Source organism: Acomys minous (genome assembly GCF_964271855.1).
Source record: "Acomys minous genome assembly, chromosome: 16".
Lineage (NCBI taxonomy): Eukaryota > Metazoa > Chordata > Mammalia > Rodentia > Muridae > Acomys > Acomys minous.
The window spans coordinates 23,941,493-24,085,671 of NC_140498.1; the positions used below are offsets into that span (position 1 = coordinate 23,941,493).

The 144,179-nt window shown below is 44.2% G+C and overlaps 3 protein-coding genes and 2 long non-coding RNA genes across 10 annotated transcripts in view; 3 read left to right on the top strand and 2 right to left on the bottom strand.

Annotated features, from left to right (window-relative positions):
* Positions 1-22,011: 22,011 nt before the first annotated feature.
* Positions 22,012-52,248, bottom strand: LOC311586446 (hepatitis A virus cellular receptor 1 homolog). 3 transcript variants are annotated; one of them, XM_084762447.1, is made up of 8 exons: positions 51,816-52,248; positions 41,713-41,770; positions 39,139-39,477; positions 33,450-33,695; positions 31,374-31,423; positions 29,030-29,141; positions 27,580-27,616; positions 22,012-24,469 (listed from the first exon to the last, which is right to left on the bottom strand). In XM_084762447.1, exons 2-8 carry the CDS (start codon positions 41,756-41,758, stop codon positions 24,367-24,369), a joined length of 933 nt encoding a protein of 310 aa, XP_084618573.1. In that variant the 5' UTR covers positions 41,759-41,770; positions 51,816-52,248; the 3' UTR covers positions 22,012-24,366. The 3 variants fall into 3 exon arrangements, with proteins under 3 accessions (XP_084618573.1, XP_084618572.1, XP_084618571.1); XM_084762446.1 differs by lacking the exon at positions 51,816-52,248 and adding an exon at positions 42,272-42,406; XM_084762445.1 differs by lacking the exon at positions 51,816-52,248 and adding an exon at positions 42,229-42,406.
* Positions 52,249-59,154: 6,906 nt separating this feature from the next.
* LOC311586444 (hepatitis A virus cellular receptor 1 homolog) lies at positions 59,155-99,663 on the bottom strand. 4 transcript variants are annotated; one of them, XM_084762441.1, is made up of 12 exons: positions 99,353-99,663; positions 90,271-90,328; positions 85,698-86,030; positions 83,984-84,193; positions 80,103-80,435; positions 78,388-78,597; positions 74,502-74,834; positions 72,783-72,992; positions 65,902-65,951; positions 63,796-63,907; positions 62,864-62,900; positions 59,155-59,616 (listed from the first exon to the last, which is right to left on the bottom strand). In XM_084762441.1, the coding sequence occupies exons 2-12, from the start codon at positions 90,317-90,319 to the stop codon at positions 59,484-59,486; spliced, it is 2,010 nt and encodes a 669-aa protein (XP_084618567.1). In that variant the 5' UTR covers positions 90,320-90,328; positions 99,353-99,663; the 3' UTR covers positions 59,155-59,483. The 4 variants fall into 4 exon arrangements, with proteins under 4 accessions (XP_084618567.1, XP_084618568.1, XP_084618566.1 ...); XM_084762442.1 differs by lacking the exon at positions 99,353-99,663 and adding an exon at positions 99,121-99,330 and having other exon boundaries at positions 78,502-78,597; XM_084762440.1 differs by lacking the exon at positions 99,353-99,663 and adding an exon at positions 99,121-99,330.
* On the top strand, positions 63,931-69,255 carry LOC311586447. The gene is made up of 2 exons (XR_014775536.1): positions 63,931-64,156; positions 68,043-69,255. It is a non-coding gene; the product is annotated as an uncharacterized lncRNA (long non-coding RNA).
* Positions 99,664-112,842: 13,179 nt separating the features above from the next.
* Positions 112,843-118,461, top strand: LOC311586254. The gene is made up of 2 exons (XR_014775499.1): positions 112,843-113,133; positions 118,181-118,461. It is a non-coding gene; the product is annotated as an uncharacterized lncRNA (long non-coding RNA).
* A 25,263-nt stretch (positions 118,462-143,724) lies between these two features.
* LOC311586364 (hepatitis A virus cellular receptor 1 homolog) overlaps positions 143,725-144,179 on the top strand; it is a gene marked incomplete at both ends in the record, with an annotated part of 12,774 nt that continues 12,319 nt past the window's right edge. The window contains one exon of the mRNA XM_084762317.1: positions 143,725-143,770. Within this exon, the coding sequence (XP_084618443.1) occupies positions 143,725-143,770 (46 nt within the window). The remainder of the gene's footprint in view (positions 143,771-144,179) is intronic.

Below are 144,179 nucleotides of genomic sequence, written 5' to 3' on the forward strand. Positions count from 1 at the left end.
CCTAACAATTTGGAGGGGATGCAAGGAGATCAAAAGTTCAAGGTCATCCTTAGCTATGTGATAAATATAAGGCCAGTCTGGACTACATGGATTTCTGTGTCAAAAAATTAAATAAGTGAATACATAAATAAATGAAATTAAAGTTTTAAAGATGAAAACACACATATACATACACAAACTCTTGTTAATACTGAGATAAGGGAAACTTTTCTGTGAAAAATGCCTATTTTTTAAAGGTTTATTTATTTGTTATGTATACAGTGCTTTGCCTGCATGTACACCTACACACCAGAAGAGGGTACCAAATCTCACCATAGATGATGATGAGCCACCATGTAGTTGCTGGGAATTGAACTCAAGACCTTTGGAAGAGCAACCAGTGCTCTTAACCATTGATCTATCTCTCCATCCCAAAATGCCTATTATTTATCTACGATACTCCACGTCATTGCAAAGCACAGGCTACACCAGAACTTGCTAAGAGTCATTATTCCCTGTCCCTTTAATTTATTTTAGCTATGCTAAATTCGACATCATATTCTAGGCTTACATTGTCTAAATTTCTTTTATACCCCTTTCTGCTAAATACTTGGTTGGAACGTAGAGGCTGGGGGGGGGGGGGCGCAGGCAAGTGGAGGCTCAGACTTCTACAGTTTTAGCTTCAAATCTTGCCAGAAAAGCCTGGCAACACAACCATCAGAGAGTAAATATTTAGAAATCCTTCAGGTTTATTTACCCTTCACTGACCAAGGAACTTTTGGATAAACTTAATGCTTGACTTGTGAATAATGTGCTGAGCATGTGTAGTAGGAAATGGCAGGCCAGGATGCTCTCTCAGATTCAGGAGGTCTCCGCACTGAGTGGTGTAGTTCAAATCTACTACGGGAAGAGACTAGAGGAGGAAGTGCTCTGAAAATAAGAAGTGGTAAAGGTGTGGTAGCCACATAAGAAGGAACCCTGAGAAGTGGCAAGGTGCCAGAAGCCAGGTCCTCCTTTCACATCTGTTGCCCAGCTGGCTTACCACAGACTTGGGGAGGGGTGGCCACATGACATAGTCTGGACTGTGTCTAGGGTGACTGCCCAGTGTCTCTGTCATGGGGTAGGAAGTCTGTATGCTGGGGCCTTTCTAAATCTCATTCATGTTGGGGTGGAGCAGTGAGCAGCCCTGCCTGTTAGGCTCATAGATTCTCATGTTATTTCCTTTTCTTTTCTTGTTACTGTTTGTTTGTTGATTTGTTTGTTTGTTTGTTTGAGACAGGGTTTCTCTGTGTAGCCCTGGTTGTCCTGAAACTCACTCTGTAGACCAAGCTGGCCTCGAACTTAGAGATCTGCCTGTCTCTGTTCCCCAGGTGCTGGAATTAAAGCCACAACTGGATTCATTTTGTGTGTATGTATGCTCTGTCTGTATGTATGCTGGCATGCCAGAAGTGGCAATTGTGTCCCATTATACATAATTGTGAGTTGCCATTCTGGTCTCTGGGAATTGAACTCAGGACCTCTGAAAGAGCCGCCAGTGCTCTGAACCTCTGAGCTATCTCTCCAGCCCCCCTGGTACTTCTAAATCTAACAAGAGTGAGCACTGCCTCTGACTGCATGGCTCAACGCTCTTTTTGTAAGTTTTCTTGTTTGGAGGAGATTTTGTGGTTTTGTTTTTACTCTGTGTATAGCATAGCTGGCATCCAACTTACTATGTAGGCCAGGCTTGACCTCAAACTTGCAGCAATCCTCTGGCCTCGGCCTCCTGAGTGGAAGGAGTACAAATATGAGGCACCAAGCACTCCTTCCTAACAAGCATTATCTGAAGGTGTGAAAGAACCTAAAAGCCTTGGGAGTATCGCCGTCATCACTGTTGATGTCTCATGAGTGGTTTCCCTCAAATAGCTTCCACCATTGCTCCGTCAGAATCATCATAAAGTAATAGGTGGCCATTGTTCTGTTTCTCTGCCCCCACTTCTACTGAGGAGAAAGGGCCACAGTTCAAGGTCCCAGTTCCAACAGTGTGTGTGGCATCATCCCTGACTGTCATAACTACACATACTAAATCCATTTGTTTGCAATCTACACCAGAAAGTTCTAGGCTACAGCTTCGAACACTGAGATAGGTTGTTGTGGTTAAGGAGTTTATTCAGAGAGTTATTAACACCATATAAAAACAGATCAGTGCCCAGGAGGCAAGAATTGGGGTTGGGGGGGAGGGAATTTCTTCTTACAGCTCTCAGAAAAGGAGGTGGTTTCACAGCGTGAGTCTGGAACTCATTTCTCAGAAGGAGGTAAGAAAGGAGTAGGGTGTGTGGCTGCCAATACCCACTTTGATATACACCTACTTGCCCAGGTAAGCAAATCCTTGCCCCTGGAACGGACAGAGTGGTCTGTAGGCTGCCTCCCTGTTCTGGATTCTAAGGTTACAACCATTATATTTAACTCAGTGTGTTTGAAGATGTACAGTTTAAAAGTGGGTTGGATTGTGTATCTCAAAAGCCAGGCTGTGCTTCTAACCCTTAAGACCATAGAATATGACCTTATTGGCAGTGGGTTATTACAGACATCAATACATTGGCTGAGGTTATACTGGAGTATGGTAGCCTCTTCATCAAGAGAGACCCGGGCTTTAGAGGAGGAGAGGAGAGGGAAGTGCAAGGCTAGCCTTGAATTTGCTGTGTAGCCCAGGATGGTCTTGGTCTCCTGATCCTCCTGCCTCTACCTCTCAAATGCAGGGATGACATGTGCGAGCAGGCACATCTGCTTTTCATTAGTTTTTTTTTTTCATTTCCTGTACCATTACTTTTAATATCTCTCGAATGTTCATTTAAACCTCCTTTATACTGAACCCTAATGTCTTTATGATTGGTTGCACACTCTACTGGTGTGATGTTTTATTTAAATAAGACTGCTCAACTAGAGAGAGTTCCCCTGCAATTTTCCTACTATTAGAAGCTGCACTTTAATAATACCAGTTATGAAGAATTCTCCACCTAAATATTGAAGCAGAACCTTATCAAACATTCAGCTCCAACTTCCAGCTTATAAGAAATGAAAACATCCCAAAACTCCTCAGTGGGAGGTATTTTAAGGAACTCATCTTGTTTCTTCAACAAGCCAGTGAGTGGCATGAGAAAATGGAGGTGTTGTTGTTATTGTTGTTGTATATAAGCAGAAACATTTTTAAAACACCCTCAACACAATCTATAGGTCTTGCTTACATACTGGCATTGAGCAACGAATTATTAGAAGGTAACTGAGGGGGAAATGGAGAAGGGAAGAAAGTTCGATACAGATGTGTACTGTGGGCCAGCGAGATGGCACAGTGGGTAGATCTGGCACTCTACCTGTGCTCAATGGCCAGACTAGCTCCCAGTTGTTCTCTGGCTTTCCCATGCATACCGCGCAGTGCCTGTGCCTCCATTCACACACACACACACACACACACACACACACACACACACACACACACCATAATAACAACAATAATAATGCATATTAAAGAATTATCAACATAGTTGTAGTTCAGTGGACATACACAAGATCATGAGTTCAATCCCCAGCACCAAACACACACAAATATTATTGTTTTATGACTACTTCTGGTGAGATGCAATGACAGTGGTTATGTAAAAGTGTGCCCTAATATTTTAAAAGATGCATAACCAAACACTTAAAAAGTGGCCTTCACCTTAAGCAGTGTCCTAGTCCTTAAAAAATACTTAGCGTCTGCTTTTCAATAAGGCAAGAAAAAAAAAAGGAGGGAAATCAAGTTTAGTAAATATTTTATAGTCAGCCAAAAGTTAAATGACAAAATCTAGACAAGCTGGGAATCATTTCAATGCTATCTAGTCTCTGCCTAAAGATATTGCTTAGATTTGTAGATAGTTTTTAATCCAGTAAAACGGCTGTTCTGACTGGAATATAGACATGCCCTTAGGACACACCTTTAACCCCCCAAAATGAAGGTAAAGTTAGTTGGTAGAAAAAGGCAATGAGGTTGGAATTTGTTCGTGAGTTCGTGCAGGTCAGCAGGGGCAACTGAAGCGAGAGAGCACAGAGACAGGGAAAAGAGGACTCAAGGGAGAAGAGCTTAGGGAGAGGAGGCGGTTTTACCAGGAGAGTTTTACAAAGACAAGTTGAAGAGGTAACAAGCTAGGCAGGTGAAGACAGAGCAAATCAAAGAGTAAGAAGAAGTCAGAAGATTAGAACAAATTACTAAAGTTAGTCTGTGGCCAAGCAGAGCAATTCAGTGAGAAGTGAGAGAAGCCAATTTGAATCAGTCAACTTTAGAGAGGAGTCTGAGCTAGAGCAGCTGAGTTGAACCAGCCAGAAGGCATCAGCCAAATGCCCTTGAACTGGAGCTACAGACAGTTGTGAACCCCCAGTACACTGGGACTGGAATCCAGGTCCCCTGGAAGAGCAGCCAGTGCTCTAACTGTTCAGCTATCTCTCCAGCCCTAACCTAATTCTTTACTTTAATTCTTTGTATGTCTGTGTATCGTGTGTGTGTGTGTGTGTGTGTGTGTGTGTGTGTGTGTGTGTGTGTGTTTTGGAGGTATAGAAGCATTATGCTGCATATGTGAGTTCTGTGAGTGCAAACTCAGGTCCTCAGCAAGCAATTTACCTACAGAGTAAACTGCTACCCATGTTGCTTCAAAGACTACCAGCAACATCAGTGCTGTTTATAAACATATTTATAAGATATATGGTTTAATTTTCTCAAAATAAAACAAAATTATTTCAAACATTAAAAAAAAATCTGGCTCAAGAAACAGCAAGCATAGATCGAGGAGCTACATACACTCTTAAGCCCAGCACCCAGTGGGCAGGGTCATGTGTACCTATGTGAGTTCAAGCCTAGCTTGGTGTATGCATTGAGTTTTAAGGCAGTGAGGGCCACATAGTGAGAATGTATCTCAGAACAAACAAACAAAGAAAAAACAGTATGACCAAGGGCTCTCTCATGTACAATTGCAATTATTCACCTGTCAATACATACCTAGGAAAAAGGAGTTGATCAAACAGACTTTGGACAAGGGTAAATGTATGCACAACAAATTATTTCAAATCTTTTTTTTCTATAATTCTATATTGTATAAACTTTCATAATGAGTGTACATTGTGTACTAGTCAAAAAGAGCAAATCAAAATAGCATTTAAGTAAATTACTAATCGACTACTCTTGGAACAAACATCCCCGTCTCTAAGCATTTACATGTGATAGCTATGATTTGTCTTAAGATAATCCTCAGGAAGAAACTTACGGGTTTAGTTAGTGTTCAGCATTTCTTCAGAAGTCATCTCAGTTCATCCTTTCGAAATCTTGCTGTTGAAACATTGCTTCCAAAACTTTCCCAGGCCACACTTCTTTGACTCAAAATCTTTTTTAAAAAAAAGTTAAAGTGCTAAGTACTCAGTGTGAAACATTAAGATACACCAACACGATATAGACTCAATTCTACCAGTGTTTCCATTACAGCTAAAGACCTCACTAGAGGTAGAAGTTTGATCTCTTCTTCTCCGTCCCATTATCCTGTAGAAGCAGGTGGTGCACTTGATGCCCAGCAGAAGCCCGTGGTGGAAATTAGTCTCCTGATGAAGACATGGTTGAGGCTGGCCATCCATTTTCTACTCAGTAAATGCAAGAAGAGTTCCTGTCTTAGTTACTTTTCTATTGCTGTGAGAAGAGACATCATGACCAAGGCAACTGACTGAACAAAGAGGTTATTGGAGCTGATGGTTTCAGAGTGTGGCCATTCTGGTTGGGAGCTTGGCAGACAGGCATGGCACTGGAACAGTAGCTGAGAGTTTACATCTGACCTACAAGCAGGAGGCAGAAGAGACCATTGTGAACGGCATACTGCTTTTGAAACCTCCACGCCCACCCCTAATCACACACCTCCTTCACCAGTGTCACGTGTCCTCATCCTTCCCAAACAGTTGCACCAACTGAGGACCAAGGATTCAAATATATGGGTCTATGGGGACCATTCTCCTTCAAACCATCTCAATTTAAATTGACATCAGTAAAAGGCTGGCAAGCAGCAATCTCAAACCATCACAAAGCACTGGGCAGGGAGGCTGGTCACTACTGATTTATATCACCTGCCCCCATTCAGTGTGACGTAGTGAATTCTGTAGCCTCTACCATCATAGAAAACCAGGCAAGGGGAAGGAGGACTAGTCACTATTCCTCCCTCCCAAAAGTTCTAAGTGAATAGGGCCACGTACCATTACAAGGAAGTGGAAGACATGACTGTCAAGGTATCCGTTCTTCCTCCCCTGGTACCAGCAAAGTAGTCACTTAAACATATAAAATGCTAATTGGAACTTGCTTTGTTTCTGTACTTATTTCCTGTGACTTCAAGGCCAGGCAGAGAGCTGACCCACACCCAGGCATGACTACAGAAGGGCACTGAGCTCATTTTACACCCATGCATCAAGAGGGGCAGGGAGCAATTCTATACCTACGAATGAAGGCAGAGGGGCGGGGAAATGGCCCTACACTGATGCATGGAGGCAAGGAACAAGGGGCTGTTTCTACGTCCTGACATGTAGGATGTCACCCCCTGGAGACAGAGGGGAAGCATTAGGTGGCAATGCCACTTAAAATGGTCCTTGTGGCTGAACAGAAAACTAAACTTTATCTTGCTGTCTGCAAAATGCAGAATGAGGCCCCATGATCACAGCATGGCCTCAGTCCCAACTGCACTTGCTCTCTGTTCTCTCTGTAGCACCATAGACATGACATCTGCTGAAAATGGTTAGGGGAATTCAGAATCTCAGATCCATTTTATTTTTCAGGATTTTACTAAAACTCAGTCACCATAACAAAAATCAGGAGAGTCACAATACAAATTAGGGGAAAATATGCAACAACTACTGCTAGAGATGAATCAAATACCTGAATCTTCTGGCAAAGGTTTCACATCAGTCATAATTTTAAAGATAATGATTAAATAATTTCAAAGTGCTTGGAAACAAAGGAATAAAAATGTGCGAGCTGATAATTTAAATTTCTCTTTCAGTTCCTTCAATGAGTCATTGTTCACTCAACAGCCCGTTGCTTAGTTTTATGTATGTGTACAATTTGTAAGTTTAGTTTTATGACATAATAAATGGGCAGAGGACATTTCAATTTTCTGTTCATATTGAAACGTATTTTTTTTACTTAATCGATGGACTGCCCCACTAGGTGACAGAAGAAAGATTTATTGGATGTCAACTCCATTTGATTGACAGTCTAGTTTAACTCTGATGTCCTTTTGATGATTTGTTGGGGATGGAGGGAGAGGTCTCGGGATGATGTTTGCTTATTGATCAATAGATGCTGAAGGCCCTCACAGCTGCATTGCAGCCAGTCTCTCTCAAAATTCTTTTTTTCATTGATTTAATCACTTTACAGCCTGATCACAGACCCCTCCCTTCTCTCCTCCCAGTTCCACCCCCACATCCACTACCTCTATTCCCTCTCCCTTTCTCCCACCCTGGCACATCAAGTCACAGAGAACTAAGCACTTCCGCTCCCACTGAGGCAAGACAAAGGCAGCCAAGCTAGAGGAAAGGGATCCAAAGGCAGGCAACAGAGTCAGAAACAGGTCCTTCTCCCATTGTTAGAGGACCCACATGATGACCAAGCTGCACACCTGCTACACATGTGTAGGGTGCCTAGGTCCAGCTCATGCGTGCTCTTTTGTTGGTGGTTCAGTCTCTGTGAACCCCCATGTGACCAGGTTGGTTAACTCTGTAGGTGCTCTCATGGACTCCTTGAACCCTTCAGCTCCTTCAATCTTTCCTCCTACACTTCCACAAGAGTCCCAGAGCTTGGACTATTGTTTGGCTGTGGGTTTTGTGTATCTGTTTCCATTAGCTGCTGGATGAAGCCTCTCAGATGACACAGACCCACAAAGAATTAAAGTAAAGAATTAGGTTAGGGCAGGAGAGACAGCTGGGCAGTTAGAACACTGGCTGCTCTTCCAGGGGACCTGGATTCCATTCCGAGTGCACATCTGGAGGTTCACAACTGTCTGTAGCTCCAGTTCCAGGGCATTTGGCTGATGCCTTCTGGCTGGTTCAACTCAGCTACTCTAGCTCAAACTCCTGTCTAAAGTTGACTGATTCAAATTGGCTTCTCTCAGCTTCTCACCCACACCCCCCCTCAACCAGGGCCATCCCTACTGTGCTGCTGCCCAGGTTAGGTGCTGGGCCCACTCTCCCTAATGCTACAGCTGGCAAGGGGTAGGGCCAGCTCTCCCATGAAAAACAAGTGATTTCCAGGGACCCATTTACATGTGTAACTAAGCAACTTGTTACATATTAACAGAGAATAAAAAAAAAAGCCAGCTTTTCTTTACTGTCAGGCTGCAATTTCCAGTTACAAAGAGAGAATCAATTATCTTAAAAAGCAATCTTATAAAGATCTTAGAAGAATCACAAACCTAAATTTTTATATAAAAATAATTAGCCATCTCTACTTTAAATCGTAAAGGTGCTCATCTACTCAATATTTTTATTAAATTATATTAAGAAGCTGAGGGCAAAAATAAGTATAAAAAATTAGTCACCATGAAGTCCAACTTCAGTGAGACAGTCACGTCAGCTAGTGCTAATTGGAGTATTGTCTTTGCTCACCAACCTCAAAAAGTCTGTAGCTTTGTTATTAAGAATGTACTTTTCCTTAACTTCAAATTGTCCCCTAAGATTTTCTGCATCAGAGCCACTAGCAAAAACACCTTTACTTAACCTCGTTGAACAATCTATTTTTCCAAATTCTTTTTAAGGTCATTGTTAGCAATCTACATCTGCAGGTTCTTTTCAAGGGTTGTGGTTGAATCATTAATCTGCTCCAGCAGCAAAGCCTGAAAGATATTATTACTATTGTATAGGCCAATGATAATACTCAATGAGGGGCTGGAAGACCCCTTTATAGTGCTCACACAATTCATATATTAAGGGGATTATAAGGACCTCAAAGGCAAAAAGCAGAGCTATGCTCCATAATAGCACGAGGTTCTCAAGACACATAGTTCTCACAGTTTTGCCTTGCCAAGACACGCCCATCATGTGTATGCTAACTGCTGGGCTGCATTCCATGAGTTCTAGAGCTGTTTTGCTGTTCCTCTTGCATGGACCCCAACAAAGAACGCATTTTAATTTTTAACATAGGGCCTCATATAGACCAGTTTGGCCTCAGACTCCCTAAGCATCTGGAGATGACCTTCTCCAGTTGAGCCTCTACCTTCCCAGTGTTCTGATCACTGGTGAGAACCAGGACACCTTGGCAGCCGAACCGAAGTTGAACACGCTGTTCCTCATGCTGTATTTATAAAAGCAAAAAGACAAACACCCTGAAAATGGACCCAAGGCCTCAGTGTAAGTCCACAGGAATAAGACAAGAGGAACACTTCAAAGTATTGGTATGTGATTATGATGTTTGTTTTACATAAAAGATAGACTCTAAGACACAGAAGCCGTCCTTATTCACAGGTTCCCTTCTATGGGTTCAGTTACTTAAAGTCAAACACGATTTGAAAACAGATGAAGTTGTCCACAAACCAACAATTCATTAGTTTTTGCTTGTACGGTGCTCTGAGTAGGGTGATGACACATCCTGTTCTATATCTTTATATTGAAATATGAGTCACCCCACTGCCCAGCATCATCATGGTATATATGCCCTATGGTGACTACCGCAGTATTGCAGGGCTTGTATGTACCATGCGGCGTGACCCTGCATGTCATATGTCCACTAGCATTCCTCGAGGGAACCCTCTGCAGGGAGCAGCTACTGCATATTACTCATAAATGTGTTCTTCACCCATTTAGTGGCTCTTTTCATTTTATTTACTTATTTGTTCACTCATTCATTCATTTTGGGTCCTCTTTCCACTTATTACTTCTAATATTTCAAATGCTTTAATATTTTTAATTTATTCTCTGGTTATTTCATACATGTATACAATGTATTTAGATACTATTTGTGTCCCTTCCTCCAACTCCTGTAAAACCTCACCCAATCTTATGGTTTTTGGTTGGTTGGTTGATTGTTTTGGCTTGGCTTGGTTTGGTTTGGTTTCTTCGTTTTTTTTGTTTTGTTTTGTTTTGTTTTTTGTTGTTGTTTTTTTTTTTTTTTTTTTTGGTTTTGCTTGGTTTGGTTTTCAAGACAGGGTTTCTCTGCGTAGTCCTGGCTATCCTGGAATTGATTCTGTAGACCAGGCTAGCCTCAAACTCAAAGATCGGCCTGCCTCTGCTTCCTGAGTTCTGGAACTAAAAGTATGTGTCGCCGTGCCCAGGTTCGTGTATGCTTTTTTTTAAATAACCAAGACTCTAATCTTGTAGTCCACATGCAGGTGCATATAGGGCCGTTCACTGGGGAATGGGCACCTACCAGGGGCTACACCACCTTAGGAAATTGACCTTCCCTCCCTGAGGATCCCTCAAGTGCTGAAAAGCTCCTCAACTAGGCATGGGCTTCAGGAGTCTCCCTAGCCATGCTGGCTTGATCTTCTGCAGACCTTGATGGGCAGCTTCAACTGCCACTCATAACAAGCTATTCTTCTCCACCTTCCAGTCTCCAGTTTCTTCTCTCTCTCCATACTGCTCAAGCTGTTCCCCATCTGACCACCACATTCTGACCACCACATACTCACAAATTGTGCTTGCTTCGACTTGAGGCTTGTCCACTGTAGGCTGTCCGTTCCGCTGCCAGGCCCCTGGGCAACAGCCTTCATCCATGCTGAGTGGGGTGGTGGTAAACAAATGTCTATGGCCTACCTGTGCCATCTGCTGGAAGGGCAGGTCTGGGAATGGCATGGTTGTCCACAGGTCTCTGTCTGTCTTCCTCCTCCTGTGCTGCACGACCTGAACTTGATTTGGTTTAATTTGATTTTTTTCTTTTCTCTTTGTTGTTGTTGTTGTTTTTTGTTTGTTTTGTTTTTTTTTCTTGGGGGGGGCAGGGGGCATTGGTTTGGTTTAGTTTTAGTTTTGGTTTTTTGAGACAGTTTCTCTGTGTAATAGGCCTGGCTGTCCTGGACTCACTCTGTAGACCGGGCTGGCCTCGAACTCACAGTGATCCGCTTGCCTCTGCCTCCTGAGTTATTGGATTAAAGACATGTGCCACCATGCCCTGCTGACTTAATTTTATTTTTATGGGTCCCAGGCATAAAACAGCTTTAGTCATCAAGCCAGGCGTCAAGCTAGGATGAACAATGGACTATTGTCTGCTCTGCCCCTGACTGATACAAGAACAGCACCACCAACAAGGTGTCTTTGCACAAACACATTCTGTTTGTTTGTTTGTTCTTCGAGACAGGGTTTCTCTGTGTAGCCTTGGCTGTCCTAGACTTACTTTGTAGTCCAGGCTGGCCTCGAACTCACAGTGATCCACTTGCCTCTGCCTCCCCAGTGCTGGGATAAAAGGCGTGCGCCACCACGCCCAGCTTCCCAAACACATTCTTGACAGCATCCTTTGACAGAGCAAAGATTTACATTTTGATAAATCCAATTTAACTATTATTTCAATTATTCATGCTTCCAGTACTATAGTAAAGAACCCTTTCCTAATCCAAGTATTAAAATTCACACTTACTTAAAAATCTAAACTCTTCATTGCATGGCAAATAAAATCAAGTAAAAGCTTTAATAAATGTTGCTATACAAAATAAACCAGTGAAGGGACAAAATAAATTTGAATTTTCTATCTTAAAGAACAGGAGCCTGTAAGTGCTGGAGAGACACTCAGTATAGTTTACATGTACAAACCCGGAAGTTCCCAATTCCCGGGCGTCACAACAACGAACAAGAGAAACCTCCAGAATCTGCTCCACCCACTGGCCCTGGCTCAGAGGTACCAAGCTCCAGGCTCACTGATATTTGGTGAGATCTGTCAGGACTCCTGGGGCAATGCTCTCTCCCCCTGTGTTCTCAACCTTACCCCAGCCTCCTGCTGTCTATAGCAGTCAGGGCCTGCCTGGGCCTCATGCTTCCCACAGCTCTAGCTCTGGGCCTTCCCTCACTGTGGACTGGAAGGCTGACCTGAGGCCTTGTTCAGATGGCTTCCGGATGAGGCCCTCAGAGTCACAACTAGGGAAATGGGATTCTTCTCTCGCGCTGACCCATCTCAGAGGAATCAGCTCAATCCAAACCCGCAGCTGGGCTGAAGCTTGTGCAGGCTGTGGGCTTGTGCTGCAGGAGGCCTGCCCAGCTCTGCTCTGCTTACTTTCAGAAGCAGTTTTCACTCCCTCTGCTCACCTGGAAACTGCAGCAATGAGAGCCAGGGTTCCGCTTAGACTGGCTGCTCTCCATCACATGTCTGTTCTCTGCCTTCAAGGACCAGTTCACGTTCCTGGTGGACTCTGAGGCTCTGTATTTCCTTCTCTGGGATAAAGTCTGTTTTCTCTTCCTCTAGTTAACCCCGTCACAGGCTCACGAAGAGGCAGTCTCTGGAGTTACGTATGTCTCACCTGGAGTCCCTCCACTCTTGCTACCTAAATCAGTTAAAACTCCTCTCAGCACACAATATCCCTGCACATGCTCACTTGCAGCAGCTTAGCTCACAGTTCCCAGAACGTAGAAACTTCCAAACTGCCTCCCAACAGCCAATAAATCCCCCAACTCAGTATGCTCCAGCAATGAAAGAAATGATACAATTAGTGAGGTCAGGAGCTGTGCTGGGCAGAAGTGGGCACACCTGTTATCCCTAGACTCAGAACAGAGGGATCACAGGTTAGGGGCTAGCCTACTCCACAGGAAGAACCTGTCTGAAAAAAAGTAAAAACCCAGGGCTGGAGGGATGGCTCAGAGGTTACAGCAATTGCTGTTCTTACAGAAGACACTGGTCCTGTTCCCAGAACCACACAAAGTGATTCAAGGCTGCCTGTAACTCAGGCTCCAGGGGATTAGACACTGTCAGGACTCTCTGGTCAGACAGACACAGACACACACACACACACACACACACACACACACACACACACACACACACACACACCACTAAATAAATATTTAAAAATTAAACCTCTAAACAAACAAGAACCATGAAGAAAACAAAAGGAAAGAAGGAGAAAGTGGAAGAAGGCAGGGTGGTGGCAGTGCATGCCTCAGGAGGCAGAGGCAGGTGAATCGCTGTAAGTTCAAGGCCAGTGTGGTCTACAAAGCAAGTCCTGGTCAGCCAAGGCTACACAGAGAAACCTTGTACAAACCCAAACTACAAAGATGTTAAGATGGCAGGGATTTGAGAGTGCATGTGGCTGCATGGGACACAGCACTTCCAGGCGTGTCACATGATTCTCTATGAAACAATCACGGTCTATGGCTGTCATAATACTTTTGCAAAACTCAGAATGAACAGCAGCAAGAGAAAAATTAATGACAGACTTCAGTTGACAATTATGTCAATGTTGGCTCAACTATGACATCTGTACCATGATGATGTGGATTGCTGAGGTTGGCAAGAGATCTCTCCGCCCCCCCTCCTTTCCCTCTCCTCCTCCTCTCCCTCTCTTCCCCTTCCTCTACTCCCTCCTGCAACCTCTTCCCTCTCTTTTTCTTGCTCTATCTCTCCCTCTCAATCAGTGTGTGTGTGTGTGTGTGTGTGTGTGTGTGTGTGTGTGTGTGTCTCTTTCTGTCTGTGTTTGTGTGTTGAATGAGGAAGGGGGTTTTGTGGGAAAACTCTGTACTTTCCACTTAATTTTGCTGTGAGCCTAAAACTATCCTTTAAAAAAAAAACTCTGTTAAAAAATATGGCTGGTCATCATCAAAGTATTTTTAGGCCCCTGCAGGTGCAGAAACTGGTGAAGACAGTCAGCCATATCAGCATTCTGCAGTGCAGAACAGGGGTCACCTTCCAGCACTTCCGCACAGCACAGTGGGGATTTTCTTGCTTGCTTTCTTTCATGTTTTTTTTTTTTTTTTTTTGTGGTGAAACATTGAGTCCTTTGAAGGCCCAAGGACAGAGTCAGCTAGCAGCTGTTCACCAGCTTCCTGAGGAGCCTCCCAAAGGCATGGGGACACTCAGACTCCTTGTTCCCAATATTCCCTCCTGGAACCAAAATGTGGGGCAGCTCTGCTGTCCCCGACTTCACGCCCTTTCCACTACTTGGTGTACACCCGGCCTCACCCATTGCTGGTACTGTCCCATTCTGTTCTGTGCATTTTGTGTTCTTCCAGAGGACTTAATTCAGACGCCACGAAAGCATTCTTCCCTCTGTCCTCTCAGTCTCCCTAGGTCAGTGTGGTTTTGTCTGAGTCATACACACGAATCATCTAGAGAGACTGAACACTCAGGGCATCAGCAGCGGACATCCTCAGATCCCAGTTAATGGATCGGTGGACAGTGTTCAGTTCTCCATGTGACTGAGCTGAGCAGCCAAAGTCGCAAACTACAGGTCTTGACGTTTCCTCAAACTTCAACGCTCTCCTCCAGCTAACCACAAAAGCCAAGTAAGATGACTGTATAAAGGAGAATCGTGAATATAAACGCATGAAAAAGTTAAACCACAATTCCATCCCAAAACCAAGCTACAGACCGTCATAACTCCTGTGCCATCACCAAGCCAGAAGATTGGACTCAGCTCCTGCTGGGCCAGAGTACTTAGGGCAATGTTTGCAACCCCACAGGCCTTCTCCAGGCTCCTTCTTAGGCTTAGATGACCACACACTTTTTAACCCTCCCTTCCTGTCTGAAAACCTATTATAATCTCTAATGGAAGATCCTATGTAAATTATCTGCCTTGCCCCTTCTGCCCCATTATCCAAGCCAAGCCAGGCCCCTTAAAACCATGCTGCTGAAGCAAGTTCCTGTATTCTAAAACAGCCAGTGCTGTGTAGCATATATATCTTTACTACATTAATATATTTTTCACAAATGACTGTTGAGATTTAACTGGGGAGCTAAGCAACAGATCCACAGATTCAAGCCACACGGCACGTCCCACATAGGAGGCTTTATTGGGAGGAAGGTTACAGAGAGCACCTCTGGGTGAACCAGGAAGAAAAAGGGGAAGAGAAGGTGAGCCAGCACATGCGCAGAAAGAGCACAAGTGGCTCAAGCCCCCTTCAGCTGGCTGCAGAGGTGCCTGGTTTGCTAACATTTCCCACTTTTAGTTATTATAAGAAAAATGTGAAACTAGGAAGAGGGTGATGATGAGGAAGGGATAGCGGGGAATCGTGTTTTTCACACTGTTTCCTGCCCACTAGTGATCTTGTCATTCTTGGGGTACACTGATCCTCACCACCAGGGCATACTGAATAGTTATTAGAACCTGGTTCTGTGGCCAGGGGTTGAAAGGCCTATGAACGTAACTGATTAATGGCTTGGTTAGAGGTATTTTGAATTTGTCGTTGGAGGAATGTAAAGAAGTTAATAAAGCAGAGTGCAAACAGCAAAATCAAAGAAATGAAGACAGGGGACAGGAAGGGTAGAATCCACTTCCACAAGGGGTTGTCAAAGGCCTAAGTGTCAAAGGCTCAAGCTGTTCCCTTCACTTCTGGAGGTCCGTCTGGAGTTGTTGGATTTTGTTTTTAACTATACTCTACTGGTTGACATAGAAGCAGTATTCCTCTTGGAGGAAAAGGCAAAGGCCAACTTTTTCAGCTGTAAGGTCTTGGAGTACCACCGCTGCTAGGGAGTCGACTTGTCCCTGAAGAGTTGGTATTGTCTGAGCTACCTTCTGGAGGTCCTGGATAAACTGGGAAGAAAACTCATGATACAAAGTTAGGGAATAAATAAATAAATAAATAAATAAATAAACAAACAAACAAAAACAGTTAGGGAAGTGACCAGTCCCACTGTCCCAGTTCCAATACCCAAGATGATTCCTGCGACATCCAGGAGGGACAGCTTTGTGTTATTTAGGAGGGGAGATGCTAAAGAGGTAATAACCTCTGAGGAGTGCTTAATTGCCTTCTCTACTTTTTGCATCTCTAGGGTTTGGGTAATTGGGATATATTTTCTCTGAATATGGATGGTACTTACCGGGGGTTCGAGTTTGTGGTGGTGGTAGAGTTTGCCAGTGACTCCCGTTTCCCACCTGAGATTCCATTGGTCCCAGATGTAGAAGAGAATCTTCTTATCTAGGTGAAGGAGCATCTTTTGTGCTGCTGCATGGATTTGGCAAGACCAGTATGGGCAACCTTCATACCTGTCTGGCCATTCCCTGCCATAGCTTTCTGTTTGGTCAAAGAGGAAGCAAGCAAAAAAGTATATCAAATACGAAAGGAGGAGTGGATATGGGGGTGATAGCGATTTCAACTGGCTTCTGAGAGCCTTCTATAAAGCAACCTTTCAACCCTATTTGGAAAGACTGGTTGTTATAAATGAGGATTTCTTGAACCTTATATGTATGTGCTACCATGGATAGAAGAAAAGAAGAGGGAAAGTAGGGAAAATACATATCCAACTCAGTAGGGTTCAGCACAGCTGCTGGAGTGGAACCTCATTCTTCTAGAACCATAGACAAGAAGGTCAGTCTCAGCATCCACTGGAGCTTAAGGGAGCTGGAATTGATATGTAGGAAGGAAAATTATCTTGAAGGGGGTGGGGAGTAAAAGGCTTGAGGTGACCTAGGTGAATCTAGTGAGGGATGCCCTCCAGCTTGGCAGCTGTGGGACTCACAAGACTTACTTTGAAGGGGCCTTGCCATTTAGGGGAAAGAGCTGAGGGACATTGGTCCAGAGGGCAGAGGAGGACCTGGTCTACAGTGTTTATAGGAGATGGACAGGAGTTAGTGTATCCTCGTGGTAGACAGTGGTCAGTAAAGATCCATAGTAGGGACCAGAGATGACAAAGGGGGTGAGTAGGTGATCAGGGAGAGGTGAGGGTTTGACTGAAGGACTGGGAGTTAGAACCGATTGTCCATACAGAAGCTCAAAGGGAGAGATAAAAAAGAGGTCCCTTGGGGAGAGCCCGTAGCCTGAAAAGGGCTAGCAGCAGGATTTTTACCTAATCAAGGTAAACTTCCTGTGACAGTTTGAAAAGAACATTTTTTTTAAGGGATCAGTTAGTTCACTCTATCTTTCCTGAGGACTGTGGTGATATGGGGTATAAAAATACCAAGGAATGTTGAGGGCTTTAGATAAGGTCTGGGAAATCTGAAGGGTGAACTCAGGACCATTGTCTGATTAGAGGGAGACAGAGACCCCAAAAGGAACAATGACCTTTTGTTGGTGGTGGGGAATGCCTCCACCCACCCTGAGAAGGTGCCCACCAAGAGCAGGAGATACCGGGCATGTTTGACTGTGGCATGCAGATAAAATCAAGCTGCCAGTCAGGCCGGGGAAGGGAACCCCTAGAGCCTGTTGGGTACGGAAAGGGAGGTTATGATATCTGGAGTTGGGGTTTGACATCTGACAGGTTTTACAAGAGGCAGTAATAGTCTTTAAGAGATGTACGTCCTGGGTGGGGGAGGGGCGGGGGGCGGGGCTGTAGGTGGATTTTAACAAAGTGAGACAAGGCTTGGCTACTAGGGATGAATGAGTTGGTACAGATAGGACAGATGTAATGACCGTCAGGCAATGGCAGGGGTGTGTGGGTTGTAGTGTAAGGATTTCCTGTGGTGGGTGAAAGAAGTCGAGGCCTCCAAGGGCCACCGCCCTAGCTGCCTCGTCAGCTTGATTATTTACCTTAGAGATTATGGAATTGTCACTCCGAGGGGACAGACAGTGGACAATTCCAATAGCTGTGGGGAGGTGAGAGGCTTTTAGCATGGCCATAACCTGGTGTGCACTGGTTACAGATCCTTCCTTTGTTGTAAATAACCCTAGCTCTCTCCAGATGGCAGCATGAGACAGGAGGATTTGAAAGGCATATTTGCAGTCGGTGTAGATATTTAACGATTGTCCCTGTGCCAATTGGAAGGTACGGGTAAGAGCTATTAGTTCAGCCTGCTGATTAGCGGTGTGGGCAGGGAGGACCTGTGCCTCAACCACCTCAGTATCTGACACTATGGCATAGCCAGCTGTTTGAGCTCCTTTGTGTACAAAGGACCTGCCGTCTGTGTACCAGGTATAGATGGCCTGGGGCAATGTGCCATCCTGGACGTGTGACGGGTGAGGTAATAGTTCCTCTAAGGTTTCAATGCAGAAATGAGATGGGAAGTAGTCAGGGTTAGGTTGGGGAAGAAGAGTTCAGGAACTAAGAGGTGGGCATGGTTGGAAAGTAAGCATAGAATCTTCTACTAGTGCCACCTGGAGAAAAAGAACCCTTAGAGCAAGGTACAGTTTGTAAGCCTTAATATGTTAAAAGGTGGGACAGGTTGTGAGAAGAGAAGACAGTAATAGGTAACCCAAAAGTTAGTTTTTTGTTTTGGTTTGGTTTGGTTTGGTTTTTTTGGGGTGTTTTTTTTTTTTTTTTTTTTTTGCATTCATGAATAAGGAGTTCAACAGCAGCTAAAGAACATATGCAGGGTGGCCATCCCTGGGTTGTTAGGTCTGATTTCTCTGACAAGTATGCTACAGGTGAAAAGGAAGGTCCTAGTTGATGACCTAGTACCCCAAGGGCATACCCCTGTTTTTCTGTTATGTTGAGGGAGAAGGGGTGAGTTAGGTCTGGCAGTGGTCAGGCCAAGGGAACCTGGGCACCTTCAGTCATCAGAGCCAGGCCTAGGAGATCGGCCATAGGGTGATCTGGGATTGATGTCCCTGTGCCATGAGGGACTCATGGTCAATCAACATGGGCAATGTTTCTCTTGGTGGCACTTTGAAAATGGTCCTGGTGGCCTGTAGGGGTTAGGACAGCCTGAAGCCCAGTGCCCCTCTTGCCCACATTTGAGATAGGGACCCAGTGGTCCTTGAGCCCTAGGAGACAAAAGGCCGGGTAGTCGCCGAAGCAAGTTGGATGGCCTTAGCCAGCAGTTGGTAGTTTTGCTTGTGGGCTTTTTCATCTCATGGCATACCTTAAAAGCCAGCGCTAAGACTTCTGCCTGTGGAGTTAGGAGTCCTCTGTCCAAGGATTTAAGCTTGGTCCTAGTGTTGGGGAAAACTCTGGGAGAAGAAATAGGTCATCAGGAGTTGTCTGCCCTCTGGACTTTCCAGGTCTAGATTAGTATGCTGTAAGAGAGCCGTTGTAAGGTGCTCTAGGAATTGAGATGGGTTTTTTGGTTTTGTCCTGAATGGCCTCCTGGAGTTTTTCATAATTTACTAGCTTGAGGGCAGCCTTACAGAGACCATCCAGGAGGCAGGTTGTAAACTAATCTCTTCTAAAATACCCTCCAATATATTATAATTCCATTGGAGGTCCTAGTTGAGCATCTCCTCAGCTCCAATCCAGTGTGCCATGTTGGTTGGATGTACTTCATCTGCATGTGTCCTAGCCTGCTTCCAAACTCGCCTGTGCTCCTCAAGTAATAGGCTGTTGGTGAGATAGATAGATAGATAGATAGATAGATAGATAGATAGATAGATAGATATAGATGTGTGTGTATCATATATATCATAGGACTATAGGATTAAGTGATATGTTGATAGTGAACATAGAATTAGAGGTGTATCCGTCTCTTTTCTATTTGATAGAGTTCAGTTAGTGAGAAGGGAACATGCACCCTAGCTAAGCCATCCATGGTGGCCACCTCCTGAAAAGGAAGAACTGAGGCTGGTTTAGGCTGAGTAGGGGAAAAAGGAGGGTTTTCTATAGATCGAGAGAGGGTAGCAAGGTGGGAGTCTAAAAGCTGCTGGCAGGGTGAAAGTAGACACGAAAGTAGGATGATCACAGTGCCTGTTTCTAGAGGTACAGAGGCTTAAGAAGCCAGAAAGGGAGAGGAAGAAACTGGAGAGGGGGAAGAAGGAGCTGGAGATGGGGAGGAAGAAGCCATGGGTTGATGGCAGAAGGGCGGGAGTTCATCATCAGGGTCAAAAGTAGTGGAGGATTCTGGTTTGGTTTGGTTCTGTTTTTCAAGACAGGGTTTCTCTGTGTAGTAGCCCTGGCTGTCTTGGACGCTCTTTGTAGACCAGGCTGGCCTCAAACTCACAGAGATCCACCTGTGTCTGCCTCCTGAGTGCTGGGATTAAAGGTGTGTGCGACCATGCCCCACTATAGTAGAGGATTCTTGAGGTTGAGGCTTTATAGCTAGAAGGAGCTGAGTGGTGGAACAGGAAGAATGGAGGGAAAGTTTAGAGAGAATAAAAAAGGCTTGGGCATAGAGAACCTCCTGATTCATTATCTAAGGGATATTTAGGCCAAGTTTTGTTGCTGAGGCATGTGAGCCTAGAAGTCCTTAGAGCAGGCACCAGTGTAAATGTTTAAAATTCTTCAGAAGGCATCCCAGAAGGGAACCGGGAGGTACAGATGAGGGAGCCATTCCCATGGGTAAAGGGAAAAGACAATTAAGTTGCAAATCTGACCTTGGGCATCCCCAAGGGTGCAGATGAACTAGGAACAAAAGGTACAGGCTGGTCCAGCGAGTCATCACAAGCTCACTTGGTACCCAGGACTGGCACCTGAGTTGACAGGATGAGTACAGTATAGGCACAAGAAAGAAAGAGAGGCCTTTAATCCCAGCACTCGGGAGGCAGCCAGCCTGGTCTACAAAACAAGTCCAGGATAGTCAAGGCTACACAGAGAAACCCTGTCTCAAAGAGAGAGAGAGAGAGAGAGAGAGAGAGAGAGAGAGAGAGAGAGAGAGAGAGAGAGAGAGAGAGAGAATAAATATTACCTAAGGGATGGACGAAGATGAAGGTCAGCAAGTAGGACCAGCTGTAGTCATGAAGACTGTGTTGTGGCTGGGAGTATCTCCATCTCAAAAGGTGCCAGAGAGGTGCAGGTCAGTCTTTCAGAAGTGTTTATTCTGACCAGGAAGGGGAACTCACCAATCCACCCAGTGTTGCCTGTAGGAATGTGGGGATCGGGTAGCAATAAAGTGGGCCTGTAAGCAGTCTGACCAGGTTATAGTGGCATGACCTCAGCGGTGGGAATAGGGTTCCAGAGGCATGGCTCTGACAGCCTAAGCCTATCTGAGTCACAACACCAGAATGTTGGGATTTAACGGTGGAGCTAAGCAATGGAGCCACAGATTCAAGCCACATGGTAGGTTCCACATAGGAGGCTTTGATGGGGGTGGAGGGTGGGGAGGACAATTACAGAGAGTGTCTCCAGATGAGATGGGAAGAGAATGGGGGGAAAGGGAATGAGTCTCTTTATGAGGTGACCCAGCACATCCAGCACAAGTGGCTAAGGGGACAGTTGCATCTTAGGTTGACTTGTCCTGCTGTTGCTGAGTTTCTGGGAGGGGGGGATGGTGGGCAGCTGGCCTTGGATGCCTACTGTCCTGATTTCAAGTCCCCTGCAGCTGGCCACAGTGGTGCCTGGTTGTTAACAATGACCTTCTCAAACAGATGTGCTCCTAAGTCCCTGTCATCCAGGCCCTGTGAGACTCTCCCACCTCTCTAGTCTCACTCAGCCCCATTCTCTTCTTGTCCTTGAAGACATCCAGACCCACACTTTAATCCTGGGGACACACCTTTCTGTGATCCAGACACCACTGTACTTGGTAGATTCCTTTCAGGAAACATTTGCTTGACTACACATGGTTTCATCTGTAATACCGCTCTTTGCTAAAGCTGCTCCCTCTGACACAAAGGTTCCCTGCAGTGTTGTCACTCAGCAGACATTTCCAGCAGCTACAACTACAGGGTGTGACCAGCTCACAGACTAGATATTCCTCTAAGGTCTCAGTTCATCCTCCGTGCCAGCTTCCTAGTCACAAATGTCGTTGTTGGGAAGCCAGGCTCCATCACAACATCCTCTCTTTCCTCAGAATTAATCAGCAGATTAATGGACCAGAAACGATGTGCTTTTAAATCTATTTCCTCTTAACCTGCAGCTTCTTGGGAGTTTATAGTTCAGAAGTGGACTCTGCTCTATCCGTAGCTCGGGTTAGATTACCTAGCATCTGGTTAAACTGTGAAAAATAATAACACAATTTGCTCATGGCCTGTGAGCCCAGATATAGTAAGGTAAAGAAGCCTGGCCCAAGTGAACTGATGACCTTGAAAAAAAAAAGTGAAGTCAGGTTCCAAAGTGAAGAAACATAGTTTTATTAGTGAAAGAGCACATGGCTGAAGTCAGACAACTAGTCAATATCTCATCTTCAGACCTCTCAAAATATGCACACAGCTGTCAGAAAAGGATTGTTGCTTCATAAGATGTGGGAAGTTTCATAAATTTAAATGTTTAGTCATGATGGGCATGAAGGTGCCACGCACTTGTAATCCTGGCTCTTGGGATGCAGAGGCCAGAGGATCTTTGTGATACCAAGGCCAAGCTGATCTACATAGGAGTTCTAGGCAAGCTGGGACTACACAGTAAGGTCCATTTTTTTTAAAGGAGTATAATTGTTAATTATTGTAGTGCACTGCCAGTTACAGATAACAGAGTCAATGGTTTCTTGAAAGCTCAAAAGCTTCAAGATTAAAAGAAACATCAACAAGACTGATGTATCTATGGGAATATTAACAAAATTCACCTAGGATCTTTCTAGCAATCCTCTCAATTGATGATTTTTTTCTATAGCATAACAAAATGACAAACACCAACTATAACTGAAGGAAACATGGTTATTTTAAGGACAGATCAGACAACATACAAATATAGATTAGTGGCTGTAATAATATAAAAAAATCATTGACTCAACTCTAACTCAACAGTGGCTATTGCTACAAACTCTGGTAGGGTATAGAAAGTTTTTCACTGCTCAATGAGTTTTCATAATTAACCTTTCATGGCAATGACCACCAAGGTAAATGTGGAAATGATAACAGCAAGTAGATGGGAAACAGATATAGAATGTTACCCTATTGTTACCACCGACAATACTGCCTTACATATGCCATGTCTCCACTGGGTCCCCCACACACATTGTTTTACAGGAAGTCACTAGTCACCATGTCCTTGAGTTCAAGCAAACTTTGGAAATACTAGGTGGGATGGATAGATAGATTCCCATACTCCTTTATGTCTCTAGGAAGTCTGCAGAAAGGCAGGCACCTTAAGCTCAGAGCCCTGCAGCCACCAGGCAGGGATGAGAAAGGAGGCAGGAAGGAAAGTGTGGAAATGGATGGCCCCACCTAGTGGCCGCACTGCTCTAGAACTCAAGGCTGATCTTGACAAATCTTTGTAGAAAAGCTACAAATAAGGCTGTCACTGGGATGTGTAATTGCCTCAAATTTAAGAAACAGAAAACTGTAGTAAACTCAATCGTTTTAGAGCAGACGAGGGAAGCCAATTTGGCTGCTGTGGGCTGAGTGTCTCTGAGCTGGGGTCCTGGATTGCTCAGGTCAAAAGGGAAATTAACACCATCTTTCTTGCCAGTCTGCTCTTGCCAATAACCAAATTGCAATGAAGATAACAATAACAGCCTTGTTAACTCTTAGAAAAACCAAATATTTCATTGATTGAACAAAATGATTCCCAGTGAAGGAGCTGATGTCTTTCTGAAATAAATGTAAATATAAACATGCCATGAAGACAATCACAAATTTAGAACTCTGAAGGAAACCAGTGATAGCCACAAACTCTGTCCACCTAGAACAGGACTTCTCTCAGGCAGAGATCCCGTGTCCTGCTCTCTCCTTTCTCCTTCCGTTGCTGTGTTGCCTCCTTCTAGCACCCACTTCAGAGCTCAGTGGGTGAACATAGGAACAATGAGCATCGAGACAGCAGTGTGGGGGAAACAGCACTAATGAACTCAATCCCTTGGTCCATCATTTTCTTCCCTGATGTCTGCCCGGTCCATACTCACCATGGTAACGTCTCCTGATATGACACACCCATGCTTATTCTAAGATCAACCACATAATGTCATATTTTCAGATCTTTGAGAAAGTATGACCATCTATGGTGATGGCGTTAGGGTCTCTTCTATTTGTGATTAAGAGGGAAGTTAGAACCTCCATGTTCCCATGATTTTACCCCTTGGAGAGGGTAGGGAAAGTGATATTTCCAGTTATAATAAAATAGATAAAACATGATCATGAAAAGTTTCTAAATTCAGGATGCGCCTCCACCAACCCTCACTTTTATTTTATTCTTTTACTTTTAGTTCCTATTCCTCTCTTGTTAATGGTTTTAACAACCAAGACAGAAGTCTATTTCCTGTATTACCAATGTTTACATTGACTAAAGGAAACACTGTAAGTTCTAAAATGCTCACATGTGAGAGACTGGGCTGCAGGGAGTGGAGACATGGAGACAGTGTTGATATGAGAATTAGACAGTGTTAACCATGAGGTTGAGTATAACCAGCTCAGGGTCACCCTCTCCATTACAGCCTAGAGAACCAACACAGAAAATAGTCCCAGAGCTGGAAAGGGCGCTTGACTCTGGGAAATCAGTTGCATTCTCTGTCACCTGAGGCAGAAGGCTCCACAGAGGGCCACTGTGACCCATTCCGCAGCTCAGGAACTGCCTTCAATAATGTAGATGTTCTCTTCAGCTCGGGCATGCACGACCACTGTGTTTGGCAAAGCTCCCTTCTTAGACACACAGAAGGGGAACATGCTGCAGAGAAAGAGAGGGATGTTGAAGAACAAGAGGTCACCTTGCAGGTCTGAGCAGAGATTTCATTTATGATGCAGACTCAGGACACCAGGACCCCACACTCAAAACCTATAACTGACCAGAAGCACACAGGGCCTCCGTATTGACTTGTAGAAAAAACTATATAATAGGCATCACACTAACCCTAACCCTGACCATGACCCTGACCCTAACCCTACCATAAGCTTGACCATGAAACTAACCCTGACCCTGACCCTAACACTAACACTAACTCTAGCCCTAACCTTAATCCTAAACCTAACCCTAACCCTGACCCTGACCCTAATCCTAATTCTAACCATAGATAGATAGATAGATAGATAGGAAGGAATCCATCCTTCAAATTACTCATGTAAGAGAAGACAAAAGTGGAAGGCAAAAGAGGCAGCTATCTAACATCAAACCAAGCAAGGTACCTCATCAAGATGTGCATTCTGGAACGGGGCTAAGAACTAGATGACTGTCTCTGTACACTGGACTATGACAGTGTAGTGAGGGTTAGGCATGCCTGGTGACTGGAGCAATATCCCCAGAACCCGAGGAAGGAAAGACAGAAGGAAGGAACCAGCTCCACAGTGTTGTCCTTGGTCCTCCACAGGGACATGACACATCACCCGCCACTACACATCCATCATGCACAAAACAATACAAAGTTGACTTTTTTCTTAACGTTGGGTTTTAAAACCTACATAGTAGATACATCCTCTAACATTAAGCACAGAGTAGAAAGACATTTACAACAACATAGCAGTGCCTTATCACAAGGGCTGGTGCCTGTGCCATAATTTCATGGACTGCCTGTATGACACACATTCGCATACATCAATGCTCAAAAACATCAGGCATTAAAATAAAAGGAATTGACTTGGGGAAAGGACTGCTGGTGTTCATGGCTGGCCCCTCCCAACAGCTGTGGGAGGTGCTTCACTTGGAGAGCTCATTGGGTGCCCCTGGTGATCAGGGTAGTCACAGTGGACTGATACTTGAGCTTCCTAGAACTCATGAAGAGCAAATCAGAGGAGAAAACACATTAACATTAACTCCATGAGTGATGTTAGGACATGATGGAGTGTGGTCATTTGTACACAGCAGCCACATCTGCTACTGAAGTGTAGAACCACAATGAACCTCTCTAGTCAGCCGCATGAAGAACTGGCCTGTGCCGAGAATTCTGAATAATAAGAAGACAAAGCTTCACTCTGCCTGGGACAGTCACACATGTAGGCAACAGTGTAGGGTCAAGACACTCAGAGGTCTCGATGCGACAAAACTGACAGAGTCATGAGGAAGTGCCGGAATGTGATTAGAGGTGTATAATGTGGCTTCCTGGCTTTGTTTCTTGCTTTTTACTTTCATAATATGTTATTTATTTATTTATTTATTTGGTTATTTACTTATTTATTTGTTCATTTGGTTTTGTCAGGGTCCCACTATTTTGCCCTGGCTACCCTGTGACTCCCTATTATAGAATAGACTGGCCCCAAAGTCACAGATATCCACCTGCCTTGGCCTGCTGAGTGTTGGTATTAAAGGTGTGAGCAGCCACCACCCCTGGTTTTCTTATTTTAACTTTAGAGTGTTTCTAGAAGTCTGGGATGGCTTGAATTTACAGTTCCCCTGCCTTGGCATATGGAGTGCTGAGATGACAGGTGTGTGCAACATCACCCATCTTCCTCCCTCTTTTTCTAGTTGTGTTTTCTTCAAATTTCTTTAATTAAGTGATTAAAAAATAATCTTTGGCTGGGAACAGTGGCACACACCTACAATCTCAGCACTCAGGCAGGAAGAAGCAGAACGGTCTCTGTGAGTTGGAGGCCAGCCTGGTCAGATGGCAGCCCCTTGGTTATAAAACATCTGCTTCAATTTATATTATATTTCATTTAGCAGTTGGGTTTATAAGCATGGGCTCCTAAACCTGAAGACTGTGTAGTGTAACCTCATATGCTCCTTCATATTTATGAACCTGTTTACTAATCTGTAGGATGAGACTAACAGTAGTTCCTACCCTAATAGATTTATTACTGTGAAGAGGAAGTTATGATTGAGAGATAATAAGATCTATCTGAATGAAGCCCCTATGGTGGCCGGCACTGTTCAAGATACAATCTATGGGCAGCTCTCGTGACTAACATAGACACAAAGAAGCCTACGGATGACAGGCTGAAGGACTTGGATTTTGACAGAAAGGAATGGTCCTTTTATAGCCAATTTTTAGACAAATGAAGAAAACTAGCTGGCTTCAGACCAGTGCAGATAACCATGGCCACAGAGGAGATTCCAGAGGACTGACAATGGAGAGACAAAAAGAGCTTCCCAAGTACATAAACAGAGGAGCCTACAAGGCAGACACTAGTGTCGTGACTGACTGGGACCAGTGTGGAGCTGTGGGGACACTGGTCATACCATACTCCCTGCAGCCTCAGGAATTGTCTTCTTCTGAATCTTCTGCTCCCTTGGGGCTCCCCCAACAGCCCGCCAATAGACCAGGCCGTCACGAACTTACTTGCCTGAAAGGGCCTGTCTACTAGCCTATATGCTCTTCATCAGTTTTTAATAGACTAGGACTTCAATGAAAGAAAGCACTGAATGAAACAAGAGTGATCAAAACAACTCATTCATTACCAGCTCCATGAAGCAAAACTCACAGTTTAGCATCTGCCTATAAGAGATTAGAGTTCTAATTCTGATCTTGAGGTATCTTCTGCCCCTGTACCACAATAAATGTAGATACACACAGACACAGAACATATCTCTGAAAGGTGAGGATATGAAGGAAGGGACTCATTCAACTATATTTTGGTATTCAAGGTGCAGAAAGGGAGAGGAGCTTTGTGAAACACAGCTGTAATCCCAGAACTAAAGAGCTGAGGCAGGGGCACTGAGAATTCTAGCTTGGCCTAGGCTACATGAAAATTCCAGGACAGTGTGAGCCACATAGTGAGACCTTGTCTCAGATCACCCCATCAGTCAATAAATCAATCAGTAAAGGATGATTTACTCACAGAAGAGAACACAGAGAGAAAAATCTCAAGACTGTTAGTTAAAAGAAAACACAATCCACAGCAACTTACCTTAGAGACCACGACTTCTTTTTCATAAGCATGTGCCCTAAAATGGGGTAGGAAGTGGTGAGAAAAATTGAAAAGAAGATTGAACATGTCATCAGGAACATTCATGTGTTTTCTTCTAATCAGGATACTGTTTCTGTTTTTAACTGAACCATCCCTGGTAGCCTTGGGTAAGGCCTGCCTTGCTGCACAGGGATGATCTTCTTATTCTCTGTTTGGTATATTCACCCACCTAGCCTAATTTGCTAGAATGACATTGGTAAACTATTGTTCACAGAAAGAAACAAAAAAGTCTAGATTTTTCTAATGGGCCGCTAGAGAACAAGTCCTTGAGGGGAGAATAAAGAACTTTGGGCTGAGGAAGGGAACACAGTTGTGGCCTTTTACAAACATTCTAAGTGATCTTTCCTATTAAACACAATCTGCTATGTATCCCAGGCTAGCTACTGACTTGTAGAATGCTGAGTGTTGTAGCCACTGAGTGTAGCCACATGCCACTAGAGACACCTTAGTCATCCTTTTGGATAGCCATGTTTTAAGCAATTGAAATCTGACAGGCACACTCTTGTTTCCCACTCTCTGCCCAGTCATGTGAAAAGGTCAATAAGGAGCTCATGGACGGGGTCTGGAAGTGTCCGTGGCTGAGGTTCTTACACGGAGAATGAACTACAGACAGGAGCACCTCGTGCAATTGCACAGAATCTCCTAGAAAGTGCCATACAGGCTTGCCTGCCACCTCCAAATAGTCTGTCACATAGTCAGGTGACTTTCCCACCAATGTTGAGACTTCTTCTTCTACTAAATATGTTCCCAAAAGTTCAACCATATCATCGTGGAAAACAAATTAGAGTCCAAGGGTAGGAGAGGAGAGAGCATATCATAGGGCTTACGGTGGCCTTAAGATTTCAAGCCTATGCAAAATCTGTTGTGTTATACTATTTAATTTCCTTTAGAGAAAATATAAATAAGATTTTCCTTTTGATGGCATTAACTGAAAGAAAAAGGATGAGGTTAAGAAACAACAGTGTTGCCTCCTCCTGCGACTTATTCCTGGGAGGCTAGCCAACAGTTGCAAATCCCCTTTAGCTAACTAGCAAGATCTTTGCCAGCCTGGACTACATGAGATCAAGTTGCATAAAAACTAAAAACAAAACAAAACAAAAGCATGAAAAAAATGGATTTAGCTGGAAAAAAAAACTCACTAGTGTATAAACTCTGCGAGTTTTACAGAACAGGGCTTTTGGAGACTTAGTAGCAATGGTTTAAAATCTCTAAGCTCTCAACAAGTTCCAGAAGTCACCTGCAGTGCTTTGTAGGTCCTAACACAACCCTTGGGGAGTGGACGAGTCATGTAAACCCAAAGCCCCCATGGCATGTGCACTTGCTTAAATGCAGTCAGAGGGGCTGACAACCCTGGCTCTCCTTCCTTGGGGACAGTCGTGACATCACTTACTGGTGACAATTGCAGTGCTCAGAAGCAGCAGCAGCAGCAGGGTAGCAATGGAGATGCCAACATAGAAGCCCTTAGCCGTGTTCCACCGAGGCTTCTGTACAGGGATCGCTTCCTAAGGAAACAATAAACAACCAGTAATGAATAAACAGCAGTGAGCCAAAGGGGCACCAGGGAGAGAAACAGAAAACATGCTAGACCTTAAACCCAGACCTACACCTTCCTGGCCTGTGGATGGCCTGGCATCTGCAGTAAGACCCAAGGATCCGAGGTGGTGATTGGCAGTGGAACTCTGAAATGTGTGAACTCAAAGTGTCTTTGATGATGAGGCAAAGGTCTTCTATGTTGTTCAAGGTGAGTACATGTGTGTATCCTCAGTCAAAATTCTAACCACATGTTTAATGTGGGTTTATAAATCATGTATGTATATGATTGTGTCCGCCTATCCTTTCTCCTTCATCTGCACAAACTCTCTTCAGTCTTCTCATGAGACAGAGGTCAGGAAGTTGATCTACTGATCCAAAGCATGTGCTGCTAGTGCTAGGCATGGGGTGCACACACCAATCTCAGAGCCTGAGAGATGGAAGCAGGAGGATTAGGAGTTCCAGACTCTTACCAGGTACATAGATATTTCAAAACCAGATGAGCTACCTGGGATTCAGTCTCGAATGCGTAAATAATCAAACATGTGAGCCAGCACTGTGTCCACCCCGCACCATTTTCCGTGCACCCATGTCTGACAGGCTCAGAGCCGAGATTCTTCTACTACTGACTTGAACTCTGTTCTCAGTTATTTGTCCTTGCTGCTAACCAGGACCCTTTGTCAGGTGCCTGAGGGCATGAACAACCTTGGTCTGCAGTGATCCTTTGTGGTATCTAACCATAAGTCTGGTCCCTTAGCCACGTGTCCGTGATGGTTTCTAGTATTTAACTAGTACACACACATTCTTCCCTTTTCTGCCAGACCACTGGCTGTTAATGTCAAATACGGTGTTAAACTTTTTAGTCTCAGCTAGGAAGGTAACACAGAACTGTAATCCCAGTCCTCCATAAGATGAGGCAGGAAGATTGCTAGTTCTAGGCCAGCCTGAGCTATTGAAATGACATGATGTCTCAAAGGAATGGGCAGTTGTGTTGGGATCTGCACCTATAATTTTTATAGAGGCAGCAGGATCTGGAGGCGAGGGTTATCCTCAGCTGTGCAGCTGGACTACATGAGACCCTGTTTCCAGAAACAAACAAAAGAAGCCTACTAACAGAGTTTGTGTTGGGTTCTGACTGTCAGTATGCGAGGCACGAGGCCATTTGTCTCTATATAGATACCTCTATCTTGTCTTGAATGTTGCTATTGTTGTTGACATTGGATGGTTTTTGTCAGTTCAAACCCAAGGCCTTGCAAGGGCATTGCTAGTTTCAATAATCAAATAATCCTCACAACTCCATAGCTGGCTTTTTTTTTTTTCTTACCTCAACCTCCATTTCTCCTGTGCTACTTACACATATACAAACCTTGTTTCTTCCTAGAGCCAGGAGGGTAAAAAAAAACAAAAAAAAAACCCAAAAAAACAAAAAAAAAAAACAAAACAAAACCAAACTCTGTTGATTTATTTCCACTTTTTGTAGAGATAGAACTCTGGTAAGAGTCCTGCAACTGGAGTACCTTAGTTTTTCCTCAAGCTTAGTATAGAGAAAATCATGCAAAATTGAGACTGTCGAAGGCCTTAATACTCTATGTGTAGCTTTGTGTGTGGGGAACAAATCACCAGATACCACTATAGAAAGTTGTCAGTGATAGAAAAACACTATTAGGGGGTCTCTAAATGAACTTCTTGAATTCAAATATCCTTTGTAAGCATGAAATGCTTCATTTTAATTTCTTTTTTTTTTTTTTTTAGTTTCTCCAGACAGGGTTTCTTTGTATAACAGCTCTGGTTGTCTTGGAACTCACTCTGTAGTCCAGGCTGGCCTTGAACTCACGGAGATCTGCCTGCCTCTGCCTTCCAAGTGCTGGGATTAAAAGCATGTGCCACCACCACCCTGCCTTAATTTCTTTCTTTTTATATATTTGTGAATTTATTTATCTACGGTTTTGGAGACAAGATCTCATAATGTAGTCCAAATTGCTTAATGGTCCAGGCTGGCCTCCAACTTCTGATCTTATGCTAACTTCCTGAGTTGTACGAATAAGCAATTTACCACTATATCTGACTATTTTTCATTTCATTTCTTTTTTTTTTTGACTCAAATGCCTATAAACTAATTTTACAGACAAAATCTTTAAATATAAACTATTTCCTGAAAGATACACCAGTGACCTTGCCTAATATCTAGGGAGGAATGTACTTACAGTGTAATTCTTCCAAGAGTCCTCTGAGGAAGTCACAGCATTATTCCAATCTGCTCAACAATAAGAAAAATTCTAATTAGAATATTCTAAATAGAAGAATGTTGGGTTTTCTCATTTTTACTATGTCTGTAAATATTTCCCACAAGGCCCATGTGTCTTATACCTTGTGAGGCTTAGCATTTAATATGGCAGAAAAGTCTCTGAGCACCAAGTTTTGAATGTTTAGCTAGTCAAAGTATTTTTGAAATGTCTATTTAGCAACAAGGAATATATCGTTTTTATTGTTTCAATGTGTCCGGATAAACACAGTATCCTCTTTCCAATGAGCGTCTGGCATATATAAGGATGATAACTTCCTGATAAGAATCCCCTTAATTGCACTCACAGATGAAGGAGACATCAGATGACTACACATTTCCAACTTCAGCAAATGAGTCAGTAACTCATCCACGGTCTCTAGACACAGGCCGTTAGCCCAGCCTCCAAAGTGCCAAAAACTATGCTGAAAAGCTCTTTCAGTCCCGAGAGGCCCTCACAATCCTACAGTGTGTGCAGCTGCCTGGAACAAAGTGGATTTCCTCACAAAGCCTGTACTGTAAAGTCACAGCTAAAACCTAGAGCCCTCTGCAAACTCACTGTAGCCCAGTCCTTTGGGGTCCTGCTGCTTGAATCTACTACCTGCAGGCCAACGAGAGGTGAGGGAAATCAATACCTCCCATCAGATGACTCTGTCCAAAAGACCTGTGTGGTTTGTTTCTGCTGGTCAAAATCGAATCTTCCCTCAAGGATGGATAGTTTTAGGAAGCTTTGAGACTCTCTTGAACAGCTGTATTTTCAGCTGTCGGTGTAGAAAGTCTATACCTGAACTTGCTTTCAGGATGACTAGCTTTTCCTCATCCTTAAGTTAACTTACTACCCATTAATTTTACACCTGAACTCTTACTCGTAGGCAATTTGAAATATGAACTACATGACCTCAGGCCAAATTATGAGCATGCTAGATCCTCTCGTAAAGCCTTCGAATTTGATGTGTGTTTTTTCATTTCTACAAAGGATATATTTTGCACTATTCTTTTTCTTTTTGGGGGAGTGGGTGGGTTGTTTGTCTGTATCAATACAGAGTTTCTCTATGTCTTGGATGTCCAGGACTCTCTTTGTAGACCAGGCTTTCCTGGAACTCACAAAAATCTGCCTGCCTCTGTTTCCCACAATGCTGGGATTACAGGTATGCACCATCGTGCCCAGCATATTTTGCATTTTTCATGCTACATGAATGAATTAAAAGATCCTTAAAGCAAAACTTCAGAAGGCATCCAGTGCCTCTGTAAATGGGTGCATTATGATGTCTTTTCAGTGAGATGGGAAATCAGAAGAAACCCTCCAAACATCCATGTCCACAACAGGAAGCCTGGCTCTGGAGTTAGAAGAACCAGCTTTCATTTCAAGTGAATAGGACATTGTCTGAGCCACTTTCTGTCTTTGTAACACCCACCATGAACTTTCTGACTCTGTGTCAGTCCTGTGACTGTGAAATAGGGACAGATCCCAGCCATAGCAGACAGTTGTCTGAGAATCAAACACTGCATCATAAAGCATGTAGTATGCTGCTCAGTGCTCAGGAGATGCTAAATGTCAGCTTCACTGAAGTACGGCCTCAGACAGATGGCCCAATTTCAGAATAGAAATGAAGGGTCTTGAGTGCACCTACCATGACCTTAGTTCTCAGCCACTCCCCCTCCCCACCTTTTTTTTTTTTCAATCAGAAAGTCATGCCCAGCTGGCCCAGATTCCCATAACGTCATCAGCTATTCTAGATCAATGATCCACCTAAGTCGGCCAGGAACGATTCCCCTGGGTATCTGATAAAGAGAGATGGGAGTCATCCATCTTCAGTGTTTACACAGAAGAGTGGGAATGTAGCTTAAGACTGGAAAATCACAGCCCCTGTGAAGCTGCTCTTTGGGATCCAGTTCAGAGCCCTTCACCTGTGTTACACTTCTGACTTGACATAATGTCTGTGAGTCCTACCGCCTCCTATAAGAAGGACTCTGGGTCCTGATTCACATGGGTTTTTACCTGGTTTAGTCTGCATGTGTACTGGTGTTGGAGGAGTAGAGGTAGAGACTCTGGTTGATGTTGGTACATGTGTGGATCTTGTTGAAGTAGTCGTGGATCTTCCTGTAGTTGTGGGTCTCGTTGTAGTTGTGAATCTTGCTATAGTTGTGGGTCTTACTGTAGTTGTGGGCCTTGTTGTGGTTGTGAGCCTTGTAGTCGTGGGTCTTGTTGTGGTTGTGGGTCTTGTTGGAGGGACTGTGGGAATTTCTGAATTTGAAAATCAAGATGAAACAAGGATCAGTCAAGCAAGAAGAGAGCAGTGAAAGGCTGTGCCAGGCAGAGGCTCCTCTCTTGAACCTCTTTTCTTTGTCCGAGACCAACTAGGATGTGTCAGGTCAGAGCATAGAAACAGGCTCACCAATAGGAGGCAGCCGCACTGACAACATGGATGTGAACAGAGCCCATGTTCCTATAGAAACGCTTGATGACTGACAGGTGTCAGATCCTCAGCTCTCTCTGAGCATCTCTGTGAGACAGAGAAGATGGAGAGGCTGGGACTCATATCAGTGGTGACCGACTTCATCCAGTTTCCAGGCCCAGCACCGTCATTTCAGTCTGTCCTGAGAGGACACACCATACAGCTCTGCTTATTAGCATGGAGATCCCACACAAGGCCCAACACAAAGCAGTTTGCATGTTTGGGTAAAGGGTAGACACTGTCTTCTATGGATTCTTCCAGTCTAAGGGAGACAAGGTGAATCCAAAAACTGCTTGATGCCAGGAGTTTCAAAATTAAAATCTTTCCTAACAATTTGGAATATTTGTATAAAGAGAATACCTTATGGGTGGAGTGCAAGTATAAACATGGATTGATATAGCATTCATATGCTTACATTTCACATACATAGCTTAAAGGTAAGATTATAAACTGTCGAGAATTCTGCATATGATAGTTCTGTAGCGTTGAATTTCCCAGGTGTATTATCAAGTCTGTGCTCAAAAGGTTTCCGGTTTTGGAGGGATGCAGACTCAGGATGTTTAGACTAGGCATGCTCAATTTGCAACTTCCAAACCAACAGCATCAGATGTGCTGTGAGCATCCGAACAGCTACTGACGGCCTCAGTGTGCAGTCAGGGCTGGAACTAAAGCAACGTCCTGATGAAAGGAAACAGCCAGGCAAGCACTCACTCTTGTTTATGGCAGTAGACATATGTCCCTTGTAAGTGATCTACCTCTATCTTAACTTAACAAAATAAAATCCTCAGGAATGAGAAATAATTGCTTCAAAATCTCTTCTTTGTGTGCGATACAGTGTAATTCCTTAACACAGTAAGTTTTTACCTTGAAATAAAGAAAAAAAACCTGCAGTGTTTCTACTGTGCGTAGGGAAGTGGTGAAGTAAAGAACCCCGCTCCCCACCTAAATTTAATTTATTCATTTATTTGTCTGTTTTGTGATATCACGTATGTGGATGTCAGGGGCTAACTGTTCTCTCCTTCCACCATGTGAGCCCAGGGATTGAACTCAGGTCAACAAGCTTAGCAGTGGGGACATTTACCCACTGAGCCATCTCACTGGCCCTCAGACACCTTTCCTATAGAGGGTCAGATAGTGGGTTTGGTTCAGAGACCTAAAAACAGGTGTTCAGTAGCAAGCCCTCAACATCGATCAATTTGAGTCACCATTGAGAACCCAGCAAGGAATGGGTGGGGCTGTGCTGCACTGAATCCTTTCACAGCAGTGAAAGGGTCTGTTGTATCCTGGCCTGGCCCTGGGTTCTAGTTGGCTGATCCGATCTAGTATATGGGCAGAAGCTTGACACAATACAAACTCTCCTGGGACAGTATATATCTTTTAGTGGAGGGAAAAGGGAAGCATGTAAAAAATCTAGTCAGAGATCACTGTAAGAACAGAACCCAGGAAAGAAGCAGCCAGCTCAGGAACTTTTCTTTTCTTGCTCTGGGAAATTTTCTGTTTTGTTTTGTTTTGTTTTTCAAGACAGGCTTTCTCTGTGTAGCCTTAGCTGTCCTGGACTCACTTTGTACATGGGGCTGGCCTGAAACTCACAGAGATCAGCCTGCCTCTGCCTCCCAAGTGCTGGGATTAAAGACATGCGCCACCACTGCCTGGCTGCTCTGGGCAATTTTTTTTCTCTCAGGTAGAAGGGAAAGTACGAAGGAGATGATAAGGGTCCTGGGACAGCTAAAGAGGAAGCTTGGTGTGTTTTAAATCATGAGAAGATGTAAAGACTTGGTTGTTGAGGCTGCAGCGGTAAAGAGCACTGACTGCTCTTTCAGAGGACGCAGATTCAATTCCAGGCACCCGAATGGCAGGCAGCTCACAACTGTCTGTAACTCCTCTTTCAGGGGATCTGACACCCTCACACAGACACACATGCAGACAAAACACCATGTACATAAAATAAAAATAATTAAAAAAAAAAAGACTTGGTTGTTAGAGAACAAAACAGATGCCAACTCACTTCTAGACTCCCTGAGGGATCAGACAGTGGCTTTGTAAGCATCGACCTGTTAGCGAATTCCGAAGCTTCGTAAAAGCTTCAACTAATTAACTGAAATTAATAATTTTATGCTATAATTCCATGCCTAGCCCCCTTCTGGTGCTGGACTTTGACCCCAGGGATTTATGCAGGAATGTGCACTAGGCAATACCTTCCCAAGCTACAGCCTCAGCCTCTATTTTATTATTATTGCTTGCTTGGAATTCTAGGGATAGAACCTAAGGCTTTCAGGTATGCTACACACGTTTCTACACATTCCCTATGGCATTCTCTCTCTCTCTCTCTCTCTCTCTCTCTCTCTCTCTCTCTCTCTCTCTCTCTCTGTGTGTGTGTGTGTGTGTGTGTGTGTGTGTGTATTATTCTCATGTGGGTGGGTGCCCATGGAGGACAGAGTCATTCAGCTTCAGCCAGTAAGAAACACAATTTCACAGCTGTGAAATGGCGCTCAGAGCCCTTTGCCTCTTCCCCCAACGCTGCCTCCAGCATCATTCCTTGCACACTCTATGGCCAGCTTCTCTGGCTTCCCTATGTTGCCTTCCAGGCATGATTTTACAAGTCAGCTGTTGGCTCCATCAGAGTGGGCCTCACCCTAACAAGGTGTGGTGGCACATTCCTGTAATCCCAACGCTGAGGAGGCTAAAGGCATGGACAGGAAATCTCAGGTCAGCCTGATTTACAAAGCAAAGCCCAGTCTCAAATTTAAAAACCAGTCAGTCAATAAACAAGTAGCCAAAAAAAAAAAAAAAAAAGGTCATTGTGTAGAGGCATTTGACTTGCAAGGCTGCCCACCTGACTTAGAACCCTAGAACTCACATAAAGAGATAAAAAGAAACCAACTTCTCAGGTTTGCCCTCTACAAATCCATCATGGTGTTCACACCTGCCACACAGACATCATTCACACATATCCACACAATGATACAGTTTTTAAAACCAAATTTAAAATAAAAACGAGTAAATAACAAAGTCTAGAAGCCAAGACACTACAGAGTACTGATTTAATTAAATAACATAGAAACAGGTTAGCAATGATTTCTATTGGCAATGTAAGCCCTTAATAAGAGGAGGTTAGTGACAGCACCAGAAGCCAGGAAGTCCTCATGAATCTACTCCTGTTGTCAGTGCAAGAAAATAAAGCTATCTATAATCAAGTCTGAAAACATAAAGCCCGTTGGTGGTGGTGCATGCTTTTAAATCCAGCACTTGGGAGGCAGAGGCAGGTAGACCTATGTGATTTGGAGGCCAGCCTGGTCTACAGAGCAAGTTCCATGACAGGCAAGGCTACAAAAAGAAAACCTGCCTCAGCAAAACAAAACAGAAAACAAAGAAAATGTAATGAGTCATGAGTCCAGATTTGGGGTTTTCATGAACTTCTTACTGTTAGAATGTGGGCTTGCACCCCACAGTCTAAAAAGATCAAGCCACACCCACTGCTCCTCCCTGAGACAGTTAAGCTCTCTGTTATGTGCCCTAACACTGGCCCCTGATTTATGGATCTAACCAACTTCTGGCTGCTCCATACTCTGTCATTTTATGCCATGGTGAACTACATGGTACATGGAGAAGCTACGGGATACAGGGTAGCAAACTCCCATCACTAAAGATTATGAAAATCATAGTTTTCCTTTGCTCAGGGCCTGGTCTCAGACTCCTCAGGAGGATTGTTGAGATCATTTTGAGGGCTGCTCTAGCCATGGCAGCTCTCATTGTCTATTTCTCTCTCTCTCTCTCTCTTTCTCTGTCTCTCTCTCTCTCTCTCTCTTCTCTCTCTCCCCTCTTCTCTCTCTCTCCTTCTCTCTCTCCTTCTCTCTCTCTCTCTCTCCCTTCTTCTCTCTCTCTCCTCTCTCTCTCCTTCTCTCTCTCCTCTCTCTCTCTCTCACACACACACATTCTTGCTCTTTTTTTTCTTTTTTCTTTTTTCAATTCATGTAGACCAGGCTGGCTTTGAACTTAGCAATCTGCCTGCCTCTGCCTCCCTGACTGCTCCTCTCCAGGTTTTTGTTTTTATTTGTTTTGCTTCTCTCTCTCTCTCTCTCTCTCTCTCTCTCTCTCTCTCTCTCTCTGTGTGTGTGTGTGTGTGTGTGTGTGTGTGTGTGTATGTGTTTGAATGCCCCCTCATAGGCTCATATATTTACTTACTTATCTATTGATTTATTTTTATTCACTTTACATCTCAGTCTTAGTCCCTCCCTCCGCTCCTCCCTGTCTTTTCCCCCCCATCCCCTTCTCAGGTTCTGTCTTTTCCTTTTCTCAGGTTTTACATTTCCTTCCCTGGCAGCCTCTTCATACCCGCACCAAGACAAGAACTTCATATATTGTGGTGTTTCTGTCTAATGTTCTCCCTCCCAACTCGGGTCTGAGCACGGCCTTGAAGCTTCCTCTTTGTAACGAAGCTCCCTAGAGAGAGTCAACAGTGTGTCTTCCAGGCTCCACTGCCGCTGTCTCTCATACAGAGACAGATGACCAGTGAACAGGTATTGAAGAGAACCCTTTTCCTATCAGGACATTTCCAGTTTTCAAACAACAGGGTTTTTTGGTTTTTGTTTTGTTTTGTTTTGTTTTGTTTTGTTTTGTTTTTTGTGATATGATATGAGACCTATTTCAAAAGCCCAAGGCAGCGCGGGGAGGAGAGTAGAGCTCCCCACCTATACACGTGGCCTGTGCTCAGGGCTAAGCTGACTTCCATTGACACCAGCTCATGTGAGCAGCCAGCTGCACTCTGAATTGCCTGCTGTTTAGGTTAGAGCTGTTATAGTTTTACAGTGTTGAGAATGGTCCTAAGATATAATCACAGAAAAGAGGCAGCTCTTAAAGTCAAATACATCCATTTTAAATATAGCTCCCCACTGTGTTTCAGGATGGAAGGTGAATGCAGTTTCATGAACAAACAAGACTGTCTCAAATACAGTTAGGACATGGGTGCTGGCTTAGCTCATGGTTTTGAATTAATGTTGATTTTAGGACCTCATCCAAGCAAATGAAGGTGTTCTGTTCCTCAAAAGAGAATATTTAAGGCTGGGTTTGGTGGCACATGTCTTTTTTTTAAAAAAAATCAAAAAACAAGTGTTTAATTACAAACATGTGCATAAGACCTTCTGTTTCCTTGTTCTAGGAAAAGATCAAATTATTAGCAAACACAGGACTCCATTCCCTTGCAAGAAATAAACGAAGAAACCAAAGAAAGCTTACCTGGTACAATTTCCAATGAAAAGGTGAATTTCAGATCGTTGAACCATCCAGGTACCTCCACTCGACAGCAGTACAGACCGCTATCACTCTGAACAGCGTTCTGTATTGTCAAGGACACGTTTCCTTGGGGAATGTTCCCGTTTAGCTGGTACCGGCTGTTCCTCTGATAGGTGACTCGATATCCATCGGTCCAGACAAGTGTGTTTGCACATTTAAAAGGTGGGCATGCCCCTTGCCCCCAACACGTGCTTTTGATGCCACTAGATACTGTGTAAGTACATGGAAGTGTGGCAGGGTGTCCCACCACCCCCTTCACTACTTTAGCAGAATCCACAGCACCTGTGATTTTTTTTTAAAGAGGGAGGGGAAGAAATGTAGAATTAGTATACAACATTTTCCTAAAGTTTTGTTTTTATTTCTTTTCATAAGGTTAAAGGAGGATGGGACTCAAATGGAATTGAACTTAGGGTATTGTGGAAAAGAGGCAAGTGCTGCACAGCTCCAGCCCTTCCTTATCGTTCGTGGTGTGTGTGTGTGTGTGAGTGTGTGTGTGTGTGAGTGTGTGAGTGTGTGTGTGTGTGTGTGTGCCTGTTGTGTGTGTGTGTGAGTGTGTGTGTGCCTGTTGTGTGTGTGTGTGAGTGTGTGTGTGTATGCCTGTTGTGTGTGTGTGAGTGTGTGTGTGTGAGTGTGAGTGTGTGTGAGTGTGAGTGTGTGTGTGTGTGCCTGTTGTGTGTGTGTGTGAGTGTGTGTGTGTGTGTGAGTGTGTGTGTGTGTGTGCCTGTTGTGTGTGTGTGAGTGTGTGTGTGTGAGTGTGTGTGTGTGTGTGTGTGTGTGTGTGTGTGTGTGTGTGTGTGTGTGCCTGTTGTGTGTGCTTGCTGCTCTGGGGATGAGGAAGTGGGAGGGTGGGAAGAATTACAACTTAATTTATGTTGTTATTATTTAGTTTTTTGAGCCAGGGCCTCACTTTGTACTGGCCTGCAACTTGCTGCATAAGCCAGGCTAACTTCAAGCTCCCACAATTCTGCTCTCTTTACCCCCCAAATCCTATGACTAAAAGGTCCAGTTTTACAGCTTGAATTTGAAGACTGAAGACACACTCTCTCTCTTAACACGTTCTTTCTTAGCCTGTGATTACTTAACAGATACATTTGTGAACAAAACAATTTATTCTGTGGTATGATATTCACACTGCTCTTTTTCTTTGTTTCTTTTTTTTTTTTCAGTGTGTGTGCTTCTTTTGGACACAGGGTCTTGCTATATTCCTTATCTGGCTTAAAATCATGACCCTCCTACCTTGGACTCCTGAGTACTAGATGATAAGCATAGGCCACTGAAAGCCTCTTAAATGTTTCATTTTTAAAAAAAATCTAAAATCTGGGTGTGGTGGCACATGCCTGTAATCCCAGAACTCTGTGAGTTCGAGGCCAGCCTGGTCTATCTAGCAAGTCTAGGACAGCAAGGGCTACACACAGAAACCCTGTCTCAAAAGAAGAGAAAGAAGAAGAAGAGAAAGAGGAGGAAGAAGAGGAGGAGGAGGAAGGAAAAGGAGGAGGAGGAGGACGAGAGAAAGAAAGAAAGAACGAACCTGGGAGGTAGATGAAGGAAGACGAAAAATCGGGGCCAACTACAGCTAACTAATGCGTTCAGGCCAGGCCTAAGCTTTGGTGGCTGTGTCAAAGCATCCCTCCTCCTCCTCCCCCCACAGTGCTACAGACAACAAAAGCACTGACTCTTCCCATCGCTCCTAATCAAAGAGCAAAGCCAAGACAGTGCTTAGAGCATTGTAGGCATCAAGGCAGAACTCTAGTCCCTTCAAAGTGAGTTTTCACAAAAGCTTTTATACATCATCGGGAGGGGCTGAGGCTTATTCTGGACTTCATGATTAGCCCCTTACAAAACAAGGCCAAACAAAACACTAGGCATAATCCCATCTTGTAAGTTCATGGCGTTCCAGAAACTGAGCAAGACCCACTTGTAAACAAAAACAACATAGTCAGAGAATACGCAACCAATCACTTAATGATGCAATTTTAGCAAGTGAAGTAATTGAATATAAAGCTTATGGAAATGAGGGAATAAATTCCTCCTCTCAATAGCTGTAAAGGAACTCTGAGGGCAGAGAATACAGCTCAGTGACACAGTGCTTGGCTAGCCTAGGCTAGCCCCTGTGTTGGATTCCCTAGCACAGGAGACAATCGAATAAGCAACAAAAGGAAAATACAATGAACTGTGAGGTTCCCTAATTAATCACCAATATGTACGTGTACCCAGCCTTCCTTGTCCAGCACGCGCAGGCATGTCTGTTCACCCATGCGCACATGCATGCATGTACACTCATTCTTCTTGCCCATCACATATATGCGTGTGTTTCACTCCTTGCCTCACATATTCCTGTGGACCATTTTTATTTAGGCATCGGTTTTGAGATTCATACAGGTCACACACATTCACTGGAGCAACAGTTCATCCTAACTCTCTGCTCACTACATAACCCATAATCAATCAGAAAGGCCCAAGGATTGTCGTCACCACCTCTAACCTCCTCGGCCTCCCCCAACTCATCTATTCACTTACCTGAAAGAAGCAGTATGAGGCCCGAAGTGAAGACTAGAGGGTGCATCACGACGTTGACCTGAAGGACAGTGACAAGACACGTTAGTGAGCTGTGGCACTCAGCACACCAGGTCTGAGCAGGTCTTGATCTTGAGTATATGAATCACGTCAGCCTCTCTGCCTAGGCCCCTTTTCCTCCCAAACACGGTCTTTTTCAATGTCCTTCCTCACATACAGCCATCTGTATCACTTCTAGTCATGACACAAATGAGGCAGCAAATAGAAAACTGAAGGCACAGAGAGGTTAGAGCATGTTCACTTGGTAGAACTCTAAGCAAAGTCCAGCCTTCTGATGGCAAAGATCGACTTGTCCCCTAGTGGACACAGAACTCTCTCTGCTCAGTGCCACAGTAGTTGGTTCTTAAGTTAAATCTCAACCACTTTAGCCACTAGCAAGATGGACTGAGACAGAATGCTATTGTGGCAACACATGGTGACAGGGACCACATGTTCTGAAGGATGTCTAGAGACATCTACAAAAACAGTAAGTACAGACCCAAGCATTTTATTCACAAAGTACCTCTATGCCTAGATTTCTTCCTCCTTAAGTTAGCACTAAAGTTTATTCAGCTCTTTGGAGAATCTTCTGTGAAGGAAAAGCTGGGCTATTTATTCACAGGCTCCAAATCCTCATGGAACCCCTAGAGCAGCTACTTTTAAGCTCATTTATGGAGGATGTTACGCGTCTTCAAATTCCAATTTCTAGATTTCAGCTTTTGCTTCTTAATTACTAAACCATGAGTAAGCCTCCCTAGTATTTCATTAACTCCACTTAGATTCAGAGGATTCTTTGACTTCCTCTCAGCGAGGAAACATAACCTGTTAGCAGTCTTAAAGATAGTAATGGCTTTCCTGAGGCCTCTATGAGCTCAGCATTCAGGGCCAGGGCTCCCCACACCATTCACACTAACAGCCTCTGCACTTAGAAGAGACAAGAACGCTAATGCTGCACACTGGTGGCCAAACACTGAGCATTTTCATGGACATTAGACAACTATAAAACATGTAAAACCCACATAAATCACAACTGCCTTACTTTTTGACAAACAAAAATAGTTGGCAGAGCATTCTATCGCTGTAGCATTCTATTGAGGAAGGGTTGTGTACATGGGCATTCCCTGTCTCACTTCTTGACACAAGCTCACTGTCACTCAGCCATCTCACAGATGTCCTATGGCCTGCTGGCTCTTATGATGAAGGGAACAGACAGCGATGGCTAGAGGCTTCCCAGGTTCCCAAAGGTAATCTTCTCCACATTCTGGAATCTCACTGAATAGTGAGGTAAGATCTACCATGGAGGAAGCACCTTGCTGCTGGCTAGAAATCCTTTTATTTTTGTCTTTACATGTTTGAGAGGAACATGTGGGTCCATCTCAGCCATCAGAGTTTGAGCTGTGGTTCCCTGTAGAAGCTGCGCATGTGAATATACTGCAGGGAGACTGTGTAGGGATGGAAATGTGAGATTCAAGAGCCAAAAATAGCATCAATTGTCTCCCGTCACCTCAGTGGCCATTTACCACCAACTGCTGCATCTCAGCTAACATCCTGTGACAATCAGAAACAACTTCTGAAATGTACTGTGACGTTTTCACAGCTAACCTCCACCAACCATAAAGCTAAGAATTTTAGATCAACTACCTATGGAAGAGATTTCTGATGGAGCTGTGGTAGCACATGCTTTTAAACACAGCTCTATGGAGGCAGAGGCAGACAGATCTGAGTTTGATTTCACCCTGGTTGACAGAGTGAGTGAGTTATAGGACAATAAAGGCTAAACAGAGAAACCCTGTCTCAAAAAAAAAAAAAAAAAAAGAGGAGAGAGGGGAGTAGGGAGAGAGTTCTGTGCTCTGCTGTCACCATCTGCCTGATGTTTCTACCAAGATGCTTGGAAAACACATTGATTTATGGCTTCCTATTTTTCCAAGACTATAGAAATTCACATACCTCTTCTCCAGTGAAGACTGTGGGCCATGATTATTCATTCATGACAAACTAGCCTACATCATGCTATCGAGCCTTGGTCACTCCAATTTGGTGCAGAATAACCACTTATTTCCTTTGGAATAAGTTGTATTTTTCTAATTTTTGAAAATTACATTTAAGTGTTTTTGTGCCAGGCAGTGCATGAGTGTGCAGGGCACACGTGTGGTCTGAGGACAATTATGAGGAGTAGGGTCTCTCCTCCTATAACACAGGTGCTGGGTCAACTCAGGATGGCAGCAAGTGCCTTTGTCTGATGAGCCACCTCAGGGCTAAGGGCCGGCTGCACTTGGCACTGTCAACAGATAGGAGAGCAAACGTCAAAGTGGCCCCCACAGAACTAAAACCTGCCGTATTCATTTGGAATTCAAAATGTTTCCATCCTAGTTTTACTACAGCCTAAGACCAGGCCAAATCCCAAGGTCAATAAGAAGGATTTTTGAAAAGTTTTTTATTTCCATTGTAATTATTGCTAATAACCAGGGAACTGGGGAGTATGGTTCAGCACAGTACGGATGTGAAGAATCTAGAATTGTGCAAGCCACTTACACAGGTAAATGAACAACTAACAGATGACTTCACAGACAATGAGACTGATGGTAAATGTGCAATTAGACCACGTCATGCCCCACTCACCATACCAGCTCATAGTTCTTCTCAGGGAGCCAGAAGCCCAGTTACTTACCCAGAATTTTTTGCAATGTCCTAGTTATCCTGTCCCTGCCTAAGGCTCAGATTTGCTTTGCTGATGACTTGTCTCACAGTTATGTGGGCTTTCTCTCCAACTTAGGTCTTTGTCCAGGTGGCATTCTGTCTTGACTCTTCTTCTTTAGCCCACAGTTTTCACTGTTTCTCTTTGCTTACTGATCCCTACTTGAATGTCAGGAACATTTCCCCTGGACCACCACTCCACCTCTCTCACAGGTCCCACTTCCCCATGGCTGTCATGTCCTTGTTTCCCTGAACAACCACCAGCATGTGTGTATTCATGTGTGTATGTGCGTGTGTGTGTGTGTGTGTGTGTGTGTGTGTGTGTGTGATTACTCTCTGCATCTCTTCCCTTCTGGTCAGTGGCATCCAGTAGAACCTTGCTTGTTCTTTGTATTTCATTATTTTATCAGAGCTACCATGAATTCAGTAAGGAAAAGTGAAAAAGAGCTCCCAAGAGTGGGAAAGTCTCCATGTGAGGAATACTGGAATACTCTAGAGCCCCTTTTTGTTTTGTTTTTAAAACAGGGTTTCCTTTGTGTTTGTGTATGTCTGTGTGTGTATATATTATATATTATATATATTTATTAATTTTGTATGTATCATATAATACATAATATGACATATTTGATGTGTTTAATATTATATTTAATTATAATTTAATAATATGTAGTGTGTGTGTGTGTGTGTGTGTGTGTGTGTGTGTGTGTGTGTGTGTGTGTGTATCTTCCTGGAAACTCACTAAAGTTCTAGTTAAAACTCATGGCAATCTTCATGTCCCACCTCCAGAGCATTGAGATTGCAGGTATGTGCCACCATGGACAGTCAACTGTCTCCAATGGGGACATCACTATGTATGAGCTCTGTGAAATCCTGTAGCCTACATAGTCCAGTGCCTGATTTAGCACTTGAAATGTGGCCGGTTCAAATGAAAGAAAAAAAAAACACAACTTTTTTTGATATGGGTTCTTTATACGTAGCCCTGGCTGTTCTGAAACTCACCATGTTTACCAGGCTGGCCTCAAACTCACAGGGATCTGTTGCCTCTGCCTTCCAAATGTTGGGATTAAAGGCACATGCTGCCACACCCAGGTAGATTGAGTAACTTTTGTAGATTTAGTTTTATTATTTATTAAATTATTTTCCTCAGTGTGGCAATTAATGCAGGTGGCTGCTGAGCCCAGAGACATCAGATCCCCTAGAACTGGCATCACAGGCAATTCTGAGCACCAAATGTGGGTACCGGGATCTGAACTCACGTCCTATGCAACAACACTGCATGCTCATAACTGCTGAGCCTCTGCAGCCTCCAGTTGAGCAAACTTTATTGTATTTTTCCATCTAATTTGATCTTAATTATTAAGCTATTATGGGAATACAATGTTGTTTGGCACCAACTGTAGGTTACACGTCCCCAGAAGCATTCTAAGAATGAACAGAGAGATAAACAAATGGAGAGTGAAGGGTAGGGGGAGAGGTGCCTTCCTCATTCAGTGTTAGCAGGATAAGAGGACAGGAGGAAATCTCTTAAAAATTGACATGTGAGAGTCAGGAGCGATGGCTCCTACCTGTGATAGCAGCACTCTGAAGGCTGAGGCAGGAGGAGTGCCACGAGATAAAAGTACACACTAAGTACTAAACTAGCCAAGGCTATAGAGTAAGACCACCATGATAAAAAGAGAGAGAGAGAGAGAGAGAGAGAGAGAGAGAGAGAGACAGAGAGACAGAGAGACAGAGAGACAGAGAGACAGAGAGAGACAGAGACAGAGAGAGACAGAGACAGAGACAGAGAGAGAAGAAAATGTGAGCCAGGCCTGATTGCAAACTTCTGTAACCCCAGCCTTGGAGAGGCTGAAAGAAGGACCGACAATTCTGAGCTAGCCTGAGCTACAAAAGAAGATACCAAAAGCAAGCAAGTGACAGGAGAAGTGAAGAGCTGAAGGAAAACAGGGGAAAGGCAGAAGGCACCAGAAGTGAAACGATGATGAAGATGGGATCTGAGGAGCTGAGGCATCAACTAAGCAAATCCCCAGGGCTGACCTTCCTGACGCTCAGCTGTGGCTTTCACAAGACCAGACACTGTGTTCGACATCTGCAGGGCACGTAGTGGACTTTCTCATTCCTCTCTTTATGACTATTGTAATAAACCAGCTGTAACTACTGTAATAAACCAGCCGAGTATGAATGTGTGCATGCCATGGAACTCATGTGAAGGGAAAAAACAACTATCAGGAAGTTTTTTCTCCCCTTTCTCCTTAAGGAGGATTCCAGATCAAACTCAAGTGTCAGGCTGGCCAAGCCAATTCTTCTTTGTTAACTTGAGCTGTGCAGTCTTCCTGAGTCACTACATTTTAGGGTCAGCTTTGGCATCCTTTGAGGGTTACTCACCACTTGCAGGGGAGGACTGCATGATGACAGCACTCAGGTATGAACCATGAATTCACAGCTCCTTACTAAAGAGCCTCATTTGTGGAAAATGGGAATACCACGTCGCCAAACCCCATGCTCCACTGAGTCGCTATTGTTTCTTGCTGCTGTGTCCTCTGAAACATTCCAACTGCTTGAATTCATTTTCTCCAGAGCAAGACCCCATTGGTCCCCCCGCACCACTTGATTCTGACTGTGTTTGCTCCATTGGACCTCATCCCTACTACTTTGTGTCAGGCCTGTATCCATGACCAGACTCTGGCAATCCCCTCCAAAATGGTCTCTTCGTGTCCCATAGCCCTCTGTCAGCCATGATTGCAGTGTAAGCCAGCCATTGCCCTGCACTTACTGTTCACATTAAAATGTCAATATTGGAACTAGAGAGATGGCTCAGTGGTAGCGAGGGTCTACTGTTCTTGCAGAGGACCTGAGTGTGACTCCCAGCCCCAACCTCAGATGACTGGCAACCTCCCTTAACTCCAGCTGCAGAGAATCAGACAGTTGAGAAGACTTCTGCATTCACACGCACATATCCACACGGCCACACGCATAGACACGTAATTTAAAATAATAATTTTGAAATCAGAAAGGTAGAGAGATAGAATTGCAAGATATTCATGTTTACTATAGCAAACACTGCTATAATACTAAAATGTTGCTCATGTCACATACATAGCCACAGGATATTGCACATGATTCCATGATTTACATATATATCAATTAATCAAAGACTCCTGTCTTACAACGTTCGAATCTATGTATAAAATTAATGTTGGCAGACAGATAGTCCCCCTACCATGCTGGATGAACAATGAACAGCATGGGGAAAAAAAAAGAAAGCACACAGCAAGCTAAGGAAGCTTTGGCGCATCACTGGACAGCGGTGTCAGTGCAGTTTTAACCTGGGTGGTCAGGCTGTCTGGGACTCTAATACTTTGACAGAGAAGGGGGGATCTGAGCAAAGCTGAAGACTTAACCAACCAGAAAGAGATGTCAGGGGAGAAGAAAGTGGGAAGGCAAAGATCCTGATGCAGGAGAATGCCTGTGGCAGGGAGAGGGCAGGGCAGCTGGGACAGTGAGAGACAGCAATGCAGAATAAGGGGGCAGGGCAAGGACAGGGCTCAGGAGCCACTTTGTAAGAACTCTCCTTTTCCTGAGGACACATAGCATCATTGCTGGGGTGAGCGGTGCCAGCACCTGGTATCCTCTCAGGACTGCTGGACTGACAAGCAACAACACCTTAGCATCTGTGCCAGGAATGCAGTGTGGAAGGGACAGCAGGAGGCTCATGTCTGAGGCTCAGGAGGCAGAGCAAACTGGGCTTCAAGTGGGCTGGGACTCTAAAGAGGAAAGGAAACTCAGGCCTCAGCCGTGAGGGACAGGAGGGGCCACCAGCAGGGGAGGGAAGAGCTGCTCCCACCACAGGTTGTGGAGGAGATATCCGGGGTTTTTTGTTGTGCTGAGTGTGAGATAGTTTGGGCACCACAGGAAGGAGGAAGGTCTAGACTAAAGATTCACATTAGCAGGAACTGGCTTAGAAATGGTATTTGAAAGGCAGGAACCTGTATAGGGTACTCTGGGGAATGCTGTGCTGAGGCTTTTTGTGGTGTCTGTGTGTGCACTGAGGCAAGGCCCTAGAGCTTCCTCAGGATGGCCTTCCATGAAAAGGACAGCCTGGAATGAAAGGGCCAGCGGTGCATACGTGATGCCATCTGTAATCCTAGCACTCTGGGAGGCAGGGGCAGGCAAGGCTACAGAGAGAAGCCCTCTCTCTCAAAAGAAGAAGAAGAAGAAGAAGAAGAAGAAGAAGAAGAAGGAGAAGGAGAAGGAGAAGGAGAAGGAGAAGGAGAAGGAGAAGGAGAAGGAGAAGAAGAAGAAGAAGAAGAAGAAGAAGAAGAAGAAGAAGAAGAAGAAGAAGAAGAAGAAAAGAAAGAAAGAAAGAAAGAAAGAAAGAGAAAAGGACAACTGAGAAGAGGTGCCCACACACAGCCAGAGGTAGCCCAAGGAGGAAAGAGGATCATAAAGACAATGAAGTCCTGAAAGTCAAGGTCAAACAAACACCAAGGCACTGGCAGTGATCCCAGTCAGAGATGCAAAGGCCAGCTCTTAGGTTGATCCTCCGACCTCACAGCTGCAGGGCCAGTGACCTTCCCGTGTAGGAGACATCAGTGGAAATGAGTACAAGAAAAAAAACAAGGCAACCACTGGAAACCCAGAAGGCTTTTAAGAGGCTGCGCACTGAGGCTCTCTAAGCAGCTGATGATGTCTAAGCTGGATCATGGGCTAGAAGATCCCTAAGGCTGTTTGACCTTGACCGAGAAGAACACTCTGATAGTGGAGGGATAGAATGCTGAAGGTCAGAGCCACAGCTATTTCCCGGTATCTTAGATCTTTAATAGCCAATAACTACTAAGCTCAGCTTCTAACGTTCGGTTAACTTTTAGATGAAATTTGAAATGTAGCCTGGGTTGGCTTGAGCTAGCTTCACCTACTCTGAAGCCGGGAAGGCAGTAGACTGGCCATCTTAAGACCGGAGATCTCTTTGCCTTGCTATAGCACCCAGCCAGGTCCCACCAGTGTGTCTGGTTGGTTGGCTGCTTTATTCGTGTATACAAAGATTGGGAGGGTCTTACTGTAGCCCAGGCTGACCTAGAACTCCTTCTGTCTCAGGCTGGTCTCCCACTCATGGAGATCCTCCCACCTTGAATGTTGGGATTGCAGGCCTGACCCACTACACCAATCCTACCTCTGTCCTTCTTGAAAACCCTGATCCTTGACTTTCATTTCTGGGGCTATCAGAGTTCATATTTAACCGGAAAGAGCAGGCCTGTAAGCTCAGCTTCTCAGGAGACAGAGGCTGGAGGATTATAAGCTTAAGAGTTAGAGGACAGTGGCAGAGACCCTGGTTTTTATCTCTTGCCAGTATAAAATGAATAATAACAAACAAGCAAACAAGTAAATATGAGCCAGGTATAGTGGCACAGGCCTTTACTCCCAGTACTAGGAGACAGAGTTATGCAAGATCTCTGTGAGTCCCAGGTCAGCTTGGTCTGCATCTCAAGTTCCAGGCCAGGCAGGACTACATAGTAAGAACATGTCTCAAAAATAAATAAATAAAACTGTAAAAGAAAAGGAATTTCACATATATTTTTCTATTGTGGAATGTCATCCCAGGTAAATGGTGTCTCAAAGCCATGGTCACTCTAGTTGGTACCATAATAAACTATTTTATTACCATCTTAAAGATAAGTCCATGTTTTTATATATCCAGAGTTTAATAACACACACACACACAATAACACACACACACACACACTCAAATGGAAGGGTAGCATAATAAGGAGGTTTGGGTTTTTGAGAGAGAATTTGTATCAAATTCTCTCTCAGGCAGCAAGGTTGGTCTGTAACTCACCCCGTAGCAAAGGTGAGCTTGAAGCCATCCTACTGCCTCTGTCTCTCTGGAGCCGGAATTCCCAGTATTAAGATCACGTGTGTTTGCCAACATGCTGGGAATTTGGGTTGATTAAAGATAAAATGAGCTGGGCTATATAACACAGCTGGCAGGCAGCTTGCCTAGGAAGCAGGAAGCCCTGAGTTCAGTCTTCCTCATCAGATAAACTGGCCCTGGAGGTGTCTGCCTGGAATCACAGCCTCTGGGAAAGGGAAGACAAGGAGTTCAAGGTCATCCTCAGCAAAACCTCAATTCTGAGGAAAGCCTGGACTATAAGAGGCCCTGTCTTAAATAAAATGACAGTATGGACTAGTCATGGCAGCTTATGCATGTAACCCCAGAACTCGATAGAAAATTATAATGAGGTCTAGGCTGGTAAGGCTTCACTACTTTGTTGTAAAAATGGAATAAGTGTTCATTGTGATGTATTTCTTACACTGTCTGACTCATGGTTTATTTTTAAAACCACACAGTTTAGATGGGGGAGAGACTTGGGGGAGGAGATTTGGAAAGTGAAAGTACAGCCCACACCACCTGGAAGTGAGGGGAAGTACCAGACACCTAAAGAGGGTTAGGTTGAACTCTGGGGGAGGGTTGCATTAATTCTCAACATAAATGCACACAAAAAATCTCAAGCTTTTCTCTAAATATCTCCCCAATGCATAAAGAATTCAGACTCCCCAGTCATTGAAAAATGAACTCTTGGCCTGGCATGGTGGCACAAGCCTTTGATCCTAGCACTAGGGAGGCAGGGACAGCAGAAAGGCTGTGAATTCAAGGCCAGCTTGCTCTAAAAAGAGAGTTCCAGGATAGCCAATGCTACACACAGAACCCCTGTCTTGAAAACAAAACAATAAAGAAAAAGAATAAAGAAAAATGAATTCCTAACTCTAAAAGATACCTACCTCCAAAGACTGGCCATACCCTTCCTGTCACCAACACTCCAACTAAAGCAAAATTTTTGTCTTCTGGACTTGAGAAGTTCACAAACTTTACCACAAAATCTCGCATCTGATCATCCAATTTGAGGCTTTCCCTTTCTACTCCAAACAAATTACTTCTTATAAATATTGTTACTTTGCAAAAGTAGACATCACTGAACCAGACTGCAATATATCTATGTCCTTTCCATCTTGGTCTCAGTGCCATATTTTGCATTGCACAAATTTGCATAACGAACAGATGTGGGCCTAAATAGACAGGGCTTAATCCAAAAATACTAGACTATTTTCCTACAGTTCTCTTCGTATACCTCATGTTAACTTTGTCTAAGGAGGCCTTAATGTACATAAGTCCATTATTCCTTTTGAATGAGGATCCTCCTTCCAAGAGTCCACAGATCTCCATTGGATGCTAAGTTGCCCTAATGCCTAGAGACTCATCATTGTCCTAATGTCCCACATAGAATCCCACATCATCCCATATGCAAATCCACACCGTACAGAACTCCAAGGACCACTGTCCTCATTGCCTCTCTCCAGCACGAGCCTGCACTCACCAGGGAGGAACGATCCACAGCCTCTTCTTAGTCTCCCTTCTGGTCCTCTGCTGCTGCTAGACTCTTCCAGAGCTGCTGCTGGATAAAGATGACTCTCTCCCAGAATTCCATCCTTATCTCCTGGCCACACCTTCAAGTGTTTCCTTTGAAAATTGAGTCTCTCTAGTTCCACAATCTTTTTGCCAGATAGTATCTGTTCACTAACCTAAAGAGACTCCAGCAAAATACTTAAAATAGCACTCAAGAAGGAGAAGCAGGTGGATCTTACGAGTTCAAGGCAAATCTGGTCTACATAGTGAGACCTTGTCTCCAAAACAAACAAACAAAAGTTAATTTTCTGCTGGAAAATCTCTAATACCTCAGCAAAGGTCTTCCCTTGAGTTCAGACTCCAGGCCCAGAGATCATACTGACTTTGAGAAGGTTCCTGCTTAAAGAGACCTGAACTGCTGGACCAACTGTCTTATTTTGCAAATGAATTAACTAAAACTCAGAAAGAGGAATAGAATATAGATAGAAGACAGTGAGGGTCCTGGTGCAGAGGCAGAAGTGAAAGCTGACTAATTACACACACTGGTCTGCTGTTCAACTAACGTCATCCTGGCACGTGCTTATTTGCAGCCCATAATAGTGGAAAGTCTAAGAAAACAATGCTATACTAGTCTCTGCTTGCAAAAGTGTAGGGGGAGAGGCGGCCAGCTTTCAAAGCTGAGCTTCTCCATGCCCTGATGCCCATTTTAGCCTTACTAACTCACCTGTGGAGGCCTCCAGAGTTGGGCAGTTGGATAAGACAGGAAACTGGCTGTGACCATTTTCTGTTCTGGTAACTGGAAGATGTTGCATTGTTCAGAGCACAGTGTTTCCAGAAGGTATGATCACTTTATAGGGCTTCCTCATATCCCCAAATCTGGTCAATAATTAAATAAATAAAGCATGGACTTCTTTTTTTTTATTGTTTTTTTATTAATTTATTCTTGTTACATCCCAATGATTATCCCATCCCTTGTATCCTCCCATTCTTCCCTCCCTCCCATTTTCCCCTACTCCCCTCCCCTATGACTGTGCCTGAGTAGGGACTTCCTCCCCCTTTATGCTCATAGGGTATCAAATCTCTTCTTGGTAGCCTGCTATCCTTCCTCTGAGTGCCACCAGGTCTCTCCCTCCAGGGGACATGGTCAAATATGAGGCACCAGAGTACGTGTGAAAGTCATACCCCACTCTCCACTCAACTGTGGGGTCACTTACCAAGCATGGACTTCTTTAAGATACCCAGGACAATGTCAGAGATCAATTTGGGGCTAAGACTCCTCCTGGACCATCAGCATCTGAATGAGTGTAGGACGCTGCGTCCACACCCATCATTGATGGGAAGGTAGGTAGGTTAGGGAGATTTAGTAACATCAGGTCTTACCAAGTGGAGTTAGGATCATCATTTCAGTTTGGCTTTTGAGAGTTGTTGCTTGTGCCTTCCTTGTTTTGTTTTTGCAACAGGGTCTTAGGGTGTAATTTAGTCTAAGTGGAACCCCCATGTAGCCCAGGATGACTTTGAGCATCCCATCCTCTTGCCTCCCCTTGTGCTGGGATCCCAGGCTTGAGCCACCACCCATGGGTTTCTGCTCTGCTGAGGAGCCAACCCGGAGCTCCAGGCATGCTTGCTAAGTACACTAAAACCGAGCTACATCCCCAACCAGGATGGCCATCTTACAAAGAACTGTCTACACTCAAATCAAGATGTCCCTTAGTCCCTGGATACCAAGCCGAACTGCCCTTGCCAGGAGCAGCTATATAAATTGTGTGATAAGTTTTGTCAACTTCCTAGTCAGGGGATGTGACTTAAACACTGTTGGTTCTGCTTATTAACAATGTGTATTCGTACAGAATGGCAACATTATATTAGAACTCTGAGACTTGGAATTATCCTCAAGAAATGTAATTTTTAAAAAGTGCAAAACAAGCTAGGCTTGGTGCCTCACACCTTTAATCACAGCACTCAGTGAGAGAGAGGCAGGTGGATCGCTGTGAGTACAATTTGAGGCTGGCTTGGTCTACAAAGTAAGTGAGAACAGTCAAAGCTACACAGAGAAACCCTGTCTCCAAAAAAAGTACAAAACAGCCTATTTTGTAGGAACACATTTTTGCAAAAACGTGGGACAGTGACAACATATGCACGCATTTGTCTAGAGGGTAAATTGTCAGAAACCAAAGCCATCAGATTCTCACAGCATTCTGTCTGGGAGAGAAGCAGGCCGAAATAGGAGAGCATTAGTTTAAAGCCCTATATAGTTTTACCTTTTTATTATCATCTGAGTATTGTAAAAGACTCACTAATATATGTATGTTAAAAGGATTTTTGTTCGCCTTTAAATTTCTTAAATATTTTTACTGTGTATGTGTATGTGTCTCTGTGTGTGTATACACATGTATGTATACCTCATGTATACATTCCAATGAAAGACAGAAGAAGGCATTGCATCCCTTGGAGCTGGCTGACAAGCTACTGTAGCCCTTGATGCTGAGAAATTAATTCAGGTCCAAGGAAGAGCAACCAACACTGTTCCCTCCACCCACAAGTTAAATATTTTAAGTTAAAATTAAACAAGGGGCAGTAAGAGCCTACAGCCTAGAACCATGAACTGAATATGAGGAGGAAACCAGCTGAGCACCAATGCTTATCACTCTCTGCTTCCTGATGGTGCATGCAATACCACCAGCTGTGTCACACTGCAGCCGCCATGGTCCCCACCATGATAAACTGCACCCTCAACTGTGAGATAAAATATACCCTTCCTTCCTTAGAAGACTTAACACAAAATATGTTTTTGTAGAAAACAAACCAACAGCAAGTCTCCAAATTATGTATTGTTACAAAGATGGAGGTACTTTTATTAGCATGACTTTATTTTTCTCAGACTAGTTTCGGCATGATTTCATTTTTCTTTTTGTCTTCCTTTGTTTCTTTTCTTCCTTCTTTCAGTGGACAGATTGTTCCAGAAGAATGTCACCAAGCATGTGGAAGGATAGGAGGCTACAGCGTACATATGCTTCCCTAAGAAACACTTTTTCCTCCACCAAGTAGTACGGTAGGTCACCATGGCTCTGGGGATGACAATTAGATTCCGTCTCATGTGTCAGTTCATGAAGTCATCAAGACTACTTAGGGACACCTAGGCCTTGGTCCATCACTATGTAGCAAGAGCCACTTGAATTTTGTAGAACTAAGTTAAGCAAACATAATGCTAAGGTTTTCTATTTTCAGAGCAGGAGAAAAACAAGTGGCAGAGTAAGAAGCCCTTCACAGAGTCTTCAGAGCATACTAGCAGCAGGTCTGCTCCTTGCTCTGTGTGTCTTGCTGCAATACTTTACTTGGCTATCAAACTTTCCTGCTGAATTCTGACCCTTTGAAAGAAAAGTTCGTGAAACATCTTCATTCTTTTAAAATGTCTTATATATTCTTATGTGAATGGATACTTTGTGCACCTATATATGCCTGTGTACCCCATACATGTCTAGTGCTTGAAGAGACTGGAAAAGAGCTAGTCAGGACTGGAGAGATGGCTTAGAGGTTAAGAGCACTAGCTGCTCTTCCAAAGGTCCTGAGTTCAATTCCCAGCAACCACATGATGGCTCATAACCATCTATATAAAATCTTGTGGCTTCTTCTGGCCTGCTGTCTCACATGCAGGCAAAATACTGTATAAATAATAAATATTTTTTTTTAAAGAGAGAGAGAGGCTGTCAGATCTAGGAAGACTGCAGCCACAGGCACTTGTGCATAACCACGTGGGCCCTGGGACTTGAACCCATGTCCTCTGAAAGAGCAGCCCAAACTCCTAAGCACTGTGCCATCCCTCCAGCCCCTCCTTCATGAGATTGCAATGCAGCAGGCATTTGCTCATCCTACCCATCAGTACACACACTGCTTTTGCACCAACTATGAGTCAAGGATTGTACAGGCTCCTACAGTAGGACAAATCAGAGCTTACTCTCTAGGAAAAGAGTTTGATTGGGATAAATTATCCAAGAAATAAACTGAATAGAGAGGAAAAGGTTGTTTTCTAGACAACAAATGTAAGCTGGGGACTGAAAAGAATGAAGCATCTCTGATCACCATCAGGGAGAAATGTCCTAAGAAAGAACCAGTCAAGAACCAGCTGCAGGGACCAGGAGAACTTGGGCTGTCCCAGAAGCAGACAGGAAGCCAGTGTGACTGAAACAGAGGACAAGGAGGGCCTGGCAAAGGCGATGACTGAAAGGTCGTCAACACAGCAGGTGGGTATGACTGATAACCCTAGAAAGCTGGAACCCTAGGCTACCACTTGAGAGTGGACCTGTTAGGAGTAGAGCCCGAGGGTAGAATGCTGATTGCTAGAAGGGGGAGGGAGGAGACCAGGGTGGGGAGGGAACATAAGAATCACTGGGATTCCAACAGAAAACCCATGACAGTTGCTTGGCCTCTGTAGTTTGCTTAATCTGATGGGCTTTGGTTTGTTTGTTTGTTTAGTTGGTTGTTTGGTCTCCAGCTCTACTCCTCATGCTCCAACCTCCTGACTGCTTGTTTGAGGGTGTGCACCTCACACCAATTCAACTGGATCCTCAAACCAAATGAAAAAGCAAAACCCATACTGATGGGCCCATGCTGAAATAAAAGTATAGTTAACGTAGGGACTGAGGATCTGACTCAGCAGAGAGTTTGCCCACAGAGAGAAACCCTGTCTCAGAAAACAAAACAACAACAACAAAATCAAAAACAAACAAAAACAGCAGAAAAGATAAGCATTGTTTTGGCATACTTTAAAGCTAGTTATCTGTACACAGAGGCAGAAAAGTCATAGTCTAAGGTCAGCCTGGGCTACATTGAAAGTTCTAGGCTAGCCCAGGCTACACAAGACTGTGTTCAAAACAAATAACAACAAACTCCAGCCAACCAACCAAAAACGCAGTAGTGTGTAACCTGGTATACCTTCCCCTGCCTCCCTACCCCTGATTCTCTGTCCCTTTCACTTAGCACTGCCTCTACCCAGGAGCCATCTGTGTAATTGCTTTGCACTTCTAGACTGGCCCCGCCCAATGTTAATCCAATGAGAACTACATAAGCAGATTTCAATTTTCTACTATCCATATTAAAAAGGAACAGAAGACAGTGCTTGCTAGGTGCCTAGTAAGTTCAAAGCATTTGTGTACAATCCTGGCACCCAGAGTGTAGATCCCAGCACCCTCCAAACAAGCCAGATGTCTCTCTCTCTCTCTCTCTCTCTCTCTCTCTCTCTCTCTCTCTCTCTCTCTCTCTCTCTCACACACACACACACACACACACACACACACACACACACACACACACACACACACCCCTGTGATCAGGGACAGAAGGACCACTGGAGCAAGATGCTTTCAGCATAGCTGAGAAAACACAAGTGATTTGGATATTTTACCACCATGTGTTTGCTTGTTTGCTTGTTTGTCTATTTATCATCTATCTGTCTGTCTGTCTGTCTCTGTCTATCTGTCTGCCTATCTATCATCTATTTATTTATCTATCTATCATTTATAGGCATGTTCTCATTATGTAGCCTCAAAATTCTCTTTGTAGACAAGGCTGGCCTTGAACTCACAGAGATCCCCCTGCCTCTGATTCACAAATGCTATGCCTGAAATTTACACTCACATGTTCTTGTACTTCCATGGGATCAGCTCTGACACAACCAAAGCCCTACACAGCCCAGTTGGTGCAGCTCAGCTGTGCACTGAACATGTTCATACAGCTCCTCAGTAACACAGACCAAGTACAGTGAACCACTTCCTACATGCTGTCTAATGATAGACGTTTACATCAGATTCTGAGGAGACCAGACCATGTCTCATAGGACCAGGCAGAGTGAAAGAAGACACACAAGACAGCCTCTCCTGGATTGCATGTGCCTGTATAGGTTCCCCCTACACTCGGGCGCTATGGGCATACAATCACTCACATACATACACACACACACCACACATACCACATACACCACACACACTACACACACCATACACACACACACACACACACACGTACACACACACGTACACACACAGATAGAAAGAATAGGTACATTGATTTTTCAGAATTCACTTTCCTTAACTCAGTGTATTGTGAGTCATGTCATCTCAATGTGGACTAAATAAATAGAAAATTCACTGAGGAGAGTTCAGACTCTTTCATTGTAAATCTTGAGAATTTAATGTGCATTTTACTTATATTTGTCACCCATCTCAACCCGACTACCAACCTCCCAGATGCTCAGCAGCCATGAGGGGTGTGAGTTAATTTCTGTGACTACAGTACAGCTCCCATCAAGCATTGCTTTTCTCCTGTTCCTAAATGATTGCACACTGTAGCTTCCTTTTTTTTTCCATCTTGGATAACACACTTTATGTAAGTAGATGTGTAATGTTAGGTAGAACAAATGCATCTGTTCTACTAATCCAGTTCCCTAGAGACAGATAGTTCTTTTTTGCTTTTGTTTTTCAAATATAGGTGCACATATAGGATCTTATCTTAAAAAGATCCTATGGGTATCTATATGTTGTTAAGGTATAGAGTTGTCTGTGAAGATGTGTGTTGGAACATGGTCACATAAGGTGACCAATGCCTTGGGGAACTGTGAGAGGGGTTCCAGGAGAAAAGGCTGACTGTCGTACCCCCAGCCCTGAGAAAGGCACTTAGCATCTTCTTAAATCATGACAAATCTTCATCCAATTTGTGCATGTCCTGTGAGAGCACACATGGCTAAAGTCAGAGAAACACTCACTACTCTATGATCATTGCTCTCAAAATTGTGCACACAGGCATCTTGGAATGACTGGTTCTGTTGCTTTATAAACTATGTGAAGTTTCATAAAATTTAAATGTTTATGCAAAATGGGCATAAAGGTGTCACACACTTTCACTAATAAAGACTATTGTTTTTTCACTTTGAAAACTGACTTGCCACTTATTTTTTTCAAGTTCACCAGTCCATTTGGACCAGACATCTTCACCTTACTATATGTTGGCTCGCAGGACACAGGACACAGGTGAACTGGGTTAAGTCTCTAGGAAGACTGAATAAGAGAGCAGGCCCCAGAAGCTCAGGCCATCGAGCAGGGATGAGAAAGGAGGCAGGAAGGAGAGTGTGGGAAGGGATGGCCCCATCTAGCAGCCTCGCCACTCTAAAACCCAGGCTGCTTTGACAGATCTTTCTAGAAAAACCACAAATTGGGGCTGTCATTTCGGAAGCCCTGCTTTGATGTATAGTTGCCGCATATTTAAGAGAAAGAAAGCACGGTAGATCAAACACAATCATTCTTACAGCAGATGGGAGGCAGTCCATTTGGCAAGGATATAATCCAATTTTCCACTATCAGACTTTACAAAAGCAAGCAAGCAAACAAACAGAAACAATGAGACACGTATCCGTTTCCTAGAACTCTATAGAACAGCACTGGGAATATTGACCAAGATCCAGTACCCTGAGGTGCTGAGGCAGGGTTGACTTAGGATGGTGTTAGCCTTGTGTTTGGGTATACACAGCTCGAGGGTCACCCTTTCCACGGCAGCCGGAAGAACAGGCACACAAAAGTGCCTTGGAGCTGGAACGGGTGTTTGACACTGTGAGATTCTGTTGTAGTCTCTGCTGTGTGAGGCAGAAGGCCCCTCAGAAGGCCACTAGGGTTCCGTTCGCAAGGCAAGGACTGTCTTCAATAACATAGACCTTGTCTTCACCTCTGGGCACCACGATCGCTGTGTTTTGCAAAGTTTCAATCCTAGAGACAAGGAAGGCATCCAAGCTGGACAGAGAGAGAGAGAGAGAGAGAGAGAGAGAGAGAGAGAGGTGTCACCTTTCAGGTCTGAGCAGTCTTTTCGTTTATGATGCATAGTCACAACTTCAGGAGCCCCACCCACAAACACTGTAATAGTGAACAGCACCACGCAGGGCCATGGGATTAAGCTGTAGAAGGTTTTGCTTAATAGGCATGAGACTAGCTAAAAATTATTATTTTTTTTTTAAAAAAGAAGCTCATACAGGAACCCTTCAAGTTATTCATGTAATAGAACACAAAAAATGGGAGATACAGAAAGACAGATAATTAGCATCAAACTGAGGTAGCCAATTAGGATATACAGTCTGGAAACAGGCTAAGAACTGGATGACTCGTGTATTTACTTTGGACTGTGACACTTCAGAAAGGGTTAGAAGTGCCTGTTGACCAGAGTGAGACTGTTAGAACTATGGAAAGATAAAAGGAAAAACCAGCTCCAAAGACTTGTGCTGAGACCTATACACATGCCCCCCAGCTCAGGCATCATGCACACAATAATACGAAGTTCTTTTTTTTAAAAGGGGGGGGGGGCGATTTTGAAGCCTGCACACCATCTACATCCTCTAAGTATAGAGTAGAAAGACATTTAAAACAACATAGCAGTGCCTTATCACAGGGGCTGGTGTCTGTGGCATAATTTCATGGACTGCCTGTATGACACATATTGAATACATCACATGCACAAAATCATCAGGCATTAAACTAAAAGGAATTGATTTGGGGGGAGGACTGCTGGTGTTTATGGCTGGCCTATCCCAACAGCTGTGGGAGGTGTTTCACTTGGAGAGCACTTGGAGAGCTCATTGGTGAGTTTGAGGTTGAGGCCAGCCTGGTCTACAAAGCAAGTCCAGGACAGCCAAGGTTAATGCAGAGAGACCCAGTCTCAAAAAACAAAAGAACATGCTGGCCTCAAACTCATAAAGATCCACCTGCCTCAGCCTCCTGAGTGTTGGAATTAAAGGCGAGAGCCACCATACCTGGCTTTTATTTTTTTCCAAGACAAGGTTTCTCTGTGTAGCCTTGACTATCCTGGACTCGCTTTGCAGACCAGGCTGACCTAGAACTCACAGCTATCAGCCTGCCTCTGCCTCCTAAGTGCTGGGATTAAAGGTGTGCACCACCACCACCTGGCTCAAACCTGGCTTTATTTACTTATTTTTGGACAGTGCATTTCTAGAAGTCTGTGGTTGCTTTACCTTACAATTCCCCTGCCTTAGTTTATGGAGTGCTGAGATAAGAGGTGTGTGCCACCTCACCCACCTTCTCCCCCTCTTTTCCTCGTTGTGTTTTCTCCAATGTTTTCTTTTGAATTGCGTCATTAAAAAAGTAACCTTTGGGGCTAAAGTGGTGACTCAGCAGTTAAGCAGACTCCTGGTACAAACAGGAAATGCAGAGGTCAGACTCCAGGCGTTCGATAGTAACAGAACATTCCCTGCAGCCTGGACCCAGTTCTGGGAAGGTGGAGGCAGGAGCATCCCCAGGGCTTTCTGGCTGCCAAGGAAAGCAGTGTGAAGAGCAGGTCTAAGGGGTCAAAGGACAAGGTGACTGACAGAGAAGGACACTCACTGCCCTCCCTCTGGCTGCATGCATGTGTACACGCACAGCTCATGCCTGTCCTCTCCATGTCCTTGTCACTGTCCCTGCCCACACCTCCGCCTATTCCCTACCCCTACCCCTATTTTTCTCTCACACATACAAATATAATAAATTTAAGGTAACCCTTAAAAAAAGATACCTTACCAATACAAGAACAAAAATTATGGTCATAAATGATGCTGCACTCTTCCAGCTAAAAGGAATATTGTTTCCACTTTCAGAAGCAGTTGGATTGATTTATATAATATTTCTCTTAGCAGTTGGATTTATAAGCATGGGCTCCTGAGCTTGAAGATTGTGTAGTGTAACCTCAGGTGCTTCTTCATATTTATTAATCTGTTCTCTAATATGTAGGATGAGACTAACAATAGTTCCTACCTTATAGACTTATTACCATGGAGGAAAAGAAGTGACTGAAAGGTAGTAAGAGCTAACTGTATGAAGCCCCTATGATGGCCGGCACTGTTCTAGACACATTCTGTGGATGGCTCTTGTGACTAACAGACACAGAGAAGCCTACCGATAGCAGGCTGAAGGACTTGGATTTGGACAGAAAGAAATAGCTCTGGGTACGGCCAATATTTAATCAAATAAAGAAGACAAGATGACTTCAGTCCAGGGCAGATAACCATGTGGCACAGAGGCACTATGGGGGACTGATGCTGGAGAGACGAAAAGAGCTCCCCAAGTACATAAACAGAGGATGCTACAAGGCAGACACTAGTGTGGTGACTGACTGGGACCAGTGTGCTGTTGTGGGGACACTGGTCGTACCACACTCCCTGCAGCCTCAGGAATTGTCATCTTCTGAATCTTCTGCTCCTTTGGGGCTCCCTCAACAGCCTGCCAATAGACCAGGCCATCACCAACTTGCTTGCCTGAAAGCACTTAAAAGGACCTCCCTACTAATTTATATGCTTTGTGATATATTCCATCAGTTTTTAATAGACTATGTACTCAATGAAAGAAAATGGTGACTAAAACAAAAGTGTGAATCAAAGCTACTCCTTTACCTCCATAAAAATTTACATTTCAGCAACTGCCTTTAAGAGATTAGAATTCTAATTCTCATCTTTAGGGATCTTCTGTTCCTGTCCTACAGGACATGTTGGGAGATATAAAATGCAGGAAAACATCTCTGAGAAGTGAGGGTAACAAGAAAGGGTTGCGCCAGGTGGTAGTAGCCCACAGCTTTAGTCCCAGTACTCAGGAGGCTGAGGCAGGCAGATCTCTGAGTTGATGCCAGCCCGGTCCGGTCTAGATAGAGTTCCAGGACAGCCTCAGCTACAGAGAAACCCTGTCTTAAAACACCACAAAGGGGTGAGAGGTACTCATTGAATTTTATTTATGGATCCAAAGTGAAGGACTGAAGCCACGCACTGTGGGAAACCCCCGTAAATCTAAGAACTAAAGAATCTGAGGCAGGGTGATTGTGAGTTCCAGCTTAGCCTACAAAGAAAGTTACAGGCCAGTCTGCGACACATAATGAGATCCTGTCTCATATCAACCAATCAGTCAATAAATCAATCAATGAGGAGTGATTTAGTGGCAAAATAAAGCATAGAGAGAAATTATCAAGACTGTTCAAAAAGAATCAACATAATTCATGCCAGCTTACCTTGGAGACTCCGACTTTCTTTTCGTAAGCATGAGCCCTAAATTGGGGTGAGAGGTGGTGTTGAAAGGAAGATTGAACATGTCATCAGAATCATTTATGATATTTTCACCTAATCAGGATATTGTTTCTGTTTTTAACTGAACCATCCCTGGTAGCCTTGGGTAATGCCTTCCTCGCTGCACAGGGACGATCTTATTCTCTGCTTGATATGTTCACCCACCTAACCTAATTTGCTAGAATGACATTGGGAAAGTATGGTTCACAGGAAAAACAAAACAAAACAAAGAAGTCTACATTTTTCTAATGGGCTGCTAGAGAGCAAGTCCTTGAGCAGAAAATAAACGTTAGCCTAAGGAAAGAAACACACTTGTGTAATTTTATTAAAGTTCTAAGTCTCCCTAGTATGTAGCCCAAGCTAACAACAGTCTTGTAATGCTGGCCTAACAGGAACTTGCCTCTAGAGCCACCTTTAAAAATCATTTCAGATAAACAAGCACTAAATAATTAGAGGGAAACATCATGAAGTTTGACCAGCATATTCTTGATTTTTTTTTTTTGAGACAAAGTTTGGTTTCTCTGTGTTGCCTCAGCTATCATGGAACTCCCTTTGTCGACCAGGCTAGCCTTGAACTCACAAAGATCCACCTGCTTCTGCCTCTGGAATGCTCAATAAGTTTTATAGAACAGGGCCTTTGGAGACATAGTAGCAATGATTTACCACCCCTAAGCTCTCATCAAGTATCAGAAATCACCTGCAGTGCTTTGTGGTTCCTAACACAACCTTTGGGGAGTGGACAGGTGCATCTTGGATCTGGGGATATGGAAGCCATGTGAAGTCAAATCCCCCATGGCATGTTCACTTGCTTAAAGGCAGTCAGAGGGGCTGAGAACCCTGGCTCTCTTTCCTTGGGGATAGCTGTGACATCACTTACTGATAACAACGAGAAGGCCCAGAAGCAGCAGCAGCAGAAGGGCAGCGATGGCGATGGCAGCATAGAAGCCCTTGGTCATGTCCTTCTCCACCTTCCCCATGAGGATTGGTTTCTAAGGAAACAATAAATAAAATTACCAGCAGTAATGAATAAGCAGCAGTAAAACCAAAGGGGCACCAAGGGAGAGGAACAGAAAACATGCTAGACCTTAAACCCAGACCTTCACCTTCCTGGCCTGTGGATGGCCTGGCATCTGCAGTAAGACCCAAGCATCCGAGGTGGTGATGGGCAAGGGAACTCGGAAACATGTGAACTCAAAGTGTCTTTGATGATGATGCAAAGGTCTTCTATGTTGTTCAAGGTGAATACATGTGTGTAGCCTTAGTCAAAATTCTACCCACATGTTTAATGTGGGTTTATAAATCACATATGCATGTGATTGTGTCTGCCTATCTTTCCTCCTTCAGCTGCACAAACTCTCTTCAGTCTTCTCATGAGACAGAGTTCAGGAAGTTGATCTACTGATCCAAGGCATGTGCTGCTGGTGCTAGGCATGGGGTACACACCCCAATCTCAGAGCCTGAGAGGTGGAAGCAGGAGGGTTGGGAGTTCCAGACCCTTCCCAGGTACATAGATATTTCAAAACCAGATGAGCTACCTGGGATTCTGTCTCGAATGCGTAAATAATCAAACATGTGAGCCAGCACTGTGTCCACCCCGCACTATTTTCCGTGCACCTCCGCCTGACAGGCTCAGAGCCGAGATTCTTCTACTACTGACTTTAGCTCAGTTCTCAGTTATTTGTCCTTGCTGCTAACCAGGACCCTTTCACAGGTGACTGAGGGCATGAACAACCTTGGTCTGCAGTGATCCTTTGTGTGGTACCTAACCGTAAGCAACATGTGCATGATGGTTTCTGGTATTTAACTAGTACACACACATCCTTCCCTTTTCTACCAGACCACTGGCTGCTAGTGTCAAATACGGCGTTACACTTTTTAGTCTCAGCTAGGAAGGTGACAAAGGCCTGTAATCCCAGTCCTCCATAAAATGAGTCAGAAAGACTGTGAGTTCTAGGCCAGCCTGAGCTATGAAATGAGATTTCTCAAAAGGAGTGGCAGTTATCATGGTATCACACCTATAATTTCAGTACTTGGTAGATTAAGGCAGGAAGATTAGGAGTTCAGAGTTATCCCCAGCTGTGCAGTTGGACTACATGAGACCCTGCCTCAAAAAAACAAACAAAAGGAACTTACTAGCAAAATTTATGTGTTACATTTTGACTGTGAATATGTAAGGCATAAGGCCATTTGTCCCTATATAGGTATCTCCACTTTGTCGTGAATGGTTTTTGTTGTTGTCATTGGGAGTTTTTGACCATTCAAACCCAAGGCCTTCCACATGTCAGCAAGGGTACTGCTAATTTCAATAGTCAGATCATCCTCACATTTCCATAGCTGGCTTTTTTCTTACTTCAACCCCCATCTCTTCTGTGCTACTTACATGTACTAAAACAAGAGGAAAAAAACAATTACTGAAATTATCTCTGCTATTTGTAGAGAGAGAACTCTAGCAAGAGCACTGCAACTACAGTGCCTTAGATTTTCTCAAGCTTAGTATAGAGAAAGTCTGGGAAAAATCGTGCAAAACTGAGATTGTCTAAGACCTTAATATCTTATGTGTAGGGTTGTTTGTGGGAAACAAATCACCAGTGGGCTCTACAGAGTGTGGTCAGTGACAGAAAAACAGTATTAGGGTTCCTAAATGAACTTCTTGAATTAAGACACCCTTTGTAAACATCAAACTTCTCATTTTAATTTTTTATTTTTATATATTTATGAAATTATTTATCGGCATATTTTGGGACAGAGTCTCACTATGTAGCCTAAGTTGCCTAGTGGTCCAGGCTGGCCTTGAACTTCTGATCTTGTATTTACTTCCTGAGTTCTAAGAATAAGGAATATATCACTATATCTGATTTTTTTCTTTTCTTTTTTCATGTAAATGTATGTGAACTAATTTTACAGACATAATCCTTAAATACAGAGTGCTTCCCAGAAGATATACAAGGGAACATGGCTAATATTTGGGGAGAAATGTACTTACAGTGTTGTAACTCCAAACATCCTTTGAGGAAGTCACAGTGTTATCACAATCTGCATAACAGGAAAGAAAATTAATTCTAAATACAAAAATGTAGGGTCTTTTTTCTTATTGTATCTATAAATATTACCCACAAGGCAATGTGTCTTCTACCTTGTGAGGGTTAGGATTTAATATGGCAGGAGAGTCACTGAGCAGCAAGTTTTGAACATTTAGATATTCAAAGTAATTTTGAAATGTCTATTTTGTAACAAGGAATACATTGTTTTTGTTTCTATGTGTCAGTGAATGAAACACAGAATCCTCTGTCTGCTGAATACATGACATGTACAAGGGTTAGAACATCTGGACAAATATCCCCTTAACTGCATTTACAGATGAACAAGCACTCACCAGATAATCATACATGGCTTAATTCTAGCAAATGACAGACATCTCTGAAGGCAACGCGCACATACACAGTGCCCACACAATGAGTGGAAATACTAAAGGTCTGTGGGAGTCCCTAACAACTGCCACAGCTGGCAGTGCCCAGCATGGATAAAGGTGGACAACTTGGCACCCCTCAGCTCCCACATTACTGTGCTTACATTTTACTCAGTGTGAGAATCATTCCACGGAGCCGAAGGCAACTGCTAGGTTTAGGCAACATCTACTGTCTAGGCTCTGTTTGTGACTTAGACCCTTAAGTAAGACCTTCCACGAATGAGAGTAATTCACTCAGTATGGTGAAGCTGAATCCAATAAAATATGAATTCAGTGTTGAGCGTGTTCATTAGCAAAGGGACCTTCATATTCCAGACCCTGCACATAACCACAGGTTGAAGGCAGAGCAAGCCAGAGAATAAGAAGGAGGCAGAAGAGTAGAGCAGATTTCTGGAGTTAGTTTGAGGCCAAGCAGAACAATTCCAGAGCTGAGAGAAGAGCCAGATTGAATAAGTTAGCTGAGAGAGGAGTTTGAACCAAAACAGCCAAGTTGAACCAGCCAGTCCAGAGCTCAGTAAGAATTAGAAAGGATGAGCTTATTAAGCACTAAATTTCATAGGCTGAAAACATTCTAGAACTAAGTTAGATTGTACAGAGGCTAGGCACTTCCAAGGCTAGGCCTAGGATGGCAGATAGAGGCAGTAAGCCTCGAGATCACAATTGAAACAGGCTAATAAAAGTTCCTTTTACAGCTCTGTTTATGACTTTGGCCCTTAACTGCAGCCTTCCAGGAATAAGAGTAAGTGATTGAGTAAGGTGAAGTTGAACCTGACAAAAGTATCAACTCGATGCTGATCATGTTCATTTACAAAGTGACCTTCATACTCAAGGTCCTGCACATAAGCACTTAGGAATGGGTGCTTGGGGGCTGGAGAGATGGCTTAGTGGTTAAGAGCACCGTCTGCTTTTTCAGAGGTCCTGAGTTCAATTCCCAGCAACCACATGGTGACTCACAACCATCTATAATGTGATCTGATTCCCTCTTCTGCAGATAAAGCACTCATCTACAATAAATAAATAAATCTTAAAAAAAAAGAATGTGTGCTTGAACATTCAACACTGTGTTGAGAAACACTGGTGGTGCTATTATTGTTGTATGATAAAGGAGCAGTGAGGAGGGTGAATACTGTGAAATTCACTTTATACATCTCATACCATTTATCTAATGACAAACATTCAATGACCTACTTGTCAAAAGAAATGTCCCTAGTATTGATAGATAAATTGAAAGGTGTGTGTCTCCAAAGAACAAGTGTAGAGTTTTCCCAATCTAGCAGTGACATAAATTGCTATGAAGTCATGCAATGGGACAGTGGATCAGATCCTCGCCAGGCACAGCTATCAAAGGCAGGCGGTGGGCCATGTGACTGTCCAAATTTCAAGCCTAATGTTGCTTGCTAAAGTTCACCAATAGAGGGCTGACATGGGCCCAGGAGCCTAAAGTTACAACCACAAATGCCAGAAGTCTTAGGGACAGCAGGAACACAGTTGCTCTGGTTTCTGCTCCACTCTGGGAAGTTTTTTCCTGAGCAGTATTAGGTGACATGGCATTTCAGAGACTGACTGCTCCCCCATTCCTTCTTCCTCACGCCCCAGAACAGTAACAGACAGCTGTTCTACTGCCTTGTACTTTAACCTATTTTTTTTTTTCTTGCCAGGAAACAGTTCACATTAAGGATTTCCTCTTCAAAAGCCAAGGTTACCATTATATAATCCTCTAAACTCTGTGAGTTCACTGCATGTGACTTTAAATGAACCAGTGTCCAGGAATACCTGGGAAAAGGTACACCCCCAGGGATGAGGAGATCACAGTTAAGCAGCTCCTGGGAATACTGAGTCACACACAGGCACATGCAGAGTCCTTCAAGGCCTGACCTTGTTTGGATGACGTTCAACAACACATTAGCCACCTCTGAACCACAAAGGGCAGCATGTGGCATTCTCAAAACTTTGTGCTGTTGTTGGCTTAGAGCTACTGGGGAAGATGGCAGAGTTCAGGATCACCTTAGTTGATCAAGCAAAGGCATGCCACTGCTCCAGGTTACAGACAGGAGGTAGTATAGGACCCACCCAGAGTGTGGACAGAGGGACAGTGTGTTGAGAGTGAGTGAAAATTAGGGTATCCTTGCTGCAAGTACCTGTGGGAGCTGTTGTTGGTATACTCACCCACCTTAGTCCATCCCAGGTGTATAACAAAATAGCTTAGGGTAAATAAATTACCAACAAATGAAGTGTATTGGTCATAGTTCCAAAGGTTGGGAGTCCCAGATCCAAGCTGACTGGATAGCTGGTGAATGCCACTTTATTCATAGATGGAACTTTCTGTGTCCCCTCCAAAACAGAGAAAATGCAAATCAGGGCCATCAGCCCCCTCATGAAGGATCTACCAGCATGCATGGATGCCTAACCCTAATCTAATCACCTTCCAGATACCTCCAACGCTTAGTCTAGCACACTGAGGGTTAAGTATTAATAAGGGAAATGATGAAGACACAAACATTCAAATGAGAGTACAGCCGCAGATGGCCCTTATGAACACACGATTGACAAGACCGAAGAGGAGATTCTTGGCCTTATTGAAGGAAATGTTAGTGACAACAGGTTAGTGTAGACACCAGTGCTCAGTCTGGTATTTTAAGGCCCCTAAATTAAGCACAGTGATGAGCTTGGGATCAAAATGAGTGATTTGGTTTGTAAAAGAGTCACATGAATGTAGAATGTATGTGTCCAGTCCTCCAGAGCCCAGGGACTGTAATAGTGGCATAGATGTCATCATATCTATCGCTAACTCCCTTTGCAAATATGATCCAAGCACTTTACCACATTTAATACAGTATTTGATATTAAAGAAACAAAAAAACAAAAAAAAAACAGTGGTAGCCGGGTATGGTGGCGCACACTTTTAATGCCAGCACTTGGGAGGCAAAGGCAGGCGGATCTCTGTGAGTTTGAGGTCAGTCTGGTCTACAAAGTGAGTCTAGGACAGCCAAGGCTACACAGAGAAACCCTGTCTCAAAAAACAAACAAAAAAGAAAAGAAAACAGTGGCATTATGTTTATTGAACAAATAATGAAACACTGTCAGAGACAGTAGATACTTCTACAAGTCAAACAACTCTTAGGCAAGACAGAGATCAATCAGGATAGAAACACAGGAGTAATCAATAGTTCACAGAAGGGAAGCCCGAGGCATGGGGAAGGAAAATGCCCTCCTTCCTTTTTTTAAGGATGGACAAACATGATGGGGGCGGTGTATCTTAATCTATTTACAGAGTAGAGAAAGTTCAGGAAACACTGATAAAAGGCAGAAGTTCCTACTGAGGCAGTCTATGCTGTTCACAGACATCTCAAAAACTTTGTTGGCAGAAGCAATGAACACTATTCTTGTTGAGGGTGAAATGATGTGGAGCCTCCCATTTCCAGCCTTTTCCTTTTCCTACCATTCCTCGATGCACATCAATATCTCTCAGAAGTCTATATCACAACATCAATCATGAGAGAAAATTATTTAACTATAACACTGCTGTATACTACATCATGGAGCATATACTACAGCATGGTTTCAAAACACATAGCCATGGGGGAGCACTTCCGGGCAAGCTCCAGAGACTCAACTTAAGAGTCACCAACATCACAAATATGCTCAATGTAAAAAAAAACCTAATGTGCCTTTCATGGACAAGTCTGTACGCACGCCCCAGTGTGTGCTATTCCTTTCCTAAACCTTTCTCTTCATAATGACCCCTGTGTTTAGGATCCGTGTTACATATCTACTGATAAACCCTCAACTCTCCATCACATTGATCTCCCTGACTTTTTTTTTCTCAAAGAACTCCCCACAGCCTACTTTGGCATGAACAGAGGTCCCTGTGGAGAAGGGATTGCTGTGGGGACCAACGCAGCATGGAGCTATGCCTCTGTCCCTGGCACCACTTACAACATCAGATCTATCTTGAGACAGAAAGTGTAGGCTCTTCAGCGCCAGCTTTATCAAGATCTGGACCTTTCAAGAGGCTCAGGAAGCTGAACGTACTTACCTGTTGGGGGTATAGGATGGGGTTTCTGTCACCTCAGCTGTTGACTGATGTGGATAAAATGTAGAGAATAAAGCAAGAGCTGACTCAGCTGTGAAAGATATTGGCCTCCACCAAGGAAACGGAATCAAAACTTAACCCTGAACTTACTATCTCCATCCCAGAGAGCCTCCCCAACCTTCCTAAGCAGGAATGGCTCCCTTCTTTCCACATCAGCATTAGCGGACTTCTCTTAGAAATGTATCCAAGATGGCCACTCCTGGGCACGTGAGATCTGTTTTCTAATATTCTGGACAACTTTACCATTATCCAGAATTGTTTCACACTTTTCATTCTAGACCCCTGAATTCCTCTGTAGCATAGAATCACTGTTTACACATGGAGGTTAGGACATTAACAAAAAATCACACTTAATCAAGACAAGAGGCATTTCTCCTTCTAGGAAAGGTGCCTGGAAGCTTCTCACTACCCTCTTCACTACATGCCTTACTCAATGCCAAGATTGTTCACACTGTTTCCAGGGAGACAGGCTCGATGAACAGTGTGGACCAGATGCACTATTTCATCTCTGAGTTCCTGTCAAGGGAGCAGTAGCACACTGATGATGGTGCATTGTTTTGTGGGAGTCTCTTTTCTCCTCCTCTCTATTTCTAATGTACTTGGGTTATTGTCTGAGCGGCTGATAAAGACAAGGTCTCCTCTCCTCCACCCATTCCTCTACTGAGAGCGCTTGCTTTCCTGTGTTAAATGACTCTTCTTCCATTTCTCAGCAAAAGCTCCCACAAGGAATTCTCTAACCGATCCTGTGTTTCCCTTTCTCTCCCTGGAGTCCCAGCCTTGTTCCCATGAGTACCTGACTTCATGTGAAGAGCTGAGCATCTTGCCTCTCTGCATCGTATAAATGCTTTCCTTCTCAGAACCACAGAGGGTCTTAGAATAGGTTGCTTGTGGTCAGACAGGAATCCCTAAACCAGAGCTTCATCACACACACTGTGGTCTTTTGGGATCCCCTACCTCACTCCCATCTGATCTTTCCACCTGAGCACCACCCTCCTGCTCTGCACAGCCATCCTATTTTACCCTAACACTCAAACATGGAAGAGAATATGACTGTCCTTCTCAATTAAAAACAGGACTACACAAATGTTAGTTGGTTGTTCTTCGTAAGAGGCATCATGAGCTTAAATTGTTTCCCTAGCCTGGGTCACTTTTCTTCACAGTTCTTACACTAACATCCTGTATTATTCCATGGATAGCACTTGGGGCAGCTAGGAGGTGCACAAGAAGTGGGTGTGAAGATCCGTGTCCTTGTCTTATAGTAACCAGAGTGTTTGTCTTCTCTCTGGGCTGGACACTTCAGCCCTCAGCTATAATCTTTAGGAAACTAGCAACAGGAAAACAAGATTACACCCCCAGGAAGTCATATGGCCACATGAGCCAACATTGCTCTTCTAACCTGTTTTCAATGGAGTCAGTAACTCATCCATGGTCCCCAAAGTCAGCCCATGAGCCCAGCCTCCAAAGCACCAACAGCTAAGTGCTAAGACACTCTGTCAGTCCTGAGAGGTCCTCACAGCTCTACAGTGTGGGCAGCTGCCTGGAGCAAGTGGATTTTCTCAAGAACCTTGTGCTCTAAAGTCACACAGTTAAAAACCTAGAGCCCTCTGCAAACTCACAATAGCCCACAAATTAGGATCCTGCTGCTTGAATGTGCCTGCAGGCCAATGAGAGGCTCTATCAAAAAAAAAGTTGTGTGGCTTCTTCTGCTTTGATAACTTTTTTATCAGCTGTCTATTCACTCCTAGATGTAGAAGCTAAACTTGCCTACAGGATGGCAAACTTTTCCCCATCCTTAAGTTAACTTACTGCCCATTAATATTAAACCTAAGCTCTTCCTCATAGGCAAGTTGAAATATGAACTTCATGGCCTCACACCAAAGCATGAACTTGCTAAATCCTTTCCTAAAGCCTTCAAATTTGATGTGAAATCTGATCCCCTTTCCTGGTGTGCAGTAGTACATGCAGGCAAAAATCGTTGTATACATTTAAAATAAAAGACTAGAAAATAATCACAGACCATGTGAAGCTGCTGTTTCGGACCCAGTTCAGAACCCTTCACCTGTATTACACTTCTGTCTTGACGCACTGTCTGTGTGTCCTACTATAAGACAGACTCTATAAATCCTATAAGAAGGACTCTAGTCCGGTGTTGTGGCACGTGCCTTTAATCCCTGCACTCAGGAGGCAGAGGCAAGTGGATCATTGTGAGTTCCAGGCCAGCCTGGTCTTCAAAGGGAGTCCAAAACAGCCAGAGCTGTCATAAAAAAAATGAGGTCTCTGGGTCCTGATTCACATGGGTTTTTACCTCGTTTAGTCTGCATGTTTGCTGTTGTTGGAGGAGTAGAGGTAGAGACTCTGGTTGATGTTGGTACATGTGTGGGTCTTGTTGAAGTAGTCATGGGTCTTCTTGTAGCTGTAGCTCTTGCTGTAGTCATGCGTCTTCCTGTAGTGTTAGCTCTTGTTGTATTTATGGTGCTTGTAGTTCTGGCATTCATTGGAGGACTTACGGGAATTTCTAGATTTGAAAAATCAAGATGCAACAAAGGTCAGTGGAGCAAGAAGAGACACGAGCTTCTGCTGTAGCACCAGTGAGAGGCTGTCACAGGCCGAGGCTCCTCTCTGTTCATTGTCACTGACACACTAGGATGTGTCAGGTCAGAGCAGTAGAGACAAGCTCACCAACAGGAGGCAGCCGCACTGACAACATGATGCGAACAGAGCCCCTGGTCCTATGGAAACCCTTTATGACTAACAGGTGTCAGTCAGATCCTCATCTCCCTCTAAGCATCTCTGTGAGACTGAGAAGGTGGGGCATGGGACTACTGTCAGTAGTGACTGATTTCATCCACAGTCTCCAGGCTGTGGATATTTGCATAAAGATAATATCTTATCTTTTACAAGTACCAACATGGATTGATGTAGCGTTCATATGCTCGTACTTCACATATATAGCTAAAATGTAAGATAATAAACGATGGAGAATTCTGTATGTGATAGTTTTGTGGCATTAAATTTTCCAGGTATATTGTCAAGTCTGTACTCAAAACGATTCTGATTTTGGACTAAGCATGTTCAACCTACAATTCCCAAACCAACAGCATCGGAGAGGCTGTGAGCATCCAAACAGCTACTGACGGTCTCAGTGTGCAGACGCAGGACTGGAACTAAAGCAACGTCCTGATGAAAGGAAACAGTCAGCCAAGCACTCACTCTTGTTTATGTCAGTAGACATATGTCGCCTGCCTCTGTCTTAAATGAGCTAACTAAAAAGCAAAACTTTGGGAATGAGGAAATGTTGCTTGGCAGAGGCCAACTGACCACTGTTGAAGCTAGCTCATGTGAACAGCAGCAATCTGCAGGGCCCACTGTGCAGTTTAGAGCTGTTGCAGTTTTATAGCATTGAGAATGGTCCTAAGACATAATGTCCTAAGATATACTCATAGAAAAGAGACAGATGTTTGTTTGTTTGTTTGTTTGTCTTAGTTTTTCCAGACAAGGTTTCTCTGTGTAGCCCTGGCTGTTCTGGACTTGCCTTGTAGACCAGGCTGGCCTCAAACTCACAGCGATCCACCTGCCTATGCCTCCCAAAAACTGGGATTATAGGTGTGTGCCACTACACCCCACAAGAGGCAGTTCTTAAGATCAAATACAGTCCGCTCAAATAAAGCTCCCCACAGTGTTTCAAAGGTGAATGCAGTTTCATGAATAAACAAGACTGTCCCAAGTCAGGACCAGGATGCTGCTCTTGAATTAAGGTTGATATTAGGACATCATCAAGCAAATAAAATTGTTCTGCTACTCAAAAGAGAATACTTAAGGCCGGGTTTGGTGGCACATGCTTGTGTTCTCAGGACATGCGCTAAACAGGAGTATCTCTTTTAAGAAAAATCAAAAGTAAACGTTTAATCACAGACATGTTCATAAGGACCTTCAGTTTCCTTCTTATAGGAAAATAAAACATATTAGCAAACACAGGACTCCATTCACTTGCAAGAAATAAACAAAGGAAACAAAGAAAGCTTACCTGGCTCAACTTCCAATGAATAGGTCATATGTCTGAAAGCTCCTGGCATCTCCACCACACAACAGTAGGGACCACTGTCACTCTGCACGGCGTTCTCTATTGTCAAGGACACGTTTCCTTCCAAAATGTTCCCCTTCAGCTGGTATCGCCTGCTACTCTGATAGGTGACTTGATAGCCATTGGTCCAGATAAGTGTTCTTGCACAATAAACATATTGGCATTCCCCTTTCCCCCAACATGTGCTTGTGACTCCATGATCTGTTGAGTAAATACATGGAAGCGTGACAGGATGGCCTGCCACCCCCTTCACTACTGCATCAGAATCCACGGCACCTGTGATAAAGAGAGGGGCAGGGAGAAGAGACAGAGAATTAGTATGCAAAATGACATTAAAGTTTTGTCTTTATTACTTTTCAAAAAAATTATGCGGTGGGAGGACTCCAGTGGAATTGAGCTTAGGGTGTTGTGAAAGGGAGGAAAGTGCTATATACCTCATCTGGCTTAAAATCACAGTCTTCACCAGGCATGGTGGCACACACGCCTTTAATCCCAGCACTCAGGAGGTAGAGACAAGCAGGCCTCTGTGAGTTTGAGGCCAGCTTGGTTCACAAAGCAAGGACAATCGGGGCTACACAGAGAAACCCTGTCTCAAAAAAACAAAACAAAACAAAACAAAAAATCACAATCCTCCCACCTCTGACTCCTGAGTGCGGGGTGATGAGCATGGGCCACTGAGAGAAAATCAAATGTTTCATTTTTATACATTTAAAGTGTTTTCTTTCAGAAGCTGGACACATGAATAACAGCTGTATACACAGAACTCCTTTGTATTCCCAGAACCTGGGAAGTAGAAGCAGAAATCAAGAAAAGCTCGGGTAGCTAATCAGTATCTCTCAGAAGTCTATATCACGACATCAATCATGAGAGAAAATTATTTAACTATAACACCGCTGTATACTACATCATGGAGCATGTATTACAGCATGGTTTCAAAACACATAGCCGTGGGGGAGCACTTCCGGGCAAGCTCCAGAGATTCAACTTAAGAGCCACCAACATCGCAAATATGCTCAATGTAAAAAAAAACCCAACGTGCCTTTCATGGACAAGTCTGTACGCACGCCCCAGTGTGTGCTATTCCTTTCCTAAAGATCTCTCTTCCTAATGACCCCTGTGTTTAGGATCCGTGTTACATATCTATTAAAAAACCCTCAACTCTTCATCACAATGATCTCCCTGACATTTTTTTTTTCCAAAGAACTCGCCTCAGCCTACTTTGGCATGAACAGAGGTCCCTGTGGAGAAGGGATTGCTGTGGGGACCAACGCAGCATGGAGCTATGCCTCTGTCCCTGGCACCACTTACAACATCAGATCTGTCCTGAGGCAGAAGGTATAGGCTCTTCAGCACCAGCTTTATCAAGATCTGGACCTTTCAAGAGGCTCAGGAAGCTGAACGTACTTAACTGTTGGGGGTATAGGATGGGGTTTCTGTCACCTCAGCTGCTGACTGATGTGGATAAAATGTAGAGAATAAAGCAAGAGCTGACACAGCTGTGAAGTAGATTGGCTTCCACCAAGGAAACAGAATCAAAACTTAACCTTGACCTTACCATCTCCATCCCAGAGAGCCTCCCCAACCTTCCTAAGCAGGAATGGCTCCCTCTTTCTCACGTCTGCGTCTGCTGACTCCTCTTAGAAATATATCCATGATGGCCACACTCTGTCATTGTTTCACTATCCTGGGCATGTGAGATCTGTGTTCCAATATTCTGGACAACTTTACCATTATCCAGAATTGTTTCACACTTTCCATTCCAGACCCCTGAATTCCTCTGAAGCATAGAATCACTGTTTACACGGGGAGGTTAGGACATTAACTAAAAAAATCAGACTTAATCAAGACAGGAGGCATTTCTCCTTCTAGGAAAGGTGCCTGGAAGCTTCTCACTACCCTCTTCACTACAGGCCTTACTCAATGTCAAGACTGTTCACACTGTTTCCAGGGAGACGGGCTCAATGAACAGTGTGGACCAGATGCACTATTTCATCTCTGAATTCCTGTCAAGGGAGCAGTAGCACACTGATGATGGTGCATTGTTTTGTGGGAGTCTCTTTTCTCCTCCTCTCTATTTCTAATGTACTTATATTTGGGTTATTGTCTGAGGGGCTGATAAAGACAAGGTCTCCTCTCCTCTGCCCATTCCTTTACTGAGAGCGCTTGCTTTCCTGTGTTAAATGACTCTTCTTCCATTTCTCTCCAAAGGCACCCACGAGGAACTCTCTAACTCAACCTGTGTTTCCCTTTCTCTCCCTGGAGCCCCAGCCTTGTTCCCATGAGTACCTGACTTCATGTGAAGAGCTGAGCATCTTGCCTCTCTGCATCGTATAAATGCTTTCCTTCTCAGAACCACAGAGGGTCTTAGAATAGGTTGCTTGTGGTCAGACAGGAATCCCTAAACCAGAGCTTCATCACACACTTCAGTGGTCTTTTGGGATCCCCTACCTCACTCCCATCTGATCTTTCCACCTGAGCACCACCCTCCTGCTCTGCACTGCTGTCCTGTTTTACCCTAACATGGAAACATGGATGAGAATATGACTGTCCTTCTCAATTAAAAACAGGACTACACAAATGTTAGTTGGTTGTTCTTCGTAAGAGGCATCATGAGCTTAAATTGTTTCCCTAGCCTGGGTCACTTTTCTTCACAGTTCTTACACTAACATCCTGTATTATTCCATGGGTAGCACTTGGGGCAGCTAGGAGGTACACAGGAAGTGGGTGTGAAGATCCGTGTCCTTGTCTTATAGTAACCAGAGTGTTTGTCTTCTCTCTGGGCTGGACACTTCAGCCCTCAGCTATAATCTTTAGGAAACTAGCAACAGGAAAACAAGATTACACCCCCAGGAAGTCATATGGCCACATGAGCCAACATTGCTCTTCTAACCTGTTTTCAATGGAGTCAGTAACTCATCCATGGTCCCCAAAGTCAGCCCATGAGCCCAGCCTCCAAAGCACCAACAGCTAAGTGCTAAGACACTCTGTCAGTCCTGAGAGGTCCTCACAGCTCTACAGTGTGGGCAGCTGCCTGGAGCAAGTGGATTTTCTCATGAACTTTGTGCTCTAAAGTCACACAGTTAAAAACCTAGAGCCCTCTGCAAACTCACAATAGCCCACAAATTAGGATCCTGCTGCTTGAATGGGCCTGCAGGCCAATGAGAGGCTCTATCAAAAAAAAAGTTGTGTGGCTTCTTCTGCTTTGATAACTTTTTTATCAGCTGTCTATTCACTCCTAGATGTAGAAGCTAAACTTGCCTACAGGATGGCAAACTATTCCCCATCCTTAAGTTAACTTACTGCCCATTAATATTAAACCTAAGCTCTTCCTCATAGGCAAGTAGAAATATGGACTGCATGGCCTCACACCAAAGCATGAACTTGCTAAATCCTTTCCTAAAGCCTTCAAATTTGATGTGAAATCTGATCCCCTTTCCTGGTGTGCAGTAGTACATGCAGGCAAAATCGTTGTATACATTTAAAATAAAAGACTAGAAAAAAAATCATAGACCATGTGAAGCTGCTGTTTCGGACCCAGTTCAGAACCCTTCACCTGTATTACACTTCTGTCTTGACGCACTGTCTGTGTGTCCTACTATGAGACAGACTCTATAAGTCCTATAAGAAGGACTCTAGTCCGGTGTTGTGGCACATGTCTTTAATCCCTGCACTCAGGAGGCAGAGGCAAGTGGATCACTGTGAGTTCCAGGCCAGCCTGGTCTTCAAAGGGAGTCCAAAACAGCCAGAGCTGTCGCACAGAGAAACTCTGTGTCATAAAAAAAAAAAAAAAAAATAAGGTCCCTGGGTCCTGATTCACATGGGTTTTTACCTCGTTTAGTCTGCATGTGTACTGGTGTTGGAGGAGTAAAGGTAGAGACTCTGGTTGATATTGGTACATGTGCGGGTCTTGTTGAAGTAGTCATGGGTCTTCTTTTAACTGTACCTCTTGCTGTAGCCATGCGTCTTCCTTTAGTGTTAGGTCTTGTTGTATTTATGGTGCTTGTAGTTCTGGCATTCATTGTAGGACTTTCGGGAATTTCTAGATTTGAAAAATCAAGATGCAACAAAGGTCAGTGGAGCAAGAAGAGACACGAGCTTCTGCTGTAGCGCCAGTGAGAGGCTGTCCCAGGCCGAGGCTCCTCTCTGTTCATTGTCACTGACAAACTAGGATGTGTCAGGTCAGAGCAGTAGAGACAAGCTCACCAACAGGAGGCAGCCGCACTGACAACATGATGCGAACAGAGCCCCTGGTCCTATGGAAACCCTTTATGACTAACAGGTGTCAGTCAGATCCTCATCTCCCTCTAAGCATCTCTGTGAGACTGAGAAGGTGGGGCATGGGACTACTGTCAGTAGTGACTGATTTCATCCACAGTCTCCAGGCTGTGGACATTTGCATAAAGATAATATCTTATCTTTTACAAGTACCAACACGGATTGATGTAGCGTTCATATGCTCGTACTTCACATATATAGGTAAAATGTAAGATAATAAATGATGGAGAATTCTGTATGTGATAGTTTTGTGGCATTAAATTTTCCAGGTATATTGTCAAGTCTGTACTCAAAACGATTCTGATTTTGGACTAAGCATGTTCAACCTACAATTCCCAAACCAACAGCATCGGAGAGGCTGTGAGCATCCAAACAGCTACTGACGGTCTCAGTGTGCAGACGCAGGACTGGAATTAAAGCAACGTCCTGATGAAAGGAAACAGTCAGCCAAGCACTCACTCTTGTTTATGTCAGTAGACATATGTCGCCTGCCTCTGTCTTAAATGAGCTAACTAAAAAGCAAAACTTTGGGAATGAGGAAATGTTGCTTGGCAGAGGCCAACTGACCACTGTTGAAGCTAGCTCATGTGAACAGCAGCAATCTGCATGGCCCACTGTGCAGGTTAGAGCTGTTGCAGTTTTATAGCATTGAGAATGGTCCTAAGACATAATGTCCTAAGATATACTCATAGAAAAGAGACAGATGTTTGTTTGTTTGTTTGTCTTGGTTTTTCCAGACAAGGTTTCTCTGTGTAGCCCTGGCTGTTCTGGACTTGCCTTGTAGACCAGGCTGGCCTCAAACTCACAGCGATCCACCTGCCTATGCCTCCCAAAGGCTGGGATTATAGGTGTGTGCCACTACACCCCACAAGAGGCAGTTCTTAAGATCAAATACAGTCCGCTCAAATAAAGCTCCCCACAGTGTTTCAAAGGTGAATGCAGTTTCATGAATAAACAAGACTGTCCCAAGTCTGGACCAGGATGCTGCTCTTGAATTAAGGTTGATATTAGGACATCATCAAGCAAATAAAATTGTTCTACTACTCAAAAGAGAATACTTAAGGCCGGGTTTGGTGGCACATGCTTGTGTTCTCAGGACATGCGCTAAACAGGAGTATCTCTTTTAAGAAAAATCAAAAGTAAACGTTTAATCACAGACATGTTCATAAGGACCTTCAGTTTCCTTCTTATAGGAAAATAAAACATATTAGCAAACACAGGACTCCATTCACTTGCAAGAAATAAACAAAGGAAACAAAGAAAGCTTACCTGGCTCAACTTCCAATGAATAGGTCATATGTCTGAAAGCTCCTGGCATCTCCACCACACAACAGTAGGGACCACTGTCACTCTGCACGGCGTTCTCTATTGTCAAGGACACGTTTCCTTCCAAAATGTTCCCCTTCAGCTGGTATCGCCTGCTACTCTGATAGGTGACTTGATAGCCATTGGTCCAGATAAGTGTTCTTGCACAATAAACATATTGGCATTCCCCTTTCCCCCAACATGTGCTTGTGACTCCATGATCTGTTGAGTAATTACATGGAAGCGTGACAGGGTAGCCTGCCACCCCCTTCACTACTGCATCAGAATCCACGGCACCTGTGATAAAGAGAGGGGCAGGGAGAAGAGACAGAGAATTAGTATGCAAAATGACATTAAAGTTTTGTCTTTATTACTTTTCAAAAAAATTATGCGGTGGGAGGACTCCAGTGGAATTGAGCTTAGGGTGTTGTGAAAGGGAGGAAAGTGCTATATACCTCATCTGGCTTAAAAACACAGTCTTCACCAGGCATGGTGGCACACATGCCTTTGATCCCAGCACTCAGGAGGTAGAGACAAGCAGGCCTCTGTGAGTTTGAGGCCAGCTTGGTTCACAAAGCAAGGACAGCCAGGGCTACACAGAGAAACCCTGTCTCAAAAAAACAAAACAAAACAAAACAAATACACAATCCTCCCACATCTGACTCCTGAGTGCGGGGTGATGAGCATGGGCCACTGAGAGAAAATCAAATGTTTCATTTTTATACATTTAAAGTGTTTTCTTTCAGAAGCTGGACACATGAATGACACCTGTATACACAGAACTCCCTTGTATTCCCAGAACCTGGGAAGTAGAAGCAAAATCAAGAAAAGCTCGGGTAGCTAATCAGTATCTCTCAGAAGTCTATATCACGACATCAATCATGAGAGAAAATTATTTAACTATAACACCGCTGTATACTACATCATGGAGCATGTATTACAGCATGGTTTCAAAACACATAGCCATGGGGGAGCACTTCTGGGCAAGCTCCAGAGATTCAACTTAAGAGCCACCAACATCGCAAATATGCTCAATGTAAAAAAAACTCAACGTGCCTTTCATGGACAAGTCCATATGCATGCCCCAGTGTGTGCTATTCCTTTCCTAAAGCTCTCTCTTCCTAATGACCCCTGTGTTTAGGATCCGTGTTACATATCTATTAAGAAACCCTCAACTCTTCATCACAATGATCTCCCTGACATTTTTTTTTCCAAAGAACTCCCCTCAGCCTACTTTGGCATGAACAGAGGTCCCTGTGGAGAAGGGATTGCTGTGGGGACCAACGCAGCATGGAGCCATGCCTCTGTCCCTGGCACCACTTACAACATCAGATCTGTCCTGAGGCAGAAGGTATAGGCTCTTCAGCGCCAGCTTTTCAAGGTCTGGACCTTTCAAGAGGCTCAGGAAGCTGAACGTACTTAACTGTTGGGGGTATAGGATGGGGTTTCTGTCACCTCAGCTGCTGACTGATGTGGATAAAATGTAGAGAATAAAGCAAGAGCTGACTCAGCTGTGAAGGAGTTTGGCTTCCACCAAGGAAACAGAAGCAAAACTTAACCCTGAACTTACTATCTCCATCCCAGAGAGCCTCCCCAACCTTCCTAAGCAGGAATGGCTCCCTCTTTCCCACATCAGTGTCTGCTGACTCCTCTTAGAAATGTATCCAAGATGGCCACTCTCCGTCATTGTTTCACTATCCTGGGCACGTGAGATCTGTGTTCCAATATTCTGGACAACTTTACCATTATCCAGAATTGTTTCACACTTTCCATTCCAGACCCCTGAATTCCTCTGAAGCATAGAATCACTGTTTACATGGGGAGGTTAGGACCTTAACTAAAAAAATCAGACTTAATCAAGACAGGAGGCATTTCACCTTCTAGGAAAAGTGCCTGGAAGCTTCTCACTACCCTCTTCACTACAGGCCTTACTCAATGTCAAGACTGTTCACACTGTTTCCAGGGAGACGGGCTCAATGAACAGTGTGGACCAGATGCACTATTTCATCTCTGAGTTCCTGTCAAGGGAGCAGTAGCACACTGATGATGGTGCATTGTTTTGTGGGAGTCTCTTTTCTCCTCCTCTCTATTTCTAATGTACTTATATTTGGGTTATTGTCTGAGGGCCTGATGAAGACAAGGTCTCCTCTCCTCTGCCCATTCCTTTACTGAGAGCGCTTGCTTTCCTGTGTTAAATGACTCTTCTTCCATTTCTCGCCAAAGGCACCCACAAGGAACTCTCTACCTCAACTTGTGTTTCCCTTTCTTTCCCTGGAGCCCCAGCCTTGTTCCCATGAGTACCTGACTTCATGTGGAGAGCTGAGCATCTTGCCTTTCTGCATCGTATAAATGCTTTCCTTCTCAGAACCACAGAGGGTCTTAGAATAGGTTGCTTGTGGTCAGACAGGAATCCCTAAACCAGAGCTTCATCACGCACCTCAGTGGTCTTTCGGGATCCCCTCCCTCACTCCCATCTGATCTTTCCACCTGAGCACCACCCTCCTGCTCTGCACAGCCGTCCTGTTTTACCCTAACACTCAAACATGGAAGAGAATATGACTGTCCTTCTCAATTAAAAACAGGACTACACAAATGTTAGTTGGTTGTTCTTCGTAAGAGGCATCATGAGCTTAAATTGTTTCCCTAGCCTGGGTCACATTTCTTCACAGTTCTTACACTAACATCCTGTATTATTCCATGGATAGCACTTGGGGCACCTAGGAGGTGCACAGGAAGTGGGTGTGAAGATCCGTGTCCTTGTCTTATAGTAACCAGAGTGTTTGTCTTCTCTCTGGGCTGGACACTTCAGCCCTCAGCTATAATCTTTAGGAAACTAGCAACAGGAAAACAAGATTACACCCCCAGGAAGTCATATGGCCACATGAGCCAACATTGCTCTTCTAACCTGTTTTCAATGGAGTCAGTAACTCATCCATGGTCCCCAAAGTCAGCCCATGAGCCCAGCCTCCAAAGCACCAACAGCTAAGTGCTAAGACACTCTGTCAGTCCTGAGAGGTCCTCACAGCTCTACAGTGTGGGCAGCTGCCTGGAGCAAGTGGATTTTCTCATGAACTCTGTGCTCTAAAGTCACACAGTTAAAAACCTAGAGCCCTCTGCAAACTCACAATAGCCCACAAATTAGGATCCTGCACTTGAATGTGCCTGCAGGCCAATGAGAGGCTCTATCAAAAAAAAAAAAGTTGTGTGGCTTCTTCTGCTTTGATAACTTTTTTATCAGCTGTCTATTCACTCCTATATGTAGAAGCTAAACTTGCCTACAGGATGGCAAACTTTTCCCCATCCTTAAGTTAACTTACTGCCCATTAATATTAAACCTAAGCTCTTCCTCATAGGCAAGTTGAAATATGAACTTCATGGCCTCACACCAAAGCATGAATTTGCTAAATCCTTTCCTAAAGCCTTCAAATTTGATGTGAAATCTGATCCCCTTTCCTGGTGTGCAGTAGTACATGCAGGCAAAATCGTTGTATACATTTAAAATAAAAGACTAGAAAAAAATCACAGACCATGTGAAGCTGCTGTTTCGGACCCAGTTCAGAACCCTTCACCTGTATTACACTTCTGTCTTGACGCACTGTCTGTGTGTCCTACTATAAGATGGACTCTATAAGTCCTATAAGAAGGACTCTAGCCCGGTGTTGTGGCACGTGCCTTTAATCCCTGCACTCAGGAGGCAGAGGCAAGTGGATCACTGTGAGTTCCAGGCCAGCCTGGTCTTCAAAGGGAGTCCAAAACAGCCAGAGCTGTCACACAGAGAAACTCTGTGTTTTTAAAAACAAAAAAAAAAATAAGGTCTCTGGGTCCTGATTCACATGGGTTTTTACCTGGTTTAGTCTGCATGTTTGCTGGTGTTGGAGGAGTAGAGGTAGAGACTCTGGTTGATGTTGGTACATGTATGAGTCTTGTTGAAGTAGTCGTGGGTCTTTCTGTAGCTGTAGCTCTTGCTGTAGCCATGGGTCTTCCTGTAGTGTTAGCTCTTGTTGTATTTATGGTGCTTGTAGTTGTGGCGTTCATTGGAGGACTTACAGGAATTTCTAGATTTGAAAAATCAAGATGCAACAAAGGTCAGTGGAGCAAGAAGAGACACGAGCTTCTGCTGTAGCACCAGTGAGAGGCTGTCCCAGGCCGAGGCTCCTCTCTGTTCATTGTCACTGACAAACTAGGATGTGTCAGGTCAGAGCAGTAGAGACAAGCTCACCAAAAGGAGGCAGCTGCACTGACAACATGGATGTGAACAGAGCCCATAAAGAAACCCTTTATGACTAATAGGTGTCAGTCAGATCCTCATCTCCCTCTAAGCATCTCTGTGAGACTGAGAAGGTGGGGTACGGGACTACTGTCAGTAGTCACTGATTTCATCCACAATCTCCAGGCTGTGGATATTTGCATAAAGATAATATCTTATCTTTTACAAGTACCAACATGGATTGATGTAGCGTTCGTATGCTTGTACTTCACATATATAGGTAAAATGTAAGATAATAAATGATGGAGAATTCTGTATGTGATAGTTTTGTGGCATTAAATTTTCCAGGTATATTGTCAAGTCTGTACTCAAAACGATTCTGATTTTGGACTAAGCATGTTCAACCTGCAATTCCCAAACCAACAGCATCAGAGAGGCTGTGAGCATCCAAACAGCTACTGACGGTCTCAGTGTGCAGACGCAGGACTGGAACTAAAGCAACGTCCTGATGAAAGGAAACAGTCAGCCAAGCACTCACTCTTGTTTATGTCAGTAGACATTTGTCGCCTGCCTCTATCTTAACTGAGCTAACTAAAAAGCAAAACTTTGGGAATGAGGAAATGTTGCTTGGCAGAGGCCAACTGACCACTGTTGAAGCTAGCTCATGTGAACAGCAGCAATCTGCATGGCCCACTGTGCAGGTTAGAGCTGTTGCAGTTTTATAGCATTGAGAATGGTCCTAAGATATAATGTCCTAAGATATACTCATAGAAAAGAGACAGATGTTTGTTTGTTTGTTTGTTTGTCTTGGTTTTTCCAGACAAGGTTTCTCTGTGTAGCCCTGGCTGTTCTGGACTTGCCTTGTAGACCAGGCTGGCCTCAAACTCACAGCGATCCACCTGCCTATGCCTCCCAAAGGCTGGGATTATAGGTGTGTGCCACTACACCCCACAAGAGGCAGTTCTTAAGATCAAATACAGTCCGCTCAAATAAAGCTCCCCACAGTGTTTCAAAGGTGAATGCAGTTTCATGAATAAACAAGACTGTTCCAAGTCAGGACCAGGATGCTGCTCTTGAATTAAGGTTGATATTAGGACATCATCAAGCAAATAAAATTGTTCTGCTACTCAAAAGAGAATACTTAAGGCCGGGTTTGGTGGCACATGCTTGTGTTCTCAGGACATGCGCTAAACAGGAGTATCTCTTTTAAGAAAAATCAAAAGTAAACGTTTAATCACAGACATGTTCATAAGGACCTTCAGTTTCCTTCTTATAGGAAAATAAAACATATTAGCAAACACAGGACTCCATTCACTTGCAAGAAATAAACAAAGGAAACAAAGAAAGCTTACCTGGCTCAACTTCCAATGAATAGGTCATATGTCTGAAAGCTCCTGGCATCTCCACCACACAACAGTAGGGACCACTGTCACTCTGCACGGCGTTCTCTATTGTCAAGGACACGTTTCCTTCCAAAATGTTCCCCTTCAGCTGGTATCGCCTGCTACTCTGATAGGTGACTTGATAGCCATTGGTCCAGATAAGTGTTCTTGCACAATAAACATATTGGCATTCCCCTTTCCCCCAACATGTGCTTGTGACTCCATGATCTGTTGAGTAAATACATGGAAGCGTGACAGGGTGGCCTGCCACCCCCTTCACTACTGCATCAGAATCCACGGCGCCTGTGATAAAGAGAGGGGCGAGGAGAAGAGACAGAGAATTAGTATGCAAAATGATATTAAAGTTTTGTTTTTATTACTTTTCAAAAAAATTATGGGGTGGGAGGACTCCAGTGGAATTGAGCTTAGGGTGTTGTGAAAGGGAGGACAGTGCTATATACCTCATCTGGCTTAAAAACACAGTGTTCGCCAGGCATGGTGGCACACACGCCTTTAATCCCAGCACTCAGGAGGTAGAGACAAGCAGGCCTCTGTGAGTTTGAAGCCAGCTTGGTTCACAAAGCCCGGACAGTCGGGGCTACACAGAGAAACCCTGTCTCAAAAAAACAAAACAAAACAAAACAAAAAATCACAATCCTCCCACATCTGACTCCTGAGTGCGGGGTGATGAGCATGGGCCACTGAGAGAAAATCAAATGTTTCATTTTTATACATTTAAAGTGTTTTCTTTTAGAAGCTGGACACATGAATAACACCTGTATACACAGAACTCCCTTGTATTCCCAGAACCTGGGAAGTAGAAGCAGAAATCAAGAAAAGCTGGGGTAGCTAATGAGTTCAGGACAGGCCTAAGCTCTGGAGACCCTGTCTAAAGCATCTCTTCTCCTTCCCCACAGTGCCATAGACAACTAAAGCACTGACTCTTCTCATCTCTCCTAATCAAAGAGTATATCTACTCACTTCTAAGTGGATATTAGCCATAACATACAGAATAACCATGTTACAATCTACACACCCAAATAACCACGGAGGCCCTAGTGATGATGCTTGAATCTCACTCAGAAACAGAAATAAAATAGACACCTGAAGTAGATGGAGGGAATGATCTGGGCAAGAAAGGAGCAATTGATCAGGTGTAGGAAGAGTTGGGGGGAGCTAGGGTAGAGAACAGAAGTTGGTGGGGGACAACTCTAAGACAGGGGAGGGTCCAGGAGTCTATGGGGTGACCGTAGCTGACACTTCTAGCATCAGAGGCTAAGGAGCCTGAAATGGCCACCTCCTATAGCCAGATGGGACTTCAGTAGAAGGAGGAGGACACCAACCCACCCATTAAACCTTTGTCACAGAGCCGGGCATGGTGGCACATGCCTGTAATCTCAGTACTCAGGGAGGCAGAGGCCGGTGAATCTCTGTGAGTTCGAGGCCAGCCTGGTCTACAGGACATCCAGGCCTACACAGTGAAGCCCTGTCTCAAAAAGAAAAAAAAAACAAACAAACAAACCAAAAAACTTTAACCCCAAATTTGTCTTGTCAACAAGAAGTTTAGGGACAAAGATGGAGGAGAGATTGAGGAAACGGCCAACCAGTGACTGGCCCAACTTGAGATCCACTCCATGGTAGAGAGCCAAGCCCAGTCACTATTAGTGATACTCTCCTATGCTTGCAGACAGGAACCTAGCATAGCTGTCTTCTGAGAGGCTTCATCCAGCAGCTAATGGAAACAGATGGAGAGACCCACAGCCAAACAATAGACAGAGCCCAGGGAGTTTTGTGGAAGAGTAGGAGGAAGGATTGAGGGAGCTGGATAGGATGGGTCAAAGACACTACAAGAAGACCTAGAGAGTAGGCTCATGGGGGCTCACAGAGACCGAGACACCAACCTCAGAGCATGCATGGGCTGGACCTAGACCTCCTACACATATGTAGTAGATGTGAAGACTGGTCATCATGTGGGTCCCCTAGCAGTGGGAGTAGGACCTGTATCTGACTCTGTCGCCTGCCTTTGAATCCCTATCCCCTAGCTGGGCTGCCTTGTCAGGTCTCAGTGGATACACTTAGTCCTGCGGCAACTTGAGATGCCAGAGGGTGGGTTGATACCCCCTTGGGGGCCTCCCCTTCTCTGAGAAGGAGGAGATGGGGAAATTGGGCGTGAGGGTGGGGTCTGAGAGAAGATGAGGGATGGGGCTTGGATCAGGTTGTAAGGCGATTAAGTAAACAAATAATAAATTGGGGGTGGGGAGCAGAGCCAAAGCATGTATAACATTAACACTGTTGGCTTCAAGGCAGAACTTCAGTAACTTTAAAGGGAGGTTTCACAAAGGGTTTTTAGAACATCATCGGATCATCAAAAGAGGCCGAGGCTTATCTGGACCTTTTTTTTTTTTTCCCAGACAGGATTTCTCTGTGCAGCCTTGGCTGTCCTGGACTCACTTTGTAGATCAGGCTGGCCTCGAACTCATAGCAATTTGCCTGCCTCTGCCTCCCTGAGCATTGGGATTACAACTGTGTGCCGCCATGCTCGGCTATTCTGGACTTTTTTGATTACCCCTTTATAAAACCTAAAACAAAACAAACAAAAAACCCACTAAGCAGTGATCCCTTCTTATAAGTTGGAGACATTCCAGAAGTGAAGCAAGACCCACTTGTAAACACAACACAGTCAGAAAATATACAGTCAATACCTTAATGATGCAATTTTAAATTCTGAAGTAATTAAATAAATAAAATTTGTATGGAAATGATAGAATAAGCTTCCCAAGATCATTCAACACCTTCCATGGTGGCCTTAAAGGAACTCTGAGGCTTAAGGAGACAGTACGTTATGCTAGCCCCTGTGTTGGGCCCCCAACACAGGAGACAATCAAATAAGCAACACAAGTACAAAGCAGTGAACTGTGAAGTTCACCGACTAACCACCTATATTCTGGCCTAGCCTGTGCATTTGGCATATGAGATGAGAAAGCATGTTTCTTGTTGTATTAAATGGTTATATTTTTTACTGGGACACTCATTACTGATTTTGCCGAACACCTTTCTTAGGATCACAAATGAGATACATGCTATTTTATTTAAGTCATAAAAATATATTTCATTTTTTCACCAGCAATCTCAGCTCCTGGGAGGTACAGGCAGGAGGATGAAAATTTTGAGGTGGCTGGGCAGTGGTGACACATGTCTTTAATCCCAGCACTTGGGAGGCAAAGGCAGGCGGATGGCAATGAGTTCGAGGCCAGCCTGGTCTACAAAACAAATCCAGGATAGTCAAGGCTACGCAGAGAAAGCCTGTCTCGAAAAAAAAAAAATAGAAGAAGAAGAGTACTTATTAGGGGCCTGGAGAGATGGCTCAAAGGTTAAGAGCACTGGCTGCTCTTTTATAGGTCCTGAGTTCAATTCCCAGCAACCACATGGTGGCTCATAACCATCTATAATGAGATCTGGTGTCCTCCTCTAGAGACCACATAGAACACTGTATACATAATAAACAAACAAACAAACAAATAAATAAATAAATAAATTTGAAGAAAGAAAGAAAGAAAATCCAAGCATGAGGGTGCATGCCTTTAATCCCAGAATTCATGGAGGCAGAAACAGGCAGATCATTGTGCGTTCAAGGCCAGCTTGGTCTACAAAGTGAGTCCAGGACAGCCAAGGCTACACAGAGAAACCTTGCTGGGGGAAAAAAAAGGTGTAATGAAGGCTTACTTCTACTAGCCATCATAATTGGAAAGAACTGCTTCTAACTTTATATTAACCTTTGCCTATCATATGCATGCACTTAAAATCATCACATGCGAGCCGGGCATGGTGACACACATCTTTAATCCCAGTACTCGGGAGGGAGAGGCAGGAGGATCACTGCGAGTTAGAGGCTGGCCTGGTCCACAAAGCTAGTCCAGGACAGCCAGGGATACACAGAGAAACCCTGTCTCAAAAAAAAGCTAATAATAATAATAATAATAATAATAATAATAATAATAATAATAATAAATAGAAAAAGAAAAGAAAAAGAAAAATTCATCACATGCATGCATGTATATATACTTGTCCACCACATGCATGCATGTGTACTCAGCCTGTCTTGTCTATCACATGCATGTGTGTGTACTCATCCCTACTTGCTCAGCACATGCATGCATGTGTACTCAGCCTGTCTTGTCTATCACATGCATGTGTGTGTACTCATCCCTACTTGCTCAGCACATACATGCATGTGTACTCACCCACACTCATCCATCACATGCATGCATGTATACTTACCCATACTTCTCCAACACATACAGACATGTGTACTCATCCTTGCTTGTGCTTCACATGCATGCAAGTGTTTTACCCCTTGCCTCACATACTCCTGTGGGTCATGTTTCTTTAACTATCTGCTTTGATATCCATACAGGTCAAGCAAATTCTTTGGAGCTACAATTGGTACTGTTTCTCTGCTCACTACACAGCCCATAATCAAAAGAGCTCAGGGACTGTCATCTCTTCTGCCTCCTCGGCAGCTCCAGTTCACCTACTCACTTACCTGGAAGAAGCAGGAGGAGGCTCGAAATGAAGACTTGAACCTGAATCATGGTCTTGACCTGATGGACAATGACAAGACACTTGGGTTAGCTGTGACATTCAGCGTCCTATGTCTGAGTACATCTTCATTCTGACTGTAAGAATCACATAGACCTCTGTCCTACAGGTCCGTTTACAGGTCTTCCTCATATACAGCCACCCATACCACTTCTGGTCATAGCAGGAATAAAGTAGCAAACAGAGAAAACTGAAGGCAGAGGTTAGAGCACGTTCATTTGGTAGAACTCTAAGCCAAGACCAGCCTTATAATGACAAACACGCACTTGCCCCTTGTGGACACGGAGCTGTTGCTGCTCAGTGCTACAGTGGTTGGTCCCTAATACTCAACCAAGTTCATCAGGAGCAAGATGAGCTGAGTGAGTTTGTAAATCGTCACTCATGCTGTGGCACACAGTCACTGAGATCACATCTTCCTGAGGGATTTCTAGGGAGACCTAGAAAAGCATTGGGTACAGATACAAAGCATCCATTCACAGAACCCCTCCATGCCTAGAGATCCTCCTGGGTAAATTAGCACTGTTTGCTCAGCTTTTGGGAGTATCTGCTGTGAAGGAGAAGCTCGGCTATTTACTCATGGCCACCAAATCCTCATGAAAAATCACTTTAAAGGCCGTTTATGGAAGATGTGGAAGATGTTTGGTGTCTTCAGACTCCAATTTCTAGATTTCAGATTTGGCTTCTTAATTGCGAAACAATAAAACCATGAGAAGCCTGCCTGGCACTTCATTAGCTCCACCTCTGCTCAGAAGATTCCCTGCTTCCTCTCAGAGAGGAAATGTAACCTGTTACCAGTCTTAAAGAGAGTAATGGGCTCAACACTCAGGCCTGGGGCCCACACTATTCACACTAACAGCCTCCACTTAGAAGAGACCAGAAAATTAATGATACAAACTGGCCAAATACTGACAACTTTAATAGATATTAGACAACTGTAGAACATATAAAACTCACATGAGAGACAACTTTTTTATATTTTGACATAATAATTTGTGAAACATGGCACCATCCATTCTGTCCCTGTAGAGTTCTATTGAGGAAGGGTTGTGAACATAGGAATTCCCTGTCTCACTTCTTGACACAAGCTCACTGTTGCTCAGCCATCTCACAGATGTCCTATGGCCTACTGGCTCTTAAGAGGAAGGGAACAGACAGCGATGGCTAATGGCTTCTCAGGTTCCCAAAGGTAGCCTTCTCCACATTCTAGAATCCAACTGGATAGCGAGGTGAGATCTACCATGGAGGAAGCACCTTGCTGCTGGCTAGAAATCCTTTTATTTTTGCCTTTACATGTTTGAGAGGAACACGTGGGTCCAACTCAGCCCTCAGAGTTTATGTTTTAATTCTCTGTAGAAGGCACACCTGCGAAGATCCTGCAGAGAGACTGGAGGGATGGAAATGTAAACTTCAAGGGCCATAAATAGCATCAGTTGTCTCCCATCACCTCAGTGGGCATTTACCACCAACTGCCGCTACATCTCAGTTAAGAGCCTTATGACAAGAAAAAAAAAACTTCTGAAATGTACTGTGGCATTTTTTTCTTTTGGGGAGGGAGGTTGAGACATGGTTTCTCTGTGTAGCCCTTGACTGTCCTGGACTCACTTGTAGACCATGCTGGCCTCGAACTCAAAATGATCCAGCTGCCCCTGCCTCCCAAGTGCTGGATTTAAAGGTGCGTGCCAAGCCGGACATGGTGCCACATGCCTTTAATCCCAGCACTCAGGGAGGCAGAGGCAGGTGGATCTCTGTGAGTTTGAGGCCAACCTGATCTACAAAGAGAGCCAAGGACAGCCAGGGCTACACAGGGAAACCCTATCTCAGAAAAAAAGAGGAGAGAGGGGAGTAGGGAGAGAGTTCTGTGTTCTGATGTCACCATCTGCCTAATGTTTCCATCAGGATGCTTGGAAAATGCATTGATTTATGGCCTCTTATTTTTCTGGGACTATAAAAATTCATATACCTCTCCCCCAGTGGGCCATGATTATTCATTCATGACAAACTAGCCTACATCATGCTACTGAGCCTTGGTCACTCCAATTTGGTGCAGAATAACCACTTATTTCTGTTGGAATAAGTTGCAGTTTTCTAATTTTTGAAAATTACATTTAAGTATTTTTGTGCCAGGCAGTGCATGAGTGTGCAGGGCACACGTGTGGTCTGAGGACAACTATGAGGAGTAGGGTCTCTCCTCCTATAACACAGGTGCTGGGTCAACTCAGGATGGCAGCAAGTGCCTTTGTCTGATGAGCCACCTCAGGGTTAAGGGCCGCCTGCACTTGGCACTGTCAACAGATAGGAGAACAAACGTCAAAGTGGCCCACACAGAATTAAAACATGCCGTATTCATTTGGAATTCAAAATGTTTCCATTCTAGTTTTACTACAGCCTAAGACCAGGCCAAATCCCAAGGTCAATAAGAAGGATTTTTGAAAAGATTTTTATTTCCATTGCATTGATTGCTAATAATCTGGGAATTGGAGAGTATGCTTCAGCACAGAAGGGACGTGAAGAATCCAGAATTGTGCAAGCAACTTACACAGGTAAATGAACAACTAACAGATGACTTCACAGACAATGAGACAGATGGTAAATGTGCAATCAGACCATGTCATGTCCCACTCACAACCCTAGCTCATAGCTCCTTACCTGTAAAAGTAACTTTTTATTCTCCTGAGGTAATTGTCACCTTGGAGGCTTCCTGCTTCTGTCTGCTAACCCAGGCCTAGTCCTGGAAGCTTCTAGCCTCCATACAATCTTATCTAGGACTAGAATGTTTTCAGCCTCTGAGACTTACTCTGAATAACCTCACACTTTCCTTGTTCTTTCTGAGCTTTGGCTGGCTGCTGGTTCAGCTCAGCTGTTCCGGCTCAAACTCCTCGTCAAGATCAAAGATTCAAACTGGCTTCTCTCTCAGCCTCAAACCAACTCTTGCAATCTGTTCTAATCTTCTGGCTCCTTCTCATTCTCTGGCTTGGTTTGTCTTCATCTGTGTCTACCCTGTTCTCTCTTCAATCTATCTTTGTAAGACTCTCCAGGTAAAACTGCCTCTGAATTCCAGTACCTGAAGTGCCACTAACTCAGTCTCCACTAATTGCCTCTTAACCCCCTCTCAGGGGATGATGGAATTCTTTGTTAACTTGAGCTGTGCAGTCTTCCTGAGTCACTACATTTTAGGGTCAGCTTTGGCATCCTTTGAGGGTTACTCACCACTTGCAGGGGAGGACTGCATGATGACAGCACTCAGGTATGAACCATGAATTCGCAGCTCCTTACTAAAGAGCCTCATTTGTGGAAAATGGGAATACCACGTCGCCAAACCCCACGCCCCACTGAGTCGCTGATGTTTCTTGCTGCTGCGCTCTCTGAAACAGTCCAACTGCTTGAATTCACTTTATTTTCTCCAGAGCAAGACCCCATTGGTCCCCTGCACCACTTGATTCTCACTGTGTTTGCTCCATTGGACCTCATCCCTACTACTTTGTGTCAGGCCTGTATCCATGACCAGACTCTGGCAGTCCCCTCCAAAATGGTCTCTTCGTGTCCCATAGCCCTCTGCCAGCCATGACTACAGTGTAAGCCAGCCATTGCCCTGCACTTACTGTTCACATTAAAATGTCAATATTGGAACTAGAGAGATGGCTCAGTGGTAACAAGGGTCTACTGTTCTTGCAGAGGACCTGAGTGTGGCTCCCAGCACCAACCTCAGATGACTGGCAACCTCCCTTAACACCAGCTGCAGAGAATCAGACAGTTGAGGAGGCTTCTGCATTCACATGCACATATCCACACGGCCACACGCATAGACACGTAATTCAAAATAATAATTTTGAAATCAGAAAGGTAGATAAATAGAATTACAAGATATTCATGTTTACTATAGCAAACACTACTATAATGCTAAAATTTTCCTCATTTCACATTTATTACACAGCTACAGCATATTACACATGATTCTGTGACTTTCGTATATGGCAATTAATCCAAGATTCCTGGTCTTATGGAGCTTGTATCAATGAAGAAAATTAATATGATTTTTTTTAAAGTCTTAAATTTTAATTCACCAGAGCTGGAGAGATAGCTCAGAGGTCAAAAGCACTGACTGCTCTTCCAAAGTTCCTGAGTTCAATTCCCAGCAACCACATGATGGCTCACAACCATCTATAATGTGGTCTGATACTCTCATCTGGCCTGCAGGTGTACTTGCAGGCAGAACACTATATACATAACAATAAATAAATAAATTTTAAGTGATTTATTTAAAAAAGGAAAGTTAGGGCTGGAGAGATGGCTCAGCAGTTAAGAGCACTAGCTGCTCTTCTAGAGGATTCAGGTTCAATTCCCAGGCCCCACTATGGTGGCTCATAATATGTATGACTCCTGAATCTGACATCCTTACACAGGCAAACAGGCAGTCAAAACATCAGTGTACATGAGATAAAAAAATAAATTTAAATCCGGGCATGGTAGTGCATGACTTTAATCCCAGCACTTGGGAGGCAGAGGCAGGTGGATCTCTGTGAGTTCAAGGCCAGCCTGGTCTGCAAAGCAAGTCCAGGACAGCCAAGACTACATAGAGAAACCCTGCCTCAAAAAATGAAAAAATAAATAAATAAAATAAAATAAAAAATAAATTTTAAAAAAAGAAAAGAAAAGTGAATTCACCAAATAGCTAAATAGGGTTAAAGAGTTCACCCCCTGTTACGCAGGAGGTAAGTCTTTAGACAGGAAGTTCTACTAACTATTCTGGATGAACAAATGAACACAGTGAGGAAAAGACAAAAAAAAAAAAATAACACACAACAAGCTAAGGAAACTTTGGCACATGACTGGAGGGGAAGTGGGTGCAATTTTAACCTGGGATGTCAGGGTTATATGGACTTCCTAATATTTTCACAGAAAAGGTGAAATTTGAGCAAAGCTTATGAAGTGTTAGGCAGGTGCTAGAGAGATGGCTCAAGGGTTAAAAGCACTGGTTGCTCTACCAAAAGCCATGAGTTCAGTTACCAGCAACCACATGCTGGCTCACAGCTCTCTATAATGAAGTCTGGTGCCCCTTCTGGCATGCAGGCGTACATGCAGACAGAACATTGTATACATAATAAATAAATACATCTTTAAAATGAAAAAAAGAAAAAGAAAAAAGAAAAAAAATGCTATCTAGACTGGGCATGATGGTGCATGCCTTTAATCCCAGCACTCAGGAGGCAGAGGCAGGCAGATGTCTACAAGTTCGAGGCCAGCCTGGTCTACAGAGTAAGTCCAGGACAGACAAGGCTATACAGAGAAACCCTGTCTCGGATAGGCAGGGAGAGGGTAGGGCAGCTGGGACAGTGAGGGACAGCAATGCAGAGCAAGGGGGCAGGGCAAGGACAGGGCTCAGGAGCCACTTTGTAAGAACTCTCCTTTTCCTGAGGACACATAGCATCATGGCTGTGGTGAGCGGTGCCAGCACCTGGTGTCCTCTAGGACTACTGGGCTGACAAGCAAGGACACCTTAGCATCTGTCCCAGGAATGCAGTGTAGAAGGGACAACAGGAGGCAGTGTGATCAATGAAACCAAGACACTCGTGTCTGTGGCTCAGGGGGCAGAGCAAACTGGCCTTCCCATGGGCTGAGGCTCTAAAGTGGACAGGAAACCCAGGCCTCAGCTGTGAAGGACAGGAGGGGCCACCAGCAGGGGAGAAAAGAGCTGCTCCCACCACAGGTTGTGGAGGAGATGTCCGGGGTTTTTGTTGTGTTGAGTGTGAGATATTTTGGGCACCACATGAAGGAGGAAGGTCTAGACTAAAGATTCACATTCGTAGGAACTGGCTTTGAAATGGTATTTGAAAGGCTGGAGCCTGAATTAGGTATTGTGGGAGATATCTGTATTGAGGCAAGGCCTGGGGCCTCCTGAGGATGGCCTTCTGTGTCTAGGGCAGCAGAGAAGAGGTGCCCACACACAGCCAGAAGCAGACCAAGGAGGCAAGAGGATCATAAAGACAATGAGGTCCTGAAAGTCAAGGTCAAACATACACCAAGGCACTGGCAGTGATCCCAGTCAGAGATGCAAAGGCCAGCTCTAAGGTTGATCCTCCGTCCTCGCAGCTGCAGGGCCAGTGACCTTCCCGTGTAGGAGACATCAGTGGAAATGAGTACATGAAGAAAACAAGGCAACCGCTGGAAACCCAGAAGGCTTTTAAGAGGCTGCACACTGAGGCTCTCTAAGCAGCTGATGATGTCTAAGCTGGATCACGGGCTAGAAGATCCCTAAGGCTGTTTGACCTTGACTGAGAAGAACTCTCTGATGGTGGAGGGACAGAATGCTGAAGGTCAGAGCCACAGCTATTTCCCGGTATCTTAGATCTTTAATAGCCAGTAACTACTAAGCTCAGCTTCTAACGTTCCGTTAACTTTTAGATGAAATGTAGCCTGGGTTGGCTTGGGCTAGTTTCACCTACTCTGAAGCTGAGAAGGCAGTAGACTGGCCATCTTAAGACCAGAGATCTCTTTGCCTTGCTGTAGCTCCCGCCCAGGTCCTACCACTGTGTCTGGTTGGTTGACTGCTTTATTGATGTACATAGTGATTGGGAGGGTCTTACTGTAGCCCAGGCTGACCTAGAACTCCTTCTATCTTCAGCTGGTCTCTTGTTCCTAGAGATCCTCCCACCTTGAATGCTGGGATTGCAGGCCTGACCCTGCACACCTAGTCCTACCTCTGTGCTTCTTGAAAACCCTGATCCTTGACTTTCATTTCTGGGGCTGTCAGATTCATCTTTCACCTGGAAGAGCAGGCTTGTAAGCTCAGCTTCTCGGGAGACTGAGGCTGGAGGGTCGTGACCTTTCTAGGCTTCCTGGGGGACCATGAGATCAAGGGCTATGTAGGTGACCTGCGCAACTTAGGAAGACCCAGTCTCCAAATAAAAAGTGGGAAAGTGAGCTTGGAAGCCTGGAGTTAAAAGTCGGTGGCAGAGAGACCCTGGTTTTCCTTTTCTGTTGCCATTTTTTGTTTGTTTGTTTGTTTGTTTGTTCCTTTGTTTCAAGACAGACTTTCCCCTGTGTAGTCTTTCCAATCCTAGACTCACTTTGTACCTCAGGCTGACCTGGAACTCACAGCAATCCACTTGCCTTTTCCTCCAGAGTGCTGGGATTAAAGGCCTGTGCCACCACTCCTGGCTTGAGTCCCTGGTTTCATGCCTGGCAAACACACACACACACACACACACACACACACACACACACAAAAAAAAAAAAAAACCTACTAATAATAAGAAGAAAAAGAGCCAGGTATGATACTGCATGCCTTTATCTAAGAACTAGGAGACATGAACACAGATCTTCGTGAGTTCTATGCCTATCTGTTCTGTGAAGCAAGGTCCAGGCCAGCCAGAGGTAGTTACATAGTAACACCCTGCTGAAATAAACAAACAAACAAATAAGTAAGTAAATTGTAAGAGAAAAGAAAGTTCATATAAATTATTTCAAAGTGAAATGTCACTTAGAGTGAACTGATGTCACAAAGTCATGGTCTCTCAATTTTGGACTATAACCAACTATTTTAATTGCCATTTTAGAGAAGAGTCAGTGTTTTTATACAGCCAGCCAGAGTTTAGTAACAATACACACACACACACACACACACACACACACACACACACACACACACACACAGGTCATGAGAAGTAGGGCAGCAGGCCATATTCAAAAGACTTTTGTTTTTTGTTTTTATACAAAGTCTCAAGTAGCCTATACTGGCCTCTGACTAGCACAGTTGGATTTGAACCCCTCCTATTGCTTCTGTCTCCCAAGGATTAGGATTGCCACCATGTAGCGACTTTTGTCCTTATAATGCTAAAATGAGCAGTAGAGAAGCTGGCCTGTAACTCAGCTGGCAGACAGCTTGCCTAGAAAGCAGGAAGCCCTGAGTTCAGTCTTCCTCATCAGACAAACCAGCCCTGGAGGTGTCTGCCTGGAATCACAGCAGCTGGGAAAGGGAAGACCAGGAGTTCAAGGTCATCCTCAGCAAAGTTTCAATTCTGAGGAAAGCCTGGACTACAAGAGGCCCTGTCTTAAATAAAATGACAGTATGAGCCAGGCATGGTGGTGCACACCTTTAATCCTGGCAGCAGTGGAGGCCAACCTGGTCTACAATGTCCACGATAGCCAGGGCTACAAAGTGAAACCCTGTCTCAATGAAGAAGGAGGAGGAGGAGGAAGAAGAAGAGAAAAGAAAAAATGAACACCACACTGTAAAAACTGTCTACTTCCCGAGAAAACTTTTCTACTTCTGGACCAATTTCACGACCCTAACACAAAACCTCAAATCCCAGCAGCTAATGTGAAGCTCTCCCTTTAAGGTGAAAACACAGTATTCCTTACAAATACTGTTACACTTCAAACAACAAAAGTCACTGAGCAAGACTGCACTGTGTCTTTGCCCTTACCTTCCTAGTCCCATTGCTATATCATACAAATCTGCATATTTCCTACAGATGTGGGCCTAAATAGATAGGGCTTCATCTAAAAGTTCCCGACTATTTTTCTACAGCTTTCTTCTTATAGCTCATGTTAATTTATTCAAGTAGGCCTTAATAGCTAATCTACATAAACCCATTATTCCGTTTAAATGAAGACCCACCTTCCAAGAGTCCATAGGCCTCCATTAGATGCTAAATTGCCCTAATCCCTAGAGACTTATCATTGTCCTAATGTCCCACATAGAATCCCACGTCATCCCATATGCAAATCCACACGGTATAGAACTCCAAGGACCACTTGTCCTCATTGCTTCTCTCCAGCATGAGCCTGCACTCACCAGGGAGGAACGATCCACAGCCTCTTGTCAGTCTCCCTTCTGGTCCTCTGCTGCTGCTGGACTCTTCCAGAGCTGCCGATGACTAGAGTCTCTCAGAATTCCATCCTTATCTCCTGGCCACACCTCACACCTCCACTTGAGTTGTTTGAAAACTGAGTCTCTCCAGTTCTACAGTTCTTTCCACGGATAGTATCTGTTCACCAGCTTAAAGAGACACTAGCAAAATACTTACAGTAGCACTCAGAAAGCAGAGGCTGGTGGAGCTTCGGAGTTCAAGGTCAGCCTGTTCTACATAGTGAGACCTTGTCTCCTAAACAAACAAACAAAAAAAATTTTTTTTTCTGTTGCAATCTTCAGTGCTTGAGCAAAGGTGTTCACTTGAGTTCAGACTCCAGGCCCAGAGACCACGCTGACTTTGAGAAGGTTCCTGCATAAAGGGATTTGAACCACTGGAACAACTGACTCAATTTGCAAATGAGTTAACTGAAAGGCAGAAAGAGGGAAAGATATAGATAGAAGACAATGAGGGTCCTGGTGCAAAGGCAGAAGTGAAAGCTGACTAATTATGCACACTGGTCTGCTGTTCAACTATCATCATCCCGGGACCTGTTTATTTGCAGCCCCTGTTAATAGTTAAACAGTCTAAGCAAATAAAGCTAGATTAGTGTAGGGAGAGAGGCTGCCAGCTTTCAAAGCTGATCTTCTCCTGTAGAGACCAAACCAACATCTTTTCGTGTTCAGGGCCTGAGAATACGACACACACACACCTGCCCCTGGGAGTTTCCAGGGAGAGCCACAAACGTACAGCTAGCCAGCGTTCCTCCTGGGGCCAACCAATAAGAGCCAAAGGTCACAATGACCAGAACAAACGAAAATTCCCCCCTCTGTGGTCTGACCTTGGTCCCCTCACTTAGCCCTGGTCCTCCAGCCAATCAGCCTAAAGAACAACTTTCCTGTACCCCTCTAACCTATCACGTAACAGCAAGGCCTGGAAATCCCCTGCCTGCTTCCCCCTCCCCCTTTAAAAACCCTGCTCCCCTAGCACTAGGGGCTACCATCTTCCCTTCTCACCAGGGGGCTGACTAATAATGAGACCCTGTATGATTTGCATCCGGCTGATTCCTGGTGATCTTTGGGGGTTTCACAACTTGGGCATTACACTCCATGCCCTGATGCCCATTTCAGGCTTACTAACTCACCTATAGAAATATCCAGAGTTGGGCAGTAGGGCAAGACAGTGAAAACTGCTCAGACACGGGTTTAAGCCAACAGAAAGTCTTCAGTGGGCAGCTGATAGCTACACTGGGCTGTTTGGGAACCCAGTGTGGCCCTGAGCCTTTCCCGGGGTGAGCGCGTAAGCACAAAAAGCACATTCTGGATTGACATACTTCAGTTAACAAGAACAGTTAGACAGGAGCAGAGCTACAAAAACTAAAAGGCAAGGCTAGTACAGTTTGAGAACTACTTTGACTTTGATGGATTGGACCTTTGTTTTCCTTTTGGCAGGTGGTGCTGTCTACGTGCTGAGTTCTACAGCCTGAATGTCACTTACGTCATTGAGTCAGTTGTGCTAAGGTCTCAGGCCCTGCTAAGGTCTGGTGTCCTGTTACGGTCCCCACTGGTCCTAATGAATGAGTCAAAGAGTAGATTCATCCTGCTTTAATGAGATGTAGTTTGTCCTAAGGACCATTAATTTTACTAGAGTAATACATAATTGCCCATATAGTTTAAGATGTAGGAACCTGTCATTAATCCAATGAGAATAAGAATTAAAGGCCTAGCCGGGCGTGGTGGCGCACGCCTTTAATCCCAGCACTCGGGAGGCAGAGGCAGGCGGATCACTGTGAGTTCGAGGCCAGCCTGGTCTACAAAGTGAGTCCAGGACAGTCAAGGCTACACAGAGAAACCCTGTCTCAAAAATCAAAAATACACACAAAAAAAACCCCAAAAAAACAAAACAAAACAAAAAAACCAAACAAACAAACAAACAAAGTGATCTGCCTGCCCTGCCTCTGCCTCCCGAGTGCTGGGATTAAAGGCCTGGGACATCACGCCTGGCTGAAACCTGACATTTAAAGTAGGTCCAGCAAGGAAAGGTCAAGATGGAATGAATATGAGTTGCTGGCTTGTAGTCACTCTAGCTAATTCCTTCCCCATGTCTGTCTTTCCCAGGTTTTTTTGTTTGTTTGTTTGTTTGTTTTGGTTTTTTCGAGACAAGGTTTCTCTATATAGCCATGTCTCTCCTGGACTCACTTTGTAAACCAGGCTGGCCTCGAACTCACAGCAATCCTCCTACTTCTACCTCCTGAGTACTGGGATTAAAGGTGTGCACCACCACCACCAGCAGCAGCCAGCTGTCTTCCCCAATTTTTAAGCAATGCCTGAGAGTCATAAGGGTTGGACCATAACTCTGTATTCATACTCATAGCGCAAAACACAAGACTCACAGGGAGGTAGAGGGATGGAGTGGACGTGCCCAGGACTTAATGAAACATGCTTGACCCAGATTGTATCAGTGGACTAGAACAAGGAGGAAACTAACTGGAGGTGGCCTGGGAGGTCAGCTGGGTCTCTAGTGTAGTTTAATGAAAAGGCTGTATGGAGGACTGGCCTGCCTGGAGTGACTTGAGAAAGGAATGGGGAGAGAAATTCTGCCAACTGCTGGTCTTGGAGCCTGGGAAGGAGAGAGGGAGAGGGAGAGAGAGAGAGAGAGAGAGAGAGAGAGAGAGAGAGAGAGAGAGAGAGAGATCTTCCAAACATAATCTCAAAGAGGATAAATCCCATCCTACATGGGATGCAAAAAACAGACTGAAGCAAAGCAAAGGAAGGATTCCTATCTTTTGTTTTGTTTTGCTAATGTCCTGTGTATTTTTTTTTTTAACCTGGCCAGAACTCTGCGGTCTATATATACACAATGACATGTTTTAGTATATGCTTAAGCCTTTAGCTATTGATTGAGAGGCTTTAGCTACGAAAGCCAGGGCACTGTTGGACTCGATTGCTAGTGGGAAGCCAGATCAGGGGACCAGGTTTTGGAGGAGCCTTTAAGGTACTACTTGAGCAGTTGAGGCCTGGGTGGGGGATGCTTTTACCCACCCTGAAAAGGTAGCTTTAAAAACTAGCAAGTACGGAGCTAGAGAGATGGCTCAGTGCTTAAGCGCACCGCCTGCTCTTCTAAAGGTCCTGGTTCAATTCCCAGCTCCCACATGGCAGCTCACAATTGTCTGTAACTCCAAGATCTGACACCCTCACAACAATGCACATAAATTAAAATTAAATAAAATGTTTAAAAAAAAAAACCTAGTGTCTTGAAAAACCAAAAAGAAAGAAAGAAAGAAGAAAAGAGTGGCACAGTGCACTTATCTTCCTTACTGGAAGTCCTGGTAGTCGATCCTGAGGGTTAAATGCTTTAGCTGAGTGTGACTGTACATTACTATAATTCCAGCACAAGCAGGCGATTCCCTCCAGTGCTAGGCACGGAGATTGCTAGGATGATGTTAGCCTTATCTACACAGCAGGAACCTGTTTCAGAAAACCAAGTGTAGTAACACTGTTTACTGGCAGAATGATTGTCTGGGGCCTTCATTTAGATCTCCAGCACTAAAATGAAAAAGAAAAATATATAGGACAGGGTCTGAATGGATGGCTCAGCACTTAAGATCTCTTGAGGTTCTTCCGGAAAACCTGAATTTGGCTCCCACCACCCCTGTTAGATACTCAGCAATTGCATCTAGATCCAGCTTCGAGGCATTCCAATTTTTCTGGCCTCAGGATCTCAGGATTATGGTGTGGGTCTCAGGATCATGCAGCAAGTGCCTCTACCCAGGAGCCATCTGTGCAATTGCTTTGTACTTCTAGGCTGGCCCCGCCCAATGCTAATCCAATGAGAACTACATAAGCAGATTTTAATTTTCTGCTATCCATATTAAAAAGAACAGAAGACAGTGCTTTCTAGATGCCTAGTAAGTTCAAAGCATTTGCTCTACAATCCTGAGACCCAGAGTGTGGATACCAACAACCCCCAAACAAGCCAGATGTCACACATACACACACACACACACACACACACACACACACACACACACACACACACAACTGTGATCAGGGACAGAAGGACCACTGGAGCAAGATGCTTTTAGCATAGCTGAGAAAGCACAAGTGATTTGGATATTTTACCACCATGTGTTTGTTTGTTTATTTGTTTGTTTGTCTATCTATCATATATCTGTCATCTGTCTGTCTATTTATCTATCTATCTATCTATCATTTATCAGCAGGTTCTCATTATGTAGCCCTGGCTAGCCTCAAAAATCACTTTGTAGCCAGGCAGTGGTGATGCATGACTTTAACCTCAGTTAAGAGTACAAAAGTAGCTATGCCGGTTACTTTTAGTCAACAGCACAAACTAGAGTCACCTGGGAAGGGGAAAGCTGGGCTGAGGCTTGGCCTGTTTGCATGGTTGCGGGCATTTCCTTGTTTGATTGCTGTGGAAGGGCCCAGCCCACTGTGTGTGGTGGCAGGCTGGACAGGTATCTATATGCTGTATAAGCAAGCAGGCTGAGCAAGCCAGTGAGCAGCTTCCCTCCATGTCTTCCCTCTGCCCTGATGAGCTGCTGCCCCAATCCCCTCAAGGACAGACTGTGATGGGGTACTGGGGAAAGCCAAATAGACCCCCTCAGTCCCAAGCTGCTTTTGACCACTGTGTTTATCATAGCAACAGAAGGAAAACTGGGATAAGAACGAAATGTAGAGGAGCCGGGTGTGCTGGCACACGTTTGTAATCCTGGCACTCAGGAGCCTGAGGCAGGAGTATCTCTGTGAGTTCGAGGCCAACCTGGTCTACAAATCGAGTCCAGGACAGCCAAGGCTACACAGAAACCCTGTCTCGGGGGAAAAAAAAATCTAAATGTACATTGTTTATTTCAAGGCAATTATTTTTGTTCTGTTTTGTTTCTTTGTTTTTGTTTTTCGAGACAGGGGTTCTCTGTGTATTTTTGGCTGTCCTGGGCTTGCTTTTTTGTAGACCAGGCTGGCCTCAAACTCACAACGATACACCTGCCTCTACCTCTCAAGTGGTGGAATTAAAGGCGCGCACCACCATACCTGGCTTCAAAGCAATTATTTTAAAATAACAAACGCCAGGCGGTAGTGGCGCACGCCTTGAATCCCAGCACTTGGGAGGCAGAGGCAGGTGATCACTGTGATTTTGAGGCCAGCCTGGTCTACAAACTGAGTCCAAGACATCCAAGGCTACACAGAGAAACCTTGTCTCAAAAAAAGAAAAAAAAAAAAAACAAACAAAACAAACCCAAAAAACAAAACAAAACAAAAACCAACCAACAAAAAAAAGCAACTTTTTTTTTTTTAAAGACAGAGTCTCATGTAGCTCAGCCTGGCCTTGAACTCACTACATCTGCAGTGATGACCCTGGAGCTCGTTATTTCACCTCCAACTTCTACACAATGGCCTTGCCAGTGTGCATCACCATGCTGGGTGTAGACCTCAGGCTGCCCATACTAGGGAAACACTCTACTGAGTTACATTCCTTTTGTTGTTGTTGTTGTTGTTTCAAGACAGAGTTTCTAGGCATCCCTAGGAAATTATTATACTTTTGTTTCAGCATGGAACCTTCAACTTGGATTTTACCTCTTTTTTGTTGTTGTTGTTGTTGTTTTTGACACAGAGTTTCTCTGTATTATGTTGGCTGTCCTGGACTCTCTTTGTAGACCAGGCTGGCCTTGAACTCACAGGGATCCACCTGCCTCTGACGTTCTGGTATTAAAAGCATGTGCCATCATGCCTGGTTTGAACTGGATTCTTGAGCTAAATTAAAAAGTAAAATCTAGCCGGGCATGTTGGCTCAGGCCTTTAATCCCACCAATAGGAAGGCAGAGGCAAGTGGATAGCTGTGAGTTCAAGGCCAGCCTGGTCTACAAAGCAAGTCCAGGGCAGCCAGGGCTACACAGAGAAACCCTGTCTCGAAAAACAAAACAAAACAAAAAGCATCATGAAGTTATTGGTTGCATATATTGTCTTTCCTGTCTCAAAAAACCAAAAAAAAAAAAAGAAAAGAAAAGAAAAAAGAAAAAGAAGAAGAAGAAGAAGAAGAAGAAGAAAGAAAGAATCCAGCTCAACTGGGGTGAGGTGCACACCCTCAGTCAGGCGGTCAGGAGGCTGGAGATTGAGGAGCAGAGCTGGAGACCAAACAAACAAAGACCCATCAGATTAAGCAAACCATAGGGGCCAAGCAACTGTCACTGTCATGGGTTTTCTGTTGGAATCCCAGTGATTCTTAAGCTCACGCACCACCCGGGTCTCCTCCCCCTTCCAGGAATCAGTGTCCTACCTGGGCGTAGGGGGGTGGGCTGGACTCCACTCTCGCTCTCCTAACATTCCACTCTCCTCATGTGGTAGCCTAAGTATGTGTCCCAGCTTTCTAGGATTGTTGACCTTTCAGTCATTAGCCTGGAGGGACTGTCTCTCTCCTGCCTCTGCCATCCCCTCCTTGTCCTCTGTTTCAGCCACACTAGCTTTCTGTCTGCTTCTGGGACAGCCCAAGTCAGTGTTCTTAACCTCTAAACCCATCTCTCCAGCCCTCATCACTTTTTTTTTTTGAAGCAAGTCAGAATGCAGTAAGAAAGTTCACTACTCAAGCATAGGATTGCAGCAACACACAGTGAGCACAGAGCGGACCTGCTGTTGTTGTGTTCTGATGGATGCTGGGACAGTTCTCGACCCTGTCATCCTTTTGTTTTATGTGGCTTTGTTACTGTGTTCTCAAGACAGGATCTCTCTGTGTAATAGCCCTGGCTGTCCTACAATTCTTTTTGTAGATGAGGCTGGCTTTGAACTCACAGCTATCTGCCTCCTGAGTGATGGGATTAAAAGCATGTGCCGTGCCGTCCCACCTACCTCTACCCTGTCATTGTTTGTCTCCAGCTCCGGAAACATTTTAACATTATGTTTGCTTTACTTAGTTCAACAAAATTCAATGACTGATGCTGTATAAGGATGGCCCATTGGAAGAAGTAGGAATTGGTAACATCATGAACTGGCACATGTGATGGCATCTAATGTCCATCCCTAGCTAGTGGTGAACTACTGTATAACTTAGGAGAGAAAACTATGTTTCCGAGAGTGCAACATTGGTATGCTTGTAGCCTCCTATCCTTCCACATGCTCAGTGATGTCCTTCTAGGACATTCTGTCTTACTAAAAGAAGAAAGAAAAGGCAGAAGCAACAAAAGAAAGAAAGAACTGCAGAAAAAAAATAATGTTATAATTAGGCAGAGGAAGATAAAATTATGTTAATAAAAGTACTTCTATCTTTGTAACAATACATAATTTGAAGACTTGTTATGGTATCTTTTTATCTTTTTAAGCCCTATTTACCGTGAATTCTTTTTGTTTGTTTGTTTGTTTTGTTTTGTTTTTCTGAGACAGGATTTCTCTGCCTAGCCTTGGCTGACCTGGACTAATTTTTCAGACTATGTGGACTCGCTTTGCAGACCAGGCTGGCCTTAAACTCACAGTGATCCACCTGCCTCTGTTTCCCAAGTGCTGGTGTGTGCCACCACACCTGTCATTTTTTTTGTTTGTTTTGTTTTGTTTTTTGAGACAGAGTTTTTTTTGTGTGTAGCCCTGGCTGTCCTGTACTCTGTATACCAGAATCTAGGCAGCAGATTTGCTGCCCCCTTGTCTAATTTTTATTTAGAACATTTAAATTGGGGATGAGAGATGTGTTAGCATTTCTTGGCGATATCTTCTTTTTTTGTTTGTTTGATTCAAGACAGGGTTTCTCTGTGTAGAATTGGCTGTCCTGGACTCACTTTGTAGACCAGGCTGGCCTCAAATTAACAGAGATCCACCTGCCTCTGCCTGTGCCACCACCACCTGGCATCTTGGAGATGTTTTCTTTTCTTTTGTTTTTTCCCCAGACAGGGTCTCTTCTGTGTAGCCTTCACTGTCCCGAACTCATTCTGTAGACAAGGCTGGCCTCGAACTCACAGAGATTCGCCTGCCTCTGCCTCCCGAGTGCTGGGATTAAAGACATGCACCACCACGCCCATCCCTGGAGATATTTTCATGTCACAGACTTCTAATAAAATGTTGACATTCTTAGCTATGCTGTGGTGGTGCGTGCCTTTAATCTCATAACTCTGGTGGCAGATGGATCTCTGTGAGTTCAGGGCCAGCCTGGTTTACAGAGTGAGTTCTAGGACAACCAGGGCTACACAGAAAACCTTGTCTCAAAAAAGAAAAGAAAAGAAAAAAGAAAGAAAAGAAAAAAGAAAGAAAAGAAAAAAGAAAGAAAAGAAAGGAAGGGAGAAAGAAAGAAAGAAAGAGAAAGAAAGAAAGAAAGAAAGACAGAAAGAAAGAAAGAAATGGAAAAAGCAGGGTGGTTGTGGCACTTGCCTTTAATCCTAGCACCTGGGAGGCAGAGACAGGTGGATCTCTGTGAGTTCAAGGCCAGCCGGATCTACAAAGTGAGTTGAGGACAAGCAAGGGTACACATAAAGAAACCCTGTCTTGAAAAACCAAAAGAAAAGCGAAAAAATTCATTGCCATTTTCTATGAATACACACTGGACTTTTTGTTGTTGTTGTTGTTTGTTTGTTTGTTGTTTTGTTTTTTTCGAGACAGAGCTTCTCTGTGTAGCCTTGGCTGTCCTGGACTCACTTTGTGGACCAGGCTGGCCTAGAACTCCCAGTGATCCACCTAACTCTGCCTCCAGAGTGTTGGGATTAAAGGTGTGCGCCACCACTGCCTGGCTATGAATACACATTGTTAGAATACACATTGTTAATAAGTAGAATCAACAGTGTTTAAGTCACATCCCCTGACTAGGAAGTTGACAAAACTTATCACATATTTTATATAGCTGCTCCTGGCAAGGGCAGTTCAGCTTGGTATCCAGGGACTAAGGGACATCTTGATTTGAGTGTAGACAGTTCTTTGTAAGATGGCCATCCTGGTTGGGGATGTAGCTCGGTTTTAGTGTACTTGGCAAGCATGCATGGAGCTCCAGGTTGGATCCTCAGCAGAGCAGAAACCCATGGGTGGTGGCTCAAGCCTGGGATCCCAGCACAATGGGAGGCAAGAGGATGGGATGCTCAAAGTCATCCTGGGCTACATGGGGGTTCCACTTAGGCTGAATTACACCCTAAGACCCTGTTGCAAAAACAAAACAAGGAAGGCACAAGCAACAACTCTCAAAAGCCAAACTGAAATGATGATCCTAACTCCACTTGGTAAGACCTGATGTTACTAAATCTCCCTGACCTACCTACCTTCCCATCAATGATGGGTGTGGACGCAGCGTCCTACACTCATTCAGATGCTGATGGTCCAGGAGGCGTCTTAGCCCCAAATTGATCTCTGACATTGTCCTGGGTATCTTTAAGAAGTCCATGCTTGGGGCTGGGAAATGGCTCAGCAGGTTAAGAGCACTGTGTTCTCTTCCAGAGGTCCTGAGTTCAAGTCTCAGCAACCACAGGGTGGTTCATAACCATCTATACTGAGATCTGGTACCCTCATCTGGTGTACAGGCATACATGGAGACAGAACTTTGTATACATAATAAATAAATAAATCTTTGGGGAAAAAAAGTCCATGCTTGGTTTATTTAATTATTTACCAGGTTTGGGGATATGAGGAAGCCCTGTAAAGTGATCTTACCTTCTGGAAACACGTGCTCTGAACAATGTAGCATCTTCCAGTTGCCAGAACAGAAAATGGTCACATCCAGTTTCCTGTCTTATCCAACTGCCCAACTCTGGAGGCCTCCACAGGTGAGTTAATAAGCCTAAAATGGGCATCAGGGCATGGAGAAGTTCAGCTTTGAAAGCTAGCCGCCTCTCCCCCTACACTTTTGCAAGCAGAGACTAGTATAGCATTGTTTTCTTAGACTTTCCACTATTATGGGCTGCAAATAAGCACGTGCCAGGATGACGTTAGTTGAACAGCAGACCAGTGTGTGTAATTAGTCAGCTTTCACTTCTGCCTCTGCACCAGGACCCTCACTGAGTTCTATCTATAATCTATCCCTCTTTCTGCCTTTCAATTAATTCATGTTTTCTTTTTCTTCCTTCTTTTCTTTTCTTTCTTCTTTTTTTATTATTTTTTTATTTTTATTTTTATTTTTTTGCTTTTCGAGACTAGGTTTCTCTGTGTAACCTTGAATAACCTGAACTCACTTTGTTGACTAGGCTGGCCTCAAACTCACAGATATCTGCCTGACTCTGCCTCCCAAATGCTAGGATAAAGGTATGCACCACCAAGCCCGGCCAGTTTATTCTTTTTCAAATTGAGATGGTTGGTCCAGTAACTGCACCTTTAAGCAGGAACTTTCTCAAAGTCACTTGGGGCCTGGAGTATGAACTCAAGTGAAGAAGTTTGCTGAAGTGTTATAGTTTTGTTGTCGTTGTTGTTTTTGTTTTTTCAAGACAGGGTTTCTCTGTGTAGCATTGGCTGTCCTGGACTTATTTTATAGGCCAGGCTGGCCTTGAACTCATAGAGAGCTGCCTGCCTCTGCACTCCTAGTACTGGGATTAAAGGTGTGTGCCACCATGCCCAGCTCAAGTATTAGAGATTTCCCAGCAGAAAATTAGCTTTTGTTGGTTTGTTTGGAGACAAGGTCTCACAGTGTAGACTAGCTTGGCCTTGAACTCAGAGATCCACCTGCCTCTGCTTCCTGAGTGCTCTTTTAAGTATTTTGTTATCATCTCTTTAAGTTAATGAATATATACTGTCTGGCAAAAAGATTGTAGAATTAGAGAGATTCAATTTTCAAACAAAAGTCTTTTTTTTTGGGGGGGGGGCGTTCTGAGACAGGGTTTCTCTGTGTAGCCTTGGCTGTCCTGGACTTGCTTTGTAGACCAGGCTGGCCTAGAACTCACAGAGATCTGCCTGCCTTTGTCTCCCTAGTGCTGGGATTAAAGGCGTGCACCACCATGCCCGGCTTCAAACAAAACACTTAAAGGTGTGGCCAGGAGATAAGGGTGGAATTCTGGGAGACACTCATCTTTATCCAGCAGCAGCTCTGGAAGAGTCCAGCAGCAGCAGAGGACCAGAAGGGAAACTAACAAGAGGCTGTGGATCGTTCCTCCCTGGTGAGTGCAGGCTCGTGCTGGAGAGAAGCAATGAGGACAAGTGGTCCTTGGAGTTCTGTACGGTGTGGATTTGCATATGGGATGACGTGGGATTCTATGTGGGACATTAGGACAATGATGAGTCTCTTCTTAGAAGGTGTGTGGTTTTGTTTTGGTTTTTTTTTTTTTTTTTTTTTTTTGAGGGGTGGTTCGAGACAGGGTTTTTCTGTGTAGCTCTGGCTGTCCTTGACTAACTTTGTAGGCCAACCTGGCCTCAAACTCAGAGAGATCGCCTGCCTCTGCCTCATGAGTGCTGGGACTAAAGGCATGAGCCACCCTATTGGGGGAGATATTATAAAGAAAAGCTTGAGATGTTTTGTGTGCATTTATCTTGAGAATTGGTGCAATCCTCCCCCAGAGTTCAGTTTCACCCTCTTTAACTGTCTGTCTGGCCTGGTACTTCCCCTCACTTCCAGGTGCTGTGGGCTGTGCTTTCCCTCTCCAAAGCCCCTCCCCAAGTCTCTCCCCCATCTAAACTGTGAAGTTTGAAAAATAAGCCATGAGTCAGACAGTGTAAGAACTATATCAAACCATATTAATTTCCTTTTCAATTTTGGTTTTTCGAGACAGGGTTTCTGTAATAGCCCTGGCTGTTCTGGAACTCTCTTTGTAGACCAGTCTGGCCTTGAACTCACAGAAATCCACCTAGCTATGCCTCCTGAATGCTGGGGTTAAAGGCATGGGTCACCATGCCCAGCTCCATTTTAATTTTCTACATAAATAGAAGCTTCATAAGGCCAGGAGTCAGCCAGGGGTGGTGGCGCATGCCTTTAATCCCAGCACACAGGAGGCAGAGGCAGGTGGATTGCTGTGAGTGCAAGTCCAGTGTGGTCTACAAAGTAAGTCTAGGACAGCCAAGGCTACACAGAGAAACCCTGTCTTGAAAAACTAAAAAAACAGACAAACATAAGGCCAGGAGTCTTTGATTAATTTGTACAATTATTTCATAGAATCTTGTTCAATATACTATAGCTATGTAATAAATGTGAAATGAGTAAATTTTTAGTTATTATATTAGTGTTTGCTATAGTAAACATTAATATATTGTAATTCTCTCTACCCTTATGATTTCAAAATTATTATTTGGAATTAGATATATAAGTGTGTGGCTATGTGGATTGTGTGTGTGAATGCAGAAACCTTCTCAAGGGGATTCTCTGGAGTTTGACATGGTTGTCGCCCAAATGAGCTTGGTGCTGGGAGCCACACTTGGTCCCTTTGAAAGCATAATAGATCCTTCTTCCTGCTGAGCCATCTCTCCAGTATAAATATTAACTTTTGTTGTTGTTGTTTTTCAAGACAGGGTTTCTCTGTGTAGCCTTGGCTGTCCTGGACTCCCTTTGTAGACTAGGCTGGCCTCAAACTCACAGAGATCCACCAGCCTCTGCTTCCTGAGTGCTGGGATTAAAGGCGTGTGCCACCACCTATGAGCTAGGGTTGTGAGTAGGACATGACATGATCTGGTCTCCAAAGGCCCTATTCTGTAACACTCACAGAGTTTATATGCTAGTGAGGTTTTTCAGCTAAACCCATTAAAAAAAAAACTTTAATGCTTTTGTTTTATTTTGCTTTCACATTTTATGCAACTTGATCTCATGTAGTCCAGGCTGATAATGAACTTGATAGTTAGCTAAGGATGACTTGCACGTGTTGGTTGGATGACCAGGAATAAGCTATAGGACTAGGCAACTGAAGCTTTTGTTGCTGGGACATGAAAGATGCAGAATGTCAGTGTCCAGTACGCTGAGAGTAATGAATCCTGTCAGATCTGATCCAGCATCAGTGTTCAGTTCTTTTGTTCTGAAAACATATACTTTCTCATGAGAATTATACAGTCTTAAAATTATAAATATATGAGACGTGCATGATGCACAGAACAAGTAAGGCTGGTTCTCTGCTCTTCATATGAGCAGAAGAAAAACATTTGTAAGTCTTCATTCATGCAGTAAAAAGAGTGACATCTAGTAATAAATCACATGGACTCTGTAACCAACAAGAAGCATTGTCTATGCATAGACAATTCATGTCTCAGCCAGTCCCAGCGCTATTCCCATGTAGTGAGATTAGCAATATAAGTTACGTACTAGTTCTTAACCATTTTTGTTTTGTTTTGTTTGTTCTGTGCTTTTGTTTTACTTTCAGTTTTTATGCAACTTGATCTCAGGTGTTCACACTGGCAAAGAACTTGCTAGTTAGCTAAGATGGGGTTTGCAAGTGTTGCTTGAGCTCCCAGGAATAAGTTGCAGGAAGAGGCAACACTGTTGTTTTGTTGTTATTGCTGTTGTTTTAAGTAGTTTATTCAGAATACATCTCAATTGTTATCCCCTCACTTGTACCTTCCCATTCCCTCATCCCTCTGTCTCTTTATTTCCCTCCCCTAGGTCTGTGACAGAAGGGGACCTCTTCCCCTACCATATGATCACAGCCTGTTAGATCTTATCCTGGTAGTCTGCTTACCCTTACTCTGGGTGCCACCAAGCTCCCCCCCTCCGACCCATCCAAGGAGGGGTGGTCAAATAAGGGCCACCAGAGTTCATGTCAGAGTCAGTCCCCACTCTCCACACACCTGTGGAGAATGTGCTGTCCATTGGCAGGATCTGATTAGGGGGGCTAGGTTTGCTGCATGCATTGTCCTTGGTTGGTAAAGTAGTTTGAGCAGAACCCCCTGGGACCAAATCCATTATCCTTGATGGTCTTCTTCTAGGGTCCCAGGATGTTCTGGATCTCTGGGTCCTTCCCTCTCTCCATTCTCCCATACTTCTCTCACCAGGAGTCACAACAGGAAGTCCCAGGATCTATCCCAAACCCCAACTAAATGAAGATTCTTAGAGGACATCATTGTTGGGCTAGTGTCCAATTATAAGTGAGTATACACCATGTGTATCTTTCTGGGTCTGGGTTAACTCACTTGGGATGATCATTTCTAGTTCTATCCATTTGCCTGCAAATTTCAAGGTTTCCTTATTTTTAGTAGCTGAGTAGTATTCCATAGTGTAAGTGCACCACAGTTTCTTTATCCATTCTTCAACTATTACGAATAAGGCTGCTATCAAAGACCCAGAAATAAATCCACACACATATGGACACTTGATTTTTGACAAAGAAGCCAAATCTAATGGTACTGATCTAACTGGATATTTACATGTAGAAAAATGCAAGTAGATCCATATTTATCACCATGCACAAAATTTAAGTCCAAGTGGATTAAAAACCTCAACATAAAACCAGAGAAACTAAATCTGTTAGAAGAAAAAGTGAGGAAGAGCTTGTAACTCTTTGGCACAGGAGACAACTTCCTAAACAGAATGCCAACAGCCCAGGCCTTAAGGCCAACAATTAATAAATGGGGCCTCATGAGGCTGGTAAGATTCTGTAAGGCAGAGACACTGTCAATAGAACAAAATGACAGCCTACAGACTGGGAAAATATCTTCACCAACCCTACATCTGACAAAGGTCTAATATCCAAAATATATAGAGTTAAAAAAAAAAAAACACCACCAAACCAAATAACCCAATTAAGAAATGGGGCTCAGAAGTAAACAGAGAATTCTCAACAGAGGAATATCAAATGGCTGAGAAACACTTAAAAGAAATGCTCAATGTCCTTAGTCATCAAAGAAATGCAAATCCATGCACACCCATAAGAATGGCTGAGATCAAAAAAATCAAGTGACAGAACATGCTGGCAAGGATGTGGAGATAGAGGAAGACTCCTTCATTGCTGGTGGGAGTGCAAACTTGTACAAGCACTTTGGAAATCAATCTGACGCCTTCTCAGAAAACTGGGAATAGGGCTTCCTCAAGGCCTAGCTATTCCACTGCTTGGAATATACCCAGAAGATTCTCCACCACACAACAAGGACATTTGCTCAACTATGTTCACTGTTGTTTAACTTTGTCCTTTTTCTTTCAGTTAATGCTATCAAAGAGAAACCTTACATTTTCTCTAAGTATAAGACAACAGATATTTCATAGGCTTGAGATGTTAAGGCCACTGTAAGCCCTATGATGCACTGTCTCCTCTCCTACCCTTGGAATCTACTTTGTCTTCCATGACGATACTGTCGAATTTGGGGGAACATATTTAGTAGAAGAGGAAGTCTCAAAGTTGGTGGGAAAGTCACCTGACTATTTCAGATGGCATGCAGGCCTGTGTGGCACTTTCCAGGAGAGTCTGTGCAATTGCACGAGGCGCTCCTGTCTGTGTAGTTCATTCTCAGTGTAAGAACCTCAGCCACGGACACTTCCAGACCCCGTCCATGAGCTCCTTATTGACCTTTTCACATGACTGGGCAGAGAGTGGGAAACAAGAGTATGCCTGTAAGATTTCAATTGCTTAAAACATGGCTATCCAAAAGGATGACTAAGGTGTCTCTAGTGGCATGTGGCTACACTCAGCATTCTACAAGTCGGTAGCTAGCCTGGGATTCATAGCAGATTGTGTTTAATAGGAAAGATCACTTAGAATGTCTGTAAAAGGCCACAACTGTGTTCCCTTCCTCAGTCCAAAGTTCTTTATTCTCCCCTCAAGGACTTGTTCTCTAGCGGCCCATTAGAAAAATCTAGACTTCTTTGTTTCTTTCTGTGAACATTAGTTTCCCAATGTCATTCTAGCAGATTAAGCTAGGTGGGTGCATATACCAAACAGAGAATGAGAAGATCATCCCTGTGCAGTACAGGAAGGCGTTAACCCAAGGCGACCAGGGATGGTTCAGCTAAAAGCAGAAACAATATCCTGATTCGAAGAAAATACATGAGTGTTTCGGGTGACGTGCTTAATTTTTCGTTCAACTTTTTTCTCCACCTCCTACCCCATTTTAGGGCACATGCTTATGGAAAAGAAGTCCACCGTGACTACCCTGATTACCAGGGGCACCCAATGAGCTCTCCAAATGAAGCACCTCCCACAGCTGTTGGGATGGGCCAGCCATAAACACCAGCAGTCCTCCCCTAAAATTAATTCCTTTCAGTTCCATACTGATGTTTTTGTGTATGAGATGTATGCAAATGTGTGTCATACAGGTAGTCCATGAAATTATGGCAAGATACCAGCCTTTGTGATGAGACACTGCTATGTTGTTTTAAATGTCTTTCTACTCTATACTTAATATTAGAGGATGTAGCTGCTCTGCAGGTTTTTAAACCCCGTGTTTAAAAAAAAGTCAGCATTGTATTGTCTTGCGCATGATGTATGTGTAGTGGCAGGTGATGTGTCATGTCCCTGTGGAGGACCAAGGACAACATTGTGGAGCTGGTTCCTTCCTTCTGTCTTTCCTTCCATGGGTTCTGGGGATATCGCTCCAGTCACCAGGCATGCCTAACCCTCACTACACTGTCACAGTCCAATATACATACACAGTCATCCAGTTCTTAGCCTGGTTCCAGAACGCACATCTTCATGAGGTACCTCGGTTTGATGTTAGATAGCTGCCTCTTTAGACTTTCCACCATTGTGTTCTCTTACATTAGTAAGTAGGATTCCAATATGAACTATTTTTGCAAAATGCTTCTTAGTCAATCTGATGCCTATTAAACAAACTTTTCTACTACTTAATACTGAGGCCTGTGAGGTGCTGTTTAAGTTACAGTTTTGGGTGTGAGGCTCCCAGAGTCCTGAGTCTGCATCATAAATGAAATCTCTGCTCAGACCTGCAAGGTGACCTCTTGTTTTTCAGCCTCTCTCTCTGCAGCATGTTCCCCTTCCATGTCTCTAAGATGGGAGCTTTGCCAAACACAGTGGCCATGCATGCCAACAGTGAAGACAACATCTACATTATTGAAGGCAGTCCCTGAGCTGCAGAATGGGTCACAGTGGCCCTCTGTGGAGACTTCTGCCTGAGGTGACAGTGTGATGGATTTCCCAGAGTCAAGCGCCCTTTCCAGCTCTGGGACTATTTTCTGCGTTGGTTCTCTAGGCTGTAATGGAGAGGGTGACCCTGAGCTGGTTATACTCAACCTCATGGTTAACACTGTCTAATTCTCATATCAACACCGCCTCCGTGTCTCCACTCCCTGCAGCCCAGTCTCTCAAATGTGAACATTTTAGAACTTAGTGTTTCCTTTAGTCAACGTAAACATTGGTAATACAGGAAACAGACTTCTGTCTTGGTTGTTAAAACCATTAACAAGAGAGAAATAGGAACTAAAAGTAAAAGAATAAAATAAAAGTGAGGGTTGGTGGAGGGGGCATCCTGAATTTCGAAATTTTTCATGATCATGTTTTATCTATTTTACTGTAACTTGAAGTGTCAGTTCTCCTATCCTCCCCAAGGGGTAAAATCATGGGAACATGGAGGTCCTAATTTCCCTCTTAATCATAAATAGAACAGACTCATAATACCATCACCATACGTGGTCATACTTTCTTAAAGATCAGAAAAAAAGATTAGTATGGGATTAATCTTAAGATAAGCATGTGTGTATCATCTCAGGAGAAGTTCCCCTGGTGATTATGGACCGGGCAGACATCAGGGAAGAAAATGATGGACCAAGGGATTGAGTTCATTAGTGCTGCTTCCCTGCACTGCTGTCTCGATGCTCACTGTTCCTATGTTCACCCACTGAGCTCTGAAGTGGGTGCTAGAAGGAGGCAACACAGCAACGGAAGGAGAAAGGAGAGAGCAGGACACGGGATCTCTGCCTGAGAGAAGCCCTGTTCCAGGTGGACAGAGTTTGCGGCTACCACTGGTTTCCTTCAGAGTTCTAATTTTGTGATTGTCTTCATGGCATGTTTATATTTACATTTATTTCAGAAAGACAGAGCAGCCCCCTCACAGTGAATCATTTTGTTCAGTCAATGAAATATTTGGTCTTTCTAAGAGTTAACAAAGGCTGGGCTAGAGAGATGGCTCAGCGGTGAAGAGCACTGACTGCTCTTCCAGAGGATCAGGGTTTAATTCCCAGCACCCACATGGCAGCTCACAACTGTCTGTAACTTCAAGATCACAAAACACAAATGCACATAAAATTAAAAAAAATTAAAGAGCTAACAAAGGCTGTTATTGATATCTTCACCGCAGTTTGGTTATTGACAAGAGCAGACTGGCAAGAAAGATGGTGTTAATTTCCCTTTCAACCTGAGCAATCCAGGACCCTAGCTCAGAGACACTCAGCCCACAGTAGCCAAATGGGCTTCCCTCGTCTGCTTTAAAATGATTGAGTTTACTACAGTTTTCTGCTTCTTAAATATGAGGCAATTACACACCCCAGTGACAGCCTGATTTGTAGCTTTTCTAGAAAGATTTGTTAAGATCAGCCCTGAGTTCTAGAGCGGTGCGGCCACTAGATGGGGCCATTCATTCCCACACTTTCCTTCCTGCCTCCTTTCTCATCCCTGCCTGGTGGCTGCAGGGCTCTGAGCTTAAAGTGCCTGCCTGTTCTGCAGACTTCCTAGAGACATGAAGGGATGGGGTGGGAATCTGTCTTTCCCACCCAGCATTTCCAAAGTTTGCTTGAATTCAAGGACATGGTGACTAATGACTTTCTGTAGAACACTGTAGTGGGGGGGACGCAGTGGAAACATGTCATATATAGGACAGTACTGTCAGTAGTAACAACAGGATAATATGTCTGTTTCCCATCCATTTGCTGTTATCATTTGCACACTTACCTTGGCAGATGTGGTCATTGCCAATGAAAGGCTAGTTGGGAATAATCTTTTAGCAGTGAAGAACATTCCAGAACACAAGTCCTTACCCTACCAGATTTTGTAGTAATAGCCAGTTAGAGTTGAGTCACTGTTTTATATATATATAATTACAATCTATTTTGTATGTTGTCTGGTCTGTCTTTAAATTAACCATGTTTCCTTCTTATATAGTTGGTGTTTGTAATTTTGTTATGCTATAGGAAAAAAAAATCAACTGAACCGCTCTTTTTTTTTTCTTTTTTTTTTTTTTTTTTTTTGAGATTAGATCCGCAGCTTGCCTGGAACTCCTGTGTAGACCAGCCTAGCCTTGATCTCACAGAGATCCTCAGGCCTCTGCATCCTAAAAGCCGGGATTACAAGTGTGTGGCACCTTCATGCCCATTGTGACTAAACATTTAAATTTATGAAACTTTCCACATCTTCTGAAGCAACAGTCCTTTTCTGATATTTTGAGAGAACTGAAGGTGGGATATTGCCTAGCTCTCTGACTTCAGCAGTGTGTGCTTTCACTAATAAAAACTAAGTTTCTTCACTTTGGAAACTGATATGCCATTTATTTTTTCAAGGTTACCAGTTCACTTGGGCCAGATGTCTTTACCTTACTATGTGTGGGCTCACAGGACATGGGCAAATTGTGTTAACATTTGTCACAGTTTAGCCAGGTGCTAGGTAATCTAACCCAAGCTGAGGATAGAGCAGAGCCCACTTCTGAACTATACGCTTTTGAGAAGCACAGGTTAGCAGGGGGGAATAGTTGTAAAAAGGATGTCATTTCTGGTCCATTAATCTACTGATTAATTCCAAGGAAAGAGAGGACATCGTGACGGTACCTGGCTTCCCAACAATGACATTTGGGACTAGGAAGCTGGCATGGAGGACAAACTGAGAACTTAGCAGAATCTCTTGTCTGCAAACCAGTCTCACCCTGTCCTTGTGACTGTTAGAAGTGTCTGCTGAGGGACAATGCTACAGAGAACCTCTATGTCAGAGGGAGAAACCTTAGCCTCTGCTCAGGGACTGTCCCTAGGAACAAGTGATATTAAACCAAAGGCACGTGCTACCAAGTGAATCTCCCAACACTGAGGCTCCTGGACTGGAGGAAGCTGGCCTATTCAGAGAGGAAACTGTGTCCTCAGGACTAAAGTGTCTGTCTGCTGCCATCGAGGGAAGGAAGAAGGTGGGGATGAGTGAGACTGCAGAGGTCTGCACAGAGTCTCCCAGGGACTGGGTGACAAGGCACATAGGAGCACATCTTGAATAACATAGCACTTTAATATAGTAAAGATTTATCTGCGACATAGCACATGCTGTTTTAGAATACAGGAATTTGCTTCAGTGGCATGGTTTTAAGGTAGCTGGTTTAGTTTGGATAATGAGGTAGTAGGGGCAAGGCAGATTATTTGCATAGCGTCTTCTATTAGAGACTATAATAGGTTTTTCAGACAGGAAGGAAGGGGAGGGGTAAAGAGTGTGTGGTTATCTAAGCCTAAAAAGGAGCCTGGAGAAGGCCTGTGGGGTTGCAAACTTCACCTTACTCTGGGCCCAGCAGGAGCTGAGTCCAAATTTCTGGCTTTGAGGTGATGATATAGGAGTTATGACTGTCAATAGCTTGGTTTTGGGATGGAATTGTGGTTTAAGGGCTCGTCATCAAGGGCTCGTCAAGACCTGTAGTTTGCGACTTTGGCTGCTCAGCTCAGTCACATGGAGAACTGAACACTGTCCACTGATCCATTAACTGGGATCTGAGGATGTCCGCTGCTGATGCCCTGAGTGTTCAGTCTCTCTAGATGATTTCGTGTGTATGACTCAGACAAAACCACACTGACCTAGGGAGACTGAGAGGACAGAGGGAAGAATGCTTTTGTGGCGTCTGAATTAAGTCCTCTGGAAGAACACAAAATGCACAGAACAGAATGGGACAGTACCAGCAATGGGTGAGGCCGGGTGTACACCAAGTAGTGGAAAGGGCGTGAAGTCGGGGACAGCAGAGCTGCCTCACATTTTGGTTCCAGGAGGGAATATTGGGAACAAAGAGGTTGAATGTCCCCATGCCTTTGAGAGGCTCCTCAGGAAGCTGGTGAACAGCTGCTAGCTGACTCTGTCCTTGGGCCTTCAAAAACCATTAAAGAAAAAAAAAAACATTACAGAAAGCAAGCAAGAAAATCCCACTGTGCTGTGCGGAAGTGCTGGAAGGTGACCCCTGCTCTGCACTGCAGAATGCTGATATGGCTGACCATCTTCACCAGTTTCTGCACCTGCAGGGGCCTAAAAATACTTTGATGATGACTCAGTCATAATTTTTTAACAGATTTTGGTTTTTAAGAATAGTTTTATGCTTATAGCAAAACTAAATGGAAAGTATAGAGTTTTCCAAAAGAACCAGTGTCACCATCCATCACACAGACTCACACACATTAGGAAAGAGAGAGAGAGAGAGAGAGAGAGGGGGGGGGGTTGTAAGGGAGAGGAGAGGGGAAAGAGAGAAGGAGGGAGAGAGAGAAGACAGAAGCCTTAGCCGGGCATGGTTGCGCACGCCTTTAATCCCAGCACTTGGGAGGCAGAGGCAGGAGGATCACTGTTAAGTTCGAGGCCAGCCTGGTCTATAAAGCGAGTCCAGGACAGCCAAGGCTACACAGAGAAACCTTGTCTCAAAAAACCAAAAAAAAAAAAAAAGACAGAAGCCTTGCCAGCAGTTCCCATCAGCACAGCACAGATGCCACAACTGATGAGCCAACATGGGCATGATTCTCAACTGAAATCTACAGTTTCTTTCTCTTGCTGTTGTTCATTCTGAGTTTTCTCAAATATATTAAGACAAGTATCCACTACTACTGCTTCAGAGAATCGTGTGACTGGCCTGGACACACTGTGTTCCTCCAGCCATTCCCCCCTCTTAAATCCCTACCATCTTAACTAACATCTTTGTAGTTTAGGTTTGTTCCTTCTTTTTCTTCTTTTCTTTATGGTTCTTGTTTGTTTGGAGGTTTAATTTTTTTCCTTTGTTGTTGTTGGTTTTTTGTTTGTTTTTAAGAGACAGGGTTTCTTTGTGTAGCCTTGGCTGTCCTAGATTCCCTTTGTAGGCCAGGCTGGCCTCGAACTCACGGGGTTCCGCCTGCCTCTGCCTTCCGAGTGCTGGGATTAAAAAAGCACGGAGGTTTAATTTTTAAATATTTATTTACTGCTGGCCAGTGGTGGCACATACCTTTAATCCTAGCACTTGGGAGGCAGAGGCAGGCAGATTACTGTGAGTTCGAGGCCAACCTGGTCTACAAAGCGAGTCCAGGATAGCCAGGGCTACACAGAGAAACTCTGTCTCAAAAAAATTAAAAACATAAATATTTATTTATTTAGTTTGTGTGTACGTGCGTGTGTGTGCGTGCATGTGTGTGTGTTCCTGCCCAGGGAGACCAGAAAACAGTGTCAGACCCCCCTGGAACCTGAGTCACTTGGATCACTTCACATGGTTCTAGGAACAGGACCAGTGCCTTCTGTAAGAACAGCAATCACCATAAGCGCTGAGCCATCCCTCCAACCCCGGGTTTTTGCTGTTTTGAGATAGGTTCTTCCTGTGGTGTAGGTTAGCCCCTAACCTGTGATCCCTCTGTCTTGAGTGCAAGGATAACAGGTGTGCACACCCCTGCCCAGAACAGCTCCTGAAACTATTTCTTTCTTTGGAGGAGCATGTTGAGCTTGTGGATTCACTGGCTGTTGGGAGGCGATTTGGAAGTTTCCGAGTTCTGGGAACCGTGAGCTAAGCTGCTGCAAGTGAGCATGTGCAGCGATGTTGTGTGCTGAAAGGAGTTTTAACTGATTTAGGTAGCAAGAGTGGAGGGACTCCAGGTGAGACATACGTAACTCCAGAGACTGCCTCTTTGTGAGCCTGTGACGGGGTTAACTAGAGGAAGAGAAAACAGACTTTATCCCAGAGAAGGAAATACAGAGCCTCAGAGTCCACCAGGAAAGTGAATCAGTCCTTGAAGGCGGAGAACGGACATGTGATGGAGAGCAGCCAGTCTAAGCGGAACCCTGGCTCTCATTGCTGCAGTTTCCAGGTGAGCAGAGGGAGTGAAAACTGCTTCCGAAAGTAAGCAGAGCAGAGCTGGGGTGGCCTCCTGCAGCACAAGCCCACAGCCTGCACAAGCTTCAGCCCAGCTGTGGGCTTTGATTGAGCTGATTCCTCTGAGATGGGTCAGCGCGAGAGAAGAATCCCATTTCCCAAGTTGTGACTCCGAGGGCCTCATCCGGAAGCCATCTGAACAAGGCCTCAGGTCAGCCACAGTGAGGGAAGGCCCAGAGAGAGCTGTGGGAAGCATGAGGCCCAGGCAGGCCCTGACTGCTACAGACAGCAGGAGGCTGGGGTTAGGTTGAGAACACAGGGGGAAGGAGCCTTGCCCCAGGAGTCCTGACAGATCTCACCAAATATCAGTGCGACTGGAGTTTGGTACCTCTAAGCCAGGGCCGGTGGATGGAGCAGATTATGGAGGTTTCTCTTGTTCGTTGTTGTAAGGCCCGGGAATTGGGAACTTCCGGGTTTGTATATGATAACCATACTGAGTGTCTCTCCAGCACTTACAGGCTCCGGCTTTGTAAGAAAGAAAATTCATGCTGAGAAGAGTACGAGTTGGGTGTGTGAGAGAATGGAATGGCATTCTCAGCAAAGAGAAACAGAACTAGAGATGCGGTGGTGGTGGCCATATGGGAGTGTGTCCGGGGGACTAAGGAGCGCGGCCTTATTGCGGAGTACAGTGGGTTCTTGGGGCACCAGGAGACTCAGAGCACCTTTGGGGATGCCTGGCCCTATCAGTACCTGCTGCTGCTGGCACCTCTCCTGTCACTCTTCTTCCTTAGGTGGGACGAGCTTGGGCCCAGGTGCTGCCTGTGGGATGCAAACACATGGTCCAGCCTGGGATACCAGCTTGACAGCTGGCATCGAGAACAAGGTGGTACATAACAGCCTGGGCTTTGCAAGGGTCCTGCCACCGGAAACGTGGCCCAACCACAGGATCTCCCAGACTACGAGGAACAAAACATCTGAGATGAGGAACGGTTCGTTTTCTCGGTTACGTCTCCTACAAAGACCTCCATGATCCATGGTGCGGCCAGGAACCATATTGGTATTTGTTGCCTCCAAAAACCATCAAGTTCACAGTCAGTGCTGCTGCTGCTGCTTGCTACAGGCAGAGAAGCTTCTTTCGCAGTGGCATAGATGACTGCAGACACATAACAGAGAATGAGAGACACTGAAGACAACCTCACCACCCCCATACCCCAAAAGATACGGTCCAGACACGAAGCTACAGAAAAGACTCCTTTAAAATGGTGGTAGAGATGCTGAGGTGTAGCTCTTCACAGTTGGTGGCTTTGAGGGGCTGGGGGTGGGAATTCATTTTCTTTAAGGGGCTGGCCACTGGGAGTTTGATCATGCTCCAGTGAGTATATGGGCAACACAAGTTGGACTTGGTATTTTCCTTTTGGGCATGGGGTACAAAGGTAGGAGTGTGGATCTTGGAAGAATGAGAAGCAAGTGTGATAGTTATTTTATGAAATTTCTACTCAACATTTATTACAGCTTTTATTTAATTTAATTTTTATTTTGTATTTGCCATTCATTGTCTGAGTTAGGTTTTTATTGCTGTGAAGAAACACCATGACCAAGGCACCTCTTAAAAGGCAAACGTTTAACTGAGCTGGCTTATAGTTTTTGAGGTCTAGTACACTATCATCATGGTGGGAATCATGGCAGTGTCCAGGCAGACATGGTGCTGGAGAAGCTGAGAGTTCTACATGTTCATCTGCAGACAACAGATGGAGACTGGCACCCACACTGGGCAGAACCTGAGCGCAGAGGGTGACATCAAAGCCCATCTCCACAGCAGCAAACTTCCTCCAACAAGGCCACACCTATTGCAGCAAGGCCACACCTCCTAATAGTGCCATCCCCTGTGGTACTATTTAAAATGGTGGTAGAGATGCCACATGAGTCTATGGGGGCTATACCTATTCAAACCACCACAGCCATGCAAGAAAGAGTTTAGATTTTTAAGTATGATCGCACATAAGCATGAGTTTCGGTGCTTTGTATTAGGATATGGTTCTTAGTTATAGTGCTAGAAGCAGGAACAATTGAAATAACAGTTAAATTGGACTTTATCAAAAGGTAAACCTTTGGTGTGCCAAATCATGCTATCAAGAAAGTGGCGACGCCGGGCATGGTGGTGCACGCCTTTAATCCCAGCACTCGGGAGGCAGAGGCTGGTGGATGGCTGCAAGTTCGAGGCCAGCCTGGTCTAAAAAGTAAGTCCAGGATAGCCAAGACTACACAGAGAGACCTTGTCTTGAAAACAAAAACAAAAAGTGGAGAAGGTGATACATAAACCTTGCCAAGAACCCATTGCTAGAAAGGTGCAAAGTCCATGGGGGAGAACCTACAAGTATCCTTCCAAAGGGACTCAGTATTGAGATGTCTTCTGAGCATTTTCCCTACAGCTGTAGACTAGTGCAGCTTTTCCCCTCATCACAGAAGCTGTTTAGAGAGTGGGTGGTGGTTGATACAGAGACTCACAAAAGGATAAAATGAAGCGAATAAGTGTCTTTGGAGTGCTCAATGCACATCACACCCCTTCCTCCCAAGGCTCAGGGAACATCATGGAAGAAGAGGTGGAAAGACTGTACGAGCCAGAGGGTGGGGCAGACTGCTGCAAAGCAGCGTCTTCTACATACAACAGAGCTGTTCACTTATGAACTCAGAGTAGTTGAAGTTGCCTGACAAGGTCTGCATAAGATCAAGCCAGCATGGCTAGGGAGACTCCTGAAGCCCATGCCTAGTTGAGGAGCTTTTCAGTACTTGAGGGATCCTCAGGGAGGGAAGGTCCTACAGTGGTGTAGCCCCTGCTAGGTTGCCCATTCTCCAGTGAACGGCACTTTATGCATGTGCATATGGAAAACGACAATGAGACTCTGATTTTTTTAACATGGAATATCTGGACACTAGCCCAAGGGGCATGTCCCATGAAAGTCTTCACTTATCAGGAAAGTGGGATGGAAGGCAGGTCATCCTGTTGGAACTTTAGGTGAGAGGAGTATGGGAGAATAGGGAAATAGAAGGATCCAGAGGGTCCTAGAAACCTACAAGAAGAACATTATGACGGGCAGATCTGGGCCCAGGGGTCCTGCTCAAACTATGACACCAGCCAAGGAATATATATGCAGTAAACATCGAACCCTGACCCAGATCTAGGCAATGGTCAGGACATTCTCCACAGTTGAGCGGAGAGTGAGGACTGACTTTCACACAAACCCTGGTGCCCCATATTTGACCACGTTCCCTGGATGAGGAGGCCTAGTGGCACTCAAAGGAAGGATAGCAGGCTACCAAGAAGAGATTTGATACTGGGAGAAGAGGCTCTATAACTATGACTCAGTCATAGTCATAGAGGAGAGGAGTAGGGGGAAAGCGGGAAGGAGGGAGGACTGGGAAGATACAAGGGATGGGATAACTACTGAGATGTAAAATGAATGAAATAATAAAATAAAGATAAATAAATAAAATAAAATAAAATAAAAACAAGGAATCTGGCTAGGCATGGTGACACAGGTGTTTAATCCCAGCACAGGCAGATATTTGAGTTTAAGGTTAGCCTGGTCCACTGTCTCTACAGAGCCAGTCCAGGTCATCCAGGGCGACACAGAGATACTCGTCTCAAAAACCAAACCAAAACAAAATGACAGGAAGTGGAAGGAGAAGGAAGTAGTCTCAAAAAATCCAGGACATTGTGAGGAGTCTTAGAGGCGATTTAAGAAGGGAAGCTAATAGGATCTAAATATGTTGATTCGTGTATGAAATTATCAAATAATAAAATATAATAAAGTATTTGAAGTATAAGAAACAGTGAGCAGAAAGAGGAACCAAAATGAATGAATGAGGGAGGATAGCCATTGCTGCTACTCATAACCAGGAAACTATAATGTGATTGTTCACATGGGCGTGGCAGACACACCTGTAATCCAAGCACGCAGCAGGTGCAGGCAGGAGGATCAGAAGTTCGTCACGTTGGTACATAGTGAGTTCCAGGCCAGCCTAGGATACGGGAGACCCTGTCAGAGTAACAAACCTTATTTTCTTCTATACTCCCAGAGTGCTCGTCAAGAAGCACCTGAGAGTACTTACCTGAGCCCCCAACTGAAGCTGCTGTTTGTAGCTGTAGAGACAGAGCTCCCAGGCTGAGCTAACGTGTCCATGGTCTCATTGACTGAGCAGAGGAGCTGGGCTTGTGATCCAGAGTTGAGGCTCCTACACAGGCAAAGACCTGACCTCGTGCTCCACTCCCTGCAGTTGGACCATCTCCCGGGTCTGCTGAGGGCAGGGGGTTAGTGCTGAGCCATGAAAAGGCCTAAGGGGATGCCTGGCCTGCCTCATGCTTACTGCACCTGTGCTGACCCCTGCTCACCGGCACCGGGACACTAGGGTGGAATCTGCGTGTCTGTCTCGTCTCAGGGAGTTAATCAGGGTGCACCCATGAGCAGCTTCTCCTGAGTGGCTCTATAAAGATGTAGATCTTGCCTGGCATGAGGACCATGGCTTTGATCCCAACCATGGGGTGGGGGGCGCAGAGGCAGGAGACTCTCTCAGTTAGAGGACATCCTGGATACATAGAGTGTTAGGCTAGCTGTGGCTCCATAGTGAGGTGTGAGACGCTGTCTCAAAAGAATCTAGAGTTATCTTTTATAAGACACAGGATCTACGAGGACAGACCAGACTGAGTGATCTGAGCATGTTGTTGTAACATCAGAGTGTACACTTGAAAGGGGGTATTGTTTTTCTCAATAGAGGACTAATCTACTGAATACTAATTCTGATATAATCACTTTTCAAGATATGCAACCATGTAGTCACCTCACACCACATAGGAAACATTTGCATCCTTCTAAACACTTTGAAGTTTGTATTGTCTTAGAGTTCCACATATTAGTACCTTCTCATGTTGATTTTACTTGCATGGTCTATACTTAACATACACACAGAGAGACAGAGAGAGACAGACACACAGACACACACAGACACAGAGAGAGAGAGACAGACAGACACACAGACACACACACACACACACACACACAGAGAGAGACAGACACACACACACACACACACACACACAGAGACAGACACACAGACACACAGACACAGAGAGAGAGAGAGAGAGAGAGAGAGAGAGAGAGAGAGAGAGAGAGAGAGAATTTTAAAAGAAAAATAAAGACTATAAAGACTATGGACCTCCTGCATAGGGTTGAGATTTGGAATGCAACAGACCATTATAAGATCCATGGTGTGTCCTCTCCTGGCCTGGGGATCTGATTTTGTCCCCGTGATCATACTGTTGAATGTTCTGGAACATATACAACAGAAGAGGCAAATAAGACATTGGATGGGAAACTGCATGACTACAGTGCACTAGAGTTCTTTGAGGTTGGTGCTCAGGCCTGCAGGGCCCTCTCCTGCAGGGTTTGTGGGTGCGCACATGGTGTTTCGGTCTGTGTAGCTCATCCCCTGTGTAAGAGTGTCAGCCATGAACTATTCAAGACACTGTACATGAGCTCATTACTGACCTATTGACATTTGTGGGCAGGAATCTGGAAAGGAAAATATGCCTGTCTCATTTTAAGATATTTCCCTCTAAGATTTAGAACTTGCTTGTTAATAATGATTATTTAAGCTGGCCCTTGGGGTGTGAGCCTGTTATACCAGGACTCGGGCTACAGATTCAGAATCATAAGATTGTGTCTTAACTACAATCGTAAGATTGTGTCTAAAAGAGGAAATATAAATTTCATAAAATACCGCAAATATGTTCGCTTTCTTAGCCCAAAGTTTTTTTTTTAAGATTTATTTATGTATTATTTGTACAGTAAATATTCTGCCCACATGTGTGCCTGCAGGCCAGAAGAGGGCACCAGATCTCATTATAGATGGTTATGAGCCACCCTGTAGTTGCTGGGAATTGAACTCAGGACCTTAGGAAGAACAGACAGTGTTCTTAACCTCTGAGCCATCTCTCCAGCCCTAGCCCAAAGTTTTTATTCTTCCTGGAGGGAGAGTGGTTACTGGGAGTTTCAGTGTCTTAGACAGGAAGGGGAGTGTGAGGAGCAGGTGGTGGCACACAGCCCCTGAGCTACATTATGGAAGGAAATAAAGCCAGTATAATGCTACGTTAGTGACATTTTAGAAAGATCCTTGATGGAAGACACAATTAGTAGGACCTGTGTCTCAGGTCGCCTAGAGAGTCCATGTTTAGCTTGTTCTCCAGCAGCCAATTTTAAAAACTTGGATTTCTTTTCTCTCTCTCTCTCTCTCTCTCTCTCTCTCTCTCTCTCTCTCTCTCTCTCTCTGTCTCTCTCTCTCTCTCTCTGTCTCTCTCTCTCTGTCTGTCTCTCTCTCTATGTCTCTCTCTCTGTCTCTCTCTCTCTCTCTGTCTCTCTCTCTCTGTCTCTCTCTCTCCCTGTGTCTCTGTCTCTCTCTGTCTCTCTCTCTCTCTCTCTCTCTCTCTCTCTCTCTCTCTCTCTCTGCAGTGAAAGACAATTTATCCCTGTCGTTCTTGCATGTTAGGGATGCTTTGTGGGTGAATACACCAAACCATGAATGCAGAGAAGATGCTTCCAGTGGGGTACAGGGTCACCAGGAAATGCCTCAATTATAAAAAGAAACAATACCCTTCATTAGAAGAAAATATCATGATTTTTTTATGACATGTTAAATTTTCCTTCCATCTCCTCCCAACTCCCCCAACCCCTTTTTAGACTGCAGACACCTGAGGAAGAAGAAGAGGCCGGAGAGGTAGCTGCCTCAGCTTATGGTGATTGCTTTGGAACTCGCAGTTTTGTAGATTTTTTTTTCCTTGTTCATTCCTTTCTTTCTTTTCCTTTTCTCTTCCTCTTTCTCCCTCTCCCCCTCCTCGTCTCTTCTCCCCGGCCCCTTTAATGAAAGTGTTTTTCCTATAATATATTGTGCTCACATTCCTGCTCATTCACCACCTTTTCTTGAATCACACCACTTCCCTACGCACCCAACCAAAAAAATAAAAGGGAAAAAAATAAAACAGATAAAACCCATAAAAACACAAAAATGAAGATAAAAAAAAAATCAACCCAAATCCCCCTTCCTGTTGGGCGTCGCATTGTCTCATCTGAGATTTCTGAACCTAGGTTGCTTCTGTACCTGAACACATGATACAACCCAAGCAAAGAAAAGCTTTGTCCCACCTTCTTTGTAATTCCTAGCACAGGTGTTCTTCATGTAGCTGATTGAAAATGTCCCTTTTGTCTGTACATTTCAGTCGTAGAGATGGCCCCTGCACAAATGACACAACTCCACTATGCCAAAACACTGCCCATGAGTTAAAGTGAGTCTGTTTTCTTCGCTGATTTGCTCCTCTGTGAGCTCTAGAAGCTCAAATATCAGTCCACTGTGACTACCAAGAGGAAATAAACCTCCCACAGCTCAGGCTAAAACACACACACATACACACACACACACATACACACACACACACACACACACACACACACACACACACACACACACACCAGCAGTTCTCTCCCCAAATGAGTTCCTTTCCCTACAGCACCTGATGCTTTCGGCACATGGTGAATGTGTGTGTCATACTTGTAGTTTTTGCAATGGTTCTCCAGCCCACCAGCCCCCGTGGAATGGCTCTACTCATTTTTTTCACTCTAGGTTAGTATTATAGTGTACACATGCTATGCAGATTCCAAAACCATTACTCTTTATACCAATTATTTATTACTGTAGTGGGAGGTGGTGGTGATGGTGGCGGCAGCAGCAGCGGCGGTGGTGGCGGCATGTTTGTGTGTGCACACAGGTTCCATGGTACTTAAGAAGGTCAGAGGATGTCTTTGTGGACCTGGGTCTCTCCTTCTGCCTTTCCATGGGTTTGAGGGTCACTAGGTCCCCCGAACCCTTTCTCCGGTCATGCCTAACCTTTTTTGAGGAGTCCCAGTCCTGCGCTGAAAATATATAGGTCATCCAGTTCTTAGCCCAGTTCCCAGAATGCTCATTCTGATTAGGTTACTTGGTACAGTGTTAGACACCTGTGGTTTTGGCCTTTTCAATTTTGTACTCTATTACATGAGTATATGGATGTACGCCAATGTGGACTGTTTTTGGTTTAATATTTCTTACTTGGTCTGATGTTTATCAAGCAAACTTTGCTATGACTTAACACCAGGTCCCCCTGGGTGTTGCTGTTTATTCCCTGTTAGAGTTTTGTGAATGGGGATCTGCAGGCCCGGATGCCCTGCCAGGCTGAATCTTAAACGAAAGCTCTGCTCAGCTCTGAAAAGTGACCTTCTTGTTCTTTTTTTCAATGACTCTCTCTGCAGCTCAGTTGTCTTCCATGCCTATCAGCATGAAACGTTTCAATGTTCAGTGCAACCCCAAGCTGGAGGCTAGGTCAACATTACTGAAGACAGTGACGTGCCAGTTGCCCTCTGAGGGGGACATCATCCCAAGACTGCAGAAGAAAGAAAGAGATTTAGTCAAGCCTTTATCTTTTTCCTGTGTCGCTTGCCAGCAGTGGTGGAGAGGCTGGTCCTCCAGCTGTTCATATGCACAGTGACTGTTAATACAGTACTCAGTCTTGCCACACTGGGAGCATTCTCCTCTACAGGAGCACTTGAGAATTCCATGTGTTCCTTAGATGCCATTTGTTGTGTCCATGAGAGATAATCATTGGTAATGAAGGAAATGGACTTCTATCCCAGTTACTAAAGACATCAAGAAGAGAGGAATAAGATTTAAAAGTCATCAACTAAAATAAATAAGCGGGGAGGACAAGATTTAATTTAGAAGTTCTTCATGATTATGTTTTTATTTCTTTTATTGCAAGTTAAAACATAAGTTTTCTCACTTTCCCCAAAAGGGGAGTAAATCATGGGAGCTGCAAGTAGACAAACAGAAAGGGGGCTAGAGGTGTACATGCATTCTAATGGCTCATGAAATGTGAAATGCGATGCATTGTTATATGGTTAATCTTAGGATAAGCATGGGTGTGTCATATCAGAAGTTGCCATGGTGAGTATGGACCAGGCAGACAACAGTGGGAAAAAATGATGGACCAAGGGATTGAGCTCATTAGTGCTGCTTCCCCTACACTGCTGTCTCAATGCTCACTGTTCCTATGTTCACCCACTGAACTCTGAAGTGGGTGCTAGAAAGGCAACGCAGAAATGGAAGGGAAAGGAGAGACCAGGACACGGGATCTCTGCCTGAGAGAAGTCCTGTCCCAGGTGGGTCAGTGTTTGCGGCTATCACTGGTTTCCTTCAGAGTTCTAACTTTCTAATTGCCACCAAGCCATATTTATGTTTCAATTATTTCAGAAAGACAAAGTAATTTTCATAATTAATAAGCTTGTCACAATCAATGAAATATTTGGTTTTGCTAAGAATTAGCAAAGGCTGTTGCACTGATGTCTTTATTGCCTGTTTGATGGGTAATAAGAAAAGATTTTCAAGGGAGTATTAATTTCTATATAAGTTTTCTGCCTCCTGAGTTCTGGCTCCCCCTGGTTGTTGTCCTCTTGTCTCCACATGCCTCCTTTGAAAACACACACACACACACACACACACACACACACACATACACAGAGAGAGATGCATTCACACACACAACTGTTCATCCACAAATACACTAAATAACTAAAATGTGATAAAATTTAAGTGATGATGTAGAATAAGGCAGAAGAGACAAATGCTTAGAAATGGATTTGTTGATGTATTTGATGATTTACCTAAAGCACCACTTGCACTGCCTATTTGCCAAGAATGACCTCACTTGTTCCCTGCAATGGAAATGACCTGGAGAAACAGTGGGTCGGTCATTGCCCTTGACAATCTGCTGACTGACACATAAGCTTCTGTTACATTTTGCTTGCTTATCTGCTCCATTTATATTATTTAATAATTATTATTTAAATGTCTGCTTCCTTAGAGGAGAGAGAAATGCTGTGGATTTCCATATGAGGGGAGTTGGAGAGGATCTAAGAAAAATTAGGGGAAGGGAAGCAGTAATCAGAATAGATTTATAGAAAAGAACATTTCAATAAAAGCAAAGTAGAAAAAATAAATGAGAACACCAACTAAGCCCAGTGTCAGCCTTTTGGGAGCCACCTGGCATTGGTCCACAGTGCCGTCTCCTGCCTTGTACTTTCAATGGAACTCAGGTGCTTATTTGGAAAACGTCCACTACAAGATAGTCTTCCCAGTACAAGAAGACTATCTTCTTAGGTGAAACAATGGCCACATCTTATTTGGGAAAAACCTGTGGAATTACAAAATTATTTTAAAGGTTAGAGGCATTTCCCCCAAAACAACCCAGAGGTTTGTGTGATCACCTTTGGATGGAAGAGGAGGCAGGGACCCAGAAAACAGGAAGGCCCTGGCCCAGGACACCAGGCTAGTTTGTGACTACAGCAGAATCCTAACACATGGTGCCTTTCTCACACCAACATGATGCAAAAGGCTTGGTTGGCCAGGCACTGGGGTGCACATCTTTAATCCCAGCCCCTTGCATGCAACGTCAGCCATCTACCCCTGAGCTACTCCCTTAGCCCGTGTGCTATAAATCTTAACACAGGAGAACATGTACATAAAGACACGCTCAACAAACCTGCACAACCCAGGGGCTGAGACTTGTGTAAAAAGAGAAAGTTCAGACTGCGACTCCAGAGAGGATAGTGTTCTTGTTTTGAGAGTGGGGCTTGAGCACTTGTTGACACTTTCCATGTGATGCTAATAATGAGTCAGGGACTTGAACGTCTGGTCTAGGCCTTTCTTCCCCCTTCTGTAGACTGGACCCTTGAGTTTGAAAACACGTGGAAGGTACATCACTGGCCTTTGCAGGTGAAGCCTATTAATACAGGTCTTCCCATCCCAACCCAAGGACTGTAGCTAGGGAAGTCAGATGATAATCCATGTTTATTATGATATCATAAATTATGATAGTGTATTTTGTTGTCATGTCCCACAGGTGATTCTGATGGGCAATGAGGACATGAAAAGGTCTACTCACCTGGTCTGATGACTAATTCCAGGTCTAATTTTCATCATTCTTTAGACCAGGAAATTATATCCTATAGCATTCAGCCCCACAGTGAGCTTGAGTCACATTCTCTAGGGTCAGGGAGGCATCTCCTTTTTAGAAATTCCTCGTTAGGTGGTTATCTGCTGGATTTCCGATATGTCACATTTCTTTCATCAGTGCTGAGCATCCCGTTGGCACATTGTGACAAAATACAGGGTCCCTTGCCTAAGCACACAGGTACAAGTGTCCAGAGGGAGACAGAGTGTAGCTTCAGGGCAGATAGGCACTCTTACCAACCTTGACTATATATAAATCTAACATACACAGAGAGTGAGGGAAGGCAAGATGAGGAGGGATGTGGGACCATTTCTGCAATAATGTGTCACAGAATAAAAGAGGATATGGCCACCCTGTTGGGAGGAGCATTGACTTTGGCAATGATTTTCTGACTTGAAAGGCAGCAAAGAACCTTATTCAAACACCTATTATAACTGCACAGGCCTCTAATCCTGGAGATTGGAAGCTGGAAACTGCAAGTTCCGGGCTAGCCTGAGTAATGAAACCATCTCTCAAAAAAAAAAAAATTAATAGAGAACAAATGATGACTTATCCGTGTGATTTCTGTACTAAGGAGTCTGTGGCAGAGCTGCACTGATTTGAGGCTGGCCTAGGCAACCTAAGCTCCTTCCCTAAAACGCCTGCCTCCATTGGCCTCAGGTGAAACATGAGACCTTGAATCTTCTCATTTCCCATGTGTTGTGTATTCTTTACTCCACCCCCCCCTTCAGAATCACAGTTCTCAAAGTTCTTTGAAGATAACAAAAAACAAAACAAAAACAAGAAACAAAACAAACAAACACAAAAAAACACCTGGGCTGATGTAGTCAAAACTCGGTAAAACGGACACTGTTGACAGGGAAAATGGCCCACTTATCTGGGCTAGTTATCTGTTCATTAGCAAAGGAAAGGTCACCACCTTTTCATGAATAAAACTCTCTGAAAAAAAATATGAAACAAGTAGCTTTCATATTTGAAGCCCCTCATATGTTGTATTGAAGTTTAAAATAAGCTTATAATAGCATGCACATCTACATGATAATGCGTTCAAACCGCATGGGTGGAAGGTCCACGCAAACATGACCCTCTCTCCAAACTCTTCCCATTCCCCAGATCCCCCTCTTAGAGCCCCAACATTAAAAGATGTCCACACATTGCTGTTCCCTGGCAGTGCTTGCACACATAATTGTGCACTTTGATTTCCTCTGTAGCACGTGATTGCCAACAGTCTATTTAAGGTTGCTCAATAAGGCTCACTGCTTGTATCATGGATATGTCAAATTTCTTACTCAGTCCTCCATTGTTTGGCTTTTAGGTCACTTCCAAACAAATGCTATTACAAATAGCATCACTATGGCATCCTTGTATCTCAGTTTTACTCTTTGTGAAATAAAACTCCAACTGAAAAGGTCCAGGCCTGTACTTACCAGTAAGTAGTAGTAGCAGCAGCAGCAGGGAACAGCTGAAGGTAAGACATGAGAACGTGAGTACTTGGCAGGGAAACTCAAAGGCCAGCTCGGTGTAGAGGCAGCTTTAGGTCTCCAGTTAAAGTGCTCTTTCTCCTAATGTCTGTTCAGGATATCTATTCCTCAGGATACTATCCTGGAGCTCAGGAGGGAGGTGGAGATGGGAGAAGTGAAAAATGGAAGCCAGAAGAGCAACATAAAAAATTACAGGTTGCCGGGAAGGATGGCATGTGCCTTTAATCCCAGCACTTGGGAGGCAGAGGCAGGGAGATAGTTGTGAGTTCAAGGCCAGCCTGGTCTACAAGGCGAGTCCAGGACAGCCAAGGCTACACAGAGAAACCTTGTCTCAAAAAAACAGAAAAACAATTACAGGTCATGAGCAGTGAGACACTTTCTCCAAATACAGACAAGTGTGTGTGTTGGGTCACACCTGTGGTTCCAGCGCTCAGGAGGCTGAAGCAGAAATACCCCGAGTTCCGGCCCAACCTGGACTGCATGGTGAGGACAGCCTGCCTGGGACGCAGAGGAGCCCAGGGCTCCAACTCAGGTGGTTGGAGACTGAGTCTGTCCTGCTGCTGTCAGTTCCCATATGTCAGCGTCTTGATTGTTTAGGCACAGGACCCCTGCCTCGGGGAAAATTGTGCATCATTTCTGTGAGCATGAAATAACAGAGTTAATGGAAGTTGACAATCAGAAAAATGGGCATTGTTGTCCATGAGAATGGCCCATCTCTCTGGGATCTGAGCTAGGCATCTGTTTATTAGCCAAGGAAGGGGTGGCTGAACGCCCCCATAAAGTGAACAAAAATGCCAAATAAGAAGCTTGTACATTTCAAACTACTCAAGAATTGCTTTAATATTTAATATTAATTCCTTTGGATACATTTATATGTTCACATCTATATAGGAAAACAGTGAAGCTATATAAGAAAATGTATAAAGTCATGACACCCTTCCACACTCTTTCCATTCCATGCTGCCCATTCTGAGCCTAAACATTACAAAAAAAAATCTGCACCCAGGTGTGGTGGTACATGCCTGTAATCCCTGTGCTGGGTAGGCAGAGGCAGGTGGATCTTTGTGAATTTAAGGCCAACCTGTTCTACAAAGCAAGTCCTGGACAACCAAGGCTACAAGAGAAACCCTGTCAGGAAAAAAAAAATATTCACACACTGCTGACATTGCATGCACACAGAGAAGCCTACTGTGTACAAGAATTTGCACCTAATTTTCTATCATTCTAACTTAGGCTATCCTATCTCAGGATGATTAGTCAGGCTCACAGCTTCCATCATGGGTACATCACACTTATTTACCTAGCGTCCCACTGAAGACATTAGCATGCTGTCAAACACGCTGCTACAAGCATCATTGCTAGCACCACCCTGCATCTCCCCCCTGCCATCTGTGACTTATCAATGCCACTACTGCTCAGCTGTGCACTGACCTTGCACATCAAACTCTTCAGATAAAAAGTAAAAGTACTAGCCCAGTCTGGGAAGATGTTTGCTGAGCATGTGTCCTATAATAGATTTCTACCTCAGCACCCCTGCTGGCTGGAGCAATTCCCTCACGCTAAAAAGTTCACCATAGATCCTGGCCAGCCCTTCTGGACCTGGTGCTGCCTGAGCTGTGGGAGAAGGGAGGCTCCAATGCTGAGGGTCAGGGGCTTTAAAGCCTGTCTGCTCCCAGGCCTCAGTGAACTTCTCTGCAGTTTTCACTGTTCCTTCCACCAGTGGCATCGACCACCCTCCTCAGGCTAGAAATTCCCTGCTACACGTGCAGCAGGCTCGTCATCCTGGAATCTCAGGTGGAGACTGAAATCTGACATCTCACACAATTCCAGCTGCATCTTTCCAGTCAAGGTGTCAGAGGCCACTCTGGGCAGGGCGGCCAGCCTGAAGCTAATTGCTTTACAGTAGTAGCCTGGGGAGGTGCTGATCTTGTTGGAGTCTTTATCTCCCTTGCTGTTGTTGTTCAGCTTTTTATCATGAAATTATGTGGAGCTGCAGCAAAGTCACAGGACTTTGTAATTTCATCCTGTTTCCTTTAATATCAGCAGTGTACGCACCATAGAATCTTCATGAAAACAAAGAAACTGGCATGATGTGATTAACTGAGCCACGTTCCTTGCTGAGAGTCCTAGGATTGGTTCCTCAAGTTTGAATGTTTACTTGGATATGATTGCACATGAGTGAAATTCCAATTTTCTGCAAGAGCATTGCTAATAAGAGGTCAGTCTGGTCTGAGACCCTGTCTCAAAAAACAAAACCAACAAATAAAGGGATAGGAATACTGGTCAGCAGTTTATATAAATAAACCAACTAAGTAAATAGATAACAAGTGAGCCAGGTACAGTGGTGTACACCTGTAATCCCAGCACTCAAGAGGCAGAGGCAGGAGGATCTCTGTAAGTTCGAAGCCAGCCTGATCTTCAAGATGAGTCCAGGACATAAAACAAAACCCTGTCTCAATAAATAAATAAATAAATAAATAAATAAATAAATAACATGTACAGGTTATAATAATCTATACTGAGATATAACAAATAAAAATGAAAAACACAGTCCAAAACACAAACAGGAAGCCCTGTGCTCCAGAGCTGGAGCTAATGGAGATGGTGAGACCAGCTCACCTACAGAGACACAAGGTTCCTGGGTTACACCAGAGCTCATCTCAAACCAAATAAACACAAAACCTGCCAAGCGAACGATACAACTAGAGCTCAAATGACATATTTTTGTTTGATTGTTTTTGTTTTTGTTTTCTGAGACAGGGTTTTTCTGTGTAGCCTTGCTGTCCTGGACTTGCTTTGTAGACCAGGCTGACCTCGAACTCACAGCGATCCACCTGCCTCTGCCTTCCGAGTGCTGGAATTAAAGGTATCCCCGGCGAGCTCAACAGTCAGCCTGGAATCCCTCGTTCTCTTTCTCGTGTCCCACTCCCACGCTCCCCAGGAGAGCTCTGTGCAATGGCTTTGTCCTTCTAGGCCAGCACTGACCAGGCCTAATACAGTAGAATTACATAAGCGTTTTTAATTGTCTGCTGTCCATATTAAAAAGGAACCTGGGGTGGGGAGAGTAGGACTTCAGAGATGGCTCAGCAGGTAGACATGCTTGCTGCTCAATGACAATCCAGACTGAGCATCCCAGAACCCACACAGAAGACACCGCCCCAAGCACACCCCAACCCTGCCTTAAAACAAGAGGAGGGCACAGGGGGATCGCTGTGGTTTTATAACTCCAAGTTCAGGGAGAGAGCCTGACTCAAAGGACTAGGCAGAGCCATAGAAGAGGACACGAGACATCCTCTTCTGGCCTGCATGTGCACGTGCACACACCAGCACAAACACACACTCGTGTGTCCACACAGGAATGAAATAATAAAAAGCTAAAACCTCCATTTAGCACATGTTAGTATATTGTGATTCTTTTCAAATACTCCAATGATACATAAATACAAGGTTCAAGGCCAGAGAGATGGCTCTGTGTTTAGGGTTAGGGCACTGCCTGGCCTTGTAGAGAACCCAGGTTAGGTTCTCAGCACCCATGTGACAGCGCATACCATGTATCTCCACGTACAGAAGATCCAACATGTCTGTGGGCTCATCCATGCACGTGATGCCCTTTCCATTCATATTTAAATAAAAAAGTATTAAAACTTAAAAAAAAAAAACAGGCATGGTGGTGCATGCCTTTAATCCCAGTACTCAGGAAGCAGAGACATGTGGATCTCTGTAAGTTTGAGGCCAGCTTGGTCTACAAGGTAAGTTCGGGAGAGCCAGGGCTACACAGAGAAACCCTATCTCAAAGGGAAAAAAAACACTTAAAAATTATTTTTAAATATATAGAGCTTTAAACTAAAAGTCCTTTTTATTCATTTTGTTTCTTTTTTGGTTTTGTTTATTTGTTTTTATTTTTGTTTGCTTGTTTTTCTTTTTTTTTTCTTTTTTGTTTGTGTGTTTGCTTGCTTGCTTTTCAAGACAGGGTTTCTCTTGTAGCCTTGGCTGTCCCCGGACTGGCTTTGTAGAGCAGGCTCGCCTTGAATTCACAGAGATCCACCTACCTCTGCCTCCCTAAGTGCTGGGATTACAGGTTGTGTCACCGTGCCCTACTTCATCCTGTTTCTTTATTTTGAAGAGTCTGGTAGCTTTTCTCTCTCTCTCTCTCTCTCTCTCTCTCTCTGTGTGTGTGTGTGTGTGTGTGTGTGTGTGTGTGTGTGTGTGTGTGTAAGAGAGAGAGAGAGAGAGAGAGAGAGAGAGAGGCTATTGAATTAGGATGTTTTATGAAAATGCATTCCTAGAAACAAGTTTTTATGTGATTTTTTTCATTTACATTTCTTACAGTTCCAGAAATTGTTATTTTTCATAAGTACATTTGTTAATAAGCAGAGTGAATACTGTGTGACTGCCCATTCCCAGATTAGTCATTTGAAAATACACCACACATTTTGTGCAGGCACTCTTGGCACGGGCAGTTCAGTTCCAGGGACTCTGGAGCATCTTAATTTGTGTATAGTCAGTTCTTTATAAGCTAATCCTCCTCCCTGGGTATTAAGCTCACTTTTAGAGCATTTTCCAGGCAATCATGAAATCCTGCATTGGACTTCAGCACATAGGAACCCACAGGTCATGTCCCACACCCATGAACCCAGCATAAATGGAAAGAGAAGGACCAAAAGTTCAAGGGCTGCTCCACTTAGAAGCATTTAAGGACAACCTGCATTACAGAGTGAGACCCTGTCTCTAAATGAAACAGGACACACAACACACACCCACATAACAACGTCCCAAGTCAAACTTAAATGATTATCCAGACTCCCTTGGATAAAGCCTAATGTTACTCAATCTTCTGGACTGGGTATGGAGGCAGAATCTTCACATTCAGCGAGATGAGCTGGACTGTGGTCTTGGACACCTTTAATGTCAGGCCTGGGGATCGCAGAGGCAGGAAGCTCTCTGAGTTCAAGACTAGCTTGGTCTACAATAGTAAGTTTCAGAACAGTCGAGGCTTCATAGAGAAACCCTGTCTTGAATCAAAACAAAACAGCCACATTCAGTGAGAAGTCTTAGGTCAAAACTCTGCCCTCAGCATCTTTAGATACTATACAAGGTTGGTTGGTTAGTTGATGTATTTGAATTGTGTGGATGAGGACATCCTCTAAAGTAGATTTATTTCCTTAACTCTCCCATTCTAAGGTCTGCTAGTAAACAAATATTAGAATGGCATCATTTGAATGGCATCCAGAGGATATAATGAGGGTCAGGTATTGTTCTGTTCTTGTTTCATAAACTCCTGGTTTCTAGATATAATATTTTTTTTCTGGAGTGCAATTTATTGCAGGACATTCTCTGGTAAGTTGAGAGGGTGGGTTCAGGTGTCAAAGTCCCTTCATGCTTCAGCCATCTCAGAAGCAGCATGGTCCCCAGGCCTAGAGTCACACCTCAAGTGAAGATATTTGTCGCAGCTTGGGAAACAGCCGACGGGCACATTAGCAATGCTCCCACCTACTTATGCTCTCCTATAGTCTGTCTCTATCAGTGAGTAGATGCTATCTCATAGGTGGATTGCAGAACAACTCAAGTGGAGGTATAAGGTGTGGCCAAGAGATAGGAATGGAATTCTGGGAGAGACTCATCTTTATCCAGCAGCAGCTCTGGAAGAGTCCAGCAGCAGCAGAGGACCAGAAGGGAGACTAAGAAGAGGCTGTGGATTGTTCCTCCCTGGTGAGTGCAGGCTCTTGCTGGAGAGAGGCAATGAGGACAAGTGGTCCTTGGAGTTCTATACCGTGTGGATTTGCATATGGGATGACGTGGGATTCTATGTGGGACATTAGGACAATGATGAGTCTCTAGGCATTAGGGCAACTTAGCATCCAATGGAGGTCTGTGAATTCTTGTAAGGTGCATCTTCATTTAAATGGAATGACTGACTTACATAGATGAGCTATGAAAGCCTTCTTAAGCAAACAACATGATAAATAAGAAAATTTCATAAAATAGGGTGGTATTCTTAGATTAAGGCCCATACTTTAGGTCCATATCTTTAAGTAATATGTAATATTATATAATAATATGGAAAAGGGACCAAGGAGGTGAGAGCACAGCTACAATCGCAGTCTTATTCATTGACTTTTGTGGTTTGCAGATTAAGACATATTTGTAAGAAATGGTTTGGTATGGACTATACAGTTGGCCCATAGGATAGCTGTGGATGAATCAGCAACAGTGAGCCTATGTCAAGAAGGCAGCAGTGTATATGAGGCAGTGACTGTCGTGTGTTTACCCCTACCTCAGTAGACCCCCAGAAGGCAGAGTGGCTGGTGGTGCTGCATGTTACCAAGTAGGTTTCTGGTTTAGTTTGGCTTTTGTTAGTTTGGTTGGGTATTTTTGGTTGGTTGGTTGGTTGGTTGGTTGCTTGCTTGCTTGGTTCTTTTGGTTCGTTGAGACAGGGTTTCTCTGTGTAGCAGAGCCCTGGCTATTCTGGATTCATTGTGTAGACCAGGCTGTGGGTCCTCACAGAGATTTGCCTGCTTCTACCTCCCAAGTTGTGCAATTAAAAATGTGTGCGTGCGTGTGTGCGTGTGTGCGTGCGTGCGTGCGTGCGTGCGTGTGTGTGTGTGTGTGTGTGTGTGTGTGTGTAGGGAGAGAGAGAGAGAGAGAGAGAGTAGGCGTGATGCTGCACATTCTCACACAGTCCATCTGAGGCTCAGTGATGAACCACTGTGGGCACTGAACAGAAACAGCTCTGTCCACCTGGGGGCAAGTGCATCTTTGCATCCCAGAGGCTGGTCTTCCCTCAGGGTGCTAGGAATGCCTGCCTTCACTTTTCTGTTAGGTGCTTTATTTGTGCCAAGACCAGGAGTGACATCGATAGGTATATGTGGGGAAGGACTGGGAAAGAAAAGGCTGTTTTGGAGCACAGCTTTCCCTGTCAAAGGCAAATGGCCTTCCACCACTGGGAACTTACCCGGCCCTGGACAAAACCGGACAAAACCTTTGAATGTGTATTTTATTGGCCGAGATTCACAAGATAAGCTGCCTTCTGAGAATTAAGACACGACCAGATACCATGTGCCGAAAGCCATGGGCAACAAGAGTAGAGTATTTTCTTCTCTCTCTCTCTCTCTCTCTCTCTCTCTCTCTCTCTCTCTCTCTCTCTCTCTCTTTTTTACTGTTTAGGGAATTTTTATCAAAGCAAGAATTTTATAATCCAAATTACGTTTCCTTGCTTAGTCATCAGTTATGCCACTTAACACAGAAGTGACATCCCAAGATATTCCACAGTAAAGAATTACAAAATTAAAGAAAGAAATGCTTTAAATTTTTGTACTTTGCTGAAAATTCTTTTCCCAGGGTCTATAAAACATTAATTTGCTTTTATAGTTTACTATTTTTGTTGTTGTTGTTGTTTTAAGTCAAGTAATCTAGGACCAGCACTGTTTGCTAGACCTGGCATGTACTTGGTACATAAGGTTCAAAGTTTCCTTTCCTTTTTAAAATTTAGTTTATATTTTTGCAATGTCTTTTTTCATAATATTTAAATTTTTCGACGTTTAGATATTTCTCTTGGGTGAAGCACGAGTTTTTGTTGTGGTCCCTGATCAATTTAACCAGCGAGGACGCTGGCAGCACTGCCCACGGCTTTCTGGGCAGCCTCCTCCTCTTGGTGGGCTTGTTTTTTGTTTTTTTTTTTTTGTTTGTTTGTTTGTTTTTTTACGACCTTATTTCTTTTTTTTTTTAATTTTATTTTTTTTCCTCCTTTATTAATTTATTCTTGTTACATCTCAATGGTTATCCCATCCCTTGTATCCTCCCATTCTTCCCTCCCCCCCAATTTCCCCTTATTCCCCTCCCCTATGACTGTTCCTGAGGGGGATTACCTCCCCCTCTATATGATCATAGGGTATCAAGTCTCTTCTTGGTAACTTGCTGTCCTTCCTCTGATTGCCACCAGGTCTCCCCGTCCAGGGGACATGGTCAAAGGTGAGGCACCAGAGTATGTGAGAAAGTCATATCCCACTCTCTACTCTACTGTGGGGAGTGTTCTGTCCATTGGCTAGATCTGGGTAGGGGCTTAAGGTTTACCGCCTGTATTGTCCTTGGCTGGTGCCTTAGTTTGAGCGGGACCCCTGGGCCCAAATCTGCCTATCATAATGTTCTACTTATAGGCTTCTAGGACCCTCTGGGTCCTTCTACTTTGCCTTTCTCCCATGATTCTCTCATCTAGAGTCCCACTAGAATGTCCTCTCCTCTGTCTCAGTTTCCTGGTAAGTGAAGGCTTTCATGGGACATGCCCCTTGGGCTAATAGGCAGATATAAGTGAGTATATACCATTTGAGTCTTTCTGCTTCTGGGTTAACTCACTCATTATGATCATTTCTAGCTCAATCCATTTATCCACAAATTTCGGGAATTCCTTGTTTTTAATAGCTGAATAGTATTCCATAGTGTATATGTACCACAGTTTCTTTATCCATTCTTCTATTGAGGGACACTTAGGCACCTGGGTCAGGGAAGAAATAAAGAAAGAAATCAAGGAGTTTCTGAAATTCAATGAAAATGAAGGAACAACATACCCAAATTTGTGGTGGGCTTGTAATACAGCTACAGCCTTTGGGTGGAGAGACTCTGGAGACCCAAGCGTGTGAAGTAATTCTGAGTTATCAATCTCCAACAGCATGCCAGGGATTTCCCCAGCAAGAGTGGGGGGCCTGGCTTGAATAAGAGGAAACAGCCTTTCACCCAACGTTTGCTTTTGCTCTTGTGGAGGGGCAGGTGCCAACATGGAAGTAGTTAAAGGCCCTTGACCAAGTCCTCGCTGGACCGCTCAGGGTGTCAGACCTCATCCATTCCAGAATATGCCCGGGGCTATCTGCCCAGCTGCTCCTAGACTACCATTTAGTACTAGGAGACCAGCTTCCTCACAGGTTCCACGAGTCATTTCAACACAGCGTGTGGCTAACATATCAACACAGACAATGGGCCCACGTCCTTCAACTGCTGCCGCTGCTGCAGCTACTCCCGCTGTCCGCACAGCTCCACAGTATAAATACGCTGCAGGAGTCCGCAACCCCCTCCCCCCCCCCCCCAGCAACACCTAAATGCACAACCACCAGTTACCATGCAGCAGCCTGCTGTTCACGTGCAAGGTCAAGAGAGTATTTTCTTATTTTCCACCAGGTCAACGCCAGGATGCACTGTCAAGTCTTCATTTCAGGACTCATATTTTTTCTCCCAGGTAAGTGAGTAGGTAAATGGCAGTGCTGTGGAGGTGGAATGTGATGCAAAAATAATGCATCCCTTGGGATGTGTTGAGTTGTATAGAGAGATGAGAACCAGGATGAAACTGTGTCTCTGAAGAAACTACTCACTTGTATGTATTTCAAAATTGAAGGCCAAAATGCTAAAAGCTGCAAAAGTATGTGAGAGGTGACTTCATGTGCATCTGGGTGGTAAACTATTAAGGCGCCAGCACATGTGCATGCACGTGATAGAAAAGTGAGGGGGTGATTATGTGTAGGATTATGGGCTAAAGTTATTTCTTATCACGTGTTTCTATAATTTTATTATAATAGCATGTATTATATGTTTGATCCTGAAAAGGTACGAGGTAAAAATTAAGCAGCGTGTATCCCAGTATGAAACAT

Coding starts and splice junctions, on each gene's coding strand:
- LOC311586446 (XM_084762445.1), bottom strand. CDS start 42,255: ATGCTTGGGTCTGTACTTACTGTTTTT. Junction 41,771..42,228: donor GGTCTGTACTTACTGTTTTT/GTAGATGTCTCT, acceptor ACTGTCCTTCAG/GTCAACGTCGTGATGCACCC. Junction 27,617..29,029: donor GAGCACTGCAATTGTCACCA/GTAAGTGATGTC, acceptor ACCCCATTTTAG/GGCACATGCTTATGAAAAAG.
- LOC311586444 (XM_084762441.1), bottom strand. CDS start 90,319: ATGATTCAGGTTCAAGTCTTCATTTCGAGCCTCCTCCTGCTTCTTCCA. Junction 78,598..80,102: donor TTCATTGGAAGTTGAGCCAG/GTAAGCTTTCTT, acceptor TTTCAAATCTAG/AAATTCCCGAAAGTCCTACA. Junction 72,993..74,501: donor TTCATTGGAAGTTGAGCCAG/GTAAGCTTTCTT, acceptor TTTCAAATCTAG/AAATTCCCGTAAGTCCTCCA.